The sequence below is a fragment of the Ceratotherium simum genome, chromosome 18 (genome assembly GCF_057802395.1).
Source record: "Ceratotherium simum simum isolate JZ-2026a chromosome 18, ASM5780239v1, whole genome shotgun sequence".
Lineage (NCBI taxonomy): Eukaryota > Metazoa > Chordata > Mammalia > Perissodactyla > Rhinocerotidae > Ceratotherium > Ceratotherium simum.
In genome coordinates this window covers 57945245-58085576 of record NC_141917.1, presented here as the reverse complement: position 1 = coordinate 58085576, position 140332 = coordinate 57945245, and the positions used below count along the sequence as shown (strand labels likewise).

Here is a 140332-nt window from a genome sequence, read left to right as displayed (position 1 = left end):
ACATATATATCCATATATACACACATCTATATATGTATAGGGCTTAGTGTGTGTGGAATAAATATTTGTTGACTAAATGAACAGATGAGAAAAAGTTGCTATGGGGGCCGGCCTGGTGGCACAGTGGTTAAGTGCACGCGCTCCGCTTTGGCCTCCCGGAGGTCACAGGTTTGGATCCTGGGCGCGCACCGACGCACCGCTTGTCAGGCCATGCTGTGGCGGCGTCCCATATAAAGTGGAGGAAGATGGGCACGGATGTTAGCCCAGGGCCAGTCTTCCCCGGCAGAAAGAGGAGGATTGGCATTGGATGTTAGCTCAGGGCTGATCTTCCTCAAAAAAAAAAAAAAAAAAGAAAAAGTTGCTATGGATTAATATGCAGATAAACACTTACATAATAAAAGTCATGTACAATAGTGTTTCTGGTTTAGAGTAATTTGAGAAATATTAAGTGTTTTGCACATAGACTGTGGCTTTTCCATCATCCTCCATAACTTCTCAGCGATCAATACGTGGCATGTAGTTGCCTCTGCTGCTGCTTTTTGCCTTCACCACAACTGGCAGCAGAAGAGCCCCTCTCGTGCTGGGATCCAGGGAATGTTACAATTCAATCCAAGTAGCCGGCTCCTTATGACTGTGGATTATCAGGTCGTAACACCACAGTGAACTGATTTGTTTAGGAGCTCACACAGAACTGAACTGCTGGACAAAACAGCAGTGTGGAAAGGGGCTTCTGAAAGGGTGATTCGGCTCCTCTGGGACCTGCCTCGCGGACACTTGGCTCTAAGGCACACCTGCACTGCTGGGTTGGCCCACGTGACCCAGAGGCAGCAAGGATTTCAGGCCCAAGAGCTGCGTCTCCTACTGAGCGGCCGGGAGCTGCAGGGTCAGTGTCCTTGCCATTCTGTGCCTCGTTTAAAGTAAGTGCTCTTTCCAGGTGAAAACTACTTTTTTGGTTTGTTTTGAAGGTAAGAAAGGAAGGGGAAAATTTGCTTGGTTTTATCTTTTTCCTTGTGAAATGATGGAGAAGCCTTATCTGATTGGGATTTTACTGTAATCTCAAGATGTTCTCATTGATTGGACACCACAGATTCCAAATTCATGGAAGTTGATTTTGATTATCTATGAAAAAAAGGATGGCCAAATAATTAATCGTCTAAACAAGATACCATTATGAGTTAATAATTACATTCAGTTCTTTTTTTTTTTAAGGAAGATTGGCCCTGTGCTAACATCTGTTGCCAATCTTCCTCTTTTTTCTTCTTTTTTCTCCCCAAAGCCCCAGTACATAGTTGTGTATCATAGTTGTAGAGTTGTAGCTCTTCTATATGGGATGCCGCCTCAGCATGGCTTGATGAGCGGTGAGTAGGTCTGAGCCCAGGATCCGAACTGGTGAACCCCGGGCTGCTGAAGTGGTACATGTGAACTTAACCGCTGCACCACCAGGCAGTCCCCTACATTCAGTTCTATGGTAAAGTATTTTATTACTCGACAGCAATGCCACTAAGAAGTTTTAAGTTGTCAGAAATTAATTGTAGGGCCGGCCCTGTGGCTTGGTGGTTAAGTGCGCGCACTGCGATGCTGGTGGCCCGGGTTCGGATCCCGGGTGCGCATCGAGGCGCCGCTTCTCCGTTCATCCTGAGGCCGAGTCCCACGTGCAGCAACTAGAAGGATGTGCAGCTACGACATACAACTATCCACTGGGGCTTTGGGGGGAAAAAATAAAAATAAATAAAATCTTAAAAAAAAAAAAAAAAAAAAAAAGAAATTAATTGTAAACATCAGTCCAGTACTTTTGTTTTTTGCTGAGGAAGATCAGCCCTGAGCTAACATCTGTGCCAGTCTTCCTCTATTTTGTATGTGGGTCACTGCCACAGCATGGCTGATGAGTGGTGTAGGTCCGCGCCTGGGAACTGAACCTGGGCCACCGAAGTGGAGGGCACCGAACTTAACCACCAGGCCACTTGGCCGGCCCCAGTCCAGTACCTTTAGCTATGGCAAAGACAATTGTCTTAAGGAAAATGGCCTATGTTTTGGTGCAGTGTTTGATGTTCAAAACAAAATGTTACAACAATAAACAAATGAAACTGGGGGGTAAAAAAAGGTAGCTGTCGTGGGTTGAGTGGTAGTCCCCAAAAGATGTGTCCACATCCTAAACCTCAGAATCTGGGGATGTGAGCTCATTTGGGGGAAAAAAAATCTTTCTATGTAATTGAGGTAAGGATATAATCAAGGTAAGGATCTTGAGACAGATCATTCTGGATTATCCAGGTGGGCCCTCAATCCAATGACAAACATCTTTATGAGAGATAGAATAGAATAGACACCTTCTATCTCTTATAAAGAAGAGGAGGAAGCCACGTGGAGATGGAGGCAGGGATTGGAGTGATGTGGCCACAAACCAAGGACAGCCAGGAGCCCCCAGAAACTGGAAGCAGCAAGGCAGGCTCCTCCCCTGGACCCTTCAGAGGGAGTGTGGCCCTGCCGACACCTTGACTTCTGACTTCTGGCTTCAAGAAGAACTGTGAGAGAATACAGTGCTATTGTTTTAAGCCACCCACTGTGTGGTACGTTGTTATAGCAGCCACAGGAAATAATACATAGCTGTGATGTTAACTGACTCTTGGTTGTCAGTCCAAGTGTGAGGCCCCAAAACTACTTCATATTCAAATGGAGAATAATAAAAAAATCATTTTTATAACGGTTGCCGATGCATTATCCTTTTTTAAAAAACACCGGTTAAAAAAACACACCCTACTTGCTTTCATCTCAAATATTATAAACTCTTCCACAATACTTTCGTGTGCACAGGTGCGTGGCTGGTTGTCAGTGTCACCATGCTGTCATCATGATCACCAGCCATGCAGCAATCCTACAGCACCTGAGTACTTACAAACCTCCCTTGTACACTTCCTAGACTTGTTCAGGAAAAATCCACACCTGGGATTTGTCATCTTTAGCCTGGGCCCAATCCTTGGACTCTGCTGAAGACTTCTCCATTTTCTTAAGTGATGTGAGGTTCCAGTCATATTCTATGCTGCCGGCTTCAATTGACTGACTATCAATTTTCACTTCGTAAGTGAGATCTGGTCGTAAAATCAGAGTGTAGAGGTGTGTAAAGCCATCAACCTGCACGTTTTAGGGGGAGAGAAGGGTAACAGTGAGACCCTTGACGTTTCAAGGCAGTCCAAACATGCAGTTTAATTCGCCATGGGTCAAAGCCTTGTTATGAACAGCAAGAAGAGAGGTTGTAGGGATACGGCCTGACTCAGCTCTAGAAGGGGTCCTGCAGAAGAAGCACCCCTTTGCAGAATACTTCCTCACTACTAGCACTCTCTCTTGAGTGCCTGATTCCCTTTGTACAAAGACAATGCTCCCAACAGTAATCCCACAGGCAAGATGACGAGGTGGGCAGTATAAACCAAGGAACCACCACGCTGTCTGATTCATGAAAACTGATGTGGGAAACAACTCCCTGTTCTGTATTCTGAATGATACCAAATGAAGCCCACTCTCAAATACATCTAGTTCTCCGTACAGGGGAGGACTTCCTGTGATTTGAGCTGTCCAAAAATTTAAGCTCTGAGAGGGCAGGCCCGGTGCCTCTCTTGGTCAAGATCAAAGCCCCAGGCCAGACACAAGGAAAGCACTGAACAAACACTCAATAAAGGAGGGATGGAAGGTGGGTGGGCGGGTGCCTGGGGAGGCTGGGGGAGCCCAGGACGTGCCTGCCTGTCAGCAGCGGAGGGGACTCCTGCACCATACTCCAGCGGTGGTTCTCAAAGTGTGGCCCTGCAGCATCAGCATCACTGGGCATACATGGGAAATGCCCGTTCCCAGGTCAGCCCCAACCTGCTGAATTGGAACCCAGGTGGGCCCTCCAGCTGCTTTCACAGGCCCTCTGGGGACTCTGACGCTGCTCAGGTCTGGGAACCACTGCCCCACCATCTTAAAGGCTCTGTCAGGGGGATTTTCTCCCTGCTAAGAGCCAAAGGTAAATGCCTCTTCAGTACCCCTCTGCTCTGCCCGAAGGGACAGGCCGCTGCTGTCCACTCTACGGCCGACGGCCCTGTCTGGGATCAACACTACAGTCTACTCTAGGTCCCCCTCGGCCTCTCCAGCCTGCTGTGACAGCCAAGTACAACTTCTCCCCACAGTCATCCCCTGCTCTTTGCCAGCCTTCCTCTTGCCCCGCCTTTCCGAAGCTAGACTTTGGGCTCGCTGGCCCGACTGTTGGCATCCTCTAGGATTTGGTCACCAATGGGGAGTCTCCTGAGGGATAACATCCACTCCCCTACATATGCAAACGGCTCCAAACCAGCATCTTGAAGCCCAACCATTGGCCTGAGCTTCAGATCCGAGTTTCCAACAACTTACTGGACACCTCTACCTGGATGTCTGCCAGGATTTCACAACCAACGTTTCCAAACACAACTTGATAGTCTGCCCCGGCCTCCTCATTGGCCTTTGTTTCCCCTGCTGATTAGCAGCAACGCTGGTGAGAGTCATCGTCCACATCCTCAGTACCCACATTCCAGTATAACTAAGTGATATTTGGGTCCCATCCCTGAACTGTCTGTCAAAATGCTCCCATGTTCTGCATCCCACCGAAGCCTTGGCCTAACAACCTCACCCGTCTCCTTGCCTGTCCATCACCCTGTCCCTCCACCCACCCACCTCAGAACATCCCAGGTATTTTTCTAACATGCAGATCCGTCCCCTCCTTGAAAGCCCCTGAGGGTTGACCTCTGCCTACAGGGGATTTCCTCCACCTTTCCTTTACAGCGTCACAGAATGAACCAGAGCCCCCGTGAAGACAACTGTGTTCCTCACCGGGAAGAGCATAACGCCGACTAGCTGCTGGGAATCAGTGCTCCTTCAGCAGATGTATCTTTTATTTTTCTAACAGAAATAGCAGCACACGCCTGAGGGCATCATCAGCCTGCAGGAGCCGCTCAGGGCTCCTGGACTCGCTGACTCCAGGTGGTCATGCTGTGGCTCCCTGGCAGGACCCCGCGGCCTCCATAGTCTCATCCCTGCTCTCTCCCACCCACCTGAGGCGCAACTGAACAATTGCTCCAAGTCAAGCATCGAGACCTGCCGTTTGGTCCAAACACTAAGGCGGGGGAGGGCTTCGCGCTCTCCCTCGCCCCCACAGGAGGGGTGTCGAGCCTCCCTGTGCCGGGGGGGCGCTGACTCTCTAGAACCAAGTCAGCAGGTAGAACCCAAAGAGGGAGCGGGAGGGCCACCGAGACCCCCTGGGCTTCGTGAGGGGCTGAGGGCTGCCCGATTGGGCCAGGACTGGACAAGGGACGGTTATGGATGCTTCCCCTCCAGGCGGTCAGTGATCTCCAAACACACTCGGGCCTCCCACCTAGATTCATGAAGGCCACAGACGCTGGAGCTCTGGGTGCCGGGGACGCCCCAAGGGACAGGTCCCTGCTTCCTGTCACTGACATTCAACGTGGGGAGGGCACTGGCAAAGTACTTCCCCTCCACAGGCCCATGTACCAGGGGCCTGACCAGGCCCCTTCTCCCACGAGCTGCCTCTCTGGAGAAGCCCCAGGCCAGGCCACTGAGTTATAAAGCAGCCCTAAGACCTAAGGTGTCATTTCCACAGGATCCCCCAGGTAAAAAGGGGAGTGCATGCTTTCATTTTAGAAATATCTCCATTTTTAAATTTTTGACATTTTGAAGATTAATATCTCCAGAATGTTTTTCTCTCATCCTGAATATTTTATTCCTTAATGATGATGGATATAGCTGAAATGTGACCATCCTGTTGTAACTCTTATGAGGAAAATTATAAATTGATGTCATAACTTACAGTAAAAAGCAAGTGTGCCCTCCTGATGGGTAAAAACTTCAGACGCCAAACAATCAAAGTGGTGGACAAGTGTCTCTAATGGGCCTGCTAAACTGGAAATCAGGCACATGGGGTCTGTTTGCTAAGACCCATCTCTGGCTCACTTAAATACTTTAAGATGAAAACTATTTTCTCTAAACTTACGTTATCATCCGGCAAGAGTTAACCCAGTCACTGATTTGAGTACAAAAGCATTTACCTTACATCTGATTGATTTCTTGTTTGAGTGATACTGATTCTTGAAATGTAAGATAACATGAACTTTCTTGATATCAAATCCACAAATATCGGGTCCTACAAAAAAAATATTAGCTGCTCTCAATTTCCTTCTATAATGCATCATCACAGGACACCCCCAATCATTCTCCTGAAATAATACACGAGGCACAAGAAGCTTATGTGTCTGGGAATAATCAGATATTCATGTGGAGATATTTAAATGGACGGTGACGCCCTTCTCAGCTCAGGCCTTCTCTGGTCACTGCAGCCACTTGGGACTCAAGTGTAAACCAGCACGCGAGTAAGAGAAGGAAAGTCTCACAACAGTCTGGTAAGTGTCCCTGACGTGCTGCCCGAGTCTTGGGCCCTCGCTCTGAAGCTGGGACCAGTGCACCTGTGCCCAGGCGAGGGCTTCGGAGCTAGTCTGACTGGCTCTGATCTCAGCTCTCACTCACTGTGTTGAGACATATTTGCAACTACGAAGCCTCCCCATGCCTCAGTGTCCTGGCTATAAAACGGGGATGTTAATTTTGACTTCACAAAGCTATTTTGCCAATTAAATGGGCTAATGTATGTAAAGTGTTTAGTATGGGAAAGCTCAATACTTGTTGCTGTTAGGGGCCGGCCCAGTGGGACAAACAGTTAGGTGCACGTGCTCTGCTGCGGCGGCCCAGGGTTCACCGGGTCGGATCCCGGGCCCGCACCAACACGCTGCTTGGTAAGCCATGCTGTGGTGGCATCCCATATAAAGTGGAGGAAGATGGGCACAGATGTTAGCCCAGGGCCAGTCGTCCTCAGCAAAAAAAAAAAAAAAAAAAAGAGGATTGGCAGATGTTAGCTCAGGGCTGATCTCCTGACACACACACAAAAAATACTTGCTGCTATTACTCTTATGCCCCAATAATACACACACACACATATATTCTTAATGATAACACCAAATCGTAAGCAAAAGAGAGATTACAATCAGTACGTAGGTTCCAATGAACTTTAAAATCTAGAAACAGTTCCATTCAATAGTTAACAATTTATTAATTGGCACAAAGTTAAGTTTTAGTCACTAAGGAAATGAAATGCTGTAGGACACTATGCCTCGATCGGAGACTGAGGAGCTTTGAATATACTAAACAAGGTTTGCAGGAGGGATCTGGAAAACTTGTCAAACATTCTGAGGATGTTTGGAATTACTCTGCTGCGGCATTGACCTTAAGCCTTAGGAATGTACCAAAGCATCTGGGTGTCTCTCGGTCTCACTTCCACTGACCCGGGCCTGTACCCTCTCCTGGGGATTCTGTGAGGCAAATCCTGTGTAAACACAAGCAGATGACTGTGATTTCTTCTAGAACGTGCAGTGAGGAACCTCCAGAATAAATAAGAGAGATTCAGGCTGCATGTAATGACTTAAATAATAGTACCAATTTGCGAGAGTAGACGTGACATTGAACTTGGAAGTAGCATCCTGAGGGACGGACAAAGAATACCATTGTCTATCTCCCGGCTGAGTTCTCAGAGGATGCGTGTTTATATAATTCCCTTTTTTTGTTATTGATGGAAAACACTCCAGTTCAATTTTTAAAACAAAAGCTATGTGAACTATTTGTATGAAAATCTACCACGGGCCGGCCCCGTGGTTTAGTGGTTAAGTGCGTGCTCCGCTACTGGCGGCCCGGGTTCGGATCCCGGGCGCGCACCAACGCACCGCTTCTCTGGCCATGCTGAGGCTGCGTCCCACATACAGCAACTAGAAGGATGTGCAACTATGACATACAACTATCTACTGGGGCTTTGGGGGAAAAAAAAATTAAAATAAAAAAGAAAATCTACTACATCGGGATTGAAAAATGACCTTTGAAATTGGTCAGAATTTCCCTCTCTACTTCTAAACACCTACATGCCTTTAATATTAAATTAAGCTTCAGAACACACCCAGACCTGACTGGAAAATCTGAGCATTTTCCACTAACAGCGATCATAAAATATTTACACATGTAATAGATTTTTGTGAGGAAATAGGGTAGACAGATGGGCTCTGAAGTTAGGCTGACCTGACTCTGAGCAAGTAGTTTAATCTTTCTGAGGCTCAGTTTCCTTATTTGCAAAATAGGGACTGTGTTACCTATTTCTTAGGGTTTCATACATAATCTAAGATGATATATGTAAAGCCCCTAGCCAGGGCCCAATAAAACAGACTTCTCTCTTCCCCTTCAACACCACAAGCCTCAGCAACCTGCTCTCATACCGAAGGCTAGAGCTGAGCTACCACAGGGAAGTACTCTAAAAATGACACAGCAAGTTTGAGTAAAATGTAAATGATTTTGAGTTATAGCAAAAATAACACAGAAAATTTATTTTAATCAGATTTTTTTTTTTACTCGAGAGTATGCTGCTTCACAATTCACATATAGCAGACACACTATATATATTTAAAAGTAGTATTTTGGTGGATACTTGTGGTTATTTTGTTTACCAACACTAACTAAATCAAATATTTGTGAAATTATCTCTAGTTCAACAGGTAATATTTTTTGCCAAATATCTCTGCCTTTCTGTTTTTTTTTTTTTTTGGTGAGGAAGATCAGCCCTGAGCTAACATCCATGCCAATCCTCCTCTTCTTGCTGAGGAAGACTGGCCCTGGGCTAACATCCATGCCCATCTTCCTCCACTTTACGTGGGACACCGCCACAGCATGGCCTGACAAGGGGTGCATTGGTGCGCGCCCGGATCCCAACCTGGGCTGCCAGCAGCAGAGCAAGAGCACTGAACTGCTCTGCCATGGGGCCGGCCCCCACTGCCTTTCTGTGTTTTGTTTTTTTTTTGTGAGGAAGATCAGCCCTGAGCTAACATCCATGCTAATCCTCCTCTTTTTGCTGAGGAAGACTGGCTCTGAGCTAACATCTATTGCCAATCCTCCTCCTTTTTTTTTTCCCCCAAAGCCCCAGTAGATAGTTGTATGTCATAGTTGCACATCCTTCTAGTTGCTGTGTGTGGGACGCGGTCTCAGCATGGCTGGAGAAGCGGTGCATCGGTTCGCGCCCAGGATCCAAACCCGGGCCGCCAGCAGCGGAGCGTGCGCAGTTAACCGCTAAGCCACAGGGCCAGCCCTACCTTTCTGTTTTAAGAGGATAATAACAATAATCAAAAACCAGGACATTTTAATTTCTTTTTTAATCACAATAAAAAGACTTTTCCCATCCCAGATTTTAAATTCAAGGGAAACTATGAGGCACGGCAGAGTAGAAGCACTCTGGGCAGAGGTGGGGACTGTGCATCTAAGGCTGTGGTCTTGGAGAAGTCGCCTTGCTCTCCAAATCGACAGAGCAGGATTGTACCTAAATCTAATAAATAATGTAACGTCTACTTTTTCTACTTCTACAACAACACTGTGACCAGTGGTATCTATATATATAAGAACAGCATAACCAGGTATCTGAAGCCTGATGTTGATCATGACAAATTCAGAGATAAGCATGGAAAAAATATGAGAGGGAAAAATTCTGCAAGACATCCAGTCCGATGAGAGAAAAGAGTTTTAAAGAATGATTCCCCAGGGCCGGCCCCGTGGCTTAGTGGTTAAGTGCGCGCGCTCTGCTGCCGGCGGCCCGGGGTTCGGATCCCGGGTGCGCACCGACGCACTGCTCCTCTGGCCATGCTAAGGCCGCGTCCCACATACAACAACTAGAAGGATGTGCAGCTATGACAGACAACTATCTACTGGGGCTTTGGGGGAAAAATAAATAAATAAAATCTTTAAAAAAAAAAAAAAAAAGAATGATTCCCCAAATTTGGATTAAGGATGGATATTTTAAAAATATGTTTTCAGGGCCGGCCCTGTGGCTTGGTGGTTAAGTGCGCGCGCTGCGATGCTGGTGGCCCGGGTTCGGATCCCGGGTGCGCATCGAGGCACCACCTCTCCGTTCATCCTGAGGCCGAGTCCCACATACAGCAACTAGAAGGATGTGCAGCTACGACACACAACTATCCACTGGGGCTTTGGGGGGAAAAATAAAATAAATAAAATCTTTAAAAAAAAAAAAATAAATAAAAAATAAAAATATGTTTTCATTCTTGAAGCTTTTTCCCCCCACTTTTTATTTATTTATTTTTTAAAGATTTTATTTATTTTTATTTTTTGCCCCCAAAGCCCCAGTAGATAGTTGTATGTCATAGCTGCACATCCTTCTAGTTGCTGTATGTGGGACTCGGCCTCAGGATGGACGGAGAAGTGGTGCCTCGATGTGCACCCGGGATCCGAACCCGGGCCACCAGCATTGCAGCACGCACACTTAACCACCAAGCCACAGGGCCGGCCCATCCCCCCACTTTTTAAGTTGTGGTCAAATACACATAACATCAAATTTACCATCTTAGCCATCTTTAAGTACACAGTTCAGTGGTATTAAATACATTCACATTGTTGTGCAGCCATCAGCACCATCCATCCCCATAACTCTTTTCTTCTTGTAAAACTGAAACTCTATCCCCATTAAGCACTAACTCCCCATCCCCCTCTCCCAGCCCCTGGCAACCACCATTCTACTTTGTCTCTATAATTTTCACTACTCTAAGTACCTCATACAAGTGGAGTCATACAGTATTTGTCCTTTTGTGACTGGCTTCTGTCATTTAGCACAATGTCCTCAAGGTTCAACCATGTTGTAGCAGGTGTCAGAATTTTCTTCCTTTTTAAGGCTGAATAATGTTCCATCGTATGGATATACCACATATTGTTTATCCATTCATCTGTCGATGGATACTTGGGTTAAGTCCTCCAGTTTTGTTTTTCTTTTCAGGTTTGTTTTGGCTATTCAGGGTCCCTTGAGATTCCACATGAATTTTAGGATGGGTTTTGCTATTTCTGAAAAAAAAATTTTATTGGAATTTTTATAGGGACTGAATTGAATCTGTAGATCTCTTTGGAATATGTAGGTTGCTTTGGGTAGTACTGACATCTTAACAATATTAAGTCTTCCAATTAATGAACATGGGATGTGTGTTTCCATATATTTATGTCTTCTTTAATTTCTTTCAGCAACAATTTGTAGTTTTCATTACATAAGTCTTTCACCTCCTTGGTTAATTCCTAACTATTTTACTCTTTTGTATGCTATTGTAAATGGAATTGTTTTTGTAATTTCCTTTTCAGATTGTTCATTGTTCATGTATAGGAACGCAACCTTTTTTGCTTGCTGACTTTGTATCCCGCTACTTTGCTGAATTCATTCATTAGTTCTAATAGTTTTTTTGTGCAATCTTTAGGGTTTTCTACATATAAGATCATATCATCTGCAAACAGAGACAATTTTACTTCTTCCTTTCCATTGTGGATGCCTTTTATTTCTTTTTCTTGCCTAAGTGCCCTGGCTAGAACTTCCAGTACTATGTTGAAGTGGTGACAGCGGCATCCTTGCCTTATTCCTTGTTGTAGTGGAAATGCTTTCAGTCTTTCACTGTTGAATATGATGTTCACTGTGGGTTTTTCATATATGGCTTTTATTATGTTGAGGTAGTTTCCTACTACTCCTAGTTTGTTGAGTGTGTTTATCATGAAAGTATGTTGAATTTTGTCAAATGCTTTTCATGCATCAATTGTGATGATCGTGTGTTTTTTTTCCTTCATTCTGCTGATCTGACATATTACACTGGTTGATTTTCATATGTCAAATCATCCTTGCAGTCCAGGAATAAATGCCACTTGGTCATGGTGTATAATCCTTTTAATATGCTGCTGAATTCTATTTGCTAGCATTTTTTGAGGATTTTTGCATTAATATTCATAAGGGATATTGGTCTGCAGTTTTCTTGTAGTGTCTGTCTGGTTTTGCTATCAAGGTAATGCTGGCCTCATAAAGTGAGTTAGGAAGTTTTCCCTCATCAACTTTTTGGAAAAGTTTGATAAGGATTGGTATTCTTTAAATGTTTGGTAGAATTCACCAATGAAACCATCAGATTCAGGGCTTTTCTTTTCTGGGAGAATTCTGTTTACTGCTTCAATTTCCTTACTAGTTATAGGTCTATTCAGATTTTCTATTTCTTTGTGATTGAGTCTTGGTAGGTTTTGTGTTTCTAGAAATTTGCCCATTTCATCTAGGTTATCCAATTTTTTGGCATACAACTATTCATAGTACTCTCTTGTAATCTTTTTTATTTCTGTAGATTCTGTAGAATCATCACCACTTTCATTTCTGATTTTAGTAATTTGAATCTTTTTTTTTTTTTCTGCTGAGGAAGATTTTCCCTGAGCTAACAACATCCTCTTTTTGTATGTGAGCTGCCGTCACAGCATGGCCGCTGACAGATGAGTGGTGTAGGTCCGCACTCGGGAACTGGACCTGGGCCGCTGAAGTGGAGCGCACCGAACTTAACTGCTCGGCCACCGGGGCTGGCCCTCTCTTTTTCTCTTAGTCCATCTAGCTATGGTTTGTTAATTTTGTCAATCTTTTCAGAGAAACAACTTTTTTTTAATTGATGTTTTAATAGTTTATAACATTGTGAAATTTTGAGTTGTACATTTTTGTTTGTCCATCACCATATACATGTCTCCCTTCACCCCTTGTGCCCACCCCCACCCCCATGACCCCTGGTAACCACAATACAGTTTCAGAGAAACAACTTTTGATTTCATTGATTTTCTTACTGCTTTTCTATTTTTTTATTTCGTTCATCTCTGCTCTGATCTTTATTATTTCCTTTGTTCTGATAGCTTTGGGTTTAGTTTGTTATTTTTCTAGTTCCTTAAGTTGTAAAGTTAGGTTGTTGATTTGAGATCTTTCTTATTTTTTAATGTAAACATTTATAGATATAAACTTCCTCAACAGCACAGCTTTTGCTGTGTCCTATAAGTTTTGGTAAGCTGTGTTTTCATTTTCATTCATCTCTATTTTCTAATTTCCCTTGTGATTTCTTCTTTGATCCATTGGCTGTTTAACAGTGTGTTAATTTCCACAGTTTTTTTAATTTTTCCATTTTCCCTTTAATGATTTCTAACTTCCTTCCATTGAGGTGAGAGAAGATATTTTGTATGATATCTATCTTTTTAAATCTATTGAGATTTAATTTGTAGCCTAATATACAGTCTATCCTGGAAACATCCCATACACCCTTGAGAACAATGTGTACTCCATTGTTGTTGGGCAGACTGTTCCGTGTGTGTCTGTTGATCCAGTTGGTTTACTGTGTTAAGTCCTCTATTTCCTTGTCTTTTGTCTGACTGTTCTAGCCGTTGTTGTGAATGAGTGAGTGAAATCTCCAACTACCAGTGTAGAACAGTCTATTTCTCTCTTCAATTCTGTCAGTTGTTGCTTCATATATTTTGATGGTCTGTCATTAGGTGTGTAAATGTTTTTGTCATATCTTCTTGCTGCTTTGAAACTTTTATTAATATATAATATCCTTCTTGTCTCTCGTAACCTTTTTTGATTTAAAGTCTATTTCATCTGATGTTAGTATAGCCACTCCTGCTTTCTTTTGGTTATTATTTGCAGAAAATATCTTTTTCCATCTTTTCACTTTCAACCTGCTTGTGTCTTTGGATCTCAAACCAGTCTTTTGTTGACAATATTTAGTTGGGTCATGTGTTTTTGTCCACTCTGCCAATCTCTGTCTTTTGACTGGAGTGTTTAATCCATTTATATCTAAAGTAATTACTGACAAGGAGGGACGTACTTCTGTCATTGAGCTATTTATTTTCTATATGTCCTATAGCTTTTTTGCCCTCATTTCCTGTATCCCTGTCTTCTTTTGTGTTAATAGTTGACTTTTTGTAGTGAAATGTTTAAATTCCTTCTTAATTTCATTTTGTGTATATTCTACAGCTATTTTCTTTGTGGTTACCATGGGAATTACATTTAAAATCCTAAAGTTCTAACACTCTAATTTGAACTTATACTGGCTTAATTTCAATAACATACAAAACTCTACTCCTTTGCTTCTCTGTCCCCATGCCTTTCAGTTACTGATGTCACAGAGTTACATCTCTATACATTGTGTGTCCCAAAACATAAACTATTAATTCTTTAAAATGCATTAGTCTCTTAAATTATGTAGAAAAACAAGATTCGGTGTTACAAACCGAAGTTACAGTAACACTAGCTTTTACACTAATAATTTTTTAAAATGTATTAGTCTCTTATCATGTTGAAAACAAAAGACAAGTTACAAACCATTGTTACAGTAACGCTAGCTTTTATAATTGCCCATGTATTCACCTTTTTCGAGATCTTTGTTTCTCCATACAGCTTTGAGTTACCATCTAGTGTCCTTTCACTTCACCTGCAGGACTCCCATGAGCATTTCTTGCAAGGCAGGTCTAGTGGTCACAAATTCCCTCAGCTTTTGTGTATCTGGGAATGTCTTAATTTCTCCCACACTTTTTTTTAAAAATAATTTTATTTATTTATTTTTCCCCCAAAGCCCCAGTAGATAGTTGTATGTCATAGCTGCACATCCTTCTAGTTGCTGTATGTGGGACACGGCCTCAACATGGCCGGAGAAGCAGTGTGTCGGTGCACGCCTGGCACCTGAACCCCCGCCGCCAGCAGTGGAGCGCACGCACTTAACCGCTAAGCCACAGGGCCGGCCCTTAATTTCTCTCACATTTTTGAAGGACAGTTTTTCCAGGTATGATTCTTGGTCGACAGTTTTCTTCTTTTAGCATTTTGAATATAGTGGCTCCATGTCTTCTGGCTTCCAAAGTCTCTGATGAGAAATCTGATGATAATCTTATTGAGGATCCCTTGTATGTGATGATTTGCTTCTCTCTTGCTGCTTTCAATGTTCTCTGTCTTTTGAAAGTCTGATTATAATGTGTCTTTGTGTGAGTCTCTTTGAGTTCACCTTACTTGGAGTTTGTCAAGCTTCTTGGATATTTATATTCAAGTATTTCATCAAATTTGGGAAGTCTTCAACCATTATTTTTTCAAATATTCTCTCTCCCTGCCCACTTTTCTCTCTCTTCTCTTGGGACTTCCATAATGCTTATGTTGGTCTGTTTGACAGTATGCCACAGGTCCGACTCTGTTTGCTTTTCTTCAATCTTTTTTCTTTTTTATCTTCAGCTTTGCTAATTCCCATTACCCTATTTTCAAGTTCACTGATTCTTTCTTCTGCCTGCTCAAATCTGCCTTTGAGTCCCTCTAGTGAATTTTTCATTTCACTTGTACTTTTCAGCTCCAGAATTTCTTTTTGGTTTCTTTTTAGGTTTTCTGTCTTCTTACTGATATTTCCATTTAGTTCACACATCATCTTCTTGACTTCCGCCTCATCCACCTTTAGTTCTTTTAGCATCTTTCGGATAGTTATTCATGTCTTTGTCTAATAGAGGTGCCACCAGTCCTTTTTCAGGGACAGTTTATGTTAATTTATCTTTTTCATTTGTATGGGCCACACTTTCCTGTTGTTTCATTTGCATGGGCCTTGAACACTGGACATTTGAATCTAATGATGTGATAACTCTGGAAATCAGATTCTCCTCCTTCCCCAGGGTTTGCTGTTTATGGTTATTTATTTATTTATTTATTTATTTATTTATTTATTTATTTATTTATTTAAAGATTTTATTTATTTTATTTTTTCCCCCCAAAGCCCCAGTAGATAGTTGTATGTCATAGCTGCACATCCTTCTAGTTGCTGTATGTGGGACTCGGCCTCAGGATGGACGGAGAAGTGGTGCCTTGATGCGCACCCGGGATCCGAACCCGGGCCACCAGCATTGCAGAGCGCGCACTTAACCACCAAGCCACAGGGCCGGCCCTATGGTTATTTATTTTTGATTGATTGTCGTAGGCTGTCTCTGTGCCAAGGGGCATCCTGAGGTGTAAACTTAAGGTCTTCTCAGGTCTTTTCTAAGTCTTACCCTGGGCATATGTGGTCACTTTCTGATTTTTCCTGAATATGCAGTTGTTTTTTAATGTCCTAGTCTTTAATGTCTGGCTTCCTAAAGGGGAAAAGGTGAAAAATGAAGGGAGGTAAAAGGGTGATGGCCCTTTAAATTCCCTGGAAGTCACTTCAACTGGGGGTGGGGGGTGCTTACAACAATGGCTGCCTCTTTGGCTCTACCTTTGTGATATGAGTCAGTAATCAGCACTCAGATGCCCAATATTTGGTGGACAGGGTCCTTTTTGCCTACCCTGGCTCCCAGAAGCTGTGTGTAAGCTGCTCCAGGAACATGTGCACAGCTGTCGGCCATATGGCTGGGGGTGGAGGGTGGGTAGGTGCTACTGTGCTAAGAGCTGAAATTGACCAAAATTAACCTTCCTAGTCTTCTCCTGGAAGCTGCGATCCTTCCACAGACTCCAGAGTTCCAAAACAGTTATATCAGGCAGATTCTGCCAGTGCAGTTGATGTCCAGGTGGGGAGACAGGTTCCTGGTGCTTCCTCCTCTGCCATCTTCCCAGAATCCTCTTCATCATTAAGTTTTTTGAATGCACACACTTCAGGTATGTGTAGTTCCTATGGCCCAGTGTGGTCCCTTCCCAATTCCAGCACAAATTTTTATCAATTACCTCTGGTGTCAGAAGACACTTAATATGTTCTCAGGGTCAGGAAGCTTTTTCTGTAAGGGGCCAGGCAGTAAATATTTTTGGCTTTGTGGGCCATGTGGTCTCTGTTACAACTACTCAACTCCGCCCTTGCTGCTTGAAAGCAGCCATGGACAAGATATAAATGAACAAAGCTAGGCTGCATTCCAATACGACTTCATTTGTGGACACTAAAATTTGAGTTTCATGTAATTTTCATGTGTCACAAAATATCCTTATTTTGATTTTTTTCAGTCATTCAAAAATGTTAAAGCCCATTCTCAGCTCCGGGGCCTCAACAAACACAGGCCATAGACTGATCCGGCCCACGGCTACGGGCTGTTAACTCCTGATATAGTCAAAATACTTGGGGCTACATCAATGTTGAATAAATAGCTTTTTCAAAAGCACAACAGAATGGTATAGTTGCCTTTTTATAGTATTAATTAGGTTTAACAGTGCTAAAAACCTTTAGTGAGATATACTCAATACCAATACTTTAGCAAAGTCTTAGTCTAAGGATCTTATGAGGTGGAAGGGTTTTCAAAGTCACCAGAAATGGTTGTGTTGTACTATCTAAACTCACCAAACATAATATAGTACTGGGATTTTCCATTCAGGTTCTTCTGATCTATGTCTGCAGGGAAGACCTTTATGTAGCCTCCTCCGCAGTCCATCTTCTGCTCGTGTTTCACTGTGTACTGAATGACCAGAGTCTTCCCTTTATTGCTAAAGGGTTTGAACCGTGCAGAGATGGCGTAGAATCGGCCATTTTGAGTGGTTTGCAGACCTTTAAACAAAAAGTACTCATGAAGGATTAGGAATGACACAGCGCTCAGTGATGCAGGGAATTAAATGGTTGTCCTTCTGCCACCCCCAATAATTACTTCCTAACCATTTAGGACCATCCAGAGCCTACAGCACATTTGTACAATAATATGCAACAGGCATGATATACCACTGTTATGTCTTAAGTTACACAAACATTTTAGCTCTAAATGACAAATACGCAATCTAATTCTGGATAAAAGATTAATTTTGCTTCCATTCATCTTCCGAGGGGTGGGTATGTACAAGGAAGCCTGTGTAACACCTGAATTAAAAAAGGGAGCATTCTACTTCTTTTCCTCAATTCTCGTCTTAAAACAGCTACTTCAGAGACACAAGAGCAGACGGAGCACAGAGCACTGATCTGCAAGACAGTGCTTCATGGCACTGGCTGAGCTGGCCCAGAGACTCATCTGTGTGACGGCTCTTTTTATGAAGATACCATCCTTTTATCATGCAAATCAGATTATATTTGTTTTACAAGTTTAGGCATTCACTTCAAGACCAAAACCCCCTTTCTCAGTAGCCACTAGGCTCTGTACCAAATCCTTATCTTATCCTGGAGTCTGCCAAACCTGAAAACAGAGCCATTCTTATCATAACCTACCCTTCCTTGCTCCACACTCTGGCCCCCATAGCTGCCTGTGGTGAGAGCCGTAAAAACGAACTTGGCCTTTTGTGTCAATATGTCCAAGCCTGACCTCATGGCTGACTCCCCACTACCACACCTCTCCTTCTGCGTCCTCCATCCTTCTCCCACCTTTCCCTTTCTCAGGGAATTTGTAGCCCCTCCCCTTCCCCTTCCTCCTATCCTCCAGGCAATTCCTAAAGCCACACTGCCTCCCTTTGTGTCCCGCTACCCTCCTCAGCCAACCACGTCATCTCTCACCACCTCCATCTCTGCCTGACTAAACTCTATCTTCCCGTCCATGACTTCTGTGTCATGGCCCGGGAGACCATGATGCAAGGGGCCAAATTAACCAGTGTCCCCAAGGCCTTGCCTGTGTGTGCTATCAGGAGACGCATGCTGGGCTGAATGAACGCACAGAACCTCAGGATTCCAGATTGGAGGGAGGAAAAACACTGTGGTAAATACCCAAATGACTCTAAGTGGAAACCCCTGTCCATGGACAAGCTTCATGGAACAACTTGTGTATTTTCACTCCATTTTTCTCATATAGCCTGAATTTTGACCAACTTTGTGGGTCAACATGTAACTTACAAAACAACGTATATACAATAGAAAACCAGAGGCTGCCACACAGGGTAACAATGGAGTCACAGGGCCAAGATGGGGGTTGAGTGGAAGGTGGTAAAGAAGGAAACTTTTCATCCAAATCAAGGGCCAGCAAACTTCTTCTGCAAGGCCAGAGAGTAAATATTTTAGACTCTGTGGGCCATTTCGTCCCTGTCTCAACTACTCGCTTCTGCCTTTACAGCATGAAAGCAGCCAATAGACTAGATGTAATGAATGGGCATGGCTGTGCTTCATTAAAGCTTTATCCATGGACACAGAAATATATTTCATTGAATTTTATATAATTTTTACATGTCACAAAATACTATCTCCCTTTCGATCTTTTTCTCAACTATTAAAAATGTAATAACTATTCTCAGCTCCCTGGCTGTACAAAAACACACTGTAGACGAGCTGTAGTTTGTCCCCCTTTTATCACCAAATAGATGTTATCCTTGGGGCCAGGAGGCTACTGATTTGGGGGAGGGGGGCACCAGGTAGGCCTATACCTGGACTGAAAATGTCCCCTAGCTCGACCCGGGTGTACAGTTGTAAACATTCATCCTGCTGTACCCTGAAGATCTGTGCACGTGACAGCATGTAACTTTTACCTCGATTTTTTTTTCTTTTTAACGTGAAAATAAGAATGAGAAATATCTTCTAATCTTTTTCCCTCCGCAGGAAAAAGTTCCCTTGGGCCCTGAACTCATTTGACTAGTGCTTATAAAGCGGGTGATCTTGGGCTCATAAAGACAGGAGAGAGAAAAAAAATAACTCAAGACCCTACCTGTGCCTTTGTTTCCTTACCTGGGAAATGGGTGTAAGAGGGGTTAAGGGTGTGCCACATCTACCTTGCAAGGTTGCAAGGCTCGATTTTCTCACGAATCCTACACTAACCTTTGTCTTTCTCTTTATGACCATAAAATTTCCCCGACGAGAGTCTAAAATGCCCAAATTGGGAGTCATTGGCGGACTGCACCCATCGGTTCCTCCAGCGCTCTGTGGGGGAAACAACACCGGTTAGGGCGGACATTGTTACTTGGGGTCATGGGGAGGGTGAGGGGCCTGGAGGCGTCGAAGATTCGCCACCACCGACCCCGCGACGAAACGCTGGCGCCAATGGCGACTTAGGCCGTCCGCCGGACAGCTCGGTATGGGCTACCACGGGCGTTTCACCTCCGTCTAGAAACTCCTCCTGGAAGTAGACGGTGGCCAGCGTCATTCGTAGTACGCAGACTGCCCAAAGCGGAACGCGAGCCGCGACCATGGCGACTGCGCGGCGCTTCTTCTTATACCCGCCCCTTTGCTCCCGGTCTCAGTGGCGCTCCAGGCCTGTCCCGGAACTACAACTCCCGTCACGCCTCCCGATTATGACCTGAGGCACCATCGGTCCCCGGCGCGCAGTGCACGCCGGGGCCGCCTCGGAACTACCACTCCCATGATGCCCCGCCCATGTGACTCGGGGTACTATTGGTCCTCGGGGCGCGGGGCGCGCCGGGAAATGTAGTCTTTTCTGCCGTGGCGCGGTTGCTGGAGGCAATGGTCCTCTCCCGGCCGGGTGCCGGGCCGAGAGCGGCGGCAGCCTCCGCGGATGGACAGAGTGGGAGGAGGTTGGCGGGGTCGGCTGGGTGGCGGTCAGGTTTCGCGCTCGGGCTCGGGAGAGGAGTTGTGGGGAAACGGGGCGCGCTCGGCAGCTGGGCTGGGAGGGCGACGGGAGGGCGGCCACGCGCCTCACGCCTCAGTTTCCCCCTCTGGAGCCCACTCGGGAGTGTGGTCCGATGTGGGTCGCTCCAGGCCTGAGGGAAGAGCCCGACGGTCTGAGGGGCGCCAGTGCTTTCAAAGTTTGGTTATTTATTTTTAACAACTTTATTGAGTATTCATTTACATATCATACGATTCACCACTCGTTTTAAGTGTACAACTACGTTATTTTTAGTAAATTTATCAAGTGGTGCAACCATCACTACGATCCAGCTTTAAGATTTTTCCGTCAACCGAAGGAGATCCCTCTTGCCCCTTTGCAGTCCATCCGCCTCCCACCTCCAGCCCCAGGCAACCACGGATGTGCTTTCTGAGTCTAGATTTGCCTTTTCTGGACAATTATTATGAGTGGAATCGTCCGGTGTGTGTTTTTTGCATCTGGTTATTTTCGCTTAGTAGGATGTGTTTGAGATGGATGCATGTTGTGTGTGTCGGTGTTGTTCTCATCCATTCATTAGTTAATAAACATTTGGGTGGTTTCTACTTTTTGTCTTTTATGAATAATGACTTATGAACATTTGCATACATTTCAGTTATCTTGGGCTATGTGGGAGTGGAATTTCTGGATCACATGGTAACTATGTTTAACCTTTTGAGGAACTGCCAGACGGTTTTCCAAATCAGCAGCTGCACCATTTCACAACCCCCCAACAGTGTGTAAGCGTTCCAGTTTCTTGACGTGTTTACCAGTGCTTGTTCTTATCTGTCTTTTTGATTATCGCCATCCTAGTGGTGTGAAGTGCGATCTCATGGTGGTTTTGGTTTGCATTTCCCTGATGGCTAGTGATGTTGAACATCTTTTCATGTGCTTATTGGCCATTTGTGTGTGTGTGTGTGTGTGTATATATATATATATTTTTTTTTATTATTATTATTTTTCCCCCCAAAGCCCCAGTAGATAGTTGTATGTCATAGTTGCCCATCCTTCTAGTTGCTGTATGTGGGACGCGGCCTCAGCATGGCCGGAGAAGGGGTGCGTTGGTGCACGCCCGGGATCCGAACCCCGGCCGCCTGCAGCGGAGCACGCGCACTTAACCACCAAGCCACGGGGCCGGCCCATGTATATATTTTTTTTGAGTGTGAAATACCTGTTCAGGTTTTTTGCCTATTGGTTTAGTTTTAGTTGTGTGTTTCTTAAACATATCTCTTTTAGTTGTGGTAAAATGTACATAGCATGAAATTAGCCATTTTAACCATTTTTCCATTAGTTTATTTTTAAACCTAGGGAAACTTTCAGAACTAGATACCAGAAAACCTGGTCTGCTGGTCAGGCCTCCCCTCTGACCCCCAGAATGGCCGAGGCTGTGTCGTCCCCTGAACTTTGGCTATAAAAATATTAGCAAAGATACCTGTTGACCTGGTTCTGGCCATCTCTGCTTCCCCTTCACTGCGTCATTCCAGGTGAAAGTTAGCCTCTTATGCAGGTAGTCCAAATACTACCGTTACTACTGTCTAAATTTTGCTGAGCCATACTGAACATAGGAATCCTATGAGGGAAATAGTTATTATTCCCTTTTTACAGATCAGCAAGCTGAGGCCTAGAGGGGTTAAGTAACTTGCCCAGGGTCACACGGACTAGGAATTCTGCACTGCTGCTGTTGGGTGTGGTTCTCCATTCACTGAGCCCTGTGGTCAGGCCTGTGCTGGGCACTCTTAGTACACAGGGTGGTTCAGGTGGGGACGAGTGAGCAAGCACAGTAGTCAGAGAAACAGACAGGAAAATAATAAAAATCATTCATTCTTGTACAGAGTCTTAGGGGCTGGGTTAAATGCATTTCCTTGCACAAAACATTTGAGTTCAGCTTTGAAGGGTGTATTTAAGATATAGAGGGCCAGCCCTGGTGGCCTAGTGGTTAAGTTCGGTAAGTTCGGTGTGCCCCACTTCGGCGGGCTCTGTTCGCTTCCAGGTGCAGACCTACACCACTCGTCTGTTAGTGGCTGTACTGTGGTCACAGCTCACATAAAAGGAAAAAAAAAAGAGGAAGATTGGCAATGGATGTTAGCTCAGGGTGAATCTTCCTCAGCAAAAATAAAAACATATAGGGTTGCCAGATTTAATGAATAAAAATATGGGACACCCAGTTGAATTTTGGATAAAGAACAAATAATTTTTTAGTATAAAAATATTTGGAACATATTATTTTTTAGTATAAAAATATTTCGGTCATTCCTATATTTTTAAAATTATTTGCTGTGTATCTGAAATTCACATAACTGGGTGTCCTGTATTTAATCTGGCAATCCCAATAAGATTGTTTTCCAAGTGGGCAGGGATGGGAAAAAAGGCTTTTTCAGGTCTCACAGTGAATTTTTTTTTTGTGTGTGTGTGTGAGGAAGATCAGCCCTGAGCTAACATCCATGCCAATCCTCTTTTTTTTGCTGAGGAAGACTGGCCCTGAGCTAACATCTATTGTCAATCCTCCTCCTTTTTTTCCCCCAAAGCCCCAGTAGATAGTTGTATGTCATAGCTGCACATCCTTCTAGTTGCTGTATGTGGGATGTGGCCTCAGCATGGCCGGAGAAGCGGTGTGCCGGTGTGCGCCCGGGATCCGAACCCGGGCCGCCAGCAGCGGAGCGTGCGCACTTAACCGCTAAGCCACGGGCCGCCCCGTTTTTTTTTTTTTTTTAATAAAAGTAACACATGGCGGTGCTAAAACATTCCAACAGAGTGGAGAGGGGCCGTGGTCTGCATCTTGTCCTTTCTTCCTCTTCTGTTGTTCAGCTGGCAACATTGTTATGCACGCACATCTCCCTGGCTCCTTTCAGATGGCCGCATGGTGTTGCGTGGCCTGCACGTGCTCTCCTTGGCTGTCCCAGGTCTCTGGATGGCTTCAGGCTTTTGATGAGCACAAACAATGCTGCCGTAATGTTCCTTGAACACGTGTCTGTGCACGTTTGCCAGCTGAATTGTAGGTGAATTTCCATACGTGGAATTGCTGGCTCACAGGCTCTACGCGGTTCGCGTCTCAGCGCTGTTGCCAGTTCCTTGCTGAAGCAGACGCACATCCCACGCTGTATTTTCTAACTTTTAAGTCTTTAAAATCTTTTGAAACCTTTGTAAATCTTGCAGTGGGTCCTTCATATTCTTTCAGGGGCACGTGGGGACTTGGAGAACGTGACGAAAGCTCTGGCCCTCCTCTCCAGACAGCTGTACGCCAGCAGACACGTGGCCGCCGTGGCGGGGGTGCTGCATCTGGCCAGAGCGCCCCACTTCTGGGGCAGTGGTTCTCACACTTTAAGTGAAGTAAGGTTTTCTGGGAGCTCATTAAACATACAGGTTGTGTTTCAACAGCTCTTTGTGTGAGAACTGAGGACACTTGGGTAAAGGAGGAGGCCTGACGTGGGTGTGGGGGAAAGCAGGACTCCCTCGGAGTGGCAGCAGAGCACATGGCGAGGCGGTGACCACCCTGGGGGAGAGTGGGCTCTTAGGAACTGGGCCTGAGCTTTGAATTTGGCTCTGCTGCTCACTGGCCAGGTGACCTTGACCGGTGAGCTAACCTGTGGGACTTTCATTTCCTCCACCTCCTCTGAAAGGGGAATGACAATAACCGACTTACGGGGTTGCATGAGGATTAAGTGAAGTGATACAGCTCCAAACAGAGTGTCGGGCACACTGCTGGAGGCTGAGAACAGTGAGAGAACAAGCCTACACACACTGCTGGCTCTCGTGTTTAATATGGAACATGTCTCATTTAAGACTTGGTGTTGAATGGTATTCAGTCAGTGGTACCACGTGTCTGATCATTTTCACTGTCATCATTGGGCTTGAAGGGAAGGCTCCGGCCAGGCTGCAAAGGGGGATTTGATCTCTCCCAAGGTGGTGGGAGCCATTGAGAGATTTGAATACACAATAAAATCATCAGGTTCTTACTCTAAGTTTTCTTTCTTTACTCCCTAGAATGGCTTCAACAAGAAAAACCAGCCGTCCTGCATGCGATATCTTTGGTGATTTTAGTAATGTTTCCTTAGAAGATTCAAAGATGGAAGAAATCAGAAACTTGAAACTCAGTAGAGGTCTTACCAAAATAGCACCTGGTCATAGCAGATTTCTAAAAAGAGACCAACCTATGGGTGAAAAACACTTATTCCCAAAAGAGAATGCTGTCCTAGGGAGGGGGCCCTGGCTGTCCTCAGGGAGACCCCCGACCACTGCCTCGAAGCTCAGGGCCCACGCAGCGCTCACAAAGCTGGCCCAGATCGAAACCAGGATCATGAATCGGAAGGTGCAGAGGGATCTGTCTGACATAGACTCTGCCCCGAAGACCTCCGAGGACTGTCTTCCAAGGAGAGCAGACGAAGCTTCCCCCGGGGGTGTAGCTGAACTTTCTTCACAGAACACAGACAAAACCCCTCAGAAACAGGCCCGAGAAATTCCTGTCACCAAGAGTGGTGTGCCGAGTGGGAAAGTCAGTAGGTTTCTAAAGAAAAAAGGACCACCCCTTGAAAACATATCCCCTGAAGCATGTTTTGGGAAAGACAGGAATCTTCAAACATCCAAAGAGAAAGAACCTATTAGAAAATTGGATTCTCTAGATAGTGATGAAGAGGAGGTGGGAAGCTTGATGGAATCTTCTAGAGAAAAAGAAACATACACAAATCAGGGTTTTACGAGCACCAAAGTCAGTGATACAGAACCAATAAAACTGTTCTCGGTAAGGTTTGCATGTATTTATTTATTTTTAACAGAGCTTTTGCAGTTGTACCTTTATGTCATAGCCCTAGAGACTTGATAGCGGCTGTCACCCTTAAGCTCCTCGAGGAGAGGTTTTGATGAGGAAAGGTTGGGTGTCAGCTGGTCACAGCTACCTATTGTGGACCTGCTCTGTAGAGGATGGCATTTGGGACACATTAGGCAGTTTGGCAATATCTAACTTGTAACGTGTGCACCATAGGACGGCACTTCATATGACTGATCCAAGGCCAGCAATATCAGTGCCATCTGTGACCCACGCCCACTTGTCACTAGTACCACACAGGAACTTGGGAAGGCTCCATTGCCATTTTTTTTATTGAGATGAAATTCACATAACCTAAAATTAACCATTTTTAAATGAACAATTCAGTGGCATTTAGTACATTCATGATGATGTATAAGCACCACCTCTATCTAGTTCCAGAACATTTCCATCACCCCAAAGGAGACCCTGTAACCATTAAATAATCACTCCTCATTCCCCCTCCCCCAGCCCTTGGCCACCACTAATCTGCTTTTTTTCTCTATGGATTTGCCTACCTGGACATTTCGTATAAATGGATCATGGCATATGTGACCTTTTGTGTCTGGCTTCTTTCACTCAGCATGATGTTTTTGAGGTTCATCCGCATTGTAGCGTGTGTCAGAGCTTCGTTCCTGTTTATGGCTGAGTAATATTGCATTGTATAGATATACCATGTCTTATTTATCCATTCATCACTGATGGGCATTTGAGTTGTCGCCACCTTTTGGCTATTGTGACTCGTGCTCTATGAACACTGTGTGCAAGTATCTGAGCCTGTGTTTTCAGTTATTTGGGGTATGTACCTAGGAGTGGAATTCCCGGGCCCTACAGTATTCCATGTGTGACTTATTGAGGACCCCCACACTGTTTTCCACAACAGCTGCCCCAGTTTGCATCCCCGCCCACAGTGTACGAGGGTTCCAGTTTCCCCGCATCCTCGCCAGCACTTGGTATTTTTGGCTGGTATGATTATAGCCACCCTGGTGGTTGTGAGGTGATAGGAAGGCTGCATCTTAAGGGGGAAGAAATCTGCCTATTCATTTGGATTCTGTTAAGGGTCCAGGCTGTTAACAGATCATGTACTCAGGGGCCTTAATTTAGCAAATTTGTAATTAACAATATGTATTTGAAAGCAAAGTGATATTTCTCATTATCTGTGGGGTATTTCTAATCCCAGTATTATCTTATCTAAATGCTATACCTTGACTTCTGGCAGTGAGGGGAGAGGAGAGACAGGCCGAGGGGGGACTGTTAGTTATCATGCTCCTCTCTAGCCGTGATGTTGAATGATAAGGACTTATCCATGTTTGGTAATTCTGTTTCTTTTGTTTTCACCAAAGTAGGATCAGATCCCAACTCGACTGAGAGTCCTTTCTCTGCCCAGTGAGGAACTTTCCAGCCCAAACTCGCTTCAGACGTTGCCTTTGCCAACCTCACAGTCAGCAGACGGGACCCTTTGCAGTGTGCGCTCAAGAACTCACTCCCCACAGACTCATGTTTCAGGTGACGCGGACTCCCGCGTGGCGTCGCTTTCCATCACCAGCACCTGTTCTAAGAATGTACCCTCAGCGATGGGGCACAGCGGGCGCTTGTCCTTGCCCAGAAGGAGTGAGGCTGGGCCTCTGGATGAGCTGCCCTCAGAAGCCACCGATGACAGCCTAGACGGTAACCCACGTCCCTGTGCAGAGTTGCCACCCCAGGCAGGGAGGGCAGGACTGCCCTGATGTCCCCGCCATGGTGGTCACAGGGTTTCGTGACAGGGAGTACGGGGTGGGACACATCACACCTTCAGCTGCCTGACCTGGTTTCCTAGTTGAGGGCCTTTCTTTCTTTATTATTTTTTTTCATGAGGAAGATCAGCCCTGAGCTAACATCCATGCTAATTCTCCTCTTTTTGCTGAGGAAGACCGGCTCTGAGCTAACATCTATTGCCAATCCTTCTTCTTCCCCCCCCCCCCAAAGCCCCAGTAGATAGTTGTATGTCATAGTTGCACATCCTTCTAGTTGCTGTATGTGGGACGCGGCCTCAGCATGGCCGGAGAAGCGGTGCGTCGGTGCGCGCCCGGGATCCGAACCCGGGCTGCCAGCAGCAGAGCACACGCACTTAACTGCTAAGCCACGGGGCCGGCCCCCAGGGGCTTTCTTTAAAATCTTCGTCCAGTAACTCTGACCAGTTACAGAGCAATAATCTGAGAAAGAAGTCCTTCTAGAGCCATGTATAACAGAAAGGCAGCTCAGTTTTCTTTTTTGTAAAAGAGAAATCTACCTCCTTTCCTTTTTGAATTCAGAAAGGAAACAAATCTCTAACCAGTCACAATTAAACATTTCTATTATTTCAACATGGTTTTTATTTTAATATTATATGTATTTAAGAAAGAAAGGGGCCAGCCTCTCAGCCTCCAGCCCTCACTGCTGGCCTGGAGGGGCCTCTTCTGGTGGCCAGCTCCTGCCCTCCTTCGTCCAGAGGCAGCCTCGAGGGAGGGAGGGAGGCAGCAAGGAGTGGTGAGTACAAGTCTGAGTCTGGGGTCCGATGTGAGGCCCCATCTCTTACTGGCTGTGCAGTCTTGGGCTCTCTGTGCCTCAGTTTGCTCATCTGTGAAGTGGAGGCAGAGCCATGTCAGTGACATCATGTGTACGAAGCGCCTCAGCTGGTCCAATTCCCAGTGCGCGTGTGTCAGAATTGGCTGACGTGATGATATCAGCCAGCGCCAACACTGTCCCAAAGCGCTCGAGTCCAGTCTCCTGCTGTGCCTTGGCCCTGGGCCAGCTGGGACAGCTCAGTTCACAGGCTTTGTCTGTGAATGCATGTTTGGACCTGTCTGCCACGTGAATTGAGGTGACAGTCAGTGTGAGAGGAGCCCGGAGGAGGGGGGAACCCTTGGGACTGGAGTGACGAGGTGGGATTTGATCTGGGTACTATGGTGTGGGTGGGTGGGGGAGGGCAGATGCTGCAGCCTCTCCTGGGCACTTGGGGCCGCGCTCAGCTGACTTTCCAGAGAGCCTGGGCAGCTTGCTCCTCCTCTCTCTGCCTCACTCCGGCTGTCCTGCCCAGATGGCCCTGCCCCCGTCTATTCTCGATAGGGGCTCACTCCTGCCGCCTCTGGGAGGCTCATCCCCTCTGACCCCACGGAACCCCCTAAGCTCCTTGGGGCCCCTTGAGGTGTCTGCCGAACTTGGCCGTGATTGGATTAGGTACGCACTTAGGTTGTGAGACCCTGCAGGGTGGAGGCACCCCCCAACACACACACGCACACGCACACACACACTCCTGCACTTCGGGGCCTGAGGTGAACCACATAAGAGAGTTCCTGCCCATGTTCGCTGCCTGTCGGCCTTCCCCTCCTGGAAGGAGCGGGCTCATTCATTGAGTGGCCAGAAACCTGTTGGAGCACCAGAACTCCACAGAGGGTCCCGGACTCCCAAGTCTCTGGCACCCCTGTATTCAGGCAGTGGCAGTCGGCCAGAGGGCACGCCACAATGCTTATGCCCCTTAGGAGCCTGTGCACTTAACTTGCTTTATATGAGAATTTAGGATGCTTCGGGTCCAGCCTTGTGCCTGCCTGAGGTACCACCCCCGCAGGCCCTGCAGCCTTCTCCCCATCTCCCCCAGCACTGGGTGCCCTGCCACCCACCCCTCATACCTCGGGCACGCTTGTCACCACGCAGCCTTCGTTGCATTCATCTGTTCATCTGGGAGGCCCAGTGTCTGTTCTTATAAAGTTTTATCGGTACGCAGCCATGCCCAATTGTTTACATGTGGTCTGCAGCGGCTTTCACACCATACAGACAGAGCTGAGTCATTTCAACAGAGCCCGTCTAGCTCACAGAGCGGGACGATATTTACTGTCTAGTCCTTTAGTGAAAAGTGCTTGGACCCCTGGCCTGGCTTGTTGAGGATGAGGACTGCGCGTCTTCCTCTCTCTCCCCCTAGCCATCAGCCTCGTGCCTACAGCATGATGGTAAACATTTGTGGAGTAAATAAATGAGAAAATATTGTCATGTTACCTTTCTAATTACAGATTTTAGAATAAATATTTTATCCCTTGATGACCTGGCTCCAGCTGCCAGTGAGAAATCAGACTTGGAACAGAAAGTAAGTACAACCAACTTATTTTTCATTGTAGGTTGTTACGTAGAGAGGCTTGCAATGGTTTGGCTTCATTCAGGTCAGCGGTTCTTAACCGGGGCGATTCCGCCCCCTGGGGACACTTGGTGAAGTCTGGAGACATTTTTGGTTGTCATGACTGGGGTGGGGCTGCTACTGGCTTCTGGGTGGCAGCCAGGGATGCTGCTCAGTGTCCTGCAATGCACAGGATGGCCCCCACAGCAAAGAATGTTCCGGCCCCAAATGTCAGAGTGCCACAGGTGAGAGACCCTGACTTAGGTGAGAACAGGAAAAAGCTCCCTAATGTAGCAGGTGGTGGAAGCAGGTCCCATTTAGACTGCCCATGGCAACAGCTGCTCTGACCTGCACTCGGTCCAGTGCCCCGGCGGGACTCTGGCCATGTTAGTAACCACCGCACCATCAAACGCACATTTCAATAATGCGTAATAAGGACACTGTCCCAGATCTCACCCTCGCCTCGCCTACACGTGCTCACACCGTCAGTGCTAAGTGCAGCAGCCCGTGCTGAAGTCAGGCACTCTGCCTGCAGTGCTCGGCCTGCCCAATCCACTGAAGGACCTGTGTGGGCCTGCACCTCATTCTAACGCAGTGGTATTTTGAGCATGTTGGTCGTTCAGAAACATTTTCTAGTTACCTCAGCCTTCCTTCATTTTAGAAAGAAGGTCAGAGGGAAAAGGCATCCAGCAAAAGCCCCCAGGCAAGGGATGCACCCGCGGCAAGTGAGGTCTCCGAACATCTAAGCCTGCCATCGGCTTTCTCTGCCCGGCCCGAGGGTGTGTCCAGCCTGCAGCCCACGTTTCAGGAACCTACAGCCGGCCCAGTGAGCTCCACTTATTCGGAAGATTTTGAAAAATCCCCAAGTCCAACAGCATCTGAGCCGCTGGCCCATTCTGAGGAGTCCCCCGGCAGAATGCTGGAAGCCTTGTCAGAATTCTCTGGAAGCCTGAAAACAGACCTTCTCCCTGCAACGCCCAAGTCTCGGAAGAAGCGGCTCAGGGACATCACAGGAGTCATGGTGAAGGAGGCTGCCGTGCAGACCCTCGACCCCGCCTTCACCGACCAGTGGACGGAGGGTGAGTGTGTCGGCCTGAGGGCCCGAGGAGGGACATGCAGGCCGGGGTGGCAGGACAGGCACCCGGGGTGTGCCCTCCGGGCATCCTCGGAAGCATGACAAGGAGCCCCAGGGTCCGGAGGGCTGGGCTGTGGTCATTACTGGCTGGGGGGACCTCAGCTCCCCGTTTCCTCTTCCACGGATGAAGGGCAGCTGCCCTGAGTGTTTCCCACTGTCTTCTGAGCTCTGAGACATCTGCCGAGTTTCAGACCCGAAGACTAAGGCAGAGGTTCTCACCTGGGGAGATTCTGCCCCCAGGAGACATCAGCAAGGTCTGGAGCTGGTTTTGGCTCTGACAGCTGGGCGACAGTCTGGTGGGTGGAAACCAGGCATGCTGCTCAACACCCTGCAGTGCACAGGAGGGCCCCACCAGAGATGACCCAGCCCCGGACCTCGGTGGTGCCTGGGGTGAGCCTGGGGACGCTTTGCGACAGGAACCACCTTCTGGGAGAGTGGCGCCTGTCCTCAGGTGCCTGTGGGGCCCGAGCTCGGGGCTCTGCTTTAGTGGTCTGAATTCGGCATGTTTTGGTGGATTCCCTTGTGTGCTGCAGCGGGCACTTCTCATCACTCCCCTTGCAACTTTCCAGACGTTTCTCTTGTCCCCAGCTCAGTCTTGGCCCTCTGGACGGAATGGTCCCTGTCTCTTGCTCCCTTTCTCATCTAGATGACACCCGCAGTGTGACAGACCTTATTCCTGGACTGTGTGGGGGGTGTAATTCTCACCTGATGTCTTCATTCTGATTTGGGGGCTTAGCCACACATCAGCCTGGCCCTCACACTGGGGCTGGTGGGGCTGTTCTCTGTTTCTCAGGGAGGAAAGTCAATCTGACACGCCAAGTCAGGTCCTGTGGCTCAGAAACCTCCATGTCCCTCCCCACGACCTCCTGCTGCCTTTCTGACAACAGAGCCAGCGGTCAGCAAATGTGCGAGATTTTGTTCATGTTTTTTGCAATTTAAAGAGATGCTTTCGTAAAACGTGGGTGATGCCATTTTCCTAGACTAGGCCTGACGTTGAAAGGAGAGACAAAAGGCAGCCTAAATAAACCAGCTCATTTGAGTCCAGGGAATATTCCGAAGCCCACAGATGGCCCCATAGAAAGAAGGCAGAGGGAGGGGAGGGCACGATGCCATGGTCACCAGCCACCATGCTGCAGTGACTGCTTCAGCCAGCTCAACCAACTTATATATTGAACCAGGAGAACCCACCAGAAAGGCAGAGGTAAGTTTGGGGAGATTAAAAGAGCAACAAAGGTGGCCATCACATTGAGAAAGAAAAAGAACAGGTTCACATAGCTTATTCCAACGTCATATCTGTTGATGAGAAAGTCGTTGCTCTGAATCCTGCCCACTCACCCCCCCATCCCCTTGTCCTTGGGACAGCGGCTGGCGTGGCGGCCATCAGGCCAGCCCTGGGAGGCAGCTACGTGGACCCTGCACCCATCGCCAGTCACATCGTCAGCGCGGACGCGATAGAAGGTAACAGGCCAGCTCACTGGGTCCTTGTGGTGAAGTGGACACATTTTACCTGTGACTTCCTGCCCGCCCTTGGAGGTGTGGCACCCCCATTCGTGCTGGGTTCTAGGAATCTGTTGGTGGGGTTCTCACAGCTGTGGGCAACCGCCACAGTTCCTAGGATCCTGCATGATACACTGAGTGTCCAAGAACCTCTGGTCTATCTTGCAAAAGGACAGCAGTACTGGACAAAATGGGAAGGCTATGAGCAACATGCCTACAAGCCCTCCACCCTAACAGGTCTGTTTTATTTTGTGTGTTTGCCTTTGAGCTTTTTTGTGTAAAACCCATGGTGGTTTTCCCCTGAAGACACGCAGCCAGTCCTGAGCAGCAGCCAGCTGGGTGGACACGGCCCTTTCTTCCTTGCGAGTCTGGGGGAGTCTTGGGGCCCTGGAGAGGCCCAGCCTGGCCTGGGGCAGGAGGAAGGTGCCTGACAGCCACTTAGACTGCCAGGTCCCTGTGGGGCTGCTGATGGCTTGTGGGACACAAGCGAGGGTCCATCTTGTACCTGCTATTATTTTTCTTTTTCAGTTTTTATTTATTTTTTGAGGGAGATTGGCCCTGAGCTAACATCTGTTGCCAATCTCCTTCTTTTTGCTTGAGGAAGATCGTTGCTGGGCTAACATCTGTGCCCAATCTTCCTCCATTTTGTATATGGGACACCACCACAGCATGGCTTGATGAGTGGTGTGTGTAGGTCCGCACCTGGGATCTGGACTCACGAACCCTGGGCCGCAGACGTGGATGCACACAAACTTAACCACTACGCCACCAGGCCAGCCCTCCTACCCGTTTTCAAGTGTACAGTTCAGTGGTGTTCACTTGCTTCACGTTGTGTGGTTACAGTTTGGGGTGCCACTTTACTAGGCTTCTTTCTTGGTGTGGGATGTTGAAGTTGACTTCCATTTCTGCCTGTGAGCTGAGCATCCTACACGGGCAGCTCTTGAGCTGCACAGGCAAGTCAGTAGAAAGTAGTTCATTTCCTACAGAGAAGAGACAGACGCGTAATAGCTAGGCCTTCACTACTTCGAAAGGTGGCCGCACTTCCAGAAAGTATCCTAACATAGCCGAGGGGGTGGGCGCTACAGAGCACGTGGGCCCAAAGTGGCTGATGCTGATGGGGTGAGGGCGCTGGCGGGAGGGACAGGCCTGGGGGCCGCCGAGTGACACTGTGCCGGGTGCAGTCCTGACAGCTTACAGCCCGGCCGTGTTTGCGCTCCACGACCTGCTCAAGCAGCAGCTGAGCCTGACGCAGCAGTTTGTGGAGGCCAGCCAGCACCTGCACGCGTCCCTCCTGCAGTCCCTGGACCGAGACTCATTCCACTACCACACCCTGGAGGAGACCAAAGAGGTGATGACCCTTCCTGGGAGATGGGGGGTGGGGCTCGGGGGCTGGCGCTCAGCCAGGACAGCAGGGACACGGCGGAGCCTGGTCACCTTCGTCCTAGCGGACGGAACCTTGTTTTCTCCTTGTCCACGACAAGAGCTGGTCCGGGGGAGGGCACTGAGCGCCAACCCTGCCGGGCTGAAGCTGGCTCAGCTCTGTGTGACCTCAGACCAACCGTGACCTCCCTGGTGAGCAGTCCTGCCCCTCCACAGACCCTTCCCAAGTGCTGTCCAGCCGGGGCTTTTCTCCTCAGTCCCGAGGGCTGGAACTCAAGGGATGTCACACTCATCTTTTTCCTTCCAAAAATTTAATTTTTGTCTGATTACAAAAGATATTTTATAAATATCTTGTTACAGAAATATGTAACTTATAAAGTCCTCCATAATTTCAGAGATAACTGTTACCAACTTGGTATATATTCTTTAGATTTTCCTTATGTAAAATATGAACTGTGTTATGTATATGTACAATATTACATATTGTATATAGTGTTACATACAATATATAAAATATATATTACAATGTAATAGGTGTAATATGTGTAACGGTATTATGTATATTTCTTTATAGAAATGGCATCATGCTATATGAACTGTTCTGCTTGGTGATTTTTATCATTTTATCTACAAATATTTCAGTGTCTATTTATAAAAAATAAGGACTTTTAAAAAAATACACTCACAATACCATTATACCACTAAGGCCGGACTCACGTTTCTTCGTGTCGTTGGCCAGCCAGTGTGCAGGTTTCCCCTTGTCTCATCCATGTTGTACGTTTTCTTCTGTCTTCATCAGGATCCAGACAAAGTCCATTCCTGGATTGCTGGGTGCCTCTTTAGCCTCCTGTTCTAGAGCAGTGGCTCTCAGCCCCGAGCAGCATCAGACCCCCAGCGCCTGTGGCCCGGGGGTTCTGTTGGCAGCAGGGCGGGCCTGGGGGTGGGTGTTTCTCCCACAGGCCCACTGGGGACCCACTTTGAGAACCACTGCTCTATAGGTCTCCCCATTCCCATCTCTTTCTTGTTTTCTTGCAGTGTGTTGAAGAAAACAGGTTGTCTGTCTGACAGTTTCCCACATTCCGGGCTTTGCTGACCACACCCCTGTGGGCTCCTTATCCCTTTGACAGATGGACATTAGTTGATGGCACGCAGGCTGAGGGGATCTGAACACGCCACCTGCCTACAGCCCACCATGGTTCCCCGCTGTCTGTTCCAGGCTCATGTCCTGAGTGTGGCTTCTGTGCCCCTCTCCTGGACCTTGCGCTCTGAGGGCACCCCTGGCAGCCCCGCCCACCAGCCCCCACCCCTGACCAAGGTCGCTGTTCCCTTTCAGGCTCAGTCAGGGCTTGCACCTTGCAGGGTGCCCTGCTGGGCCCGCCGAGTTCATTTCTCCTCTGCTGTTTCCACAGCATTGTCACCAGGCATCCCCTCATTTTACTTTTCTGTAGCCCAACTGGGAGCTGCTGGGGACAGGCACTGTCTCCAGCACCCAAAGCCTCAGGAGACAGAGGCGGTGGTGGTGATGATGCGTCCCTGTCTGTCCTCTGCCCCGCAGTACATCAAGCACCACAGGCCCGCCCCGCTGACCATGGAGGACGCTCTGGAGGAGGTGGAGGAGGAGCTGTGAGTGCCAGCAGGTGAGGCTACCTTCGCGGGTCTGATCTGGCCAGTATACTGGCCGTGACACTCAGTGGTGGGGCAGGTGGCACCCAGGAGTACCCCAAGCAGAATCTCAGTTCCAGCCTTTTCTAGCTGAATAACTGAAACTCCCAGTCCCTGCCTCCTTGGCGTGCCCCGCACCTGAGAGGACACGCCACAGGCCAGTGGAAATGGAACCCCGGGTAGAGCTGTCACCATGCAGGGCAAGACGGAGGATGCCAGCCTGTCTAGAGCCCCGCAGAGCAGCTCCACCTGCCCAGGTGCCGGCTTCCCTACAAGCCAAGGTAGATGGGGGATGAGGAGAAAACAGTGCCGGGCACTCTGCACGAGACGCCAGGCAGAGCTTCTGCACCCAGGACACACCTCCTCCCTGCGTGGCCCAAGCACACCTCTGACTTAAAGACACAGAGAAAAAGGTCTTTAAAAAAGTCTTTATTTGAAGGCAAAACAGTAAAATCCACAAGAAATTGTTAACAGCATGTGTTTACATTTATCCTGAATCAGACACGTTTGAACAATTCACAGCTACAGGAAATCTAGAACAAAATCAAATATTTTATCACATCAGGTTGAAAAGTTGGAGAGGATTCTGCATCTTATGGAAAAGAATTTTTCAAAAATGTTTCTGTACAAACGGCACCACACAAGCTGCGCATGGCTGCCCAACGAGCGCGGCCGGAGCCCGCGCCTCCTGCAGGCCTCACTGCCCCGGGGGCGGGTGGGGGTGGCAAAGGAAAGGACAGAGCCGGTCGCACAGCGGGCCGCTCGCCGCACTCGGGAGCTGACCGGGCCGCTGCACACAAGTGCTGGTGTTAGAGCTCCTCTGAGTGAAAAACACAAGTGGAGACGCACGGGGACAGATTCTCCAAGGGTGGCGGTCCGTGACCTGAAGATGCCTCAGATCATAATCCTCAGAACCTTTTGTTTCTGCAGATACTAGTAAATGGCTATCATTCAGAAAAGAAAATACTCAAACAACTAAAATAACTGAACTAAGGGCCAGTATGTCTTACAGGAATCAGGTTTCAAATGATCTCACCGAGGATCATCTTAGATCAATATTCTTTTCTCTAAAACTAAACCATTTGGAGTAAAAATGAAAAAACCCTGTTTAACTTCACAAATCAAAAAGGTTTTGTTTCTCCGTTTTTAAACAGTGAGCTGTGCGAGCGCCTGGCCTGAGCTTTTTCAGGACGCACCTGAGGAGAAGGCAGGTAGAGCCGGCCCCTCTGCACGCAGTCCCAGGCGACCAGCCTGCTCACTCCGGGCCTTGCCTCCACACACTCCTACTGGTCTGAGAGGCTCAGATCTGACTCGAGATGCAACACATCTGCTCCTTCCGATGTTGAGAATTCCTATCCAGGGGGTGGAGGGTCTTGTGTTTCTCACTTCGCTGTCAAGGGCAATGAGCTTGTGGCCACGCTGGCTGGGGCTTCTCCTGCTCTGCATCTTGTTTCTACGTTAGAGCTGCCTGCAGGTGGGGCCTGGGGCCTTCCCCGCTGTGGAGCATGACACTGTCACTAGGCGTGCTGTAGTTGTCTTCTCTTCTGGTGCTCCCCAAAGACGGAGGCTGTGTGAGGACCGAGCTGTCTCTACCACTTTCTGCTGCCGATAAGCCAGGAAGGGCCCTCGGCTGCCGGCACAGCTCCTGGCCCTTGGCACGCCTACTTGCACTCGTCTCTGGCCTTCATGCGGGCAATGAAAGAGTAGCTCTTGTTCCTGCGGTAGTTCTCGTAAGGGTCGTCCAGGGCCACGCCCACGCCCTTGTACTGGTCCCACTTATCCCGGACATCCCCGCCCTTGATGGGGTCCTGGATCCCTTGCTCTTTCACGCCGAGGCCACCAGATCCACTCCAGCCTTAAGAAGAAAGAGGGACATGTGGTTACAAGCCACAAAGGAGGCCAAAATTGTGCACTTACCCTGATGTAAAGTCACATGGGAATGCATTTGGGGAGCTGAACGACATAGACGTGCAGTTTACAAATGTGAAACTGACGTGGTGAGAAAGCACACCCAGCAAACCCTGCAGGCTCGCCCTCTGTAGAGCTTCTGACAGTGAGCTGGAACTTCTCTGACTCCGCTCCCCAGTCCTGAGAGCCCAGGGCGGGTGCTGATCTTCCCAGGAACCTTACCCATTTTCACCAGCATCTGATGTCCTTTGTTCTCTTCCCCGAGCCTGGAGTCAGGTATAGGAGGTGCTGAATTAGAACCCAGACCAGCCGAGGAACTAAAATTAAGACAGGTTACGTCTTTTAAAAAAGAGCTGATAGATTTATTGGAATGAATATTAGAATATTACAGGGTGTAGTGTGTGTGAAGGATCACCAATGGAAGATGGACACACACACACACAGCGGGTCTCTACCATTCTTCTTCATCCTCTTCGCCAGCCAGATAAGAGGGCTCCCTAAGAGGATGCTCCTGCCCCACACTGAGCAAGGGCTGCTCACACTGAGAGCCCTTAAAAGGGTTAGAAACACAGAGCCCAGCCACCACCTCAGGCTTTACAGCGTGACTGTAAAAAGATAAGACTGCGGTGTGAAATGAGGAGGTGCCACTGTCACTGCGCTAGTGCTCGGGGCCCCTGAGGCGCCGCCTCAGCACGGGCCACCGTGAGCACATCTTCTAAAGACACGTTTCAACATTCACAGCAAAGCATCAGAGGGTTCCAGTGCTACCAGTGGGTCCCTCGACAGTTAAGACAGAAATCTTACGGCGGGGTAGGGCTCCTGGACCTCGACCGGCGTCTCCTTCCTGGGGAGTAGGACTTGGAGCGGGAGCGGGAGTGGGAGCGGGAGCGGCTTCTCGAGGAGCGTGATCGGCTGCGGCTCCTGCAGGGAAGGGGAGAGCGGGCAGAGTATGGGGGGTCGGCGGGGCAGCCTCAGGCCTCGAATCCCCAAGGGGCATTGCCCTGCCTACCTGGAGCGCGAGCGGGAGTAGGAGCGGGAGCAGGAGCGTGACCTTGACCGTGAGTAGGAGCCAGATGACTTGGAGGACCGTGAGTTGGAGCGGGAGGAAGAGCGCCCTCGGCTCTTGGATCTGCTCCGAGACCTTGAGGGTCCGCTGCAGGGAGAGGCCTGGTGAGCTGAGTCCAGCCTGCCCCTGCCCGGGTTTCGGCGAGACCCCAGGTGTGCACGGCCTGGTGCAGACTCGCCCCTTCACATCAGGGTATGCGTTCCTAAATAGCTGGTTGAATACAGACTACAGCAAAGTGCTCTCTTGTGCTGGTGTTTTACGTTTTAACTCAGGCCTTGGGGGAAGCAGCTCTGAGCGGCTCACCCGCCTTGATCAGACTGTGCCAGACCCCTGCAGGATCCAGGCAGGGGCCAGAACCGACCTCCCTGTGCTGGGAGGGGCGTGACAGGACAGGGTATGCTCTGAAAGGCAGGGACTCCCTATTAGCCAATTCATGACTAGACGCAGCCGGGGAGGGACGCTGGGCAGCACACGACAGTGGGCAGGGCAGAGACAGCAGACACTGGGCCCTCACCTGTTCCTCTTCTCCTGGCCTTTCCTCCGCCGGGCCCGCATCTTTGCTCGAAAGAACTCATAGAGGCCGTTCTGCTCCCAGCCTTCGCTGTAAGATACGGCGTTCCCCAAGTGACTGCACGCCTCCCTCCCGCAGGGACCTTGTAAAAAGGTCAGGAATAGACCCCACCCGACAAGACTTCTTGAGCGCAGCCTCCCTTCCCTTGTTCACTCACGACCTGAGCACGGGCCCCTAGAGAAGCACCGGGTGGTCACTTCCACGGTGCTGCCCTTTCTCAGATGAGGAAGCAGGCCGAGGCCAGGCCGCCTGCTGGGAAGCGGAGGCTGGGACGGGAGCCCTGCTCCACGGCTTGCAGGCCTTCTCCATGATGCCGTTTTAGGAAACAGCTGAGGGTCTTGGGACCTGTGGGCATGGTGACTGGGGACAAGGAGCTCTGACTCACAGATGGGCAGGCCTACAGCTCAGCTCAGGACAGAAGACAATTTTAGCTACACTGATGGTGAGGCCACTGGGAGAGGGTATCCTGAGAGGGACCCGTGACAAAGCCTGGTGTGTGCAGCAGCCAGGTGCTTCTGAAACATGCCCTGTCTGAGGTAAGTTCTTGTACTAACGTGTCCTGACTAGGAAAGCCCTTCATCGAGGGCACCCGAAGCCAGGGGAGAATGGGACTGGTGTCTTCTCCTGGAGACGGGTGTGTTTCCTCACCTGAGCTGCACACCACCCTGGGCATAAGGGTTAGTCTTTCTCGTGAAGCAAACTTGGGAAGACAGGCCAGGAGAGGAAACAGAGGCCTTCCCTCCCATCAGCAGCCCCGCTGCCCGGTCCCCTCAAGCCCCGTACCTGTTCCTGGGCCTGTCATGGGAGGGAGGGCTGTAGAAGGCCTCCACGGCCGCCAGCAGCCTCTCACTGGGCGGCATGGGGGGCGGGAGGCGGATGTCTTTAGGGTCCAAAGGCTTGTACTCGTGGTCTTCCAGCTGCAGCGGAGAGAACAGCTGTCACCCTCGCCTTGCGGAACCCCCTAAGGCCCACCCAGGGTGCGGCAGGCCTAGGGGAGGTGGGGGGACACAGGGCGTGGGTTGGGGGTTGGGTGTTAGAGCTCCTCACCCTGCCCTTCCTGGGAAATCCCACCCTCTTGTAGGGCTGCAGCCACTATGATTTGATTACTACATGGGGTGGTTGAGGGCTCCTTTGAGGAGGATGAAAGGCACAGAGTTCCCTCTCCAGAAAATGCACGGAAGACATGGCCTCAAGTTTAGGTGACAGCAAGACCCCTTGGTTTATTCACACACGGGATCCCAGATGCCCCACCTGCAGACCACTGCCCTATGCTCCCGACTCCACCTGGGAACCCGTTATCTCCCCTGCTCGGCCCCCTCCCTTGGTCCGAGTAGCCTCAGCCCAACCCAGGAAGCCCCTTCTCCAGGAAACAGCTCACCCTGCTGTCCCCTTGCTCCGCTCCATCTCCCAACCCGGGAGTAGCCCCGCCGGCCCCTCTGCCTCCATGCTGCCCTGGCGTGACCCTTGTCAACTTTCAGTCTGGTGTCTCAGAGAGAACGGGAAGTGGCAGCGACCAGCAGGGCTGGCATGGCCCTCAGAGCCCTGGAACCTGACCTGGCTCCTTTCTCAGCTCACCTCCTCTGGAGCAGCTCCCACCCAACCCAGCCCTGCTCACCTAGCTCCTGAGATGCTGCCCCTCCCTGTGCCTGCAGATCCTTGCCTTCCCTGCAGGTGCGGCTCAGGCTGCCCTCTTCTGAGAAATCCCTCCACTGTCAGCCCCTGGACAAAGTGGTTTCCGAGGGCCAGGACCCAGAGGATCCACGCCTCGTGCAGAGCCCAGCAGCTCGTGGCTATAAAACTCGCAGTGCTGGGAGGGAGGAGTGGAGGGAGCGGAGGAGATGTGGCCCTTGTTCACTACCATCTCAGGGACAGCGTCTGTGGGGCAATGATGTTGGCTCAGGTTCCTCCTCGCTGACTAGCTGGTCAAGTTCACTGGACGGTTGGAAATGAGAGGGGAAGGGGCCCTGGGAAGCAGCGCTTTGTAGCCGTTGGGGAACCGGTTCCACCTGTGAACCCCTCCTCAGGAGGGAGATGCCAGCACAGTGTGCAGCTGAGCTCGGCGCTCGCCATGGCAACATTACCTTCACAAGGGGGGCCATCAGCCCAGCAGGGAGGTCAAAGTAGGGCACATTGGGGACCAGGCTGGGGTCGTCGTGGTTGATGTGGGGAGGGCCCTGTCGCCGCATGTGGGGGGGCTGCCCATTGAAGCCATGGGGAGGAGGGCCGAAGTCAGGGTGCTGGGGCCCACCCCAGGGTGGGTGCTCGTTGATCCCAGGATGAGGCATGCGGTGGCCAGGGTGGTGGTGAGGGGGTCCCATCTCTGCAAAACAGAAACCTGTCTCAGGCCTGCTGCGACAGGGTGAGTGGGGCAGTGCCAATGGCTCAGTCAAGATCTCCGAGGTGACAAGTGTCAATGGAAAGGGGCGCCTTTGCACTCACCAGTAGGGAAGTCCCCCTGGGGGTAGTCGAAGCGGTGAGGATAGGGAGGCCGCTCGAAAGGGTGCCGTGGGGGGAAGTCGTCTTGCATGAAGCGAGGTGGGAAGCGGTTGAAGTTGTGGGGGTGCGGGGGCTGGTTGAACTGTGGGTGCTGCTGGTGGGGTGGGAAGGGCCCGCGGAAGTGTGGCGGCCGCTGCATGCGGAAGGGCGGCTCTCGCTGGCCCCCACCCCAGGGCGGCTGCTCGTGCTGGCTGTTCCAGGGGCCCTCGAACTGGCTGTTCCAGTTGGGGTCGGGCTGGCTGTTCCAGGGTGCATCGCGCTGGCCATTCCAGCCAGGGTCTCCGCGCTGCTCACCCCACATGCCCTCGTGGCTGTTGTTCCAGGGTGGGCAGTGGGGCGGCCCGCCCTGGTGGTGTGGATAAGGGGGCTGCTCGGGAGGCTGCAAGGCAAAGAGCAGAGGTGAGCCCCTCCTGAGGTCGGCCCAGCATCCTGGCAGCCATCCGGTGTCTGACTGTGAAGGCGGCCTCGCATCAGCACGGCCCGGTTCTGCTGGCTGACAGTCCTGCTGGGTGGCGCCCTGGGCACATTACAGGGCGTTGTTTACTCTGACATGTGCAGTGGATGCTGTAGTGGCTGCCCACACCACTGGCTCCTCGCGTCCATGCAAATAACCAGACTCCCAACTGTTGTACCCACATCTCAGCTGAGGGGCTCCTCTGTGCCAGCATGCAGGCTGGGCAGGCCCAAAGTGCCGGGGACCTGAACACCCCCTGCCCCAGTGTCTCTCTGTGGACAGTGCAGAAGTGCACCCTTATGGCTTCCAGAACGCACAGAGCTGCTGAGTCCCGGGGGCCACGGTGGAGACCCACGCTGATGACACCCCCTTTCCTGGACGCTCTCCCTTCCCCTCACCCCTGCCCTGTCTCCTGGGGTCACCTCCCACGTAAACCACGTGCCCTCAAGTCCTCGTCTCAGGGGCTGCTCCTGGGCCCACACCAGGAAAAGTCTTTTTGTGGGTTGAACACACCTAAGTTCTGGATCTCACCCAGCCGCTGCTTTGAAGACTTAAAGCCAGGACTGCAACCCCAACTCGGGGCCGGGCTGGTATGTGCCCGGGTGAGGCCGACCAGAGAGCCCACCTCTAGGCCATGGCTGGTTAGCTCTGCTAACGGCTACTATGGGAGGCCAGCCCAGGCCACCACACCCTTAGGTCTTTCGAGAGAAGCAAGAAAGCCACATTTTAAATACGGCAACTATTTCAAACTGTGTAAGACACCACGTGAGCAGGCCAGGCCAAGCACACTGCCAGCCCGTGGTTCCTGACTGTGGACTGCCAGCCCAGGGCGGATCCTCGGTGAAGGGGCCCCAGTGTCACAAGCGTGACCTTCCAATCCCCAAAGACTGAGCCAGGAGACACTAGGGACCTGTCTCCACACGTGCAGAATGGCAATGAAAACCAGTCCCACGCCAGAAGGTGCCCAGAAAACCCCCCACACTGCACGGGCTCATTGCCAGCACTCCGAGCAGGACCTGTCTTTATGGGGATGTCCAATCTTTCATGAAGTTAAATCTCTTGCCTTGAAGCTGAGGGTGCGGTGGAGGGACTCAAAGCCATGACCCCCACTTGTCAGCCCAGAGCTGTCTCACTTCCATCCTTAAGCCCCTCCCCACACAATCACCTGGGAAGGCCTCGCCCACCCTGCCCAGTCGAGGGGAATGTGGACGCCCGGGAAAGGCCAGGGACTGTACCACAAGGCTCCATCTAACTGGATCCCGTGGCTGGAGAGCAAGCTGCAGGTGTCTCCCAGCCCTACTACGCTGGATGAGGTGAGCCCTGCCCTGGCCTATAAGTTTCCAACCCCAAGGAACCAGGGAGTGACCAGCAACGCAGCCCCAGAAAATGCCACCAGCCTGACATTTCTGACCTTCTCCTTCCTTAGGAAAGCACCACGTTCCTTCCAGGGTGACAAGATGCTGCCACTTTGCTAGTCAGACCAATCCAAAAAAGGAAGGAAATGGAACACCTTGCTGAACTGAACCGTGTGAAATTCCCCGGCACTCACAGGAGAAGGGGACCTGTGTTTCTCACTGCGAAGGTCGGGTAATCAGACAGCCGGGACGGAAGCACAGAGCTTTCTTGCTCCGCCCTGTTCCCACACCTCAGGAAGGCGAGGCTGTCACACTCTCACCCAGCCTGGACCCCACTAAAGAATCTCAAGTTTCCCAGTGAGCCACTAAAAGCCCACCAACTCGCACAGGACACCGCCCACCCGCCTGCCGCCCCTGAGGCCCAAGCATGCCCCACCTGCCCTGCCACAAGTTGAAGAAATACCTGCTGTTGGCCCCAAGGAGCAACGGGGTGAGGCTGGTCAAACCACGGGGGCTTGTTAGGTGGGATCTGGTCATGGGGCGCAGGGCCCCGGGGCCCAGCGGCGGCAGGGTCCTGGACCCCTCCTGAGGTGTCGTACTCAGAGGACCCTGGCATCTGGATGGGGGGCTTGTCATCTAGAGCCAGGAAGGAAGGCAGTGAGAGAAGGCCCCTGGCAGCAGGGGTGCTGCCTGACACTATCTTCAGCAACCACCCAGGGCCAGCCCGGGCTGGGCTTTACTTCCCAGCAAATCCTTGCTTCACGACCCCACTGAAAACTGTGATGGCCTCCAGGAAGGCAGCAGGACAGGCCTGACCTTGCACAGGACTCACATCCTTCTCTGAAAGCTTTATAGTATCTTATTCTGCCATGCTGACGACTCTTTATCACTGAATTTTATTAAATGCCTTTCTGTATCTAGTTGAAAAATCACTCCTGCCCATCTGATCTGTATTTTATTAGATTTCCTAGTGTTAAAGCATCCTTATATATTCCTGGGATATATCCTTTCTGGTCGTTTTTAAAATACCTGTGTGGATTTCACTTGTTAAGATTTTGTTCAGTATTTCTGCACGCTTGTTCGGAAGTGACACTAGATTATGTTTTTACTTCTTTTCCTGTCCTCGTCCATCCAGTGTGTGAAAGTCACCCTACTCTTGAAGAGCGATTTGGGCAGCTTTCCTCTCTACCTGTCCTCTGTGACGGTTTGTACAGAAGGAGAACGGTCTGAGTTGTGAAGACTCATTACACTGACCTATGACACCACCTGCCCTGGTGCTTGTAAACAGCTTAGGATCTGGCCCTAGGACTGGGCCTGGGACTGCAAAACCAGAACCCTTGTCTGGGGAGAAGGATGTTTTCTTAGGGCTGCCTTTGAGGAGGGTGCTGGGGGAACCACGTACCGGGCTGGGTGGTTGGCTGGATGGCCGGGGTGGGCGTGGGGGCTGGGGGCGGGGCAGGTGGCGGTGGCGTGGCCTTGACTTCGGCTTCCATTTGTGGCATCTGGATTTGCTGCTGCTGCTGCTGCTGCTGCTGCTGGGCTAGGCTGTTGACAAACTCCTCGTGCTGTGTCTTGAGGGTCTGGATCTGCTGCTGGAAGGCCAGCTGCACCGGCTGGACCACCGAGGAGTACTCGTTGATGAGTGTCGCCTGGTAGAGAGAGAGAAGAGCAGCCGACACTCAGGATGCAAGCCTCAGGTCCCACACCTTCTGGAGCAGCATGGGGACAAATGCTGGAGAGTATCCAGGAAGTTGGGGTGCTGCCACAGGCAGCAAGGCCCGGGGCCTGGAACAGGCAGGCGACTGTCATGTAAAACAATCAACACGGTCCTGACGATCACAGTGTGTCTGAATCTAGGCAAAGACTTCAGAGCAGTTTAGAATTTCCTAGTAAAGGGAACAAGTGATGACCTGGACGGCCACACAGATGTTAAAAACACGTCGCTGACGAACATTCTAGAACGTGGTCACGGCTCTCCTTCTGCCTCTCCGTGCCTTTGAGCAAGTCACAACCTCCCTGAGCCTCAATTTCCTCATGGGTATAACAGGACAATAATGGCACCTACTTCTGAGGATGGCGGAGAGAATTCAGTGACGTAACACACGACAGGGACTAATGTGGGGGAGCTCAGTAAATATGAGCGGCCACGACCAACTCAGAAGAAAAACGCAGTTCACGTCACTGTGGTGTGGTGGTACCCACTTTTATTTAACAACACAAAACACTGGGTGAAATTCAGAAAAAGCACAAGATGCACTTTCCCTGTTTGCCTTTCTGAACAGGAAAGCTTCTCGCCTATGGGGAGGGTGCCAGTTAGGACCATCACAGAGGAACCGGTCAACACAGAGGTCCCAGCATTCAACCAGACCTTTGCAGGGAAACAGCCTCTGGCCAGACCAAGCACAGGGGTGCGAGCTGTGCCTGTTATTCTAGCAGCGGCGGATGGGACAGCAGTGCCGGTGCCACCACAGAGGTGACCAAGGGGACCCGGCCGTCCCCTCCCTGCCCTATGCCCTGTCCTCTGAGCAGACGCCCTCAAGAAGGTAGACGTGCACACAGGGACCACTGACAGTGCACGACAGAACAGCCGAGGCAGCCTGGACTACGTGAGGTTTCCTCGTGCTTCCACCGTGGGGAAGCATGCCTGGAGGACCAGAGCCAACAGGCCAAAGACTCCACTGAGAGCAGCACCTCAATTGGGCAACCTGGTCACAAGGATGCCAGGAAAGAAGTCTGGTGGGCTTATCTGGGAGGGGCTCACCAGCTACTGCGGATTCAGACCCTGGCCCCTGCTCACCACCATCCCAGAGGCACACCTGGGGCCCAGTTCGGAAAATGCCACCCGGTCTTGGACGATGCCACCCACCCAGCGGTTCCCAGCCCCAGCGGGGGATGTAGGTCCCTGACTTCTGGGAACGCGCTGTGGTGGCAGCTGCCACAGCCTGGGGAGCTGGCGGCCGGGCCCCAGGGAGCAGCAAGGGTGGCGGCGGCACTCACCTGGTACTGGCCAAGCCCCAGGGCCGGGCTCTGTAACTGCTGGATGATGGAGTCGTCAAAATAGCCGTTTTTCTCCCAGAGCTGCAGGAGCTGGACATGGGGGAGGAGGAGGCCGGGTCAGGGGGAACAAGTGGCCCCAGCCCTGTCCCCTCCTGCCCCCCTGGCTGCCCCACATACCCGGGCAATCTTCTGCTGCTTGTCCTCCTCCACGGCCAAGAAGCTGGTGCAGTAGATGGGCACCACGACCTTCTGCAGGGCGGCCAGCAGCTCCCTGGCCTGCTTGCGCTGGCTGTGAGGGAGAGACCTTCCGCGCGTCAGGGCCCTGGGGCGGGACCCGGCCACGCGCCCGTTACCATCGCGGCACCAGCCATAGCACCCTCTGCCTTCTTGGGAAATGGGCCCCCAACCCGGCCAGGACAAGGGCTGGGCTCCCCATAAGACCTGTGCTGGCGCCTGGGCCCGAGTGACAGATGGACAGCAGTGGGAGGAAGGAAAGAACACAGCCTGGAGACCTTCAGAACAAAGCCTGTCACCCTGGTCTCCTTGTCAGTAAGATACCCCTTCCCCCCCAGGGTGGCGTGCATGGACAGACATGGCGCCTCTAAGAGCCCCGGCTGTCCACAAAGGGTGGGCCAGGGCTGCTGTGGGCTCAGGACCTTGTCCATACAGCCTTGCTCAGCACCGTCAACCCCGACACACAAGGAAACCTGGGCTAGGGCACCGCCTTTCAGGAGGCAGAGGGAGCACGCTGGGTAACCCAGGAAACTAGGGACCCAATGCTTGGCAGGTTAGACAGCCTGCCCCCACAGCCCCTCAGGGGAACTCTGCATAAATGGGTGCGGAGGCCCCTGTGGCTGTGCGATGAGGTGGCACGGGACCCCAGTGTAGTGGTGGGAGAGCCCAGATGGCACATCTGCTGCCTCCCAGGGGAAGCCGTGGGGCAGAAGTGGCTTGAACTCCTCCAAGTGCCAAGCTCACCAGAGAGAGCTCAGAGAGAGAAGCAAGGCCCGGGGGCCGGGAAGCCAGCCAGGGAAGGGAAGGCAGTCCAGGTGGGAGGACAGGGCGAGCGGCATGGGGCTTCTGGACAGAGCAAAGCTCAACAGCATGGCTGAAGAACTGCCAGAAACAGGGCTGTCTCTGCAGACCTGCCCTGGAGTCAGCCAAGTGGCTGGCGTAAGCACGAGGGCAGAGAAGGTTCCGAGCGGGTGCTTATTTCCAATGGCAGAGAAATGAGGGAATGATACAAGGAGTGGCTGCGTGGAAATGGAGCTGCCTGCGTGGCAGAGGAAACAGGGAGGGGTGGGGACCCAAGCTGCACATGTGGCAGAGATGGGACAAGAGAGGGTCCAAAGTCAGGGTTGGGCTTAGGCCAAGCTCAAAGCCAAACGTGGCAGCCACTCCTGCTGCCCACACGTTAGTTTCACTACAACGTGTGCTTCTGCCCGTCTCCTCCCCCGGCCTGCTGTGGCCCACGTGTCTGATTTCCTAAGTTAGCCTTTGTCATAAGGCACCAAAGAGGCTGTGCAGAAGTAAACACCGGCCTGGCCTTGGGGAGGGCTGTGTGTGGGGGCTGGTGGTCTCTGCAGGAAGGGACAGAGGGTCAGCAAAGGGGACCTCGTGGGAGGGACCCTGAAGCAGAACAGTCAGGTGACAGGCCTGTTTGTGTGTGTGCACGTAGATCAGCAAAGTGGAGCTGGCAGCCCATATAGAGAGATGCTGCAAGATACCCAGAAACTGCCCAGAGGGGAGCAAGGAGTGAAGGGACAGTGCCCCAGGTGAGGTGAGGGGTCTGGGATACGGGGCAAGGTGGGGCGGATGGCGTGTCCTCCCGAAGGAGGGCTCGTGGCTCAGATGGACCCTCCCCCAGGGTCTTTGGACAAGTGACCCCCAGTACCAGGCCAGGCCAGGCCAAGCTGCAGAGTGCAGAGCAGTGGCCCGGGAGAGGGCCAGAGGAGCAGGAGGGAAGGCGGAGCCTGGCAGGCCCTCACCAGTGGTGCAGGACATCGTTGATCAGATAGATGAGGTGCAGCCGCAGCTCGAAGTGTGCCCCGTCGGCCGTGATGCGGTTCCGCAGGTGGCCTGCCATCAGCTCGCAGTGCGGCGGGGACTTGGCGTTGCTGAACATCCAGTTCTTCCCGGCCTGCAACAGCCAGGCGGACGGTGAGTGGGGCTCGGTTCCCCCAGGCCAGAGCACATGTAGGCACCCTGGAAGGTCAGGGCACCCCCAAGGATGTGGGGCCCAAGGGCTTGGCTGCTCGCTGTGGCCTCCGCCTGCCTTCCTTCTCACTCTCAGATGTGCTCGAGAGAGAAGGGAAGGGGTAGACGAGGCGCCCCGAGGGCAGCACCAGCCTAGACAGGCTGTGGTGGGCTCCCACCTCATCAAGAGCCACATCCCCACCCGGCCCCACCTGCCCTCACCGAGATGGCATCTTTGGTGCACGTGTCGATGATGGGCTGCAGCAGGCTGTCAAACTCGTTCATGTCCAGCTGGGTCTCCTCCAAGAGCTTCTGCATCTGCTGCTCCACGGCGTGGGCCACGGCTGCAGTCACCTGTTCCTGGGAGGCCAGGGGGACCCGAGACTGCATGACGAGGGGCCTGGGCCTGGGCTCCCAGCCTGGCCCATCAGTGCCCCACCCCCAGCACCAGGAGGCCCCGTCCCACACACCCACAGCCCCAGACACGCTTCTGGGACAGTCGTGGCCACGGCAGGCAGAGCAGGCAGACAATAAAGCAAGACAAGATATTGTGGGATCTGATGTCCGCCCCCGAAGGGAGAGACAGAAAGACTAAGACCCACAGAAATAAGGAACTTTTTAAATCAATTCAATGAAAAAAGAAAAACAAGCAACAGGTATGAACAGACATACAAACGGTCACTAGTCAAGTGACAAGAGAGCCACCTCACTAACAATTAGGGATTGCTAAAACACCAGGTTTTCGCCCATTAGATTTGCCAACTGAGAAATGGCCGAGATCCAGCACTGCTGTGGGGCAGGCAGTCAGCTCAGGGCTGCCAGAGGCTGGACGGCTCAGTCTGTGATGAGCTCCGTAAGGAAACTGGGGTGAGCGTTCTGGAATGTTTGGTTTTCAGCAATACGACAGTAATTTTACATCTGGAATCTAATAATAAAACTGGGGCTGAGGTTTTGGATGCCTTGTTTTCCCCATCACATTTTCCTGGCAATTCATTTGTATTTAGCCAAAGTACCAGCCTGTGAAGGACTGGGACAAAAGGGTCCTTCCCCACAACAGCTTGGGGCAACCTAGCTAGCAGGAGCCGGTGCCGGCACCAGAGGCCACCTGGCAGCCTCTGCTACAGTTTCCATGAGCAATCCCACTTGCAGGCATCTACCCCAGCACGACAGGTCAAGAGCTCGTGCAATGATTTCACTGGAATGAGAAGCAACCTCAGTGTCGGATGTCAGGGGTCAGGCTAAACACACCATGGGTGGTAGCAGCACTGGGTGACAGCAGCTGACGTGCAACGAGCCCTGGGCAATGGGGCAGCCCTGTCCTCAGCAGTGACACGTGGTAACGAGTCCTCCTGACAGCTGTTACTAGACCCAATGTACAGACGCAAACACCCAGGCCCCGGGGTGAGCCCTGGGTACCCATCTCAGGACCAAGGGGCAGGTGGGAGGGCCCCAGCCTACTCAGGTACCTGTCTCAGGCGGGCTGGAGCGGGAGGGAAGAGGAGCAGGCCCCGTACCTGTCTGAGGGCCAGCAGGTGCTGCTCCTGCTGCTGCAGGTTCCACTGGCTCTGCTGGATGAGCTCGTCCATGGATGGGGCTCCCTGGGCTGCTGGGATGGGCGCAGTAGGGGCCAACGGGGGCTGTGGCAGGGGTGGCAGGGCTGAGGCCGTCTCCAGCTCTGGGGCCTGCTGCTTGCAGATGACTGGTGGGAGAGGAGGAAAGGTGGTCCCCATGAGGAGGTGGCTGGGGTCCAGGTGTCCCCACCGGCTGCCTCTTAGGCAGCTCTAAGCCACAGGGGCTCCCTCTTCCTACACTTACCACCCACAAGAGGACCCTGTGCACTGTGCTATGGCCACCCCTGGCCCTTCCCCATCACTCTCTGAGCCCGGCCCCTCCTTGCCCGCCCCATGCCCACCCTGCCCTCAATTTCAGAGGGCCCAGCCCCAGACTCCTTTCTGTGTTCCCATCTACTGCCTTCTACTTTCGTGCCCATGCACTCCTTGGAGATCCTCAGGACCGTCACCTTGCCGCTCTCTAGCCCACTATCTGACCTTGCCCACTGTCCTTCCGGCTCAGACCAGGCCCAGCCCCTCCACACCTCGCCAGGTCTAGACTGATGCTGAACCCAGACCATGGCTGCTGCCGGACAAACAGCCCCTCTGCCCGGGTGTCTCTTGTCCCTCAGCCTCCTCAGCAGCTATCTGTAATAGCTTTGCCACTGTCCCCTAATCTACTCTTCACTTTCAAGACATCAAAGCCACTGGACCTCTGGCTGGCCAGCCAGTGAGCCCACGAACCTGTAACCCCATGGCAGGAGCACACCAGCTCTCAATTTCACAGCCAAGATTCATCTTCAGTTCTTCATCTTTCCTTATTCTCAACCCATGGCAGTCTGGCTCCGTCCGCCCACCCACCCCTACTCCCAAGGCCGCTGCGGACACCCTTACTCAGCCCGGTGGCCCCATGTCAGGTTCTTGTCTCACTTGGCCTGTGTGGCCGCTCCCCTGGCCCCTTCTTCCTTCTGTGTCTACAAAGGACCCAGTATTAAATGCTGGCGTACCGGGTCTGGGTACTAAGAGCTCTTCTTCGTACAAGGCCCCAGAGGGATGTGATACACTCCCATGGCTGCAGCTATGATCTGCACTCTACAATTCTGAAATCTACCGTCTCCATTCTGGATTCCTCGAGCTCTGGATCTGATTACAGACCAAACAGCCCACAAGCTTTCCACAGGCACCTCAGACAGGCACGCGTCTCCTCTCTCCCCAGGTTCTACCCCTCAGCGCAGCCCCTTCCCCATCTCCGCGGCTGGCACAGCTAGGCCCACGGACCCAAGCCAGAAGCCAAGAAAGTACATGTACTTCTCTCTCCCTTGCACCTCATGCTAGTAAGTCACCCCATGCTGTCAAGTCAGCTCCTGGCTCACACTCCAATTGTCACCGCCATAACTCTGCTGTCACCTGCATCACCCTTGGAACTGGTCTCCCTGCATCCAGTCCCACCCCCTCCAGCTCTTCTCTACACCACAACTGTACTGCGTTGTTAGTGCCATCGAATCACTTCTGACTCCTAGTGCCTCTGTGGACAGCAGAGCAGAACCCTGCCCGGTCTTTTTACACCATCCTCTCACCTTCCAGTGCTCTACCAGACAATGCTCTACTGCTATTCATAGGGTTTTTGTGGCCAATTCTTTGGAAGTGGCTGGCCAGGTCCTTCTTCCTGGTCTTAGTCGGGAAGCTCCGCTGAAACCCGTCCACCATGGGTGACCCTGTTGGTATTCTGAACTACCGGTGGCAGAGCTTTCAGCATCCCAGCAACACACAGCCGCCAGAGCGTGACAACCAACAGATGAGTGGTATGGTTCCCTGACAGGGAAACAGACCCAGGCCGTGGTGGTGAGAACACCGAATCTTAACCACTAGACCTCCAGGGCTGGCCGTAGTGCTGCTGCTCAAAGTGTGGTCCGAGGACCAGCTCCAGGTGATATCAAGACTAGATGAGTACAGAAATGGTAGAGCATTCTGGCACTTTTGTAGCAATTTGATGTTTCACGCTTTACATTTTCACTGTACCTCGCAAAGGTGTACTTTCCACAAGATTGGAAATTTTAAAGAACAAAAACCAAAAACTAGTACCTCACCAGTGTTCATGAAGTGCCATTCTAGAACAGTCCTGGAAGTCAGTCTTCTCCAACTCCCTGGGTGAAGGGGAGTCCACACAGTGTCTAACCCTGCTCCAGAACAGAGTACAGAAACCCTTCAAGAGTTCCCCCAAAACTTCAGGGAGAATTCCTAAGTTCTTGGCAAGCCAGCCCTCTCTACTCTGCACTTGCACTTCTAGCCACTCCGAGAATCCCTCCTTCTCTGGGTTTCAGCCACCACAAGCTTTGTCCCCTCCACTCCCCAGCACCTCCTAAGGCTCCTTCCTCTGCCTGAACACTTTTCTCTCCTCAGTTTCCAGCTGGCTAACTCTGACACATTCTTTAATACCCCCCGAGACATTGTTACCTGCAGAAAGCACTTCCTGAGCCCCAATCTTCCCCTGCTAGAAGCACCCCTTCCTTCCTCCGTTACGACACCTAGTCCCAAGCAGCCTCTGATTTCTGACCCTCCAGGGTGGGAGTGGGGTCCCCTCGCAGGGGAGCAGCTCTGGCCTCACAGTCACTTGAGCCAAAGCACTGTTTTCCCCAACCCGGTTATGTCACCCTTATCAACATCCAACTGGTGCCAGTTCACGGATTCTACTCCTTAACCCCACCTGCCCCATGCCCACTCCTCTGACTCAACCCGCTGACCCAATTCAGACCTCACCACCAACTGCCCCCTTCATTCACCTGCTGCCCTCCACTCATGCTCCCTCCAGCCTGTCCTCCACCCTGGCCACACAAACTGGACGCATCTCTCCCTTATTTCGAACTGTCTCGTGGCTGCCCACTGCCATCAGCAGGGGTTTTAAAGTTGACATGCTATGGCTAAAGGACAGTTGTTCCGGAAACACATAAGTGCATATAATGTATGGCCTACAACTTCAGGCAGCATGTCTCCTCACCCCCATCTCAAACCTAAATAGGCACCAGAACAACCCCTAGACTGAGGGAGAAAACCCAAACTTTCCCTTAGCATTCAGCACTTCAGATCAAACCCTTCCCTTCCCTACACGCGTTCTATGCTCCAGCCACACTGGGCCTCTCACGGTTATCTGAACACACTATGCTCATTCAACTCACTGCATCTTTGCTGTGTTTTACAAACCCCTTATTGAACACCTACTGTGTGCCACGTATTAGGGCACAACAATGACCCAAACAAGGTCTGGTTGGCCTCAGGGAGCTTGTAGTCCAGGGAGCACTGACCTTTCAATGCCCATTTGTTTGGCAATCCCCTACTCATTCATTCAAACAACGTATCTAAAAGTTAAGGATTTGCTACTGAACAAGACAGATGTGGCCTCTGCTCTTGGGGACCTTACTAACCGGTGACTATTATTCAAAGTCTATTATTGAAAGACCAGTTGTGATTCCTTATTTCATCTTAAACTCTTTGAAAACAAGGTCAGAATTCTGATGCCCAACTCAGATAACTCAGATGGATAAACATCTGCCAAGAACTAAAACCCAGAGGAACAATTCCTTTTTTTTTTTTTTTGTGAGGAGATCAGCCAATCCTCCTTTTTTTTTTTTGCTGAGGAAGACCAACCCTGGGCTAACATGTGGGCCGGTCTTCTTCGACTTTATATGGGACGCCGCCACAGCATGGCTTGTCAAGCAGTGCGTCAGCGCGCGCCTGGGATCCCAACCGGAGAACCCCAGGCCGCCGCAGCAGAGCGCGCGCACTTAACCGCTTGCGCCACTGGGCCAGCCCCGGAACAATTCTTTTTAATCTGGACTGCAGGTATTTGAAATGCACAAAACTCTGCTCGACCCACAGAGACCCCACAAACAGGGCTGGACAGCGCCTGCCCGGAGGGTCCCAGGTCGGCTTCTATCACTTCCTCCCTAGAAAACACTGAAGCACTCACTCTACTTCTGCTGACCTCAGCCATCATGTCCGCAAAACAAAAGAGAAATTTCTGATCTGGAGCCTAGAAGGAAAATCAATAACCTCATTCTTCATTACACTACGACCAGCAGCCGCTCGCTGCAGGGCCCTGGGGACAGTGGAAGGGATCATGCAGGCCGAGCTGCCCCATCTGAAAAGAGAGAGCACGCGACCCAAAAGAAGGCGGTTTGTGGCAGAACCCGGACTGGAACCAGAGAAAGGAATCGCTCGAGGGGGCGGCCTGGGAGCTGCAGAGGACTCACGCTGCTGCTGCTCCAGCGCCAGCTTGCACTTGTAGTAACTGTAGAACTCTCCTCCGAACAGAAACGAGAATTTCGGGTTGTCCTTCTGCTTCTCCATCGTCATCTTCTCAAACTCGGGCCCGTTGCGAGCCACGAACTGCGCCAGCTTGTCGATGACATTTCGAAGCTCCTGGTCTGGAGAACGGAGAAAAGGCCACGCGCGGCGTCAGGGAGGACCGCCCCAATGCGGGGGCCCTGGCGCCCCAAGCCCCGTCCGCCGGGCCGAGGTCCCTAAAGGTGGGCCCCGAAGAGGCCGCCCTGGTACGGGTCCTGATAGGAGCCACACGCGTGCCGGGGATGCGGGGACCCGCGGGAGAGGCCGCAGACGAATCCAGGAGGCCGAGCTCCGCCCCCTCCTAGACCCCGGGACCCCAGGAGGCGGGACTGGCCAACAGAGGATTCGGGGAGAGAGAAACGGTTTCTGAGCCAAGGCTGGGCCTCACCGTCGGGCGGCAGCGGCATCTCCATGGCTCCTGCGGCGAGGAACGTCCTCCGGCGCCTCACGATCGCCCACCAGCGCCGTCTGCGGAAGCCGGCCGGAAATGGCGCGAGAGAGCCGTTTACGGCTGGTCTCGCAGGCTGCTTCCGCCCGCCACTTACGGCCGTCTCCGGGAAACCCCGGAAGTGGAGGCAAGAGGAGGGCGGGAAGAAGCCGCGCGAAGCCGGGCGCGCGGGAGGGACTAGGGACGCGCACGCGGGGGCCTTTATCGCGCATGCGCGGGGTGGGCCTCTGTCGCGCGATGCCCGGGACCGGCCGTTAGTCGCGGCGGGGGCGGCTTCATTGGCTTGTGGCGCGCAGCCCGAGGGCTCGGCCGGCTGCTTTCTCCGCGGGACCAGGGGCCTGCGGGGTTCCTGCCCGGGTCGGGGCCTGTGTTTCCTCTTCGCGGGGCCGCGGTGAGGAGACTACGAGGTGAGGTGTGTCCGGGAGGCTCCTGGGCGGCCCGGAGGTGGAAGCAGAGCCGGGAGGCGACGGGCTGGGCGGGGATGGAAGTGGGCTTACTGAGCTTCGGAAGATCCTCCCGCTCGTTTCTTTACTCGACTGGCGCTTCGGGAAGGAAGACTTTGGGGTAAGGGACCCCTACTCGGCCGGCCTCGGACCTCGCCCCTGTGGGGCTCGCGCGGCCTCGGTGCCCCGCGGAGTGAGCGCGCACTACCTGCAGGCACTGCGCCTTCCTGAAGGATGCAATTACATGGCTTCCAAAGTGGTGGAGTTAGCGCGTGCTAACTGTGGGGAACGAACAAGAGGCGACAGACGTTAGAGAAGCGTCGGCTGTGGACGTCTCCTGCAATCTGACCCTTTTGAGATGCCCTTTGTTAACGCTGGCTCTGCCTCGCCATTTTTTATGTGCAAAGAAATGCCCGTGTATTTCAGATACATTTCTTTTTTATTGTTAGAAAGTTTCTCTGTCTAACGCTTATGGATTATCTCCTGTATGCCAGGTATTGTTCTAGGCCAGAGGTTGGCAAACTTCTTCTGTAAAGGACCCGATAGCAAATATTTTAGACTGTGGGCCAAGAGGCAAAATCGAGGATATTATGTAGGTACTTATATAACCAAAGAGAAAATGTCCATAATGTTCTTTATTGGTGGAATTCAAAATGTAATAATTGAGTAAAGTTTTTAAAATACAGGTCTACTAATGAGAAGAATGGAATGATTTTGGGGGGTCCAAGTTAAGTCTTCCCTGTCAATTGATGCGAATGTTCGCCTGTAAAGACCATTCTTGGTTCACGAAAAGGCCGGCTGGATGTGGCATGTGGATCCATGATGAACAAGTCAGACCTAAGCTCTGCTCTCCTGAGCCCAGGGTCTATGGGGGGCCAGAGACCCATAAATTGGTAAACAAGTCTATCATCACAAAGGTGTTAGTAAGGAAAACAGCAGAGTGCTGAGACCTTGAAAAGGGAGGAGGGCAGGGTCTACACTGCTAGGGTTGTCAGGGATGGCCCTGGGAGGTGAGGTTTGCCCTGAGATCCCAGTCAGGAGCTAGCCGTGAACACTCCAGGCAGAGGGAACATCCTGGGATTGTTCCATTTTGTATAATGCTCAGTAATCTGGATAGTGGGCATTTTTCCATGCCAGTAAAGATCTACATCAAGAAGTTTTAACTTGTGATCTACCATGAATGGACTTCAGAAATAGCACAATATTGTACATATATGCATTTTCGTGACTTGGAGACACACAGCCATTTTATCAGATTCTTAACAGGATCTGTGAACCAGAACAGGTTAATGAATCTGTATGGTCATTTTTAATGACTACATAGGACATTGTGGTGTGGATTCCTGTAATTTATGGAAGCCAGCCTCAATGGAGTCTCCTGTGTTGGTTTCATTTTTAGACCGCTATTGAAAGTGTCTTAGGTGTATATATAGATTTTGTGCTGAGTTGAAGGGTGTGCACATTTAATACTGACATTGCTCAGCTGCCCCCACTAGAAAGATGGTACACCCATGACCACTACATTCATACATTTCTTTCATAGTGTTTAAAATGTCATTTATCTGAGACTGAAAATATAAGCATCTCAAGGCCTCATTCAGGCTCATTTCACTGGGCTAAATCAGAATCTACTGGTCAGAAAAAAGCGGTAGAGAGAGTTGCTAGATGTAGAGGCTGCTGCAGAGATGGTCTCCAAGAACCTGGAAACAAGACTCTAAAGGAAACAAGTGAAATGCACCCCCTCGGTGAGATGACCTTGCTGAAGGGGCCCACCTAACAAGCACAAATACCTGCTTGGATCTTGCAGACGTGCTGTGAGGAATGTAGCCCAGATGAGAAGTGTGTGCTACATTCTGCACTGCAAAGTTACCCCATAAAATGAAATGTAAGCATGCAGCGATAGGGGCTGGTTAATTATAGCACATCCCCGTAACAGGACACTGCAACACCACGGACACAAACAGAAAATCAAGGGAGAAGTGATTAACGTGGGGATAACATGGGGAAATGTTTCAGGAATATTTTTTTTGTTTCGTTTTTTTAATTTATTTATTGTTCCCCCAAAGCCCCAGTAGATAGTTGTATGTCATAGCTGCACATGCTTCTAGTTGCTGTATGTGGGACGCGGCCTCAGCATGTCTGGAGAAACGGTGCGTCGGTGCGCGCCCGGCATCCAAACCCGGGCTGCCAGTAGTGGAGCGCGCACACTTAACGGCTAAGCCACAGGGCCGGCCCACAGGAATATTTTTTTAAGCATATACAAAATAATATGCACAATATGCCAGTTTTGAAAAAAATGTATATGTATCTTCCCCAGAGGCAACTGCTGTGTCCATTTTCTTGTGTATCTTTTCAGAGAAACTATTCACAAGCACACTTATATATCTTAATGATATATTTTGGAAATTGTTCCCTCTATACATAGATCTATCTTTTTAGCATCTGCATAGTGCAGGTAATTTTTCAGCTTTAACAATTTTTTTCAAACTTAAAAAATATATAGACGATACAAGTTGTTACTTAAAACACAGTGGGTGGGGCCGGCCCCGTGGTGTAGTGGTTAAGTGCGCGCAGCTCCGCTATTGGCGGCCTGGGTTCGGATCCCGGGCGCGCAGCGACGCACCACTCGTCCGGCCATGCTGAGGCAGCGTCCCACATACAGCAACTAGAAGGATGTGCAACTATGACGTACAACTATCTGCTGGGTCTTTGGGGGAAAAAAAAGGAGGAGGATTGGCAATAGATGTTAGCTCAGGGCTGGTCTTCCTCACACACAAAAAATAAAAACAAAAAAACAATGCAGTGGGTGACTGAGGAAATCTAGGCCCATCCAGACATATAGTCTCAATAAAGCCAAAGCCTGGTGTGACTGTCAACTCATTTCCCACAGTAACTGAACTCCTGTGGTCAACTAGCTGAAGCCACAGCAAGAGGAAGGATGTGGGAACAGAGATGGTCCTGTCCATCCCAGAGCAAGGAGCATTCCTTGCGCCCGATCATGTGTCACCAGGCAAACCTCTGGTCACAAAGGAGTTGACCGGGGGAGACAAACAGGAATATACCAGTCTCTGGGAGAGGACACTTCTCGGTACTTCAGACTCTGGTATCTAAACAGTGGGGCCATCCCTAAACCTGGCCCTGCAGAACAAGCCTTGATTGTTAGGCGGTGACCCCATCCCACAGCAGAGCCTCCTGAGTGAAATGAAAGGCTACACCTATGTTCGCACCAGCTCCTCTTAGGAGTATGTGACAAAGGTGAGGAAAAACAAAACAGCTCACTTGATGGTGGCTGCTCTGCAGGGCAGAGGGCCCTGGGCTTGGAGTCACACTCCTGGGTTCCAGGCCTGCCCCGTGGGCTAAGCTTGCCTTTTCTGTTTCTGTTTTCTTCTGTAAAATGGGGCTAATATCTCCCTCTTGGATTCTGGTAGTTAAACGAGGCATATATAATACAAAATGTGCAAATAAAATACCCTGTGAATTGTAAATGCAAGTCAAAACATTCCCATATGCCCCTCAAATTACCCTGTACTTTCCTTCGACTTTTTTCACGTCCCTTCGACGTAGTGCCTGTGTGCTCCTTAATTACACATCTGTACATGAAGCTGAGTGCTCTGAGGGGAGGAGGCTGACGGATCTGAGTTCCTTGTACTTGGCACAGATTAAGTGCTCAGTAAATCACTGAACAAAAGGATTATGAATTAAAGGATGTAAGCAATTGTTTTAGCAGAAACTCATACCCTTCCACTGTGATTCAAAGAAATTCTCTGTTGGGAATGGTTTCTGAGGGGAAAGGGGCTCTGGAGGCAGACTGAAGTGGCTGTGTGATCCCAGACAAGTGACTTAACCTCCTGGGGCCTCGTTTTCCTCTGTGAAATAAGGCTGATAAAACAACATAGACAGACGATAAGGACTGTGTGTGAAAACCCACCACTGTCAGGCATGTGTAGGTACTCCATATTAGCTAGGAGTCCTCAAAAATATGCTTCATAAGCAGAGCTGCCACAACGTTCTTGGATTTTCCATGTTAATTCTGTTCAATAAAGGCATGTCATTAACTGTTAAGCTGTGGTTCTGGTTTTATTCTACCATCTCATAAATTCACAAATCACATGTCCTAGATTTTGGCTCAGGAAAAAAAATAAAAGGTTGCAATACACCTTGATACAAGAACCAAGTTGGTCTGCTCTTTCTACCTCTTGTATGTTTTGTTGCTGGGCACACTGAAGACAGGGTCACTCAGAAAGAGATCCTCACTGACAAACTGGGACCAATCTTGATTCCCTGGAGACCATCATTTATTTTTGGTGAATGCCGTCAATGAATATACACATGGTATCATTCCCACAGAACAGTCTTTAGCATTTAAATCTTGAAAAGAGGTGACAGTTGAAAAAAAGAATTCACAACTTTCAGATCCTTTAATAATTTAACATTCTATGCCCTTAAGGCCGGTAGAACTTAAGGTATCAGGGTCTGGCTACATCCCAGTGACGATAAAGGGCTTGTGGCATGATGTGTGCCAGATACACAGCAAAATTCAGAAATTCCAAGTGCTTTTCCACTTGAACATATCTGGTTTCTCTCCTTTGTAATAGCGGTTTTTGATTTTCCCTAGAATGAATGACTTAAAATAAGGTGCTTAAAAATTCCACAGCGAGTCTCCAAATAGTGAACAAACACTATTCAGAAATGCCCTCTGAGCCTCGGGTTCCCCTTCTATAAAATGAAGGAGTGGGGTTGGAGTTAGTGTCGCAGGCCAGACCCTACCATGGTTGGGTATGTGAAATTGGCTCCCACAAACCCAAGCAGTGAGGGGACTGAGGGGAACAGAGCTACAGATATGAATGAGGGGTGTAGGGTGCAGGCTGGGGGCCAGGGCAGGAAGTGGCTGGAAAACTGGCCTCCAGGAGGTCAATGTCAGCTCTGAACCTTCAAGACTCAAAAGTGTGTCTTTGTCTTCTGATCTGATGATTTGGTCTAATATGATTGTCTCATTCATTCCAGTGTATGTACCTGCTGTAAATTTATGTACAGAATCAAATATCCCATTTATTAATTTATAAACTGTAATAAAACCAGTCATTTCCCCTCACCAGCAGATCTTGCATTGGAAAAGGAAAATGAACTAATATACAAATTTCAGCAACAACAGAAATTTCATTAAACCTGAATAGAGGCATAATTCATTTTGGAGTTCAATTATCTATTCAAGGAATCAGTTACTATTATCATAAAGACAACCACTGTAATATCTTTGCTGTGCAAAATTATCCTCATTTGTTGTTACTCACCAGTGAGAAAAACTCAGCTGCAGACTCCTGCCTCTGGTGAAGGCACTCAGCAAGTTCTTGTCACAAATAACACCCTTCAGGATTGCCTCTTCTGGTTTTACACAGCAATTGTCTCAAAACCTGGGGCCAAAGTAATTATAAAGCAAGCAATAGACAAACAGGGACTCCTGAGGCTGGTGGTGTGTAAACTCATAGGCCAGGAGGTGACCCTGCGACCTCTCCAGGAGCAGCTCATTCATAAGCTGACAAAATGTAGCCTCTTAAATACAGAATTCCAATTATGAAACCAGGAGTCAAGCAGAAGCTACGGTGCTTCCTCCCTCAACAGAGAAATGTCTCACTCTCCAGGAGGTAAAGGGCGACTCGCCAGCCCATCTGCTCACTCCAAGTGCCTGTTCAAGAGGCTGGGGACGGTGCTGAAGGAAGAGGACAGCCATCACAGAAGACCCCACCAGCTGAGCCAGTGGTCCCCTCCGTGAGGGCATAGTCCTGTCATGATGCAGGAAAGACGGAGACCCCGCCCTGGACCTGGATGCACAGGCGTTACCTAGTGAGGTGACATAATCTTCCTGATGACGTGACTCTGCCAAAACCCGAACTTCTCTTGATCAAGGCATCCAATTTGGCACACCAAATCATAGCTTGGTGCTCACCCCCTCTCTCCTTCACTGGACATGATTCAGATCCTAACGTAAACACCACAAGAACAGGTCATGGAATCAGAGTGCTGCAGCCTCATCTGTTACAGACTGTTGAGATTCTTGATTCATCCCACCTTCAGCCATGGGGGTCATTAGAGAGGGGCTTCAGAACTCTTCACGGCCTCCTACTAAATGCCGAAACGTGTCAGGCGGGCAGCACCAGTAGGAACTTTTCTTGTTTTCAAACATTTAAAAACAAAAACTTTCCAATCCATAAGCCACTCCTCATGTGTCCCCTACTGGGGACCAAGGCATAAACACACACACACAGGTAGAAAATATTCCCTAGAAAAATGCAAGATCCTCATAAAATCAACATCTCCCCACCAGACATCCCAAGTCAGCACAGAAGTGGTGAAGACTCATCAGAAAAGACGAACGAGTCTTGCAAAGCTAGAGCTTGAAACACTGACATGGCCTCCCAGTGACCCTCCTCACGGCCCAAGGGTAGAAAGGGACAGAGGAGAGCACCTGCCCTTCCCCTGGATCTGGGCACACACACCCCCTCTGACTCGCAGGTCGAAGAAAGAGGCTCCAAGGAGTCAATGCTAATTGCAATAGCCTTTCACTTTGGAACGTTGGCCAGTAATTGTGAACAGCCATGGGGCTGAGCGGGAAACAGGGTCCATCTCGGTTGCTGGAGATGTTCTAAGTAGCTCTCACACTCCTCCTCTGCTCCATGCCTATCTGAGCAGTGGAGTTACAGCGGCTAGTTTGTCACTCTCAGGCACCACCCTACGGTCCTCTCCTTGGCCCTAGGAAACCACCTCTTGCCTGCACCGAGGTCTGTATCCACAGCGATCCCACCTTTCCAGAGATGGTCCTGAAAGTTAGCTAGAAAGCAGACAAGAACTCTGAAAAACACGACTGGGGAGTAAGTCCACACAGAAAGGTAAAACCCAGCCAAGATCTCCAGAGACACAGCCCTCAGATGTTAGACTCCAGGAAGAAAGGGCGTGAAACACCAAGCTCAAGGGGGTGCTGATCCTCACTGCAGGGATGGCATCCTGCTGCCCCCCAGAGTCTTCGGATGGTTATGCACCGGCCCCTTGGCTGGATTATACATTCACTGGTTGTCAGAAGTTTCTGGAGCTGCTGGGGGTCGGGGAAGAAGTCGCAGAACAGTCTGTCCTGCCCTCTAGACTCTACACATCGTAACGGTTCAAACTGTATGAGTTTGGGTAGCTCTGCCGGCTGTACTGGAAGTGATCTGTTAGGATGTTGTTTTGGCTGTACTGATAGTCCTCTTGCTGGGGGAAGAGGATGCCATTGTGGGGTTTCTCCAGGGGGCTCCAATGATGCTCCTTACTGCCCAGGTCCCCCGTCGTGACAGGGAGGAGGTGCTTCCGGGCCTGCTGATTGGCATCATACTTGGTCTGCAAGGTCAAGAGAGAAATGAGAGAATCTGCTCCTTCCCTAGGACATGCCCACAGGACAGGGAGCTCGTGACTCACAGCCAAGCAGCTCTTCAAGGCTGATGCAGGCGTCGACCCCAGCAGGGTCAGGCGTGGCCAGGAACAGTTAACAGACCAGCCCTCCCTGTTAGCCATCCCAGGTCTTAATACCTGACTAAACAGAGTCCTTGCAAGGAGGGAGCAAAATCCCCAACAAAGCCCCAGTAGACCTGAGAGCCAGGGCTGGAGCGAGGCATGGCCTGCGGTCATCTATGCACGAAAAGGAAGGCCGGGCCGGTGGGGCCACACCAAGACCATACACCAACCAGTGGCAAAGCTGGTGGCTGGAACCCTGGCCTCTTAGCAACTGGGGAGGCCCCTTTCCCCCTCCCACCAACTCCTGGTGCCTCCTTGGGAAGACTCACCTTGTTGTACAGAAAGACCCCCAGGATGGCTGTCATCATGCCCAGGACGTTGGTGCTGGTGACTGGGTTTCGCAGCATGATCAGGGACACCGTGATGACCATGATTCTCTTGGTGGCATTGGCAACCGAGTAGCTCAGAGGGCTGATGAGGTTGAGTATGCTGAAGGCGATGACGTTCTGGGCAAAGTTACAGAAGCCGCTGACAGCCAGCAGCAAGAGCGTCCAGGGCCACTGGGACACAGAGGTCTACCGAGACAGGGAGCAAGAAGAGCGCTGTGGCCACACGGCTGCCCTGGCAGAGGTGGGGGAGGGGCACGGTGGCTTACAGTCGCACCGTCCGTGGGGAGCAGACCCAGGTGGGTCGTCGTGTGATACCAGGTGCTTTATATCACAAGCTCTGACCCTCACGACACAACAACAATCACAGTAATCACCCCCCGTTCCTGCTGAGGAAGCGGAGGTGCCCAGAGGGTGCAGAGCATGACGTGAACCAAAGCCTTCCCTTGTTCCTGGACAGTGAGCGGCCGGGGCTCTGGGGTCAGTAGAGCAAAATCTGCTTACTGGACATCACCTCAGTCCCTTCAGGCTGCTGTAACCAAACGCTACGGACCAGGGGTCTCACAAACAACAGACATTTATTTCTCTCAGTTCTGGAAGCTGGAAGCCTAAGATCAAGGTGCCGGCAGATTCCACATCTGGTGGGAGCCCTCTTCCTTGTTCATAGATGGCATCTTCTCAGTGTCCTTGCATGGTGGGCGTGGTGAGGGAGCTCTCAGGGGTCCCTCTTGTGAGGACACTAACACCATTCCTGACAGCTCCACCCTCATAACCTAAGCACCTCCCACAGGCCCCACCTTCTATACCATCACATTGGGGGTTAGGTTTTAACATACGAATTTTGGGGAGACACAAACATTCAGACCATAGCAGACAGGATGCATTCTATAGGATGGGGAGGTCCTGGGAGGGCAGCCCCTGTGTGTATGAAGAACTCTCCAGGCTGGGAGCACAGGCCTTGGGTCTGCCCCGTCACTGGGAGCTCCCAGGGAAGCTGCTTGACCTCTCTGGTTGCGGGTTCTTTATCTATGCAATGGGGGAGAATGATCCTTGCTGAGCCTGCACAGCGCTGCTGCTATGAGAGGATCAAATGCGATCATCGCTCTGAAAATGCTTTAAAACAGTTCCAAGCCAAACAAGCACAAGCAGAAGGTGATGTTATTGTCAGAACTTTAGTTACCATCTGACCCTCACCGGAATGAGGCCACTCTCATCAACGGGGCCTAGAAGTCAAGAAACCACAATGAGCAGACATCTGCACCACAGAACCCCTCTGGCTTCTCCCAGGTCAGGCAGAGAACCATGGAGGCCCTGCCCTGGCCAGGTGGCTGGGGATGCTCAGTGCTGAATACTTATGGATTTGTATCTATTTAGGACTGGACTCCAGAAGGCACATGGCCTGGCTCCTAGGCCTGCCCGCCCTCTGCGGTCCCACCTCAGTACCAGTCCACTAGGCCAGGGAACCAAGAGGCTGCTACAGGCAGGGCTACCAGGCCAATGGAAGGACGTCAGGAGATGGCACACCTGCCATAGAGGGCCCCAGGCTGGCTGTCTATCCAGTGTCTGTGACCCAGACAGGGGTGTGGGGAGAGCACCGTGTCCTTGTGCTTTGAGGGCAGAGCAGTCTCAGACCCAGCGTGGCTTGGTCGAGGCAGCAAAGGCACAGCTGCTTAGCAGTGCCTGCTCTCTGCGGGCCAATTCCTGGGCCACACTAGCCTTGGCCACGGGGGGACACAGCTGGTTCCCCACAGGACGGTGGTGTTTAGCAGCCCTGCCAGGATAGGAGCTGGAGCAATCTTATGATGGCTGCCTGATTCCATCTCCACCACCCTCTGAGAGGGAAGGATCACGGGGTCCTCTTAAATGGAAGATGTGCTTAGGTGACCTGCTCAAAGTCACCCAGATTTGTGCTCTAATTGGGGTAAGAGCCCCTTGTAAGGCACACGAGTACACAGCATGCCCTCATGGGGAGCTGGCCTCTTCTTCCAGGAATCCTTCCCTGAGTGACCAACACAGACTTCTAGCTAAGCTATTTTTACAAGGCAGGCAGCTTGCATAGATATCTATCTTCCAGGAAAGGAACTGAGCCAATCCAGCTTTTTAAAAACAGTGACATACAATAAAGTTGAGAATGTTCCTTGAGTGTTCCTTGTGATGCATAGTTCCATAGGTTTTAACACGTGTATTGATTCTTGTAGCCAACACCACAGTCACAATTCAGAACAGCTCTATCACCCCAAAACACTCCCCCAGGGTTCTACTTTGTATCAACCCCGTCTCCTAACCCAAGCAACCACCAGTGTGTTCTCCATCACGACAGGTTTGCGTTCTGGAGACTGTCGTGTAAGTGGAATGATACAGCATGGAACCTTCACAGACACGCTTCTTTCACTAGCATAATGCCTTTGATATCCATCCAAGTTGTTCTAAGGGACAATAGTTGGTACCTTTATTTTTATTGCTGAGTAACGTTCCATTGTATGAACGTACCAGTTTATTTATCCATTCACCTGCTGAAGGACATCTGTGTTGTTTCCAGTTTTTGATGATCATGAATAGAGTTGCTGTAAACATCTGTGTACAGGCTTTTGTGTGAACCTGAGTTTCATTTCTCTAGGGTAAATATCCAGGAGTGAGACTGCTGGGTCCATACAGGCAGTGTAAATTTAACTTCATAAGAAACTCTCAGATGTTTTCCAGAGTGGCTGCACTACTTTGCATTCGCTCCAACGAGGTATGACATAGTTCCAGTTAGCCCCATCCTTGACAAACTTCGTACTGTCATTATTTTTTATTGTAGCCATTCTAACAGGTATGAAGTGCTATCTCATCATGGTTTTAACTTGCATCTCCCTAATGACTAACAATGTTGAATAGATTTCATGTGCCTATTGCCTATTATACCATCTGTACAATCCCAATAGTGAAATGTCTGTTCAAATCTTTTGCCCATTTTTAATTAGGTTGTTTTCTTACTATTGAGTTTTGAGAGTTCTTTATATATTTGGAACACAAGTTCTCTGTTGGTATGTCATTTGCAAATATTTTCTCCTGTCTGTAGCTTGTCCTTTCTTTCACTTAACAGTGTCTTCACAGAGGAAAAGTTTGAAATTTTGATGAAGCCCCATTTACCAATTTTTTCTTTTATGGACTTTGCTTTTGGTGTAATACTAAGAACTAATCTCAAGTCATGAAGATTTTTCTCTGTTTTCTTCTAAAGGGTTTAAAAAAAAATTGTTTTAGGTCTAGAATGCATTCTGAGTTAAATTTTGTATAATGTGTGAGGTCTAAGTCAAGGCTCAGTTTTTTGCATATGGATGCCCAATTGTCCAATACCATCTCTTAAAGAGACTGCCCCTTCTCCACTGAATTGCCTTTGCACCTCTGTCAAAAGTCAATCACCCCTAGTTGTTGTGAGTCGTTTCAGAATCTCTCTTCTGTTCCACTCATCTATGTATCTCCCTTCATCAATATCTGTATTTTTTATACTAAGTCTTAAAATTAAGTAATGTGATTTCTCCAACTTTATTCTTTTTCAAATTTATTTTGGCTATTCCAGTTCTTTTGACTGTCCTTGTAAATTTTCCAATCAGCTTTTCTATATTAAAAAAACTATTTAATATGTATGTACATATCTATCTCTCTCCATACCTGCAGCACAGAGAGATATATAGATTAGTGTATCTCAACTTTTTTTTCATTGTCACTTTTCCCAAGGAGAAAAATTAAAGTTAAAATTAATTAAATTAATGCAAAGGAAAAAATTTTATTGGGTAGAGAGAATTTTATTTCTTCCTTTCAAACCTGTTTCTTTCTTTTTCTTGTCTTATTGCACTGGCTAGGAGGTCAAGTATGATGTGGAATAGGCAGGTTGAGAGTGAACCTCCTTACCTCATTCCTGAATTTAAGGGGAAAAACATTCAATCTTTCATCATTATGATGTTAGCTATAAATGCCCTTGATCAACTTGAGGTAGTTTCCTTCTACTTCTAGTTTGTTGACTTGAAAGTGTTCTCTCTTATTCTGTGTTCTGAAGGAGACTGTGTAGAATTGGTGTTTATTTTTCTTTAAATGTTTGGTAGAATTTGCCAGTAAAATCTGGGCCTGATGATTTCTTTTCAGAAAGTTTTAAACTATGAGTTCAGTTTCTTTAATAGCTATAAGACTATTCAGGTTATCTATTTCATCTTGGGTAGGTGAGTTCTGACAGTTTGTGGTTTATGAGGACTAGGTCTCATCTATATTGTTGAATTTATGTGCATAGAGTTGTTGGTAGTATTCTTATGCTTTTAAGGTCTGTAGTGCCATTCCCTCTTTCATTCCTGATATTTGTAGTGTCTTCTCTATTTTTATCAGTTTTGCTTCTGTTGAAAGTATTTTATGTTTCCTTTAAGACTTCTTTGGCCCATGGATTATTTAGAAATGTGCTGTTTAATTTCCAAGTGTTTGGAAATTTTCCTGTTACCTTTCTGTTACTGTTATTCCATTATGGTCAGAGAATATACTTTGTTTTCAATCCTTTTGTTAAGGTTTGTTTTATGACACAGAATATAGTCTATCTTGGAATGTTCCAAGTGTACTACTTGAGAAGAATGTTTATTCTGCTATTGTTGGGTAGAGTGTTCTATAAATGTCAATGAGATATCCAGTTGGTTGATGGTGTTGTTCAGTTCTTTATTCTTGCTGATTTTCTATAGTTCTATTGATTCTGGAGATTCTATATTTGCTGGATATAGAATCATGTGTTCACAGTTCTTTAGTTTCAGTACTTAAAAATGTTATTCCACTTCTTTCTGGTTTTCATGGTTTCTGATGAGAAACATGCAGTCATTCAAATTGCTGTTCTTCTATAAACAATGCATCATTTTTCTCTGGCTGCTTTCAAGATTTTTTGTCTTTTAATCTTTTTCCCGTCTGTGGTTCAAACTGGATAATTTCTATTGATCTATCTTCAAGTTATTGTCTTTCCTCTGTCATTTCCATTCTGCCATTGAGTCCATCTAATGAGTTTTTAAGTTATTGTTCCTTCCATTCTAAAATTTCCATTTGGTTCGTCTTTCTATCTTCTATTCCATTTGTTTCAAGAGCATTTGCCCTTACTTCTTGGAGCATGATTATAATCATTGCTTTAAAGTCTTTGTCCGATAATTCCAACATCTCAGTCATCTCAGTGTTGGCAATTGTTAATTGTCTTTTCCCACAAGACATGATATTTTCTTGGTTCTTCATATGCCAAGTAATTTTGGATATTGTATCCTGCACGTTTAGAATATTACATTATCAGACTGTGGGTCTTATTTAAATCCTGTGGGGAATGTTGATATTTTGTTTTAGCACACTCAGCTGGGTTCAGGCTACAAGCTTGACCAGCCTTCTGTGGATTGTGGTTCCAATGTCAGTTCTGTTTTCAAAGGCTTTTCAGTGGTAGGTGGCTCTGTCCTGAGTGTGCACTACCGCGTGGTCAGTCTCAGACCAGGGCAGCAGTCCATCCTGTAGTTCAGTTTTCAAAGTCTTTGGTATGCTGTGAGGATCAGATCCTCACATGTGCAGCTCAGGGGTGAGCCGAGGATTTCATGGTGTTTTATGAGGTCATGTTCCCTGAGTTCCTCCTCTCCATGATCTCCTTGGTAACTTCTGGTTTCCTAGGGCTCCAGTCAGAAAGCTGATGCTTAATTACCCTACTCTGCTGTGCCCTTCCCACGACTGCACCTCCATTCAGGGGCCAAGCGGTGGGAGGATAAAGAAAGAAAAACCTGCAGCAGGGACTAATCCCATTCTGTGACTGCAGAGAGAGGCTGCCCTCCCGCGGCATCTCAGGTGCCAGTGGGACCCTGCCGCCACCACCACCACGGGATTGCTGGGGGCCTGGGATGCAAGAGAACAAAGGAAACAAAAATAAGAGAAAAAGCCCAACAAGGGATTTTCCCCACTCTCTTTGAGCATCAGGAATCCCCTTTCCCACTCCCTGAGCTGGAAGTAGAGGGCTTCTTGCTCTGTTCTCACCCAGTGCCCACTGCCGCATTTTGGGCTGCCTTGAGTCCTGGCTGGAGATACAAGAAACAAAAGAAAGGTGAACTCACTGCTGGCTCAGTGGTGCTCTGAAGTCTGGTCTTCATCCCCAGCCTGTCTGCTCCCATTTCCTTTTCAGTTTTCAAATAGCTGCTTCACGCATCCTGTCCAAGCTTTAAAACTGGGCCACCTAATCCAGACTCTGGCAATCCTTGCCTGGCTTCAGCTGAGCTGTCCGGCCGTGGGGTTGGGCGTGTCCAGGAACTGCCCACTGTAGCCTTTGATTCTAGGTAACATGGCGAGTGGCAGACCCCAGCTGTTCTCCTATCTGACTCTCCTCCCTCCCACTCCTGAGCATAGCACTGGGACAGAGCTAACTCACCTGGTGTCTGTGTGGGAGACACAGGGCAGAGAGGAGGAGCCCAGGTAGGTGGGGACCCTGCCTTCAGGCTGCAGCACAGTGGAATACTCCTAGGGCTGTGGTTAAAATGCGCAAGGGCCCCATCAAGGTAAAAAAAAAAAAAAACATGCCCTCAACAAGGAAAAGAGGTTACTAACGGTAGTACAGGGGGCCGGCCTGGTGGCGTAGCAGTTAAGTCCCCGCGCTCTGCTTCAACGGCCCGGGGTTCACCAGTTTGGATCCTGGGTGCTGACCTACACACTGATCATCATGCCACACTGAGGCGGCATCCCCCATAGAGCAACTAGAAGGATGTACAACTATGACATACAACTATCTACTGGGGCTTCGGGGGTAAAAAAGGAAAAAAGGAGGAAGATTGGCAACACATGTTAGCTTAAGACAAATCTTCCTCAAAAAAATAAATAAATAAATAAAAATAATACAAAAAAGGTAATCACTAGAAGAAAACTAAAAAATGTCCTAAATAGAAGAAAAAGCAAAGAAACGAGACCAGAGCAAAGCCTACATATACAGCCACATGTCACTTAATGACGGGGATATGTTCTAGGAAATGCGTCATTAGGTGATTTCATCATCATGTGAACATCATAGAGTGGACTGAAGGGTAACAAAATCTGCCATGCCAAAATGTGTCTCTTTAACATGAGGATTATTTTAGGCTGATTATTTTTAAGAAACAAAAGACTCAGAAAGTTTTTCCTGTTACCTCCCCCTTAACTGCCTAAAAGAATTCAGAAAAAAAAAATCTGTCTTGGTAAGCGAGCTATCACCTTAGCATCACATGATCTAGGTGGTAGACAGGGAGGAACCTAGAAAAGCCTGTTGATTGGGCTCCTCTCTGTGTTCTTCTGTTTCTGTGTGGCCCAACACTTGTTTTCCACACGTTTGCTCCTTTTCACCTACCTGTGAATTGCCTTCCTTCCCTCCCCTTGAACTCCCCAACTCTCCCCACCTCCAACTTCTTTTGTCTTTAGCTGAGGATGGTATTTAAGGTAAGGGCTTCAGCCATTTTGGCGAGTTACTTGGTTTTCCTGGGTTTCTCCCATGTACACGTTATTAAACTTGTGTTTGTTTTTCTCCTGTTAATCTTTGTCCACCTCACACCTGTCAGAATGGCTATAATCACCAAGACAAAAAATAATAAATGTTGGAGAGGATGTGGAGAAAAGGGAGCCCTCATACACTGCTGGTGGGAGTGCAAACTGGTACAGCCACTATGGAAGACAGTATGGAGATTTCTCAAAAAATTAAAAATAGAGGGGCTGGCCCGGTGACATAGTGGTTAAGTTTTCACGCTCCACTCCAGTGGCCTGTGGTTCGCAGGTTTGGATCCTGGGCGTAGACTGCTGCACCGCTTGTCAAGCCATGCTATGGCGGCATCCCATATAAAGTAGAGGGAGGGCCGGCCCCGTGGCTTAGCAGTTAAGTGCACGTGCTCCACTACCGGTGGCCCGGGTTCGGATCCTGGGTGCGCACCGACGCACCGCTTCTCCGGCCATGCTGAGGCTGCGTCCCACGTACAGCGACTAGCAGGATGTGCAACTATGATATACAACTATCTACTGGGGCTTTGGGGAAAAAAAAAGGAGGAGGATTGACAATAGATATTAGCTCAGAGCCAGTCTTCCTCAGCAAAAAAAAGAGGAGGATTAGCACGGATGTTAGCTCAGGGCTGATCTTGCTGACAAAAAAAAAAAAAAAAGTAGAGGGAGATGGGCATGGATGTTAGCCCAGGGCCAATCTTCCTCAGCAGAAAAGAGGAGGGTTGGCAATGGATGTTAGCTCAGGGCTAATCTTCCTCACAAAAAATAAAATAAAAAAAAAATTAAAAATAGGGCCGGCCCCGTGGCTTAGCGGTTAAGTGCGTGCGCTCCGCTACTGGCGGCCTGGGTTCGGATCCTGGACGCGCACCGACGCACTGCTTCTCTGGCCATGCTGAGGCCGTGTCCCACATACAGCTACTAGAAGGATGTGCAACTATGACATACAACTATCTACTGGGGCTTTGGGGGAAAAAAAAGAGGAGGATTGGCAATAGATGTTAGCTCAGAGCCAGTCTTCCTCAGCAAAAAGAGGAGGATTAGCATGGATGTTAGCTCAGGGCTGATCTTCCTCACAAAAAATAAATAAATAAATAAAATAAAATAAAACACACTACTTTTGAAAAAAAATTAAAAATAGAAATACCATACAACCCAGCTATCCCACTACTGGGATTTATCCAAAGAACTTGAAATCAACAATTCAAAGAGATGTATGCACCGCTATGTTCACTGCAGCATTGTTCACAACAGCCAAGACATGGAAGCAACCCAAGTGCCCATCGACTGATGAATGGATAAAGAAGTGGTATATATATACACAGTGGACTACTACTCAGCCATAAAAAAAGACAAAATCGTCCCATTTGCAACAACATGCATGGATGGACCTGGAGGGTATTATGTTAAGCGAAATAAGGCGGACAGAGAAAGACAAACACCATATGATCTCACTCATATCTGGAAGTTAAACAAACACATGGATAAATGGAACAGATTGGTGGTTACCAGAGGGGACAGGGGTGGGGAGGGTGAAAGGGGTAAAGGGGCACATGTGTATGATGATGCATACATACTAGACTTTTAGGGGTGAGCATGATGCAGTCTATACAGAAACTGATAAATAATGTACATTTGAAATTACACGACGTTATAAATCATTACGACCTCTATAAAATAATTGAAAAAAAAAAAACCTGTCTCAGTGTCAATTCTTAGACCAGACAGAAGAACCTAGAAGGTATAGGAAAATTTCTTCGTCCCCTACAATACTTACACAAACCTAGATGGTCTAGCTCACTACACACCTGGGGTATAAGGTACTAACCTATTTGGTCCGTCGCTGACCAAAACGTTGTGCTGAGCATGACTGTACATGTTTGTACATTGCGTGTACATGTAGATGCCAGTGAGTTGTAACACAACAGTACAAGTGGACTGACGCCAAACCAATTGAATATTATGCAGCCAATAAAAGGAACAAGACAGACCTAATATGTCAATATGGAATCATATCTAGGACATAATATTGAGTGAAAAGAGCAAGGCACTCTTTTCTAAATATCTAAAAAGTCACTTTGTGTAAGGAGGGAAGGTATGAATACACACAAATTTGCTTATATTTGCAAAAAGACATACTGACAGGGTAAACCAAGAACATAAAAATGGCCACCTATGGGGGAGGGTAGGCAGAGGGTGGAGGCGACAGGGATTGAAGCCAGACTTCTTTGAATAAAACTTGTCCTATCATTTGGCTTTGGAAATATAAAGGTTTGACATATTCAGTGGAGAAAAAAAAGAAAGCAATGCCTAAAAATTGAAAACAATCGGAAGTAAAGGAACCCAATTGCACAACAAGTTGGTGACACAGGCACATTGTGAAAACCATGATTTCAAGTGCCCTTAGAACACAGTATTGCAATTATACATCTTTAATAAACATGTCCTAACGACAAACAGAACTGCGAAGAAATCTTAAACTTCTCTCAGTCCTCTCCCTGCAGCTGTCCTGTGGGAAGTCTCACTCTGAAGCAATTATGTGTGTGTAGTAGAATCACGTATACGGATTAACTAGGATAGGATAAGCCAATAAGAAATGTTGTGAGGCACCAAGTGTACCAGAAAAGATATAAGAAAACAAATAAAAGCAGTAATAAATCCTGTAACGTTAAATTGAAATTGGAACGAATCAGTATGAATTCTCCATTCTGCCCCCAAATATGTCTCTCCTAGTTTTTCATGGCAAAGGCATAAAAGCAATGACAACCTAATAGCAGTGAGCACACAGGGCACTCAGGCTGTGTCTCTAAACACTGCTCTCCACTAAAAGCAACGTGGGTTTCCAAAGGAGTGGCTGCCTGCAGGTCTGGGACAGAGGTGCACAGGGTGAGGAGGACACCTTCTGGACCAGAAGCTGCCAGAGGCTGATGTGTGCTGTGAGAAGGGCAGGGAGCCAAGAGGAAAGACTCCATCCCCCAAGACAGGGCATTGTGACTGTGCAAAGAATACGTGCAACTGACAAACATGGATTCACAATGATGCTGGAAAAAAAAATAAAAGAACCCTCCTTCACCCAAAAAACGCTCAATTCACTGGTTAACATTTGAAGTAAGCTTTAACTCTTTACTCTGGAAATTGGTAATTAAAAGGAAGAGAGGCATTAAATTGCTTTTCATTCACTGTACTTTAAGGTAAGGGACTAGTCCTGGTTGATGATGGAAAGTTCTTCACAGAAAAATTACAGCTCATCAGTGTGGAAGGGAAGTTAGAACACAGGGCCACAGTTTCCTCATCTGGAAAACAAAGAGGCTCCACTACGTCCACAGGTGTGCTAAGGATGAAAGACCAGCGTGACGAACCCAGTCAGACCTCATGAAGCCCTAATAAACATGTACTCCTCTCTAACCCAGGCCTGGAAGACCACACTGGTCTCCTTCTCATCGCTGTCACCTGCATTAGTTTCTAGCGCATTCTCTTCCCTGCAGCTGGTGGGAAGATGCTCGTTCTTGTGCTCAGAGAGCTATCAATACATGTGAAGTAAATGGAAACATGGACAGAGATGACACCAAGAAAGGAAGTGAGCAGTGCAAGCACAGTTTGACAAAGTCAAAGTGAGACCCGAACCAGGTTGCCAGGACAGGGAAGTCCCCTGTGCTGGCACTTTTTTTTCTTCTTTAATGCCATTGGTGCAAATGCAGCAGCTATCAGCAGCTGGGATCTAGCATGCTAGAAAAGGAAATGCAGAGGAAGCTGACTTCCTCGATTGCACACACCATGAGTCACAACAAAGAGCTGACTGTTAAAAGGGTTGGCTGTCAGAGGTCCCAACCGCCCCAAGTCAACATAGATGTGGAACTCCCTGACAGAGCACCGACTCTGGAGCCAGCCAAGAAAAGGGTGTGTTCTCAGCGATGGCCAACTCACCAGGTTGCTACTGATCAGGAAAGTCGAGAGGTCCACCAGGACCCACGTGGGGACCATAAAGAAGACAGCGTGGCAGCCCAAGATGTTCAACAGCCGGAGATGGTGGATCCGAGAATCTCTCAGCACCTGAAGAGAAAAACCTCTTTAAAGGCCGATGGAAACCCTAAGTGGCAAGAAGGGCTCCAGTTACCCAGGCCCCACACTGTGACTGGACGTGGACCCTGATGTCCGGCCTGACAAACCTGCAAGTGCACCTGTGATGAGACAGGCAACCTGTGCCTGAGACAAGCATGATGTTTCAGGCATCAAGGACCGAGAAAAGAAAAAACAGCAACACTCAGTGCTGGTGAAGCTGCAGCGAAAGGGACCCTCTGAGATCCCGCTGGTTTATGTCTACACTGGTGTTTAGCCATTCTGGAATACAACCAGGCAAAGTATATCAAGAGCCATAAATGTCTCATACCCTCTGGCCTGAGAACCAACTGTAAGCCCATCATAATGCAATAACCTGAGAGAAAGAAAAACGTCACGCAAAGATGTTCACTGTGTTACTTATAATGAATAGTTGTGAATAACCTGCATTTGCAATAGGGCAACTGACTGCATTGATTGTGGTACCTACAAACCATGATCATTACAGGAGGTAAGAGCGATAATTGTTAATGATGGGGGAGAATGCCATGTTGCAATAGTAAATGACAAAACCAAAAATTTTAAATGTGTCTATAATATTACAACTCTAAAAACTGTGCAGAAAACCCCCTAGCATTAATAGTAGTTCCCTGTAGGGGACAGTCCTGTGACTTTACTTAACAGCATGGACACTCTGGGCAAGGCGCAGGGTTCTTGGTCCTTCATCCCCAACACCCACCACAGTGCCTGGCACACTGAAGGTGCTCAGGAAGTTTTCTGATTGTTTTTTCATTGGGCTTTTCTTGATTTTTTCACACTGAGCATATGCTAATTTTATAATAGAAAACATAAACTATTAAAAAAATAAAACAACAAATAGAAAACCAGCAGAAGGGCTACAGGATTTTTTTCACTCCAACACCACAGAAATCCCTACTTGGCTACTTTTTCTTGGCTCCTTGCCCCCCCGTGCCCCCCTGAAACATCATGCACATCCTGGACAGTGCCCAAATACCTTTTTGGAGAAAATATTCTGAAGCGAGAAGCACAGTGTGGCAGCAAGGGCGCTGATGAGCCCCCACATGTCAAACGACAACTCGGTGACGGTGGCCAGCAGGACGCCGCTGATGATAGGGATGAGTGACAAGTACACCTGCGGGAGGAGGGCGGGGGGCTGACGGGCTGGAGTGAGCTGGGCTGCCCACCACAGACAACCGGAGGGAAACCCTAGCTGCTCTCCCCTCCTTCATCAGAGGGACACCACCTACCCTTTGGACAACAGTGTGAGCTGTGCGGGAGAGGCGGATGGTTATCGGAGCCCCTGGGGGCAGGTCCTAACAGATCTATCCAGCTGCTGCCGCCGCCAACACCAGGGTCTGAAACCCTGCTCCTCCGAGAGGCTGGCCGGATCCCTCTTATTTTGGGCTCTTCCAACATGCAGTTCCCCCTGGCCGGGACACCCCCGCCACGCCTTCTCCAGCTGGAGACCTCCTTCCTCCTCAGGTCTCAGTTCACACACCAGGAGAACTTATCCAACGCACCTCCCCCCAGATCCTGTCAGGCTCCTCTGCTGCGTGCCCCCGCTCTCGACCCTTACACGTCTGCATCCCCGCACCGCTTTAGGGTGGCACCTTGTTCACTGCTCTGTCCTGGTGCCCGGCACACAGCAGGCCCCAGGAACTGCTGGCTGAAAGGGCGAGTAGCGAGGGCCTGACAGGAGGCCTTCTGCAGGGTGCAAGCTCCCCAGGGCCTTGTGCCGGAGCAGCTCTTAGCTGCCGGAGATAGGAGTCCACTGCCCGCATCTGGCTCTTCTGACTCCCGCTCATCCCTCTCCTACCAAGGACACTCTTAAAGCACTGCAAGATTTTAGGAGGGGGTGGTGAGGCCCTCCCCCTGCCCCCCACTAGAGGGCAGAGCAGAATTCCAGCTCTCCCACTATTGGCTGTGGCCCTCAGGCAAGTGACTCTCCTCTGTGAAGTCTGGCTTGTTCCCCTGAGATCAGGAATGACGATTACCTGCCTTATTTGCCTCACTGGGTGGGTCCATACCTTTTCCTCATTATCGTTAGTCTCCCTGCCTAGACCATTCCCGTCTTTCCTCACTGGGTGAAGTTTCTAGCTCCTTGCCCAAGCTGGGTACAATGTCCCTCACAACGGGGAAACCTGATAACCACGCTGTGACATCCAGAGATGCAGCTGCACACCTCCCGGGCAACTCCCACCCGGAGAGACAGGTCACACCTGCCATCACCCTGGGGACCAGGATAAAGATAGGCTGCAATAAAAAATCAGCCAGAGATGGCCCAATTTCTATAAGCTGATCCAGGGCACTGCCGCTCTGAGTTACATAAAATACAGGATACCAGAAATGAACCGTGTAGAAAAGAGACGCTCTGTCCAGCATGAAACAGATTCCAGCTGGGACAACAGAGTCCCACTTCCACTTAAGGACATGGGGCAAGGCTGTCTCTGGCTAAAGCCACAGCTTCTCTCGCCCCAAGCCAGAAAATATTCTGGCTTGGCATCTTGAACAGACCCTGGATTGTTCCAAAAGCATCTTCCTTATGCAGCCCTGGGTTCTGCGTGCTGCCTTCACTTCCATGCCCAGGCAATCACAATCCCTGGCTGTCTGAATTTCTAAGACTTTGCTGGATTTTGCCAAAATCAGACTCCTTTGACAAGCCTCTCACTTCTGACCACAGAAGTCCCCAACCTAACCACTCTTTCGCAAGGAAGTGAAAATTGGTCAGTTCCATTCCTGCAAGGAGCCAGGTATTTCATCCCTGGTCCCACCGGAGGGGCACCGGGTGCCTGGCTGAGATGGCACCAAGTCATCGTCCACCAGCAACCCCAAGGAGGGAATCAAAAAAGGGAGGAAAGTTGGACCTGAGAGGGAAGAAAGCATCTCCAAGATCACACAGCAGAGACAGCTCAGGGACACACATGCTACACACCACTGTCCCTAAGGCGATTCCAGAACATTAGCAGCAAAAAGGCCACGGAGGCCTCTAAGCTGACTTCCTTATTTGACAGGAAGCCAAGTAGCCTGCAGGCCAGGAGCCTGGACCACGTCAGCAGCTGGGCACTAGTCGGGAAGCCCTTGGGACCCCCACCTGCCCAGAACCCTCCTGGGTTACCTTGGTGCTCTGCTTCTCCTTCATGATGATCCGGGACAGGAGGACCACCCAGATGGGCATGGTGGCCTTGACTGGAAAGAGAGGCAAGAGGCGCTCAAGGAGCTGCCCTAATCCCGGGGCCCACCCTGGCAGGCTGTCCCAACTCCACGGCGGAGTGGGAAAGGCTTGGCAGCCCCTCAAACCAACCAACAGTTGTGATCAGCCCTGCTCAGCTCCCAGCCCCCTTCTCAGCCTCTCCCTCCCTTCCTAAAAGCCTGGGCGGCCCCCGGCACCTTCTGGGCAGAAGCTGACTTCTCAGCCCGGCATCCCAGGCCATCGGGACGGGCCAAGGCCGACGCACTCCTACCCAAGCGCCGAAGCCCCGTGCGGCGCGCCCCGGCCGCCGCCTCCCAGGCCGGCCGCGGAACCCACCGGTGTGCGCGTAGGACACTGGCACCTTCCAGATGCTGACGTGTGCAGACACGGACGCGAAGTACTTGCCGAAGGCGAGCGGCAGCACATAGCGCGGGTAGAAGCGCGGCGGCAGCAGCGGGCCGGGCGAGGAATGCGGGCCGGGCCCGGGGCCCGAGACGGGCGGCGCGGGGGGCACGCGCCAGGCGCGCAGCAGCGGGGGGAGCCCCGCGCACAGCGCCAGGATGTGGCACAGCGACACGGTCACGGGGAACGGGAAGGCGCTCAGAATCACCTTATTGACCACGTTGCCGCCCGCGCTCAGCGCGTACCACAGCAGACACAGCACCGCCACCCGCGCGCCCTCGCGCGCCCCACCGCCGCCGCCTCCTGCCGCTCCCGGGCCCCCCGCGGCCGCGCCCACCGCCGCCGCCGACGCCGCCATCCTGCTTCAGCGGCCACCCCCTCCCACCCATCCGACGGCCGGACGCCGGGCGGGGGCGGGGCCGGGCGCGCCGGCCAACGCCGCTCCCCATTGGCCGCCGCCGCCACGCGTATACGCTACGCGCCGGCAGACGCGCCCGCCACCACGTAGCGAGCGCAGGCCCCGCCCACCCTCGGGAGGCCTTCCGGAGGGTGCGGGGCTTGTCCCGGAAGCGGAAGGAGGGGACGCGGAGTGGGAGCTGAGTGGCGCTGCGCTGCGGGAGCCAGAGCCCGAGCCCGAGCCGAATGAGCAGGAAGCGTGGACCCTGTTGCGCCGGCGTCTGTGAGCGGGCCATCGAGCTCGCGGGTTAGACCTCGATGTCCGCGCCACATTGGCGCCCTCCAAACCAGATTCCTGATGGGCGGGCGGCGGCCGACACCGAGGCTGAGAGACCAGACCTTTCGGGAAAAGGAACGAAATGTCACCAAAAGGAAAGCTCTCCGTGGGCTAAATTCTTCCTGCAAACCGGGAGCGGACTCGCGCGGCCGGACTCCGTCCGAGGGCCCCGCTGAGAGCGCGCGGTCTCGGGAAGCACATTCTGGGAACACCGCGCCGTGTGACTGTGACGTGCGGTAGGTGTTACCATGTCCCTCTCACAGACGGACTGACCGAAGCCCAGACAAGGGAAGCGACTCGGCTTAGGCCGCTTGGCCAATTCGGGAGCCGTGGCCGCGGCAGGCTCCTCGGGGACCTGTCTCCAGGGCTCTGCAGGAGGGGGACTGCCGGCCCTGACTGCTGATGCCCCAGGACCGGCGGGAGAGATCAGCCCCGGGCCCCAGCGGAGGAAAACGAGACGGTGTTTTCAGCAAGATGATTTTATACTACCTGAAGGACTTTAATTTGTTCTAAAAATCATGTTCCAACAAGTTTTTGGGGGGAAGGGGTTAAAAGTTCCGTTTTACAGTGTCCTTACTTGGCAGATTAGAAAGTGACAACCCATTGATTCCCAACTTAACCTTGTGTTCTCAAAGGCAGGCAGTATCTTTACCCTAGGGCTTGGGGGCTTACTGGGTACTCAGACACAGGCCAGGTGGTCCCTGCAGCAGGCGGGGGAGCAGCGACCTGTGCCAAAACCCTGGTCTGAGACAAGGAGATGCTCATAGGGTGCCAGCCTGCACACACCCCGATACCTTCCAGCTGTGCCTATGACCCTTTGTCACAGAGTAATGTCACTTCCTTGGGACAACCCAGAGCCATGGGGCTGGCCACATTACGAGAAACAGGCACTGTGAAATTAGGAAAGTAACTCCACAGCACAAACAGCTCCTCTGACATGATTTTTTTTTTCTAAACTTTGGTCATTTAACTTAGTCTTCACAACTCTTGGCATAAGCACTTGCATCTCCCAAATGGGGACATGTACACAGGAGTGAAGTGATTAGCCCAGAGCCACACAGCTGGTAGGTAGCCGGTCTGGAGTTCCACCAGACTGCCCTCAAAGCCACTGCAGCCCCTGCCCTTTTCTGGGCTGCATGTGTCTTGCACCAAGGCTGAGTCAGAAATCCCTGCTGGATCTGAAACTGTGGTTCTGGGCTGACTGTTCCTGGACCCCTTGGTTTGCCCTGTGGGGCCACCTTTTATCTTAAGGGGCAGCTACTTCCCCAACTGTGAAATTAAGTAGATATGTCCAAGATGATCTATCCTGGAGTGAAAAAACTACAAAACTCAAGTCTTAGCTTATGGTTTCAGGGACGGGAGGCAGCATTAAAAGACTGTTACTTCACAGTCAAGGGAGAAAAGTTTTTTTCTTTAAATATCAGCACCAGCCAGATACTAAGATAGCCCCAGGGCTGCATGGGGAGCTGGCAGCCCGGGGCCGTGGCCAAGGGGTGCACTGCCAGACAAGGCTTTGAGCTATGCCCTGTAAGAACTACAAATATTTTGGGGGGCAAAACAAAGTCACTGAAACCTGGGCCACAGAGCCTTCTTGGGAGGGCTTCTTTCTCTGGGGCAGGTGAGGTCTGGATGGAGCCAGGATAACGTTCCTTGATGTGGATCCTTGGTTTCTGTCACCCAAAGCTAGGAGGTGACCCTGGAGGGGGGAGAGGCAACACGTGGCCCTGAATGAATGAAAGGCAGGTGGAGGTCAGTTTCCACGCAGAAGGCCAACAGGCTGGCTTGGCCTCTTTGCCCTGCCCACCTCTCTGCAGTCTAGCTGTGGGGCCTGAGCCTCAGACAGGGGTCCAGTTCTTCTCCACTAGTCTAGAATCCAGAAAGGGCTGATTTGGCCATAAAGGACCAAATGAGAAACGATTCTCAGACTGGTTTGTGCAAATGTTTTTTTTTTTTTTTTATTTCCACATTTATATCACAAGGTGTCCACTTACTGGACCAAATAGCAAAGTTGCTCCCTTCTGCGTCCTGAGAACACAGAAGTCTAGGTACTGTACATTCACTAAGGCTCCTTGTTTTTGCAAATCGCATTTATGACAATAACCATAAGGCAAACGAATCTAAAGGAATGGTTATGAGTGTTTCCAGCGTACAGACAGGTCTCCACGCCCAACAGGACAGCTTACACACCAGTAGCACCCGCGGTTACTTTTGTGTCTTTTGGGAGTGGACTCTAGAAAGGTGAAATTTTCTAGATATGTGCAGGAAGGGGAAAATGAACAGGGAGAAAGAAAGGAAAATTATTTGGCTGGTGGTCAGATGGAAGAGGGGGATGAAATAAACACTAGAAAACTTAAATTTTTGCAGCATTTCTTTAAAAACTGGGTTTTAACTGGAATCAGATACGAATGTGTGGATGCCCATGGAGTGTGGGTCAAACTGGCTGGCCAGGTGGCCTACCCGGTGCCAGCAGCTCACTACAGCTGAGAAGCTTCTGGCACCATGACGGAAACGCTGGCCAGGTAAGGTACACACAGAGGCTACGGGTTTGCCCACTGCCTCAGACACTCAGGGTAAAATTAAAAAACAGAAAATGCAAATCGATGAGATGCGTGCTTCGGTTGCTGTGTTAAAGGTAACCTCTCCCACAGATTTTCTGTGCCTGCCTGCAACTGAGGGCCCAGCTTCCGGTGCTGGGAAGCATCCGCACCTCTTCCGGGGTGGGGACTAACGCTTTTTATAGCTGGTTTGCTATCGAGTTCTGAACTCACTTTGCCGGCCTTTCTTCCACGCGGTCCTTCCTTTGCAATTTTGTTAGTAAACTGGTAGCAGCATTTCACAAAAGAAGGAGAATTTTGAGGGCAGAGCGGAGACTCCCGCCCCCTCCCGCCAGCCTGCCCTGGGCCAGAGTCCCAGGTTCCCAACCCCTGGAGGTGGCTGGGCCCCGGCCCCCGCCCGCCCCGGCTAACTGCAAGGTGGGAATGCACTTCGAGGCCGCCGGGCGGTCAGTCCAAGCAGACATAAGGCAGAATGTTCAACCGCCCGTCATCGCCATGCGGGTCGAGCGATATGCACTGCGTCCAGTCATACCAGTTACCCTGTGTGTCCTGACACCCGTTCACCCCCGGCCACTGGTGGGCCTGGATTCTGTCCAGATCGTCCTGCGTGACCTCCCGGGTCAGCCCCGGGAGGTCTGTGGGCGGGCCATGAGGCACCAGCACGTGTGGCTTCCTGGCCCCACGCCGGCTGCTCTCCTCCTGCTTCAGGTACTCGGACATGAAGTGGTGAGCCCCCGGGGTCTGCGCGCCTGACGACGAGAGCAGGCTGCTCTGCCGGCTCAGGTAGGACTGGATGATCTCATTGCGTGACAGCTCCTTCCAGTTCGTCTGTTCAAAAGGGCTCTGGAGGCTGGCCTTGGCCTCAGGCTTGTCCAGCTCTGTCCTGGGCTGCTCCATGTGCACAGGGCTGTCGGCCCGCACCGGCTCTTTCTGGGTCAGAGGTTTGATCTGTCTTGTCATGGGGTCAAAGGTGAGCTTCCGCTCTTTTAACCGGACCGGCTTGATGCCCGCCTCGGCCACCTGCCCGTCCAAGTTAACCGTGTAGTCGCGAGGCCGGTACCTCTTCTTCTTTTTGCTGTCCGAGCCACCAGAGGAGGCAGCATCGCTGTCTGCCTTGGAGGAGTCCGGAGAGAAGCCTGCCCGGGGCAGGAGGGGCTCGGCCGGGGGCAGCCCCGCCTTACAGCCGGGCCCTGCCAGCCGCTGGTGGCTGTCGGGCTGCTCCAGCCAGCGCACTGGGCTCTCCACGCTGGGCAACAGCTCGAGCCGCCGCACAGGGGGCGTGGACGGCTGGGCCACCAGAAGCGGTGACGGCACCTGCGTGGCATCGAGCGCCTGGGGCTGCGGCGGGGGGCTGGGCACGGAGCCCCCGGGTGTGTACGGGCTCCGCTGCCGGGCAAAGGAGCCCTCGTGCCGTGAGTTCCGGGGACTGAAGGAACAGCGAGGAGGCCCCTTGGGTGGGGGGGCCCCCGAAGTCTCGTCCACCCTGTCCAGCCGCTGCAGCACTGCAGCCTTGGTCTGCAAGCACAGCCCGGGGGGCTTGCCCAGGCCCGGGGAACTGGTGTGCGGCCTCACAGTGTTGACGGGGATCTTGCCGCTGTGCTTATCCATCTCGCCAGGATCCAGGCGGCCGCCCTCGGGGCCCACCTGCCCACTGCCGTCCAGGGGCCCAGGGAAGCTCTCGGGGCTCCCGCTGATCCCATTGGTGGGGAGGGGGCATGAGTTGGGTACCAGGGAGTCATGGCTTGCTTTGGAGACCTTGGGAGGCGGCCCAGGGTGGCCAAGGTCGCGCTGGTCCCCCCGGCGCTTGCGGCTGCCCAGCCTGTCCAGCCGCTGCCCGGGCAGCCTCTGGATGTCGTTGCGGTTCTTCAGGTCGTGGATGCTCTTGGGTGTGCCGGCCGCCCCCGCCTCCGGCCGGCAGTTGTGTGCACCCCCGTTGGCAGAGCCGGGGCCGCCCGCCAGCCCCCGCAGCGCCGCCTCATTCTGGTGCACAGGCTCGATGAGCTTCTGCCAGCTCCGCAGCAGCTTCTTGGCCCGCTTGGCGAGCTCCTCGTTCTTCGTCTTCTTGCGGACGTCGTTGATGAGCTTCCCAAGTCGCGTTTCCTACAACCAGAGAGAGACGATCAGACACTTGGGACAGGGAGTCCCCCGTGAAAAGGAAGCTGAGCCAGAAAAGGTGGGAAGGGCCCCTGCTCTTTGGAATGACCTCACTGACCCTAAACCACCGACTTACTGTACACAAAACCTATGGGGATTTTGGGTCCTTTGTGACATCTAAATTCTCAAATCTTGTCCTCAGACCTTAGGGTCCTCGGGCAGCATTCTCAGAGGCACTGACCCATGGGCTCCTGGCGCTGTCAAGGCCACTGCAAGGACACTCCACCAGGGACACTTGGTGGGTGAGAGTACACTGTGGCAAAGACCACAGCAGACAGAGGGAGGGCCTGAGCCAGCGCCACTCAGTGGAGCCTCCCCCAAGTGTGCAGGGCGTCCCATGGAGGAAGCAGCCCCAGCTCTGGGACTGAGGCCACCCAGTCCCTGCAGTGCCCCCGGAAGACGACCCTCTCAGAGCACATGCTGTGAGCTGGGGACACTCACCTCGAGTGCCTCTTTGGTGATGGGGTATTTCTCCAAGCTGGAGATGACTTCCTGCACCGCTACCATGTTCCGGATCTGCAAAACAGGAGCCACTTGTCACGCTCCCGCCCTTTTCCCTATCGCAGCTTGCCAGGCTCTCCCTCACCAAGAGCCAGTGGAGCCAGCCTCACCAAAGCCCCCACCTCACTCAGGCTCCTGCCTGCGCCCAGGCCAGCATGGCACCCAGTGCTCACACTTCCGTCCACCTGGGGTACAGGTTACCACCAGCTAGTCCATGTACACACCCACCCAGCCGCCTGCATGGCTGTCACACAACCCAAACTCATGATGCTAATGAAACAAGATCTGCTCTTGGTCCAGGGGATGCGCTCTACTCTGCCATCTGATGGAGCAGGAGGCTGAAGAATTTATCCAATAAAATGCACCAAGCTTAAAAGAAAAGATCAATACAAACAATCCAATCCATTTGGCTACATTAACAAGACCTTCAGATTTCATCCAAAGACACCATAAAGGGAGCAAAGTCATAGGTGGGAGAAGACAGATGCCACAGGTCCCTGAGGATCCGTGTCTAGATCCTGGGCCAGGAGAGACGAACAGGCCCCGCGCAAAACGGGAGCCTGCCGCACCTCTGCTCAACCTTGTTAGTAATCAGGAAATGCTGACTGACCCCACAAGTGGACACGCTGTATACACACCCAACTGGCAGGAATGGCATCTGACAATACCAGGTGGTTCTGGGGCACAGCCAATCTCTGGAGAGCGATGGGCTTTGTCTGGAAAAGTCGAACATGTGCATATCTCATGAGCAAGCCATTCCACCCGTTCTGTGATACCTGCTCGGGGCCAGGCCCTGCTCTCCATGCAGCACCACCTTGTTCATCGTCACAATAGTCTGGAGCGGGGGGTGGGGGGTGGGTGGGGGAAGCGCCACTGTCATCACATTTTACAGATAGGAGACGCACAGAAAGAAGTGGGTCATGTGGTCCAATGTTGTAATGACACCCATGTCCTCAAAGAGTCGAAGGAACGGACTGAGAAATTCAAGAGCAATAGAAATGAGCCAACTGCAGCTTCAGCGCATCAAGACGAAGCTTACAGCACAGGGAGTGAGAAGTCACAGAAGTACTTACTGTATGATTCCACTGACAGCGAACATCAGAGCAACTCAGAAACTAATTTAAAATCAATCAAAGCCCTAAGTGTCAGAGTGAAAATCCTAAGGCTTCTAGAAGAAACAGGAGACTATCTTTGCAACCTTGCAGTAGACAAAGACTTCTTAGGAGCTTCAAAGCACTAACCGTCCAAGAAAAAATACTGACAAACTGAGCTTCATTAAAATTAAGAATTTTTGCTTATTAAAATAAGACATGGTTAATGAAGAGGCCAGCCTCAGCCTGGGAGAACGTGTTGACGAAGCAACCCCGGGAAAGGATTTGGATCCAGACTAGATAAGGAAGTCCTGCAGCTCAACAACCCCCAGCAGCTGCAGGTTCCTGGTGGGCCAGCCAGTGGTGAACCCTCTGCCCTCCGAGATCCCACAGTGAGTATATCACACCCCCCGCCACATGAGAACCTAGTTACATAGGCACAATACAAGCAGGAAGGTACACCTCCCACCCCGCCACCACAGAGTTTCCTTATATCTTTTCCAAAACTGTGCCCTACATAATATCCAAGCCTGTGTATATACACTTACACATTTAGAACAGAACAGAACAAAACATGGCTGCCTTGCTTTTTCTCACTTCACATCAGAAAGGCCCAGCATCACAGACCTCTTCCCTTTGCTCAGCCCTACAGTGTGTGTATGTGTGTGTGTGGTGGAAGAGGGGGCACTTAGGCGTGTCCACTCGCCGTTACAAACAAGGCCGTAATCACCCCCTTTACTGGAGGTGACTCTGGGCTAAGATAACACACAAGCAGCCAGAGGGACTATCAGCTCAAAGGCCACGAATGATTGTCATCAGCCCCCTGGAAGGCTGCTCCCATCCCATGCCCACCGCGGGCGAGGAAGGTGGGGAAGCCTGTGTCCCACACCCATGCCAGCTGTAGTGTGTCTGCTTCCTGTTGCTGTCAAAACGATCACACAATGAGCAGCTTAAACGACACGCACGTATCATCTTGGTCCGGAGGTCTGGTGTGTGGTTCAGGTCTCCCTGGGCCGAGATCTGGGTGTCAGCAGGCTGCCCTCCTTTCGGGAGGCTCTCGAGGGCCCGTCTCTTGCTCCTTCAGGTGTTGGCAGAGTTCAGTTCCTCAATGCTGTAGGACTGAGGTCCCCGTTTTCTCACTGGCTGTCATCTGAAGGACACTGCATTACCTGGCTTGTGGACCCTCCCTCCATCTTCCAAGTCAGCAACAGAGTTGAGTCCGCACATCACACCTCTCTGACCCGGCCAGGAAAGGGTCTCTGCTTCTACAGATCCAATTAGGCTGGGCCCACCCAGATAATCCAGGTCTGCAACCTTAGTCATCTGCAAAGTCCCTTCTGCCATGTGAAGTACCACATGCCCGGGTTCTGGGATTAGGATGGGGACATCCTTGGAGGCCATTATTCTGCTGGCCACATGTATTCCTGGCTTTCATTATCTGCCCCATTTCTAGGTGAAGGCAGCTGTCACCCCCACCCCCACCCCACCCTGAGTTCTGTGTGTCTCCTCTGGGCGTAAAATGCAGTGATCACAGAGCAACGACAGTGGCCCTCACTCTGCTCAGCAGCACTCTCGCAAAGCTGCCCCTCTGTCAGGGGCCCAAGCTTCACGGTGGCAACAAAGGCCTCACCTTGAGATGTGCTTGTTTGGGGCTGTGTTCCTGAACACATCCAGGTAGCCGCAGAAACCTGCTCCAAGCTGCGTCGAGGGAGGGGTCTGAGAGGAGACACAGTCAATCCTCTACGTACCTCTAATGTGCCACGGGCAGGATTTGGCACGAGAGGAGCCTGGGCAGTAAGGAGGCCAGTCCCACGGGGCAGATGCTGCCTGCCCCCTGGTCCCAATCCCAGGATTCTGGCCCCGCCACACGGCCTGTCTCCACCCAGTGACCTCACCCTGGTATATTTAGAGCCCTGGGTCCCCACACACTCCTGAACCAGCAGTCCACGCAGGACAAGCCCGGCAGCACAAGAGTGTCCTTGTCCTTGGGCAGACGCTGTCCTGCTGCCAGACAGGAGAGGGGAGGCAGAACACCTGGCAACCCCGGGAGCTGGCAGCAAGTTGGCGCCGCAGACACTGCACAGCCAGAGACCGTCCTAGAAGCTGCACAGGGCTGGGGATGGGTTAAGGCCTGCGGCCCCACCACCACAGCCAAGCACCTCTCGCACTCGGGTGGGCGTGCAGAGAGGCCTTCAGCCTTGAGGAGGCACTCAGGCTCTCAGCCCTGTGAAAAATGCTACTACCTCTGCCTTCCTCTTTCTGCCGCCGCTGCATGGAAGTTCAGGACCGCACTGGGGGCTCATCCCTCTGGCTCTGCCCTCCTCTTGGGCCATGATGGTGAGGGCACTGAGCACTGGGTGGGGAGCACCACTTGGGCATTCCAGATGCAGTCAGTCAGGCCCCAAAGGACCAGGAAGCAGACCCCAAGAAACGCTGCAAGGAGCCTGGCCCTCACCACATCCGATAGGCAGGAGTCCTGGGGTCTGTGCAGCACCAGGCCGGGCTCCTGCCTCAGACCGACAGGCAGTGTCATCCCAACGAGCCCTGCCTTACCAACGAACCCACCCACCCACGTAAGAGCAGCAGGCCTCCCACCCTCGATGAGAGGGCCCTTTGGGTAGCAGAGATGCCAGGGCTCAGATGGGGCTGAGGGGAGGCTCCTGGTCTGCACAGCCCCGCACGGGGCCCTCGAGGCAGGGAGGTGCATGTCAGGTGGAAGGCAGGCCAGGCCTGCCTGTGGCGAGGGCAGCACCTGAGCGGCACCTCCCAGGGTGGACAGCAAGAGGTCCCAGGGCCTCGGAGATGGTGAGATGGCACCAAAGCCCTGGACAGGGGAGAGAGGACGCCAGGAGAAGAATAGCCCCGGGGTCGTGAGCCAGCTCCTACAGACCTGCCTTCTATCAGCTTCAGCCACTGTGGGAGTTGAACTGCTGCCACCACCCCCAAAGACCACCTGTCTCCGCCCTGGTTCTGGGTCCCTCATGGCACCTGTCTGTATGAAAAGACACTTGCTCAGAATTCATAATCACAGCTGCCGCTGCTCCATGTCTGCATGCGGAGGAAGCCTCTGAGCTGCTCCCAGGCAGCGCCCTCAAGGGGGGCTTTGGGGCAGTTCTGCAGGCCAGATCCTGAGGGCCACATGCAGCTTCGTGCTGTCAGGAAGAGCCTGGCGCTCCTGTGGCCCTTTCTTCCTGTGGATATCTCCCTCGAGATTCCTTCCCAGTAAACAAAAACATCTCCCAAAACCACCTGCCAAATGGCTTTCCCAAAAGGGCCAGAATTCACACACCAGGGACATCTGAGCACCTGCAGCCTTTCATCTTCTCTTGGGCTCCTTCAACAGATGCAGATTAGTTTGTATTTCCTTAACAATTAGTGAAGCCAAGTGTCACTTCCCCTTTCTACCAGTGATGACTTCCTGTGTGAACTGCTCACCATCCCAGCCCACTTACGTTCCTCAGTTGACTGGCCTCTTCATTGGAAGTCAGTACTCGCCCAGCCGTGGAGCTCGCAGGGGGGTGGCGTCTACCCCTGCAATTGGATGTCTACATGTCCTCAGGGGAGGCGCAGGGCTCTTGTGGAAGGGCAAGGGGCAGGCAGGGTGGGCCAGGCAGCGGGGGAGCACTCAGAGAGGACCCCCGAGGTGTTCACTCCAAAGGCAGGGCAGGAAGTTGGCGGGCAGCCCCGGGTGTGACTCAGGTGTCTGCACAGGTGTCCACGCAGTCACCCATGCCTACTGGTGGAAGTGACTCCTCAGCTGTCTGGCTGAGTGCTTTCGGGCCCTAGACTGGAGATTCATGAGGCACAATCACGTACACATGGTCGGACAGGAACCGAACACCAATCCCAGGCAGAATGGGAACCAGCTGGTGTCTCCAGCATGAACACTCAGACACCTCCTGGCCTCGGGGAGGGGAGAGAGAACCCTCAGTGAGCACATCCTCACTCACGGGGGATGCCCCAGGGACACATGCTTGGGGGCCGGGGAGGGGACACTCCTCACTGCCGACCCAGTTCCTAGGGCTCTGATAGGGTCTTCCCACCCCAGGAGAACCAAGAGCAGACACAAAGCAAGTGGAAAGGCCTTCGTTCTCTAAGAGCCCCTCAGCCCATGCTAAAGTCACTACTCCAGCCAGCCTGCCTGGCGACATGTGCTGCTCGTATCACACTGAACGGGAGGAAGGGAGGGGCCAGGACATGCACAGGCGACAGCCCAAGGAGAGGATGGGACCCCTCAGAAGCAGCTTGGGGAAGAGTCTGGACCACGTAGTGCAGGACGCCACCACTCCTGCTCACACCTGAGGCTGGCAACATCCCTGTCTTCCCAATGGGTCACGTGGGAGCAAGGAGGCACCAGTGCAGAGCTCCATTAAAGGTATACCACTCATCTTACCCTTTTAATGACATGTTTTAGAGTATTTACTGAAGAAGGGATATGATCTGAAACTTGCTACAAAATAATCCCCTTGGGTGGGTGGCGGGAGGGCACAGATGAAACTGCTGATCGGCTGTCAGCTGGTATCTCCTGGAGGGGTTTCATTATTCTCTCACGTTTATGTTTGAAATTTCCCACAAATCTGAAAGGTTACAAAAGACCCCTGTGCCCTAACTCTGGGGTGGGAGAGGTCACTGGACCTGAACTGCACTGGCAGCCTGTGGAGGTGGAGGGAGCAAATACTGTTTGCCTGTGTCTCCCCCTCCGCAGTGAGCCTGTCTCGAGCCCCCTCAACCTCAGATCCAAACCATAGGGCACCACCCAACTGGTGTGACCCTTGGAGCTCCTCACCAAGCTCCCCGCAGGCTGCTGAGCTGCCACTCAACAGAGCTAGTGCAAAACCAGCCCGCACTCCTGGGGCAGAGAGGGTTCCCTGCCTCCCTGCTAAAGAGCCCAGAGAGAGCCGGCACCAGGCTGTGTGCAGACTCCACAGCTCCTGCTCACCAGACAGGCTAGACCTGCTTTCTGCCCTCAGACAGGGAGGGCGCCCACGTGGACACAGCCCAAACACCTCCCGAGGGGCGCTCCAGAGGGCTGCAGCCACGGAGAGGGCCGGCTCAGGGGTTGGGTTCCCAAGGCGCTGAGGCCTTGGAGGGAGGACTCGGTAAGAGGGGTCCCAAGCTAGTAACCTGACGAGAGGCCACAAGCCACACAAAGCCGTCGCCTGTCCGCAGACGCCATCATGTGTGCGCTCACATATGCATGAAGTTAGGAGCTGGGTGGAGGGCGGTCAGGGTCTGGGGGCATCTCACAGAGGGGCCGTGGGCCAGGCAACCTTGCCTGGGGAGGGTGGGAACATGGTAAAGAGCCCACGGTAACCCAGGGAAGGGACAGTCAGTGCTCTGTGGCCTGCTCACCTCTGGTGAGCACGTGTCCCAGCTCCTGCCAGACACTCGCACATCCATGATCTGCGATCCTGTGGCCACAGCTGGGATGCAGGACCTGGCTGCTCAGGACCTTTCTTCTCAGGCTGCTCCCAAAGGCCAGCCAGCCACACTGCCCTGTGGCCCACCCTCTGACACAGAGTCATACCACTGGCTTCTCCAGAGTCTAGGAGACCAGACTGTCTTCAGAAAACCTGCCTACACCAGGGCATGTGGAATCATCTTTAAAACCAAACCCTGTTGGAAAAAAAATTGTAATTGGCTCTCATCACATGTCCGAAAGTTGCTCTGTGAATCGGATTGTCGGTCCAGCCCTGGATCCCCGTGCAGAGGTGGGGCCAGCCTGCGCAGTGGGGCAGACCTGCCACTGACCAGCCTCCTGCTGGCCCTATTTCAGGGGATATGTAGATAAACCCCAGGCCCTGAGTAATTACTGCCCCGTGGGGGATTTCCAGCCCTACTGTGAAACAAGGAACTGAGACATCAGCTTCAGAGTCTGCGAGGCCCCTCGCTCCCTGCTCTCCCTTTTCTTCATGCATCAAGGGTTCCCACTGCACCCAAAATCCCCAATCTCTCCGAAATTAAGCTGGCCATGTGAAGCCGTGGTGCCAAAGAAGAAACCCTTCGCTTCCTAAGGTCCGAGCACTGGTGGGACCCAAGGGCATTGAGGCAGGGCAGGCCCACCCCAGCCTGACTCTCACAGGACCACCTCTTGTTGGATTCCTCCAGGGGCCAAGCTCTCTACCTTTTCATCCTCACAACTCCATTTTACAGATAAGTAAAATGAGGATTTGAGAAGGGAATGGAAGTCCAGGGCTCACCATGCAGCTAGAAGGTGCAGAGCATGGCCGTATGCTAGCCTGGCACCAGCTCTACTAGGTGAATGAAGGTGAGGGAGGGCACCCAGACACCACCCGACTCTGATGCTGGCATCCTGCCCACATACTCTCCCCGACCTGCCACAGCAGGGAAACGCACAGGTTACAAAGAGTTCCCTGAAGCCAAACAAGGGCAGTGGCTTCGTCCCCAGCAGCACCTTCAATGGTCTCAGCGCTGCCTCTGCCTTCCCCCTGGGGTGCCCCAGAGCCAGGGAGACCCACACACCCACAACCAATGCTGGCCCTGAGCTCCAGGCTACTTGGTAAACGACAATGGCACCGGAGCCCACTTCCCGCCAGGCGCACATCGAGGGCAGGCTCACTCCGCCTCCCTGTCTGGCCAGCCCCCCGACCACCTTGAGGCCCTGCATCCGTGCGGCACAGCCCACACCAACTCACTCAGTGGGCTCAAAGCAGGCCAGGTCAGCAGCAAAGCACCCATAAGAACTAGTTCACTTTAAAAACCAAGGATGTGCAAGTCGTCTTTTTTTTTTAATGCAGAATGGCCTAGACCAGAATTTACAAAAACCACTTAGCTCAAAAGACTTTGCAAGTGTTCATCAGCAAGCAAGCTATCCTTTCAAACCAAAACACACCACAGATGGCACCCAAAAGCAAACAGATTACGAACCTTTCAATGTGCTGAGCATTCTAATGCCAACCCCGGCTGAGTTACCGCGCCCTGCCAGCCACACAGGAGGCGTCAGCTGGGTCCGCTGAGGGCGTACATGTGGGTATATGAAACGGGGCTTTGCCGGGCGCGAGCATGTCTGTGATTTCGTCCCAGCCCCACCATCTTGAGCCACAGCAAGTCTTTCTGCTTCTGACAAACTCCACACATGTTCCCAGGCAGGTGCCATTCTGTGACTCAAACTGTCTTTGCCACAAGTCAGTGCAAGAGGTGGTGCCTGCATTCCACGCAGAGCCTGGAAGAGCCCAGCCCGTGTCCCACCCTGTCTGCCTGAGCAAGAAAAAGAAGTCAGTGCGGCTCCATCCTCCTCCTCCTGGCCCTATGGTGCCTCGCCTGGTCCCACAGCCGGGTGCGAGCAAGGGGAACCTCCCGTGAGCGCATGCCACACCACGTTCTGTGCTCTGCCTGGTGAAGGAGCCTTCCTCCACCAGGACCCCATGGGAGCCTTGTCTCTCATTCACGGCATCTCGGAGGAAGAACGACACAGGGGCGGGGAAAGCTGTATCCCAAGCTGCCACTACCAAGCCCAACACTTGGCAAAAGCACAAAAGCACTTCCTCACCAGTGGGGCCCATCTGCTCCCAGGACTGTCCACAGCTGGAGCGTGGCCACCATCTGTGTGGCCCTGACTGTCGTGCACTCACAGCCCGCAGAGCGCCCACGGCCAGAGCACGCAATGAACGGAAACTCTAGCCTGGCCCAGACAGCAGGCAGAGCACGGCCTGCACCCCACGAGCACCCCCGGAAGAGGAAGCCCAGGGCGGCAGCTGGAGCTCGCCATCAGCGCACAAGCCCGAGTGGCTGCCATCAGGGGACCTCTGTGAGAGAGGCTCGCAGGTAAGAAGTGGGGAGGGGAGGCAGCACCCTCTTCAGAGCCACCGCCCCCAAACTCTCCCTCTCTCACTCCCGCTTTAGTCTCAGCAGCTCTTCCCAACTAAACTACGAACTTAAACTCTCCTGACCTCTGGATCAGGTCCACAGGACTTACAATTCTTGTTGTAATTCAGCCCTTTCTGAGAGCACAAGAACTCTCAACATGTCATCTGTGAACTGGATGACTCCAACTGATACAAGTGGAAAACTGGAAAGCCAAGAAGAGCTCTTTACTTCTGCCATAGATGTTCACAGAAGGGTCCCGTTGGCAGTGCATCTGATGACAGACAGCACGCCGGGTGGCGGTTTCTCCCTCCCAGCCTCGCTCTCACAGAAGCTGTGCAAGATGGACTGACCTGACTCCCACGAGAGGGGCACACACAGCGCTCCTCCCAGGTGCATGTGGAATATGCGCGGTCCAAAATGGACGAGGGCTGGCCCCGTGGCATAGCGGTTAAGTGCGCGTGCTCTGCTGCTGGCGGCCCGGGTTAGGATCCCGGGCGCGCACTGACGCACCACTTGTCAGGCCATGCTGTGGCGGCATCCCATATCAAGTGGAAGAAGATGGGCATGGATGTTAGCTCAGGGCCAATCTTCCTTGGCAAAAAGAGGAGGATTGACATGGATGTTAGCTCAGGGCTGATCTTCCTCACAAAAAAAAAAAAAAAAGGGGGAACCGATAGGGGCCAACCTCCGGGAGACTGCTAAGTAACCAGAGAGGTGACAAGAGTACACTCCTGCACTGCCAAATGAAAAGGCCCGGAGGTGGTGCAGGGCAGACGAGGGCCAGATGGAGGAGCTGCTCAAAGACGCGGCGGGCCAGACCTGGCCTCCAATGCTGGCCCAACTCGGACATCAGCAAGACCAGCCACCAGCTCCTCCTCTGTCAGCCTAGGAGCCCAGGCAGAATGTTGGGAAAACCAACTATCCCAGATAGTGCACTGACCGCAATCCTGGGAGCCTCTGCGTCCACAGGAGCCAGGCCAGGTGGGCCCTGCTGCTCTGTGGTCCTTAAGATCAGGCAGCACAGCGCCCAGCGTGGCACCTGGAGGCTGCCAGGTGGCCCACCTGCGCTGCTGTAGGATCCTGAGAACCACAGACACTCTAGAATTCCCCTCAACAAGTCACCGAATGGTTTCTGAGCACCTGGGCGGATGCAGGAAGGGCCTGTTATGGCCCAGTCCTGAGGCATGAGTGGAGATGGCCAGAGGCAAGAACAGCAGCAAGAGTGAAACACCACCACAGAGGCTCAGCCAAGCTACCACAAGCCCCAGGGCATGGAGCCTTCAGGATGAGAGGACTACAGGGAAGAGAACCGAGGACACGCCCCTTCTTAGAAAGGCTCAAGCCCAGAACTGACCCCAGAACCTGAGACTGCCGAGCAATGACGATGACAGTAAAAGTGACCATACCCACAAACGATGACCAGGATGCCCCAGTGGCCCTCACTTTCCTGGGCACTCCCCACGGGGTCACAACATCTGTTCTGACAGGAAAAGACTAACCAGAACTACCCGAACCTTGGTGGGGGCCACTCTGGTGAAGTCATTTGGCAAGTCTCAGAGCTCTCATCCACTTTTACAGACCAGGAATCTGAGAGATCTTCAAACTCACCAGGCCCTAAAGGTAATTAAGGGTGAGGTGTGCCTGTCCTACACACACAGTGACCAACAGCCAGGACAACGCCGCAGCCCACCTGGCTGCGTGAACTCCATAACAAGTGCTCCAGGGCAAAAGCACCAGAGAAGAGGGTGCAGCTGGAGGTCAGCAGGCAGCTCTGAGCCCACTCAGCTGTTCCCTCAGCCACTAAGTGGGAGGACGACACAAGCTTCCTACAAGGCCCTAGGAGGGAGACAAGAGACAGACACAGGGACACCCAGGACAGTGCCTGGCCCACAGTAAGCACTCAGGCCGGAGGGTCACCAATGAGCCTGTCACCAAACTATACTTGGGAGGGGTCAGGTCCAAGGCTGCCCCTCCCTCCACATGCTCCCGGCAGCTCCTGGGCTGTGTGTGGAGCTGGAAGAACAACAGGGGCACAGGGACCTTCTCAGCAGGCATTCCTGCAACAGGGGCCACCATGGAGAGAACCAAGGACACAGGGAGGTGAGTCTGCATCAAACGTCACATAAGGATGGACACTCATACCCCTCGACCCAGCGATTCCACTCCAGGGCACGCAGAGAACAGAACAGAAGCGTGAGCATGTGTGCATGGAGAACAGTCAGGGCAGCTGTACTCAGAACAGCCTCCACTGAAAACCAGCTGCATATCCATCAACAGTCTAAGGGATGACTAAACCATGGTCTACCCAGTCAAGGTCAGCGAACAAACGAACTGGTACACACAACAGCAAAAATACATCTCCAAACAGCGTCCAGTAAAAAGCCAGATACAAAAGGATACACTCTGTAATGGGCTGAGAGCACAAAAGCAAGCAGGACTTCTCACTGGTGACAGAAGTCACAGAAGCTGGGGGTGGGAAGTGGCTAGGAGGGAGCAAGAGTGGCTTCGGGGAAACACTCTATTCCTTGACCTGGGTGGGGGTGACTCAAGGATGTTCGCTTTATAAACATTCACTGAGATGTAAAACTTACGACTGTGCACCCTTCTGGATATATGCTCTAATTTAATAAACAGTTAATTTTAGAGGCCATCCCATCCTGGAAACAGATGCCAGAGCTGCTGGGGTTGAGGAGGATGGGGAGGAGTGGTGTTGGTGAGTCAGCCCCTCACTCCCCCACGGCGACAGACTCTGAGGTTCCCACAGAACCAAGTCTAAGAACCACCGTAAATGAGCCCCAGCGACCTCTGAGAGCCACGGTGTACACTATGCTTCACAGCTCACAGAGAAACATGTCCACACACTCTCGCCCTGGGCAGGGGTTAGTCTGGGGAGGACAAGGAGTTCTGAAGGTTTCAGGAAAGGAGCACTCAGCAGTTCAGTGTCACCAGGAAGGAGCAAGCTCTAAAGTTACCAGAGAGAGGCAGGCAGGCAGCAGCCACTGCCTGGGCATCTGTGTCCTACCACACTGTGGTCTCTTCTGAGACCACAGACCTCCAAAGTAGGTATTATGCCGCTCTCCCAACCAGGAAGCCAGGGTGCCCGTTAAACACCTGACCACAGGTTCATTACTAACCTAACTTGCTAATCCTGTGCAGTCAGTCCATACCTGTCTCCATGCAACAGGCCATTAGCCAGTCATACTGGTGACAAAGGCAGAAAGGGACAGCTGGTTTGAGGGCAGGCAATGGAACAATTAGGAAGAGAAAAGTCTGCATGCCTACACCAGGAAAGAAGATAGCAAAGAAATGGAGATCAGAAATTAAAGTGGGGGTGGTGTGTGGGGGGGCAGATAACATTCAAAAATTAATTTTCCATATTAAAAGGCCAAAAATGAAAAGTCTTATGATCATGCCAATAGACGCAGAAAAAACATCTGATAAAATTGGACATCTATTCCTGATAAAAACTCTCAGCAAACTAGGAATAGAAGAGAACTTCCTCAGTTTGATAAAGTGCTTCTACAATACCCACATCTAACATCATACTTGATGGTGAACAGCTGAATCTTTTCCCCCTAAGAACAGGTACAAGGATGTGTGCTCACCACTTCTATTCAGCTTTGTACAAGAGGTTCCAGCCAGTGCAACAAGGCAAGAAAAAAAAAAAAAAAAAAAAAGACAATCACATTGGAAAGGAGGGAAGTAAAACTGTCTTTATTCACAAATAAGAGAATAATCTATATGGAAAATCTTACAGAATCTACAAGAAAGCTACTAGAATAAGTGAATTTAGCAAGGTTGCAGGATCCAAGTTCGGTATAAAATTCTACTGCATTTCTAAATGCAAGCAACAAACATTCAGAAACTGAAATTTAAAAAACCAATTCCAGGGGCCGGCCTGGCGGCCGGGTTAGGTTCCCACACTCCACTTCAGCAGCCTGGGGTTCGCTGGTTCGGATCCTGGGCGCAGACCTATGCACCACTCATCAAGCCATGGTGAGGAGGTGTCCCACATAGAGGAACTAGAAGGATGTACAACTATGACGTACAATTATCTACTGGGGCTTTGGGGAGAAAAAAGGAAAAAAAGGAGGAAGATTGGCAATAGATGTCAGCTCAGGGCCAATCTTCCTCAAAAAAAACAAACAAACAAACAAACAAACCAAAAAGCCAATTCCGTTTATAATAGCAATTAAAAACTACAAAGTACTCAGGGATAAATTTGATGAAAGATATGTAAGAGCTCAACACTGAAAAGTACAAAACATAGCTGAGAAAAATTAAAAGAGGCATCAATTAATGGAGAGATACACCAAGTTAATGGATTGGAAGAGGCAATATTGTTAAGATGTCAATTCTCCCCCAAACTGATCTACAGATTCAATGTAATCCTAATCAAAATTCCAGCAGAATCTTTGAGAGAAACTGGTAAGTTGATTTTAAAATTTATATGGAAACACAAAGGTCCTAGAATAGCCAACAAACTTTGAAAAAAAGAAAATTGGAAGACTCACATTTCTGAGTTTAAGACATTATATAATCAAGACATTGTGGTATTGGGACAAAGACAGATCAATGGAACAGAACAGAGTCCCTTAACAGACCCACACATACATGGTTAGCTGATTCTTAAGAAAGGTGTTAAGGCAATTTAACAGGGAACAAATAATCTTTCAACAAATAATGCTGGAATAATTGGATAGCCATATGCAAAAAACAACAAAATAAAACAAAAATCCCTCGACCTCTACCTCACAAAATATACAAACATTAACATAAACTGGATCATAAACCTAAATATAAGAGTTAAAACTATAAAACATCTAGAAGAAAACACGGAAGGAAAATCTTAGTGACCTTGGGTTTGGCAAAGACTTTAAAAATATGACATAGGGGGCCGGCTCCATGGCGTAGTGGTTAAGTGCACGCGCTCCGCTGCTGGCAGCCCGGGTTGGGATCCTGGGCACGCACCGACACACCGCTTGTCATGCCATGCTGTGGCGGCATCCCACATAAAGTAGAGGAAGATGGGCATGGATGTTAGCCCAGGGCCAGTCTTCCTCAGCAAAAAGCGGAGGATTGGCATGGATGTTAGCTCAGGGCTGATCTTCCTCACAAAAAAAAATAATAATTAAAAAAAAAATGACACGAAAAGCACAAACTATAGAGAAAACATTAATGGGATTTCATCAAAATTGAAAATCTTTGCTCTTCAAAAGATGACACTGCTACGAAAATGAAATGGCAAGCCAGAGAATGGGAGAAAATATATGCAAATCCTATATCTAAGAAAGGACTTGTATCTAGAGTAAACTCTTTCAACTCAATAGTCAGGCAAGGAACCCAAGGGAAAAAAATGGGCAAATGATTCGAACAGATTTTCAAATCTTTCAACAAAGAAGAGATATGCATAGCAAACAAAAACTTGAAGAGATGCTCAACATTATTAGGAAAATGCAAATTAAAACCACCATGAGATACCAGTACATACCTATCAGGATGGCTAAAATGAAAAAGACTGACCATACCAAGTGCTGGCCAGGATGTGGAGCAACTGGAACTCTCATACACTGCTGGTGGGAGTATAAAACGGTATAATCACCTTGGAAGACATTTTGGCAGATTCTTAACCCAAAAGTCCATGAACACATGAAGGGATAAATGAATTGTAGTATATCCATAAAATGAAATACTATTCAGCAACAAAAAAGCATTAACTACTGATATACACAACATGCATGAATCTCAAAATAAATATGCTGAATGAAAAAAGAGACCAAAACAAAAGTACATATTGCATGATTCCAGAAAATTCTGGAAAAGGCAAACTAATCTACAGCGACAGAAAGCAGATCAGCAGATGCTTGGGGATGGGGGGTAGGGGTGTGTCCTAGCGGGAAGATTACAAAGGGGGCAAGAGGAAACTTCTGGAAATATGTTTATTACTATGATTGTGGTGACGGTTCCTCAGATATATTTATAGGTCAAAATATATCAAATTGTACACTTTCAGTGTGCACAGTTTACTGTATGTCAATTACACCTCAATAAAGCTGTAAACCAACTATGGAGGCAGAGGACAGATGCAACAAGGTCTTGCAAATAGTAGGAGAGGTGGTAGACAAAGACAAGGCAGGTTTCTCTGTTGGAAGGGAGGCATCAGACTCCACCTGGGCTCAGCCTTCCCAGGGTGGACTGAAAGTTCCTTCTGCCCTCAGTAAAATGAAGAAGACTGTCATGCCTAGGCATCCCAGGGGTATGGTAAGGACTGAATAGCAAACAGAAGACCATGTGTAACACATCCCTCATAACAGCCTGGGCTGCAGTAGGCATCAATACACATCAGCTCTTCTTTCCGGGACATTCGGCATGCCCTCACAAACACCTGTGCATCCAACAGACTGCGTGTTCTAACTGCAGGTTTGGAAAAGGTGACTCCTGCCTCAGAGCTGGGCCCAGCCCTCAGGAGATGTGCTGTGGCTGGAGCTGGGGTAACAGTGTCTTATAGGTTGTGAAACAAAAGGCTCACCAGCCACCGAGGGCTGAACTTAAGGACACACGCCCTCAGCAGCCTGCCTGCGGAGTTTTTCATACTTCAACTGGAGACCCAGGAGAGGGAGCCAACTTCCTATGCTCACACGAAAGGCCAGCGGCCACAAACATCTGCATAAAGTCTTAGGCAATCAACAATCTATTCTCCCCCAAACAGTCCGTGTGAGCAATACCCTGCATCCATCCTCCTGACATGAATCCAGCCTCGGTGCGTGCATCTGACAGCTTATTTTCCCTCCTAGCCCTGCATGATTTTCTCCAATGGGAATTAAGCTACCTGTGACTGAATCTGCCTGGAATCCTGACTTTTCCCCCCAGACAGCTGAGCTAGACCCTTACTGCTCTCGTGTGACCCAGGGCTCAGCAGCACCAGTGTCAGTGCAGACCTCCTGGATCAGAAGCTGCATTGGAACAAGCACACAAAGAGATGGTGGACAGAACCACTCTTCCCAAGGCAGTGGGTTCTGCCAGGCACCTCGTGTGCAGCCAACTCAGATACTCCCCAGCAGTAACGTTACCAGCACCACGTGCACCCTGCTTTCCAGAGCACAGAGTGCCTCCCAGGTTGGTCTCATCCAATCCTGATGACAAGCCTAAATCTAGACAGGGGTGTGACGTGCCCAAGCTCACACATCTGCAGGCCAGACAGGTCACTGTGCTGCCCTGCCAGCAGTGGGCTGCAGAGCCAGCCAGGCCCGGCTGTGAGACCCTGCCTATCCTTTCCCAACCCCAGAGGAGGCCCCAGCCAGAGGTGGTATGATGAGGTCCAGACGAACCACAACAGGATGGAAGGACAGTTAATGGCCAGGCTGATGGAGGACATGCTGCCACCAGCAGTGCTCCTAGTCAAGGACAATGGTACCTGGCAAAGGCACGTTGCGGGGCTCTCAGCCCTGTACAGTGGGCAGCCCCGCCCAGTGGGTATTAGCAAATTGTACAAACACATCCCTTACAAACCCGAGTCCAACAGCAGCAAGCCTCACTTGCTCCCCCCACCCCTGCATGACTTCCCTCTTCCAAACCCCAAAGCCAGGGTTTCTGAGATAATTCTGCGGCAGCTCCAACAAGGACCGAGCGGCCTCTGTGGGCTGGATTGATGATCAGTTACAATGTTGGTGACGTTTTCTAAGGGGAGATGACCTTTTCCAGGTTCCAACTGACCGCCTTACAAACCATTGCCTTGATAATAAAAACTCACACAAACACCCCACACTCACAGCTGAACCCCCACAGGACTTGACCAAACTTGGCCTGTGCCTGGCTGGTGCTGCCACTGCCACAGATTCCCACCCATCCAAACTCTACCTCCAGGCTCCTGGAGGGCCACTAGCCCATGGCCTGCAAGGAGAAAAGCACAAGTCCCAAACAGGGTAGGACTTCAACAGCCCTCAGCAACCCCTCGCAGAGCTAAGAACTTGGCACCAAAGAACCTATCTGGAAGTCACAGCAAATCTCATCGGCAGGCACCCCTCCCCCTCCTGTGCAGAAAGGAAGGCCAAGCTGCAGCCTTCACATTAGCCAGGAGCTCTGGACAGCAGCCCTTTCTAGCGAGGGAGGGTGGGAAGGGGTGAGGGAGTAGCCCCTGCGCGTGCTCTGCCATTCCCCATCCTCACCACTTGGGACACTCCACTCCAGCTCTCTTACTCATCCCTCTCCCCCTGCAGTATACTCCACAAGAGCAGGGGCCTTGCTCTTGTTCACTGTCACCTCCTCAGTGCCTGGCCCATAGCAGGGACTCGGTAAGTGTTAACTGATGAATGAATGAATGAATGGACGAACAGATGAATGAGGTCCCACCCTCCTGTCCTCAGTTGCTGGGCACCATGTTTACTCCAATATTATAAACATCTTGGAGGTCTCCCTCTGTGGCAAATGAGAACCTGCAGCCACCAAGTTGGTGTCTGGAAGGCAAACAAGCCTCGTCCTGTTTCCAGCTGTCACCTGCACTGGCCACCCCTCCAAGGTAACAGGAACAGGGAGGTGACACTCAGTGGTCCTCACACATCCCCATGAAGGAAAAGGCAAAGGGCGCATGTCTGGGCCACTGGGGCAGAGGGACAGCCGCAGCAAGGGCAGGCAGAGGCTGTGGCCGGCTAGCACAGGCTCTATTAGTCCTCCAGGCAAACATGTTTACTCAGTAGAGCCCAACAGCTTTGGGGAGAGTCTTCCATTTTCAATGCAGTGGTCCTGGAAGTTACCACAACCACAAATGTTTTCTCCAACTTACCTTCTGGGCTACCCTGAAATTATTCCAAAAGGGTTACATAAGGAGGGAGAAGGGAAGCCATGTGAGACTTTTGCAAAGCCAGACATAAAAGCAACGTGGAAACCGGGTGGTGGTGGCGGCGGCGGCGGCGGGGGGGGGGGGGGGGGGGGGGCCACCCAACAGCAGCCTCTGCTGGGCTAGAGCGGACCCAGCAGCACTTCCTGCCTCGCCCTGAACCACCTGCATCCCACATGAGGGGAAGAGGCAGCAAAATCGACCTGAGGCCAGGAGCCTGCCCATGGCTAAATGTCACAGGCCAGACCCATGCAGCGAGACTTGAGGTCCCAGTCATCAAACGTCCAAGGCGGGCAGGGTCCCAGGGGAACCAGCGCAGCAGCTGCTCCTTGTTGTAAATGCATGTGGGCAAAGCACACCAATAACTGGGAACAGAGAGGATGTCGCTTTCCACTGTATTTCCATCTATGTATCATTTGCTAACATTACTTCCTCAATAATTTAAACTTGTTTTTTTTAACATTTTTTTTTTAAGTGTGTTTTTGCAAACACATAAATGGTACCAAACATAATCGACCAGGGCAACGGAAAATGCAACAGTGCAACTCGGGGAGGAAGCAGATGCACGTTTTTACTAAAACCTACTTTAACATTGAAAAAGGAAATTAGAAAGGATCTCTACTGGATCCCTACCTGTCACCATGCCAGAACAGCTCTGCCTGGGCAACCTGTCACCAAAGCCAAGCCTTGCCATGTCTCATCTCTCAGAGCAGCTCCTCAGACCCAGGGCTGTTCCTTCCTCCTGGAGGCCCCTCTGCAGCCTCATCTTCCTCCCCTTGGAGCTCCTCCAGCCCCAACCCCAGGGGAAATTTGACTCACACCAAATTAGGAATCATTGGCAATAATCTGTCATGTGGAAGAAGGATCATCGATCTAGATGAACTTATTCACACACTCAGTGTCCTAGTCAGTATGGGATGCTATAACAAAAATACCATAGACTGGGTTCTTTATTTATATTTTTGCTGAGGAAGAGTCACCATGAGCTAACATCCATGCCAGTCTTCCTCTATTTTGTATGTTGGTCACCCCCACAGCATTGCTGCTGATGAGTGGTGTAGGTCTGTGTCCAGGAGCCGAACCCAGGCTACCGGAGAGGAGCTCACTAAACTTAACCACTAGGTGGTGGGGCAGGCCCCTAGACAGGGCACTTTTGGGTTTGTGTGTGTGTGTGTGTGTGTGTGTGTGTGTGTGTGTGTGAGAAAGATCAGCCCTGAGCTAAGATCTGATGCCAATCCTCCTCATTTTTGCTGAGGAAGATTGGCCCTGGGTTAACATCTGTGCCCATCATCCTCTACTTTTTATATGGGACGCTGCCACAGCATGGCTTGACAAACAGTGCGTCAATGTGCACCCGGGATCCGCCCCTGCAAACCATCAGGCCGCCGAAGTGGAGCACACACACTTAGCCACTGCGCCACTGGGCTGTCCATAGACTGGGCACTTTTAACAACAGAAATGCATTTCCCTTTCCCTTGCCTTCGCTCACTCCACTTCCGCTCTTCCTAGGCAGTCCTGCCTCAGGCAGCTCCAAATCTGCAATGCATCGTGTTGCCTCAGGACCCCAACGCCCACCTGGCAGCTCTTCTTCCACATCTCAAAGGCACTGGGGGTGTCTACAGATGACTGGCTGTCTCCGCCCCCCCCTCGCCCCCCCCCCCCCCCCGCTCCTACAAGGTTCTGGCTCCAGGAGCAGCAGCAGCACCCTTAGAGCAGGCAAGCCCAAAGCCTGAGTTGGCCCCCTTTCTCTCACCTCCCACAGGCCCCACACCTCCATATAAACCTACCTACCCTAACCCTGTAGACATGTCTTCGTTGGACCCTGATTTCAAGCCCCTGATATGGTGGGCCTGAGCCCACCTCTTAGCCAACTTGTGACAGGCGTTTCGTCTGAGCATGTCTGCATATGGCTCCACATCTTACACAGTCTGTCCACGCCTGATCACACGCAGTGCTGACCAGGGACAGTGAGCGGGACCCAGGGTTTGATGGTGCCCACGCTCCTTGCCCGCAATACTGGAGTCTCCTCCAACCACCTTTGGTCTTCCTCTCCTCTGAGAGCATCTTCTGAGCCACATGTGTGTCTTCTTGAAGCCCACCATTCCCAGGAGGCAGATACAAACATCATGGTTCAGGTCTGACCCCAAAGGCCAAGGTCTGCAGCACCGTTTCCTTTGAGCTCCCTTGCCAGACCCCCCCTCCACCCATGTTTCTCTGGGTGGCTTTCCCACTCTTGTCCAGAGCCTGCGACAATTATGTACTTGAAACTGCAGCACAGACACTATCTTCTTTTTTCATTGAACACTTCCTTTTTCATATTGCTACATAATCCTCATAATGACCATCTTTAACAGCTAAAGGTCCATCAATGCATCATTATTTCCTTGACCTTCTCTAAATGCTGGACATTTCCATTTCCTTTCAGGTTCTCCTACTGCAACCACTGTTGCAATGAACATCTTCAAACATACAACTGCTTTCTCTCATTTCTTCCTTAGGAATAAATCCCCAGGTGTTAAACTCTTTCCAAGGGTTCAAATGCTTTCATGGCAACTGGTACTGCCTCAACTGTTTTTAACTCCTTGCGCGCACAATGCAATGATCCCGTTGCCAAGAGGAGGAAGAAAGCAAACGGTCAAGGAGAGGTGGGCCCGCCTATTTGGCAAAACTGCACACAGGTGTCAAGGTTGTTAGCCTGCCCTTGTCATCCATCCATTGACTCTGCATGGATATGGCAGGGTGTCTCCAGATGTGACAGCCAGCAGGAGAAGGAAAGAGGACCCAGAGCAGACAACCCTCCAGGTCTGGCACTGAGGCCACCTCCTTGAACAGACACATAGAGAGAAGAACTGGGCCCCCCCCACCTGGCTCTAACTCGGAGACTGCTGGGGAGACAGGTGCATACCAATGCAACTGCCACTTTACCTGGGGAGGGCTATGACATCCTTGCAGGGGCACAACAGCACATGACTAGGGAGGTTCCTGGGCAGCTGGGCAGGCCAGCAGGCTCGAAGTGGAAGTGGTAGGAGCAGATCTACCCCTTTCCCACATCACTCTCTTGCACCTCTCCAAAATCAAATGGGGCAAAAGAACCCGGCGTGGGGTTTCTGGAGACTTCTCTGGGTGTCCTGGGCAAAGTGAGGCCCTGGACGGGGCACCACGGCTTGCTGTTCCCTCCTGTCTGCCCCGCCTCTCAGCCTGTGGCCCTTGCGTGCTGCACCGCGACACAACCCCAAACCTGGAAACAACTCACCAGGAGCTGGACCAGCCCTAGGCATTTCAGATTCAAACATTACAAGAGGATGGCAACCCCACCATGCAGTCTGCATCCTGTACACCAGGCACCAAGAGGCTGGCCCTTTTGTGCCCACTCGGTGGAGGACGTCAGAGGGTAACAAGCACCCCCCAGGACCACAAGGACAGCAAGTGTGGGCCCCTGAGTGCGTCCAGTAGACATGGCCCAGACGGTGGCAGCACCCAGGTCTTTCTTCAGGAGCTCCAGGTACTTTTAGAACCTTCACACAGTATGTGAGCCACAGCCTGGGATGAAACACCAGCCGTCGTTGCTGTCTCTGTGCCCAGCACTGCTGGCTGGCGACCACAATCGCAATTCAGAACAGCCCAGGAGGCCAGTCTAATTCTCCCCATTTCACAGATGAGGAGAGGGAGGATCTGAACCCACACCTGTCTGACTCCAAAACTAAGGGTTCCAGTGCTGCTACATTATATACTGGCTAACAAATTCTCCAACATTTCCACTTTTTGCTGCCTATTTTGGCAGTCTATTTCTTTGGAGGCAAGAAGTCAGCTTCCCACTGTTGTTTAATGCTGTCGTAATACTTAAGATCAAAAATTGGAAACAACCAACTAAGACAACTACTAGTGGGCAAGCGTTAGGACAAGCTCATTTTCAAAAATCAACATTGGAAAACGCCCGAGAAAGCACACTCAAATGCCTGCCCTGGGCTTGCCCTCACCTGTCCTGGCTCCCACTGGCACACAGTGGTGCCCCCGACTCTGTGGGCTGCCTGGTGCCTCTCAGCCATTGTTGGCCCCGTGTTTCTGCCGTGTCACTGCATGGCCACTTTCTAAGGCTGTTTTCAAGCTGCCTCCTTGGAGCTCCCAGAGCCCAGGCCTGTTCCACGCCCAGGCTGGTCCAAACACAGACTGCCCCTCGGGCTCAGGTCCCATGTGGGTTCTGGGGACATGATGATGATGCCTCAGCCTGCCTCCTGCACATCCCTCATCACCCTCATGAATTGAGCAGTACCTGCTGATAGTACACCCTGCTTGGGGGTCCAGAACGTTTTTCTCGTTCCCAACACGGCAAATAAAATCCACGAAACCTGTTGCCATTGAGAAGTCACATCAACAATTAACACCCCCTGCACACCCTCCAACGGCTGCTGAACCACGTAAGTTGCATCGCGTTGGCCAACAGCCCTGGGGCTGCTTAAGAGCTGGACACCTAGCCTGCCACTCTGCCACCCAATGGGTCCACAGCCCCCAGGCCATCTACAACACAAAAGAAGCAGACCTCACTTCGAACACCAGTGTGCCAGGCCCACAGAGCTGTGCTCCTCATCTGTACTAAGCATTAGGACTAACTGTAAGGGAGAAAATGTGCTATGACAAACACGTCAAATCTAATGAGTTCAGCAGTAGCTGAAAACTGGGGTAATGTTCCTGAATACAAATCTAACGGCTACAACATATAACACAAAAGTCATAAAAAATACAGTACACTTACTTGGAAAACAACTGATTCCAAATCCCGGGTCCCACTCCAACTTCGCAAGCCCCCTACAAGGGAGACATATCCCCAGACAGGTCCTGGAGGCCCCAAGCTCCCCTGGGCCCTGCAGTGGGAAGAAGCCTGGGAAGAGATTGCCAGGCAGGCCAAGGTTCCAAACGCCACCTGAACTTTTCCTTTTACACTTTGTCCCAGTTTACTCTTGTCCTAAGCAATAGTATCTGGGCTTGGGGGAGCGGGTTATATTTTTTCTAGTACCGTTAAAATAAATGCATAGCTATCAAAAGAAAACATGTTCGCCTCCAAACCCGTAAAGCCCTTTTCCACAGCAAGCAATACGGATCCCGCGGCCCACAGCCTTTGCTCTATTTACTGGTGGCCTCTTCAATCCACAGATGAGCTTGAGTCTCTGTCCCTCCAAAACAGATGAGACGCATCTCACAAAATGAAATCTCGTCAATGTGACGCGAGGTGTTTCCGGGCCCTGCAGGAAGCAGATGTGTAGGACTGCAGCAGCAGCTGGAGGTAAGAGCAGGACCATGCTTCCCTAAATGCTATTTTTTCTGACTCCAAACCCCACATTAAGGTGGTGGGGGGGGGGCAGGGAAAACCCCTGAGACACTGCTGCGTTTCTACCTCTGCCGAGCTCCTGACCAGGGGACCTTCTCACTCCTCCATTACTCTAGGACTTTCAGTGAGGCCTCCTCCGGCATTCCTCCGACCCCCATTCAGTGCCTGCTATGTGCCAGATCCTGCACAGGGTGTGTGTGTGTGTTGGGTGGAGGGATAGTCCTCAAGCCCTGGCTCACAGAGTCCCACCCTGGTGGTGGAGACAGGCAAATGCACCAGAACTCTGGGGAAGGCACTGCAGAGAGGCAACAGGCCAAGCCAGTGTGGGGCTCATGAGGGAAGAATGGGGGTCAGAACCGCAGGCCCACACAGACAAGGGATGAGGGGAGGCCCCTAGCTCGCTCACTCGGCAAGGTTCTGAGCACGGACTTCCTGTGGATCACCATGTTTCACCCACTCTAAGATGCACCAGTATACCATCGACCACTAAGACAGACAAATGGTGCCAAGTAGGAGACACAGCCTGACCCCAGAGACATTGAAGTTTGACTGAAAAGGACATCTCGCTCTTTCTCACAGCCACTCTGAGTGCTCAAAGGTGGGCAGAGGCACATGGTCTCCCTCCCTCACACCCAGCACATCGTCTGAAACCGGATGCTGTCCCCAACTGTCCCCTCCCGTCCCCCCGGGGCAAGGGCAGCAGCTGCCACACCTGAATGCCACATCTCCCTGCCCAGCCTGCCCCCAGCCCCACTAGCAGCAACCTTTTCTGGGGTTGAAAAACAGCCCTGCGGCCCTCGCAGAAGTAGCCTCAGCACGCCTGAGCTCCTAGGCAGTCCTTCTGCCTGGACTGCCCTCCCTCGAGTGGCCCTGAAAGCCCCCCTCTTGCCCGCCCCATCCACCTCATCCACCGGCATTCCTTTGCTCCTCTCCTGGCAAGAACCACTACACACTGGCACCCTGTCACCATGCTCCTGCCCACACAGCACTATGGCTGACAGGCACTGCATGTGCAGATGAACAGGGCAGCCTAAGGAGGGAGGGGCTGGACCTGGAACCAGAACCTCCTGCTGTAAGGTCATGAGCAAGTCACCTCCCTGAGTCACTTCTATGTCTCTAAAGTATGGATGGCAATCACTCCCCCATGGGACTGTGTGAGAATCTGCCTGGCACATGGTCAAGTGCTGGCCAGCTGGAGGTCCCGATCTGTGCAATGTGAGTCATCACCATCATCGCCTCTCAGGGCTACCACTACACCAGACATGATCCTGAGTGCTCCAGGGCACCAGACTTCAGAAATTTGCCCACTGGTGAAGAGCAGGGCCCTAACACTGGCTGCACAAACACGCTCATGGCGTCCCTGAGGCTCTCTCCCCAGGCTCAGCCCAGGAGGCCTCCTGGACCCAATGCCAGTTCCACCTGCACTTGCCCTCACACACCTAACCTCAGCTTTCGAGAAAGGCGGGCAGGGGGGCTGCAGCTTCAGGGAAGCTCTCTGGCCCAGTGAGGCTCCAGCCAGTGCTGACAGGGCGCCATGCTTAGAGTGTGACGCTGCCTCTGGTCTCCATCTTTCGAGCACCAGCCCTGAGCAGAGCTGTGGAGGCTGCCTGCTCTGCCCGCCTGCAGGGGGTGCCCATGCAAGTTGCTCCTCCATATCTGCCACTGTGAAAACCAGCACTCCACACTTCCACTGTCTGACAGACCCTCCCGAGCAGACACTCAGTGAAGAACAGCACACAAATCTTCAAAAAGCATTGTTTTATCAGCAAAACTCAGGAAGCCAGCTCCCTGATAATGAAACGGCTCCTCTCTGGAATACTATGTTGAATACTATGTTGCAGTTAAAGGAATGAATGAGACTCATATGTAACAAGAACAGAGAGCCAAGACAAGCTGAGGGAAATGAGCTGGCTGCAAAATGACAGACTTGTGTGTCAGAATTCATTGAAAAACAACGCACAGTGTTTTGGCATGTATCTCTACATGCACAGAGACGTCCTCCAGACTGAACTCATGACAGTGGTTCTCACCAGAGGGACAGAAGAAACTCTATCAATGACAGAGGCCAAAAGGGCCTTAGCTGTAACTCAAACATTTAAATTTTTAAAGGAGGAGGATGTATTTATTGCTTGTGTACTGACAGCTCAGTGAGAAATATAAGGAAAGAAAACATTCTAGGCAGAGGACACGGCAAAGGAAGGCCCAAGGGTGCAGCCACACGTGGATGTGTAGGCGGGAGCAGGCCCCCAGGCTCTGGGGAGACCGTGGGTTGCCGGAGTTGGTTCTGCAGAAGGGACTGCATCCAGGGCCATCAGCTTTCAAACAAAGACACTGGGTGTGGAAGGTGACCCTAGGCCTGGTTTGCTGGATCACATGTTTACACCTGGTGCCCAGGGTAATTTTTAACAGTGCCTCGTTCACTCTAAAAGTGGCCTGGTCTGGATGATATGACATATAGTCGTCCTGGCTATAGGGACAGGGAGGGAATCACAGCTAGGCCTCCTGACACACCCCACACCACCATCTGCCACATTTACTGTGACCACATGCTGTGCCACTGCTGTAAGCACACTGTCCCACAGAGTCCTAGAGCTGCAATGGGGTGGGGCATTTTACAGATTTGGAAACTGAGACTCAGAAATTAGATTCATGCTCAAGGTGACACAGCCCACACACACAGATGCAGGCTAAAGGCCATGATGACCATGTGAATAAAAAAAAGAAATGGATGTAAAACAGACAGAGAGACTCAGGAGCCTGCCTCCACGGGGAGGCACAGGAAACTCCACTAGCCTTTGACGGCACCCGTCTGCAGCCCACAGCAGCTGAGATTCTGTAGGGCAGGTAGGGCTGGCCAGGCTGTCCCCACACAGTGAGAGGAGCAGGAGGGACTGGCATAAGGGCACCATGCCAGGAGGTGGCACCTCCAAATTGCCAAGGCCAGGAGTGGACTCCCCATGCTGGTGCTAGTTGGCGCTAATGGAAAGGAGGTGAACAGTGGGCGGGAGACACGGTGTGATCAAAGCAGAGGGGAGGAAGAGGGCAGGTGGAAGATGCCCAGGGAGAAGGGTACCGGCGCCAGATCTCACAGCGCTGGGAAGGAAGGAGCAAAAGGGCTCGTCCTGCCAAGGGAAGCCCCTGGAAAGAAAGAGGTGAAGGCACCCTTAGTAACAAAGCACCTTTGCACATTTGTTTTACTGAACTCCCCGCAAATCTGTCATTCAGCTAGGCCAACTCTCCTCCTTCCTTCCTCACCTCCCTCAAACACACACTATTTCACTTCCGCCTCCCTGCAAAGGGATGGGCATCAGATCACCAGCCTACCAGGCAGCTCTGAGAGAGTGGACCTGCAGCTCCACCTCGCCTTTAACGGATCCCTCGGACTCCACACGCTTGGACCTGCCTGGGCGCGGTGTGTCAGGACACTGCAACGGGTTAGCCTTTCTAGGACTATTATTTCCCTACTCCCTACAAGATCAGCTATGGGACGGCTTTTGGTCTGGGTCCCCAAAAGTGCAAACGCCTTCGCCTAATTAGGAATGAAACAAGTCTGCATGCGAGGTCAGTCCTTCCACCTCATGGGCCGAACAGTGCGACTCTCAGTAAAGCAGCGATGCTGGCCCCACGGCCAGCAGGGGAGAGAACATTGAGACTCTGGACTCCCTGAAGACTGTCTGACCCGGTACACAAGGCCCACACCGTCAGCGCAAAGCAGCCTCAAGATGCAGTGGGTGTGGATTTCATTCTTTCCTTTTCGTGGGGAGTAGAAACAAATATGGTATTAGCCATGCTGAAACCCAGAGCAACTTTTACAGCCCAGTGATGAAGTCAGCAACAGAGACTCCAAGATCTGGGAGGAGAAAGCAGCCAGAAGATAGAGCTGCTTGTTTCCAACGGGGGAGGAAGCCCTGCACACACCAAGAGGGAAGGCTTGTCTCTATTATCAGGAAAACTTTGGACATGGGAGCCCAAACCCATCCAGACTGCACATTGCAACTGCTGCAGCCAGCAGAGAACAGACACAAGAGTTCATTCGGCAGCTGTTTACCAGGAAAACAAAAATGTGCATGTGCTGAAGAGGAAGTCAGGGAGCAAAGGGAGCTGGCGGGACGTATATTCATGTGAGGGAAGGTGGGCAACAGACAAGTGAACAGAACAAGGTGACCACACTGAAAGCTATGAGAAAATGAATACTGTGGCACGGTAGAGGAAGCCTTCCTCCCAACTACTGGACCAGGAGAGGTGGTTACCGGAGCCCCAGAGAGAACTAGGGCGGTGAAGGATCTGGAACAGAGTGCTGCCCACCCCCCACTCCCCACCTTCAGGGCTGCTGGCTCATCGTGAATGAGAGGCTCCGAGGGGCTCTGAGCATGGCCTCCAAGACACTCGAACCAAGAGAATTGTCCCAGTAGCCAGCTGCAAAGGCACTGATGCCATCTTGGACTAGGGGACTGTGGCCTGCAGCCCAGATCTCCATCTGCACACATACCAATACTTCTGCTCTTCTGAGGCTGCTGTGCCCTGCAGCCAGGGTCTAAGGGGTAGGGACTCAACCCAGGAGGGTGCTGGAACAAGCTCACACCAGCCCATGAGAGCCCGTGGTGAAACTTTCAAGAATCCTGGGAGCCACCCATTAAACACAGCCACTGTTAAAAATGCAGTGATAGAAACTTACACTAAGTTACATTGAAAACAAAGGTGATTGGGCCGGCCCCGTGGCTTAGCAGTTAAGTGCGCGCGCTCCGCTGCTTGCGGCCCAGGTTTGGATCCCGGGCGCGCACCGACGCACTGCTTCTCCGGCCATGCTGAGGCCGCGTCCCACGTACAGCAACTAGAAGGATGTGCAGCTATGGCAGACAGCTATCTACTGGGGCTTTGGGAGAAAAATAAATAAATAAAATCTTTAAAAAAAAAGAAAACAAAGGTGATGACATACTCAAAATTCTTCACTTCCTACTTACTTTCCCACATTTACTATTATCTTGGTTTTGGGGTTTATTCATGATTATTGTATCCCCGTGGTGAGAACAGTGTGCTGTGGAGGCATCTCTCCTCAACTCCATTTTCAGCGATATCATGTTAGGGGCTTGAAATCAGCCACGGTGAAAGTATTTATACCATAGAAATTGGCAAACACTATGAATCAAGGCTTTGATTTATCGTCAGGTTGGTGGGCTCTCGACCAGGAGTCTGCAGACTTCTGGGTCGTATCCAGCCCAATGCCTGTTTTTGTAAATAAAGGGTTTTTTAATTTCAATTTTATCTATCTTTTGTTGAGGTCAAATTCACATAACATAAAATTAACCATGTAAATAAAGTTTTATTGGAATATAGGCACATTTATTCATTTAATATTGTCTATGGCTGCTTTTGTGCTATAAATAAAGGCAGAGTTGCGACACACCGTATGGCCCACAAAGCCAAAAATATTTACTATCTGGCCCTTTACAGAAATAGTGAGCCATCCCCTGGGATTTAAGACTTAAGAAGTGATGGAGAAAATGCTAATAATGCAGATTAAACTTAAAAGTGTGTCATGCCCACAGCCATTAGGAATAGCACAAACAACTGAGAAAATATTCTTTCAATATTTGAAAACTATTTCCACTGCAGCAAACACATCACTTGACTCATTAACGTAAACAAAATTATCAATCAATATCCATGTAAGAACTACACTCGTAAGTCGACTACAGATACAAAAGTTCAGCAAAAATCAATGAGAGCAGTCTGTGAGAAACAACTGGCTACATGGAACTGACACAGAGGGTTGTGTATTTCATTATTTGTAAATTGTATACTACCTATTCTTTGTATCAGTAAAATTTATAAACTTCTGTATGTATGTATATGCACACTTTCTTTCCTGGAGAGCCAGTTGTCAAACATTTACTGGCATACCACGTAGAGTAAATTAGAGTTCTTTGCTATGTCAAAGTAGTTGAGATAAGGTTTGAATGAAACTAAAATTCATTGGCATTACTGTATTTCAACATTACATATAATGAAAAGAGGGAAGAATCTGGATTCTTTATATATGCCAACTCTTGTCAATTACTATTGGATGTTTACTAAATAATGGTTCTAAACTTGAACATCTCCACATGCAAACAATTTCTCCACAGTGACTATCCAAGTCAAGCAAAAAAATCCAACCTAACCAGTTATGTTCATGGACACAGTGCTCCCTTTTATAAAAATCAATAATGTTATTTGGAAAGTCAATACAAGTTCAATATTTAATACGTTCCCTAACACTTTATACTTCATTTTTCTTATAATTATACTGAAGAAATGTAACGCTTGTGTTTTTCCCTCCAGTCCCACTTCCAGTTTCCCATGGCACTGTCTGGATGCTGCTATTTCTTAAGTGTGCCGTGACATGAAAGAGTCTGGAGGCAGTGTGACAGCAGGGAGGGGATAGGGCTCTTTATAATGGGCGGCCAGGAGAGGCCTGAAGGAGTCTGATGGTTACAGATCTGGGGAGGGGGCCTGGCCAGTCATGAATAAGAGGAGTATAAATTGATGTGAGAAAGGAAAGAAAGGTCCAAGTCATATAGCACCTGTAGATTATGACAATAAGGAGTGGTGACATCTATTCTAAGCACAAAGGATCTTAAGCAACAGAGTGGTGTGACCTGATATGAGTTTGGCAGGTGTAAGAGGGAAGTGTTCCAAGAGGGAGATGGCCAGGCTTAGACTCAGAGATGGTGGAAAGAGGATGAATGGAGAATATATACTTTGGCCATAGAGCCACTAGGTCTTACAGATGGACTGGACACGGTAAGGTGGGAGGAAAGCAGGACAGGTGAATGACTCCAGGAGCTGAACACAGCCATGGGATGGCTCCACTGAGTTCACACAGGGCCTCTCTATTCAGGTGGCTGGACCCCAGTCCTCCACGAGCATGAAGAACAGGACTGGCGGACCTGACTGCAGCAAAGTGTGGCACACCCCTGCTCTGAACCTCCCGGAGACGCGTGAGAGAGGAAATCACCCTCTCCTCTCCGCTGGTTGCAGTACATGGAGGCCCCGCGATCCATTCCACATCTGACTGCTCTCCACAGTTCTTGAGTGCTCTTCAGGCCAATGCAGTCTACTTTTATTTTCATCTTTTTACTGTTTAATTGAAAAGACAATGGGGTATAGGAAAAACGAAAACTGCTCCTACTGCCCCAAAACAAGTGCTTCCCATTTTACCCAAAGTTCTAGTTTTTGTGCCTTTCCTGGTTGTGCTCAGCTGACAAAAATGCTCCCTTTCTTCATCATGGCTAGGCTTGTCCATTTTCCTACAGAGCCTTCAGGCGCGTACTTCACGGCTCTATGCTATTTGACTCTGTGGATGCACGTGTTTCCTAATCTTCTCCCATAACGTTTAACTAATAACATTAACAATGATTATTGCGTATTTCCATTAACATGGTTGTTAAAAATCATCATGTATCAGGCTGGCCCCGTGGCTTAGCGGTTAGGTGCACGCGCTACGCTCCTGGCGGCCTGGGTTCGGATCCCGGGCGCGCACCGATGCACCGCTTCTCCGGCCACACTGAGGCCGCGTCCCACATACAGCAACTAGAAGGATGTGCAGCTATGACATACAACTATCTACTGGGGCTTTGGGGGAAAATAAATAAATAATTAAATAAAATTATAAAAAATCATCATGTATCTGTAAATATATTAATTTCCAAGAGTAAAATGACTAGATTAAAGGACGTGAACAGAGCTATGCCTCTTGCTACATAAATACTTTCCATAAGGGTGAAGTATGAAGTAGCTCCTGGATCCCGCCAGCAGGGTGGTGAGGGAGATAGGCTAGGAGGTATAAAATAGCAACAGGCCAGCTTAATGCCCAGTTCTGACTACCTACCAATGCCATTCTTCCCACATGTTTGAGGACAAGGTGTTATTTTCTTATTATTAATTACATCAACCTTTCTCTTTCTGGTGATGTCTCTGAGATCTCACCATTGTTAGTTCTGAGTCTGTTCTCCATTCAGAAAGGACACTGCTTCCTAAAGGCAGTTGCCCCCAAATGGATTTTGACCACCTCCATCTGCCACCGCAGTGCAGAGGGGTCCGGAATAGTTCAGGCAGGTTTTAAGCCTGATTGGGAGTTCCCACCCAGCACCTCTTCCAAAGAACTGTGCCTTTCCTTCTACAAGGCTGAGATTTTGTTCTACAACCAATTTCTTCCTGCTTTCCCCCCAGGGAGCTTTTAGAAATGTGTAAAATTATGCAATGTTGTCTGGTAACTGCTCACTGCTCACACTAAAGAGAAGACTATCTTTGAGAAACAACAGCATCTGTGAAAACCAAAGTTAAATACCTACAAACTCACCCAGGGGGATAACTGCCCTGCCTTTACCCCCGGAAAAGTGGGGAGGGGGCTATATGTGTTCAGTGCCTACCATGTACCCAGCAGTTTCCCTTCGGGCAATATCGACCCTTCAGCAGGGTAGGGCTTGTCCTTACTTTATAGACAACAGTAAATTTGACAGATTGACAGCAAACACTTGATGTGATTTGTCCAAGAACCAAAATCTCAGAGACAGAGCTGTAGAGATTTGAACCCAGGTCTAACTCCAAAACCCTTGCATATGAAATACTTTTTTTCCTTTCCTTCTTTCTGTCTGTCCATCTGTCCATCTTTCTTTTTATTTGGGGGGGGGAGGCTCAGAGGATTTCTAGTCGGTTGTTAATCGCATTCATCAACCTACACTTAAGATATGAGAAGAAGGCTTTCTTCACAAGACCAGACCTCACGAATGGAGCTGAAATGGCTCCGAGGCTCCAGAAACATCGGAGAAACCAGAGCTGTCTGGCTGGGGAAGGGCTGGGAGCCCCTTCATGCATCCCCATGCCAGCCCTTGCACAACCTCCTCCCCCACGTCCCATGTGGAACAAGACAGCACCACCTGAGCTCTCACCCAAAGCACAACTAATCCCAGGCCCTAGAAGTGCGCTGTCTGATTCAGGTGGGCATTAGAAGTAAATCGAAATTCATAACTCAGTCCCAGCCATACATTTAGGTGCTCATTATCTACACGTGACTCACAGCCACCATTCTGACCAGTGCAGATAGAGACCATCTCCATCAGCACGCAGCACTCTGGAAGGAAGAGCTCCGCAGGGATTCTTGCACCCCTCTCCTCTCTGCAGTGGGCGCACTGCTGCCTCATGATGAGAGCAAAAGCCCTGAGGTCAGCTGTGTGGTGACCAGCTACTTACCCTCACTAAACCTCAGCCTCATCTATAAAATGGGGCAATACCTGGCACATACTGAGCACACATTAGGAGTTGATGCTGTGGTCCTCCTAATCATTATGGCCCAAGGATAAAGGCCCTGAGGGGAGATAACCCTTATGAAGATGATACCAAAAGACACTGAGCAGTTGATCTGTTAAGTACAGTCGGTCACTAGATTGAATGAGATCCAGCCCCTCCAGGCTGAACTCCACCTACAGGTCTATTGCCCACTGATAGGATTACAATCCCCTTTCAGCTCCGTCCAGTTGCATGGCCTTGGGCAAGGACAACCTCTCTCACTCTTCTTCACCTGTAACAGAGATAGTACCAGCTCCCCCATGGTCATCTTGGTGACTAAACAGAAGCCAGGCACTGTACCAGGCACCCGACATGCTCAGCCCCTCAGGACAACAGCACCAGGTGATGGCACCAATAGCCCCATGTCACAGATGAAGAGACTGAGGCTCAGGGACATTAAGTGATTTGCCCCGAGGCCACCCAAGTACAAGCAACGGAACAGGACCTGAAGCTGCTGCTCTCACAGCACAGCTGGGGTTCAGGGTTCAGTATCCCTTGCTAGGGGGAGTCCTGGCCCAGGCCTGGCCTGTGGGAGGGAGGAGGCCCGTGCACTCCTGTGGGGCTGGGCCAGAGGGGTTTGCCACGCCACTGAGGTGGGCTAAGCAAGTGCTGCAACACCTAGAGTTGCCCACCCCGCCCCTTTCCTGTGTCCCGTTGCCAGCCTCTAGAAGCCCTGGACTCCCTAGAACTGAGCGACACACATGGGGCAGGCTCAGCGCCCAAGGGCTGACCATACCACAGTGGCTCCAAGAGAACCCAAGCACCACAGGAGGACCCTAAAGGGCTGAGGTCCAGAGAGGGCCAAGCAGCCATTGCAGGAGCTAAGGCGTCCTCCAGGGAACCAGCTACCCAACCCCACTACTCGTGAGTGAGCAGCTGCTCTGCCCAGGCCCCACCAAACCTGAGCTCTTACCCCAAACCCAACTCAGTCCTCCCAGGGTAGGCACTACTTGTGCTCATCCACAGCTTGACATCAGAGATGGACCCGCATTCATTCATAAACTAGTTACTAACCCTAACAGAATGAACGGGCTCACTATGCACAGGCAAGAAAAGAACCAAGGGGGTGGGGGGGCGGGCACCACAGGCATGTCAGACAGGTTAAAGGTGCTGTGGGAAAGATCAGACCAGGATGCCAGGAACAGGCAGGAGACAGTGCTCCTGGGACAGCTGGCACTGGCCTTTCTGGAGGAGACCCCCTCGGCCCAGAGCCCAGAGAGGCAGATAGAAAGGGAAGGAAAGAGGGAGGGAGGGCCATCTAGGTTGGGGTGCACAAGCAGGTCAGGAGCAGGCAGGGAGAGCACACCTGAGCTGGTGGCTGAGGCACAACGTGCTTGGCTGATTCTGTCTACACTCTCTTGACTGCAAGAGACAGAAAAGCCATCTCAAATGGGCTTCATCAAGAAAAGAAGCCACTGGCTCACCTAGCTGAAAAGTTCAGGGCAGGGCTCACCTTGGGCCAGCCAGGCCATGGTAACTTAGTCCTCCCCACACTTCTGGGCTGGTCTCACTCTTGGGCAGGCCGTCCGCAGGCAGCAGACCCCAGCGGCAACCTGCTCATACCCTCTCCCATTCAAGTTTCCCCCAATTACCCCAGCAAAGGGCTAAAACTTGCACAGGCTTTGATTGGGTCACAGGCCCACCCTTGAACCAATCACTGGCCAGGAAGATGCAGCCCCATGATTGGCTAGTCCCTAGTCACTAACCATCCAATGGGCACGGACCAGAGAGAGGGAAGGGCAGGAAGGGAATGGGAGCTGGATGGGCTACCCACCACCAAGCCTGTGAACTGTTAGCTACCACGCATGTCAGCACCCAGGACGCTTCAGGTCCAGGGCCACGTCCCATTCGCCCCATTCTCAACAGCCTTCCTAAGCAGTGTATGCACATTCTCCTGAGAAAACTAATGCTGCAAACCTAAGCTCATCCAAGGCTGCATGGTGAAGAGCAGAGTCAAGATTCAACTCAGTTCTGCCCAACGACAAAGCCCATTTTCCACCCACAGAAAGACTGTCTTCTCCAGTATATGTCACCTAAAAAACTCAGCCTTTTTCCAGTCAGCCATTCGGCCCCAACAGATGAGATGCAACATCCCAGTCCGTGTTTTCAGGCACTCACTCTGTGGCCAGTAGGGAGGAGAGAGCAGGAGGCAGGAGACTGGCTGGTAAGCGACTGTGCTAGACGTCCGTGGAGATCCCATTGGCAGGAAGGGGGTTACCATGGGTGTGGGACCCCAGGGCTACTCTGAGTAGCCCACGGCAACACCAGATACAAGTGATACAAAGCAGCACGTCAAAGGCAGGAGGAAAGAAGGTGCATCCGCTTTGGACTGGGCTGCTCGCACATCTAAGACAGCAGTCAGCTGGAGAGCTAGGGTCCAGGCGCTGCTGAAGCCATGGTTCTGAGACCCCTGGGGAAAGCCTTGAAGGCAGACGGGCTGAACAGTGCAGGGCAGAGCCAAATGCTCAGGAGAAAGAGGCACTGCGTGTAGGGGGTCTAGAGAGAATGGACAGGCTGATACAGCAAGGTGCAAAGGCCCTGGAGGATGATGGGCACTGCTCAGTGTTGGGCCTCAGGCCTCGTTCATTCCTGCGGGGGTGCATTTCAGTGCTGACCCTGTGGTGGGCACCGAGGAGAGCATGGTGACCCAGGAAGAGAGCCTGGAGTGACAAACACAAGTGCATCCTTGTGCCCAAGGTCAGCTCATCTTACAAAGCAGATGATGCCCCTTCCTACTTCCCAATTTGGGGGAGCCCACCACCGGACAGGATAGAAAACCATGTCCACTGTACTCCTAACAGAGGAGCATCAATCCCAGGGCAATGAGCAGGTGTCCACTCCCCTAACTCCGAGTGGAGCTGAAAAGCAGGTTCACCAGAAACCCTAAGACAGCTCCGATCCCCACCCCAGATGAGGGCCCTCACCATTTTCATCCTGCCACATAGGAAGGCTACAGCAGTCCGGAGCACCTGTGGCTTGTGTCTGCACAGCAGACCCTGCTTCTGCAAGCTCCTCCCCGACTTCCTGCGGGCACTGCCATTTTCTTACGAGGCCCCTTCACCCCACCGCCGGGCTGAGTGGAGTGCTTCTCCAGGAGCTTCCGCACTGGAAGCAAGTGAGAGAATTCCTTCGTCTTCAGTGGCCTAGCCTTCAAGAAGTCACAATCCAGAGCTGCTGTGTTTCCCATCACGTGGAAGAAGTCTATACACAAGACAGACAGGCAGGCAGACACACAAACAAACACACACAGTGCCGAGGATAAAAAACAGAACATACAGTTTCCCTCTCAGTTCTCCCATCTCAATTTCAATCCCAAACAGCAGGCTGACTCAGTGATGGGAGGAGGGGGAAAGGTTGCAAGCAAAAGCAGCAGAGCTCACAAAACACCTGGAGGGTGATGCTTCTGCCCTTTGGTGAAAGCTGGGCTCTTGCACTCAGAAGCAGCACTGGCTTGTCGACCAGCCTTCAAAGTGAGAACTTTAAATGCTTGAGAAGCTCCTTTAAAATAGAAGTGAAAGTGAAATACCCATTCACAAACCTTTTCTGCTCCGATTGCGCCTAAAATTTAACGTAGTCCACTTCTGTCACTGCCAGGCTGCCAGCATCCAGCAAAGAGGGAACAGACCTCACCAACTTCAGGTCTTGCTGAGAGACCCTTATAAACACAGGGAGGGAAAAATGGAGGAGGCCACAAAGATCACCTGACCCCATCCCTCTCAGTTAATCAAAGGGGAAGAAGCCAGGCCCGGAAATGCAGGTACCAGTTTCCGGTTACCCAGCTTAACCAGAGGGAGGGGACAGACAAGAGGAAATGGGCAGGACAATCAGATGCGACTAGACCTCCCAGTCCCCATCCAGGGCCTGTCAGTGCCTCTGAGCCAAGAGGACAGACATCTGGGGAACTCGGCTCTTGCCCGGGTCATGGGCGCTGCCTCCTCATGACTACAGGGGGCCTGGGTGGGTCTGGGCCTCCTGGACTGTGCCACTTCCCCCTGCCTGGGTGGGGTCCAGGAGGTACTGCTGCACAGGAGAGATGATGGGGACTGGAGAAGCAGCAGTGCTGTGACAGGCTCTCCTGAAGTCCTCCTCAGCCCAGGATGGGCTCAGAAGCTGCAACCTGACACCCTGTAACAGTAAGGTACCCAAGTGTGACTCCAGGCAAATCAGAGTCTGTGGGGTCAACCAGGAGGAGTGGGTACTCAGAACCCCATGCTGCAACCTCACACTATCCAAACCAGCATTGCTTACTCCGGACCTTACATTTCAGTTACGCCCATTCTATCATCTGGACCCAAGTCTCCCAGGCCCAGCACTAAGGCCAACTACATGATGGCACTTTCACATTAAAGAGGTCATGAAACCAGCACGCACCAGGGGACACTGTCAGCTTGCTCCCTGTCCCACTACCCCCTTCTCCCATCAACAGGACTCTGATGTTTCCTGGAGGCATCCCCTTTATTCTGGGTCTGGCTGGGTGGAACTAACACCATGCCCAGGTTTAGGGGTCAACCAACCAACATAGCCTGCCAATTCCATCAAAGAGAAGGCAAAGGAAATGTCTGCTGGGGCCTCTGGTAAAGAGTCACCGTCTCTTTCTCCCCTTGGATGATGGTCAATGAGGGTAAATCCTGAAGGTCCAGGGGCTGGGGGGAAGACACCCCACTGTGTGAAGGTAACACCACAAAAGGCAGAACAGAGAGATGGAGCAAAGCCAGGTCCTCACCTAAGAACAGACCCACCTCTGAGTCTTTGAGTGACACGAGACAATCAGCACCCTTGTTTAAGCGCCTGTCAGGAGCACAGTGCTCCCCTCCCTCTGGGGGAGACCAGCCAACAGAATTAGTAAAGGAAGTAGAAGACAGGTGCTCTGCTGGCAACTACCTAACCGAACACTTGAAGGAAACAACGTGAAACAATCAGCGGAAAGAGTACATGGCTATTTTACACACCTACACGTCAGTGTCACGTGACCCCCTCAGACAGCACTAAAAAGCCAGCCTGACAACTGCTTGCCCAGCACACATGCAAGATGCACTGAGGGGGTAAATAAAGTTGGGAAGTGTCTACCGGAAGTGACTTCTGGGAGGGCTGGCCTTAAGAAACTACCTCAAGTTAGCTACCTTGGGGATCACCTGGGGGAAAGAGGATGTGGCCACCGCCCCACACTCCAACCAGAGCTGGGCCAGGGATCGGATGGCAAGAGGGGTCAAGAGAGCTAAGCTGGAATGGCAGGGAGGGGATATCAAAATAAGTCATCTAGGGTACAAGAACCACCCAGCCCCCAGTGTGTGCAGGCAGACCCACCAGCTTGGTGGGTCAGAAGGCTGCCCTGAGCCAAGTATGACCAGAGGTGTGGGTAAGGGATGGAGATGAAGGCAGGAGCAGGGCAGTGGGGCCACCAGCACCTGGAGGATGGCTGCTAGGCCACCTTCTGGGCTCTCAATGTGAGCCATGGTCCTGCATATCTACTCCTCCATCAGTAACTCACCTGACTGCTGACACCTGCACCCCAGCACCTCCTGCCACAGAATCAAGGCCAGCCATCTATGAAATTCCTCTAGGCACACAGCAGACGAGTGACTGGGATCTCCAGAGCAGCCATAAGGCTGCCCCACCACAGGGTGTAGCCTGGAGAAAGCATCACCCACTTTCTGGCCCTGACGAATGAAACCCAGGGGAAAGGGGTGTCCAGGAAGGGTCTGGTTTGTCACACGACCAAAAGAGGCCAAAGGGTCCCAAAGCATCATTTGAACAGTATCTCCAGGGACCATGAACAGGCAGGGATCTAAGACAAGAGCCATCCTTTCTCTGTCAGGGGTGAAAAATGCCTGAAACAAAAAGGAACAAATGCCTCTTGCCTTCTCCTCAGCCAGTTCAAGAGAAAGCATAAAGCATTTTAGGTACAACTCTCCTCCCGCCTTGCATAAAAAGAGCCCACAGATGAATCTGGTGAAAAGATCCAGACCCAGGCAGGAGAGTGAAGTGCCTGCCTTGTACCCATGTTGCTCTCTCAGGTGACATGGAAGGCAATGGCAGGTGGGTGAAGACTAGGGGGTGGGTTCCAATCCCAGCACAATCCCTTCCAGCAGTGTGCCCCCTAAGCCTCAGTTTCCACATGAGCACCTGCCTCCCTGGGTTGCTGTACAGATTAAGGGAGTTTTGAACACATGCTAAGTGCTGAAAAGTGCCAGCATCCAGTACCTGCTCAGTAAGTGCTGACAGCCAGTTCCTAAGATCAGCCCTCTTCACAGGAAGATCAACAAGCATCTGAGCACCCACCTGCTGTGGAAGTTTTAGATACATGGGGAGCAACGCATGCTCCGCTACTAAGGAGCTTGCAATCCCATTGAAAACTCGATCCACAAGACCTGTTATCAACCGGAATGCAGGGTTTTTAAGTTATGTATGGTGCCGGAGGGAGACTGTCTTGGATTAAAACAGGAAAGGTTTCTAGAAAAGGGAGAGCAGTAGGGCTGACAGGGGGCCCCAAACAGCGGTGATGCAGAGGGTCCGATCCTAGGTGTCACACACATACAACTAAGATCAGCTTGCAGATTTCAGCAGATGCTATTTTGATGACATGACATAACTTCATTTCAAAGCATCACTAGATTAGGAGTAGCTTCTGTCCTTGAACTTTCTCAAAAAACAGCTACTCAAAGTACATTTGTCATTATGTGGAAGTTCCTGAATGTTTCTGATCATAAAAATGGATCCTGACACGCAAAAAGGTTAGCAGCCACTAGGCTAGAAGATTTTAAGGAAGGAAAGGTTGTAGAAACTGGGAGGAAATAGAAATTAAAAACACTTTGTGTTTGTGAGGTTGCATCTCAGATGTACTGGGGCTCACCTTTCACGCTGGGCACTGCTTATGTGGGAGGCAGGCGATTGGTGTCATTAAGCCCACTGGCTTCTGAGCCAACCAGCACTGGGTTTGGGCCCAGAGCTTCCAATAGCCTCCTCTGCGAGACTGGACAGATCACTTAATCTCTGCCCTCCTCTCAAATGAAGATGGAGCATCCACCCCTAGGAATAGTTCAGGGAACCAACTGGGATCCAAAGTGCTCCACACCATACCTCACACCTGCTAAGTGCTCAGGAAACGGCAGCTGTTCCTGTTACAGCCTCCAGTGGATGAATACAGGAAACTTCGTGGCAGCCGCAGGAACATTCGAAGGCTTTTAACCATCACCTGACATGACCCTTCTTTTTAATGGGCTCCACACAATCACAGAACCTCCAGGAACTCAAAGGTCAGGAGTCTACGGGTCCAGAAGGAGGGCCTGGACGTCTCTGCACACCCACCTGGCATGGGGGCCCTGGACTGTCTCTAGCCAGCTCTGCCAATAATCAAGAGCTCCCCTGAGCGCAGCAGAGCCCACCTCCCAGGAACTCCTTGCATTCCCCCTCCTAAGTTTGCCTCCGAAGGCCACACAGAGCAAATGGAACCCCAGGGATACAACAGCACTTCGAATACTTAAAACCAGCCCCCAGGCCCTCAAAGAGCCTGACACCTGCCCCCTTCCCATCCCATTGCTGAGAGGGCAAACCATCCAAGGATTTGCCAGCTATTCCGCCAAACTCTCCATTCCCTCAGGTCAGAGACAACCAAGAACTGACTTCCCGCACCTGACTGTAAAACTTTTCATTCTGAAAACTCAAATGATGAAGTATTCTAGACAGCCACTTCACGTTCTTAAGAATTCTGAACTATCTTTGAGTAAGACATGAAGAACTGTTCCACCTGGCCCTAACAGCTGTCACCCCGACCACTGTTCCCCCACCCCACCCGAGATCACCCATGTGCACACTCCACACTTGCCCAGGCCCCGCAAGGCAGCGGCTGGGCATCTCCAGGTCTGCACCCGCCGCACCCAACACCATAAGCACTTGCTAGAAATGTTTAGTGAACTGCTGAGCCACTTTTTTCAGTTTCATCATATTTCTCCATAAACGAGTGTCAGTTGGTGATTGAGATGTAAGTGGCACTGCCTCCCAAGACCTGGAATTCATTCAGAGAGGACTTTTAAACACAGCATGCAGAACATTGGTAGGTCTTCCTTACTCAGGAAATGCTCCCCAGTTCATGGAATCCCTATGTCAACACTTGCTCAGCTCTACACGTGTGCTCTGCGAGTGCAAAGCAGCAGTTTCAGAAGGGGGGCTCTGAGCGTGGGCACTCGCAAGGCCCGACTGAAAACGCACTGCCTCTACAACGACCCGCTGAGCCACAAACTCAGTCACCCATTCTGACAACCAGCTAGGGGGCTGCAAAGGGACCAAGTGGACTCAGGACAGCCTACCACCACGAACAAAAATAAAAAGCACATCTTCAGCTGACAAGAGAAAAAGCCCCCAGCTTCCAGAAGGTTGTTTACAGTGAGGGGTTGGGTGGGAGACCCATCCACTGGACTGTAGTCACCTAGAGACCAGGCTGGGACTCGGTTCTGCTTAAACTGGGGCTCCGTCTGAGAAGACGCTCACATGAACACCAAAATTGAGGCACAGGTGAGGCGAGCTCCCTTCCTTCACCTAACCCTGAGCTTGGCACCCTTGAGGTGCGTGTGCTGCCACACGCAGCTGTGTCTTGAGCCCAGGTGTCCACAGTGCCTTTTTACATCTGTATCAGGACAAAAGCCCCTTCCCACAGGCTGATCCTGGACAGTCCTCCAGGCCTCTGTGACCTCCAACACACTCTGATTAAAGCCACCTCTGAGGACCACTTGGAGAACTGCGTGAAGACAGAATGTAAAGGCCACCTTTTTTGGAGGGAGAGAGTAAATCACAACAAGGACTTACACCTGGCTTCACACCTGATAATTGTTACCTACCTGTTTCCCAAAGTCATAAGACACCACACTGCTCTCCTCACATATCCTGGCCACATATAAAGGAGTGTCACGGAATTTAGGCAACCAGCATGATCAGGCAGAGTCCACATGTTTAGATTTCGTATCCTCTAATACACTGGAGAGAATCAGAACCAACAGTCTTCCATTTTACCGTGTATGAGAGTCCTCTTTTCTGCAGGATCAATGGTGTTTTAAGTTAACATCAATAGTGCTGTAATCTTGAAGCAGAAACGAAGCCAGAACACAAGACTCATGAAAAATTCCACGTCAGTTGGCAGTTGCCACACCATGGTGTGGTCTGGCCTAGGATTCTGTCCCCAACAGAAACCTTAGGATGTTTCCAGGACAGGCTGTCTAATATGGTCAGCCTGTTAGACCTATCACAAGTAAATCGAACCCGAGGTGTAATTGCATATAAACTTGTGTGGGAGAGAGGCAGCTCCCCACATCTTTTCTTACCAGCTAAAGAACGCTGCCCTCTTGGGCCTCTTCTGAAGCCGTCTCTCCACCTTAGAGAGCAGTGTGGTGGCATTTAGAGTTGGAAACACCATCACTTAATAACTTTGGGGCAGCCACCTCATATTAAGTCAAGAAGGAAAAAAACCATCTTGCTCTCTCCTGGCCACAGGAGACACTCACTGAACAGCACTCACTGTCATGCTGTTGGCTTCTGCACCTGCAGAAGGGGAGACCAGCTGCTCACCCCACCTCCCTCACAGGGCTGTTGGGGAGAAGCAGGAGACACCGTCAAAGTGCTGCACAAAATCATGTAAAGCGTGTATCTCTGTGTGGAATTCTGTCAGAACTGTGTTACTCTAGAATGTTCACACAATGCACCTTACATTATAAGAGAAAACTTCTAGAACAATTAATGTTAGCCTCTGCTGCCCCTTCCAGAATCTGAACCCTGAATCTAGAAGGAGCTTTATGGGGCGCACGCACCAGTTCCCAATCCCAGTTTGCAGATGAGGAACCCGCAGCCCTGCAAAGCTAAGCAGTGTCTTAACCTTCAAGTTCCTAGGTGGGAAAATTATCCTTCTAGTGTGTGTCTCTCTGCAGAGGCCCTGTGGTCGCCTCCCCTTGGCATCTGATGTCTCCAGAACTGTGAGGACGAAAGTAGTTCCTGAGATTTCCTGCTGGACAGCCTGACCACTACCAGGCATTGACACAGACGTCTAGGGGAAGTTCAAGTCCCTCTTCCCCACAGTGCCTTCTCTGGCCTCTCCCTGCTCTGAAAACAGGGACACTCACCTGCCTTGAGCAGGGCCTGCCTTGTGCTGTTATTCAACTCGTCATGGGGATGCAGTACCTGCTCCACCGTTCCCAGTCAGACCTTTTCTCAGATGCCAGATGAACATCCACGTCCCTCACGGTTCTACAGAGTTCTGCATTAGAATATTCCATGACTGAACTTCAGGGCATATAGCAGTCACGAGGGCTTTTTGGTAAAAGAGGGCTCAACTGTAGCTCCTCAGTCCTTGGTCCAAGTAGGATTCCCGGGTTCAGTCAGTTGAATCAGCACTTAGAGAATGCGCTGAATGCTTCTGCTCGAGAGAGAAGACAAGAAGCGAACCGTGCTCACGAAGCCTGCATTCTGGTCAGGAAGACAAAGGCCAAACTTTGGTGAAACAATGAGTGTCTGATACAAATGGGAACCTACTCACTTGCAGTGGACACTGGGCTTGGGTGGACTGACTTATTTCTGGGCAGGAGAAGACACAGCCCTTCATTCATAATGAAGCAAGATTAAGCGGGAACAAACATGCACATTGCTCTTCAGAGAGATTTTCAACACCCTGGGCTGACATACAGGGTGCTGAGAAGGCTTAGACCGTTCCAAAAAACTGTTAGCTGCTTTTTGAAAAGGAGTGTAGACGATTTACTTTATTACTGAGCTGGCAGAAATTATAATTTATAGCCTGCTGCTGTAGAAATTCAAATACTCCACAGGCTAGAATTTAGAGCACAGAAACAACTTTCCTCTTAACAACTTCTTTGTCAAGGAGATGGTCAGTAAAGGTTACTTTGTTACCTCCCAACTTTCTAGATACTTCTGGATATTAGGTCAGCTGCCTGACCAAGCAAAAGCGAAGTTTGTTAACCATAATTGCATGCCCATAAAGGTAAGCATTACACGACACAATTCTGTCGCTTCTCTCAGAAGAGGTTTAATTTTAGTGTTGGCTCTTCAACACTGTCCCCATTTTTTTTTTCCACGAGCATCTTAAATATGTGTCAACTAACTATACGGAAGTCGAGTTCATAACTGGGCAAGGCAGAGGAGAGCAGCTGTGTGGCAGCAACACCTTGTTGGAGCCACCTCACTCTCACCTGAGCCCAGGTCATTCGTAAGAAACCGCAGACATAACGGTCGTACCATCTCCACCAGCAACCTATTCTGCCACAGCTGAGTTTCTATAACGGGGTTTGCTCCAAGCCAGGCTCCTGTCAAATGGCTAGTAACAATGCTCACCGGTGGTTGCTTACAATGGCAGCATTTAGAAGAGGCACTTTCCTTGCTGCACATATTCAAAGAGACAATTTCCCAATTCCATCCATCACACTTATGTTAGTAGGTAGGACTCAACGTACACCTATCACTAGAAACCCCAAAAGAAGCCAAATGAAACATGAATTACATCCCATGCAACACAATCACGGGCTTAAATAAATGTAAAGTTTCTGCACACACCAGGCGCCAAGATACACGAAACTGGATTTCTTCCCTCCTCCTGCTTCTGGCCAGCCCGTCATCCTCCTCTCCCTCCTCTACTCCTAGGAAGCCTTTAGATTACAGCCTTATAGAACACCGGAACCTCGGAGGTCACTGCCCCACCTAATCTACAACATTGTGACCGCCTGTCAAAGTGCCTCCTGATCCCAAAGCTCTCCTAGGTGGCATTAAGGATCAGTGCTAATATCTCAGGCACCTCTCAGATTCTCTGGAAGGCAAGCAAGCACATGGAATTCAAGAAATTATACTCTGACTGGACAAAAGATACAAAAGTCGCCAATGCTATATTTTTCATATCACTTGTTTTATCCTCTAATGTTTCAGTTTTGGCCACCACAGCAGCACCACTTGCTGCAAAAATTCTGGAAGGTTTTATATAGCTTGTGCCTACTCCACCCCCAAAATCATAACAAAAATGTATACAACATTTGTTAAAGACAATTACCACCAAATCAATCTTAATGGGGACTAAAGACCAGGGATGAGAGAATTACTTATGATACAGAAATCAGAGCCTTATAAAGATCATAACTCCTCAATTTCTACCAAAACTGTACAATCCAACATGAATTATTCCAAAAATACCAAGCCAAAGCATAATGCTAAGAGGAATTAGCCAAACTCACATAAAGGAAAAGCAAAAGCCCCTACAGTGAGAGAAACCTGGGTTACCTGGCCAAGCCCAAGACAGTTTTTCCTTCCGTCCCCAGCATATTAAAAAGAGATTCCAACTGCCACTTCCTGATCTCTCAGCAAATGCAGGGGCTCACTTCATACCTGGATGCCACTGCATCTTCCTATTGCTCAACCCGCTCCTGCCATAGGGGAAAATGACCCCTACTGCCAACAACCCTTTGGAAAAAATATGAAAACAAGATGAGTCTTCCCCTACACACACGGAGGGGGGCAGGGGAGATACCTCTGCAAACAGTAGCCTCGGTGGAGGGCCATCTGAGAAAGCGACACCCTGGGGTTAACCCTGACCGTCTAGCTCACAAAGCACCAGCCTGGGACCTCCAGGTGGGGGAAGAGACAGCCGAAGGAGGGCTCATGGGGGAACAGAAGAGAAAACAATCATTTCTAATTCACTGCTAAACAAGGGGGCTCTGGCTTGGTCAGAGACGCAATGGACACTTAGGCTCAGAAAGGCAACAGGAAGGATCCTACCCTCCCCAAGATTATCTTTCGTCGGCAGCGACCCCAAGAGGGATCCGGAAAAGACATGTCGACTAGCAGAACCAAGGGGGACTCTCCACACGCCCCGGGCACCCGGCTAGGGGCAAAGCACGCCGGGGGGTTTCCTTCCGAAGCCAAAAAGGTGCTTCCAGCCGGGAGAAGAGGGAAGGAGAGCTTCCCTGATCACCCAGAAGGCCGAGACACGGGAGGCACCGGCTCCCCGAGTCATATCCCAGACACCAGTTGCTTCACAGCATTTCTCCCACCCCTCCCCCGCGCCGGGAGGGCTTCCCGGGGGTCGCGAGCCTCCGGGGGAGGGCGAGGCGGGGGGGCTCCGTCAGGAGCAGCGAGGGTCGTACAACCGAAGCGGGAGGAGAGGAAAAGCTCTGGCCTCACCTCCCGTCTGCTCCCTCCACCCAGGCCGCACGGAAGCCTCGGCCTCACGTACCAAGCGCCGCCGGGCTGCCCGACCTTCCCCCGGCCCGGGCCCGGGGGGCGAGAGGCCGGGATGGCAGTGGCCCTCAAGGTGAGGTGGGCGTCGGGCAGGTCTCTCGGAGCCCGAAGGACGAGGGGCACCGGGGAAAAGCAGGGTCCCGGGCCCACGCGGCCTCCGTCCCGGCCCAAGCGGCGGGTACTTACGTTGCTCTGGGGGTCGATGGCCTGCAGCAGCCGGTCCCTGATCTGCTGCGGAGACGCCGGAGCCGCTGTCATTGCCTGGGCGAGGCGGGGGGTAGAGGCCGGGCCAGCGGGCGGGCGGGCTGAGGCAGGGGACGGGGGTCACTCACTCGCCGGCCTCCGGGACCGGAGCCTCATGTTCCCCGCGGCGCCGGGGGAGGAAGGGGCGCGCGGGGTGGCGGAGAGGGGAGCCGGGGCCGGGGCTCAGGCCCGGGGCGCCGCCGCCACCAGAGGAGGAGGAGGAGGAGCCGCCGGAGCCGCCGCCGCCGCTACTGCCGCCGCCTCGAGAACCAAACTCCAGTGAGCTGCCCCTGCGCGGAGCACTCTGGGTAACCCGCGCCGCACGCAGCGTCGGCGCCACGCTGAGGAGGCTGGGAGATGGGGCGGGCAGAGACGCCGGGCCGGGGCGGGGCCCCGCGCGGGCCCTGCCCCGCCCCTCCACGCATGCGCGCACAGGGGCACTCACCCGCCGCGCCGCCCCGCCCCACCGCCCGGCCGAGGGAGCCGTTGGGAGGCGGTTAGGCGGGGCAACGGCCGGCGCCTGGAGGCCCCGCCCCCCTCCGGGCCGGGGGGCGGAGGTTTCCGACGGAAACGCGCGGTGCGCACCGAGTCCTTGAACCCGGGCACTTTGGGCGGCTGCTTCTGGGCCGCGGGGCGGGCAGGGCGACGGAAGGACCACTCCTCGGGGAGGAAAGCCGTCCCCACAGTGACGGGAGTCGCGGGCGGGAGAAGCTGCCAAGTTTTCCGAGCCCGGGAGTCCTTCCCAGCCCCTAGATCGGCGCTCCTGGGGGCGAGGCAGACAGACGTCCACGTTGTGATTCTGCTCGGAAGGGTCATCTGAGGGGCGCCAAGGCCCGCCGCCCCGCCCGTCTCCTCCCCGCCTCCGTTCGCTCCTCCCCCCAGGGCGCAGGGGGCTGCAGTGCCTCCCGCGCCCGGATCACGAAAACGGGAGACAGTAAAGCGCCTGTTGGAGGAGCCGCCAACCCGGCTGCAAAAGCTCCAAAGCCAGCGCCATGAGCTGAGCCCGAGGTTGCAAACCTGTGTCCACGCCAGGGTTTCTTAACCTGGGCACCAGGGACATTTGGGGCCGAATCACTCTGTTGTAGGGGCCGTCCTGTGCATTGCAGGACGTTCAGCAGCATCCCTGGTCTCTACCCACTAGATGCCAGTAGCACCCTCTCCTTCAGCAGGGACAAACAAAAATGTCTTCAGTTATTGCTAGACGTCCCCTGGCGGGCAGAATCGCCCTCTGTTGAGAACCACTGGTTTAAAGGACCCTTAAACCTCCATGCTTTGCATGGAGGAGGAAAGTGAGACCCAAGGTCACCCAGAGTTATAGGTCAAACCCAGAATTGTTAATGTCAAGTCTAAGGGCTGCCCCCCGCTGCTCCCCACCCCACCTTGCTGCCTTCTTTCACTGCTGTCTCTACTCTCTCTCTCTCTGGAAGCTCTATTAGAATGACTGTTATGAGAAGGGGTGGAAAAGCAGGCTGAGCGGATTATCGGCCTGCAGCCTTGGAAGAAATAATTTTCGTTGTTAGAGGAAGACCTAGATTTAAAACAGGAGAGAGGCAGCTGATGAGAACCACATGTGCGCCTTGGATCTGTGCTACACCTGTTAGTCTTGCATTTGTCATGCTTCTGGGAAGCATTTTTATTTGCAAAAACGGCTGTTTCCACACGTGGTTGTGGTTGCTTGCTTCTGCACATGTTAAAAGTTTTATATCACACTTGTAGGAGAAAATAAACATGGGCAAAATACTTCTCTTTAATTTACTCTCTCCTTCCTAGAATGAAGTGCTTTGTGTATGTGGTGCAAGTTGGAAACCAGCCCACCTGGAGATATTCTTTCTTACTTCAGATAAGCGAAATAAACAAGCTCTCCCCAAGTATATTCCCACCCTACTTCTCTTTTTAATATCTAACTCTGATGTACACTATCTTATATATATATATATATTTTCGTGTGTGTGTGTGAGGAAGATCGGCCCGGAGCTAATATCTGCCAATCCCCCTCTTTTTGCTGAGGAAGACTGGCCCTGGGCAACATCCACACCCATCTTCCTCCACTTTGTACAGGACGCTGCCACAGCATGGCTTGACAAGCAGTGCATCAGTGCGTGCCTGGGATCCGAACCGGCGAACCCCGGGCTGCTGCAGCGAAGCACACGCACTTAACCGCCTGCGCCACTGGGCCGGTCCCAGTATCTTATTTTTTAATCAAGGATTACATAGAAATAAGCAATTTGTTTTGCATGAGTCAGGTTGTTTAAGTAAAATTTGGAAAGCACTCAACTTACCTGTTTTTTTTTTTAAAGATTTTATTTATTTATTTATTTTCCCCCCAAAGCCCCAGTAGATAGTTGTATGTCATAGCTGCACATCCTTCTAGTTGCTGTATGTGGGACATGGCCTCAGCATGGCCAGAGAAGCGGTGCGTCGGTGCGCGCCTGGGATCCGAACCCAGGCCGCCAGCAGCAGAGTGCGCGCACTTAACCACTAAGCCACAGGGCCGGCCCATTACCTGCTCTTTTTAAACTAAGAAGAAATATGAACATTGTGAGGTCTGCAAGGGCACTGACTCCACTCAGTGTCCCAAGTAGACAGAAAAGAGCTTATTAAATATTTGTGAAATAAGTGAATGAACATCTCATCAGATACACGGCAACTGTATACACACACTCAGACATAGGTATGCAGTTCAGTTCCACAGATCTGGCACCCAGTGGGGCTCAGTAAATATTTAATGAATGAATTAAATATTAAATATAATACTATATACACATGAGGATGCACATAGACAGATATATACAGTTTTATTTCACATTTAACTTATATAAAAGGGTACTTGTAAAGATTAAATCAGATGGCCACTGAATGGGAATCTTGAAAAGGTTAGCATCTTCTTTTAGGTCCAGAATAGACACTGCAGTTCACCTAGCAGACTTTCTGCTTCAAAAAAGAGACTCTTGAATGGCTCCTATCAGTTATGCAAAGGTGAGGCTCCAGGTAAATCCTCTTGCTGTAATGTAATGGTTCTTCTCCAGCAATGTGTCCCTTATATTAGGTACAGAGAGCACTGGCCCCACTGTCCTGAGAGGCCAAGATCTTTTGTACTTGGAATGCCCTTGAAAAGGCTGCCTCACTTCTTAGCAAGGTGGCCTCCACAGAGAAGAAACGGCTCTGACCCCATGACTTGCTCTTGCCATGGGAAGTGGCAGGAAGGCAGTTTCAGGAGCCCCAGTGCAGAGCATCCTCAGCCTGGCCTGGAGTGAGGGAGTGGGCTTGTTCTCCTTTGACAGACTGCAGTGGCCCAAGCCGGACACGCAAGGGCATCACAGACGGAAGCTGTGAGCAGGCCAGCTCCTACAACTGCACAGGACCAGTCTTCAACAGCAACCCCACCTGGTGGCAAGGAGCAACAGCAGGAACGCACCGGGCAGATGCATTCCTGAAGGGAAAAGCAACTGTGTGCCCCTTTAGACACATAAACCCCTGGGAGTTACTGGACTTAACCCAATAAGGTATGTGAGGGCTCCAGTGATTAACAGGAAAAAAAAAATGTTTGCTCTGAGTTTAACAGTCTGGTGGGAATTTTTAAAAAACACTCTCGTGTATTAACTCATTTAACCACGTCAACAATCTCAGAAGTACCTAGAGATGGGTTTCAGAGTTCTCCTCGGCTATGTAGCAAGTCTTGTTTACTCTCAAAGTGAAACCAATTTCAACTGGTTTTGAATAGCCCTGAAACGTCACTGCTTTTAGGAAGGGCTTCAGAGATAGACAAGAGAACTCAAACAATTTTTATTGTGTCTCCAGGTAGGGGGATGCAAAGATGCACAAAGCTTGCTCCTGAGGATCTAGTTTTGAAGCCAAGCACTGGAAACAGGTCGGGGGCCCATGAATACAATACCATAATTGTACTGTCTGAGCAAAGTGCAGCAGAAACACCAAGGAGGGGCAAGGCCATTCTGGACAAGCGTAATGGGAAAGATGTTTGACAAGGAGGCAGCATTTTAACTGAGAGCGTTCCCGTATGTTCATGCCCCCTGACCCAGTGTTTTACAACTTCTAGAAATGTATCTGAAGGAAGCAATCAGATGCAAACAAACGTGTATGTACATGGAAGTTCACGGCAGCATTGTTTATAAGGATAAAAGACTAGAAGCAACCTATGTGTCCAGTAATAGGGGAGCAGGTAAATAAACTGGGGGTCAATTTGTGAAAATGGGAAGGTTATGGACTGAGAGGGACCACAGGATTCTATAATTCCATCTGGGTGGTGGTCTTGTCTCATGAGTGTATGCAACATAGAAATTCATCAACCTGTACATTACTGTAGATTAAATTTCAAAAATAAATATATAAAAGGATATAGACATATACAGATAGACAGATAATCTAGCCATTAAAAACCAGTATTGAATAACATGGAAAAATGCTCCCAATTTAATATTAAATGATAAAATGCAGCATATAAACTATATACATTACGATCTTGATTTTAGTTTTATTAAAATATATTTACTTATGCACATTACACATGGAGAAGATACTGGAAGGACAGAAATCAAAATATTTACAGTATTTATCTCTGACAGGTAGAAAGGTGATTTTTCTTCTGACACTTTTGCCTATAGTTCCACATTTTCTAGAAGGAACATATGGGGCCTCCTGGTCATCTCGTTTAGTGCTGGAGTTGTTCTGACCTCCAGTAGCCTCTAGATCCCACCTTCTGACTTGGGTACTGCTAATCTGAAGTGTGTCCATAATCTCCAAAACCCTGAAGAGGGATTTGCTATCAGGCCAACTGATGGATGTCAATCTAAGTTCTAACAGTTTACGTTCTCCCTACTGCCCCAGTTTTGCATGATTATTCTTAGTAATTAAGAGAATAACAGGGAGTAACATTTTTTGAGTAGCTACTACGTGTCAGGTTCCACACTGAGGGCGTCACATGAAGATCCTGATGAACCCCTCTAGACAGCCAGGCCCTCATGTCAGCTCCTCCTCATGACTCTGGGTGGGTCCTGCAACTCACTTTAGCCTAGAGGGTGCAGTGGAGGCCACACTCTGCCAGGTCCAGGCTAAAGGACTGGCAGGACCAGGTCTTGAAGAAGGACTGGCAGCTACCACACAACCCAGCAACTCCACTCCTATGCATCTCATAAGACAACTGAAAACATACACCCACACAGACTTGTACAGGTAAATGTCCATAGCAGCACTATTCTTAATAGGTGCAAACACGAAATGCCCATCAACTGGTGAATGGATAAATGAAATGCACATCTACACAATGGAATATCACTCAGCCAAAAAAAGGAATGAAGCACTGACACGTTACATCATGGATGAACCTCAAAAACATCACACGGAGTGAAAGAAGGCAGACACAAAAGGCCACATAGTGTGTGATTCCATTTGTATGAAATGTCCAGAATAGACAAATCCATAGAGACAGAAAGTAGACTGGTGGTTGCTGAGGGTAAGTGGGAGAGGAGAATTTGGAGTGGCTGCTAACAGGTGTGGGTTTCTTTTGGGGTCATAAAAGTATCCTGGAATTAGACTGTGGTGATGGGTGCACAACTCTGTAAATATACCAAAAACCATTCAATCATACACTTTAAAATAGGTGAACTGTATGTGAATTGTATCTCAATAAAGCTGTTAAAAAAACAAAAGAGGGGACGGCAGTCTGGCAGCGTCGGGCCTTGCAGTCCTGGGAGCACTGAGCTGCCATGTCAGAATCTGATGACTGTGCTGGAGGGCCATGTGGCAAGAGAGAGTGGCCTGGCGCCTCCATGGAAGAGATCCAGGAACCTGGCCCCAGAGAATGCTGAGCCCCACGTGGCTCAAGATGGGTGGGCCATCCTGGCCAAGGTGCCAGACATGTGGGTCAGAAGCACCCTCAGGGCTCAGAGACAGCCCCACTGTGCCCCATACAATTTCCTGCCCACAGAACTGTGACTAAATAGCAGACGTTTTAAGCCACTTTGTACTGGGGTCATTTGTTAAGCAACACTAGCTAACTGAGACATAGTTGCTATTGTAAATCCTCAACGACACACGAGGAAGAGCCTGCGGCTGAACAGTGAGGAGACCTGCCCATGGCCACTTAGCCCCCAACGGTACAGCTGGGATTCCGGGCCGGATCTTGCTGATTCCGAACTGCGCTCTCCAGCCTTCACGGCTACTCAACTCCTGTGCCCTTCCTGCTCGGGTCTCCTCTGTTCCCGTCCTCTGCGGAACCTGCCCCTTGCCCCAGGCCTCTCGCCTGCTGACTGTTCTCTCCTCCAATCTGCTGCACACATTCATCCAGGCAGCTCTTTTTTATTTTTGGCCTTAAATTATCTTCTTGATTACGCTGACCTTCATTCAGTTAAGTGCAGGGTAAAGAATAATCACACATAAAATCACACAGTACGCACAATCTTAACACACAGACAGACACACAAACATGAAGGAAATAAAGGGTCACTCTCTCTCTTCAGATTCCGCTTTTCCACTGCTGTCCATGCATTTTCCTAAGAGCTACAGGAATGCTTGTATCAATCTCTTCAATTTATATTTAATTCTTCAGAAGACAAACCAGGTAATATACTTTGCAAAATTGTAAAATCGATTTTGTGTTTTTAGTTTGTAGTCATTTTGTTTCTTTTTTTAAAAAAAGACCTCAAATAGAACTTGCTCAAATAATGTGTAATCCATTTGAAATGTTCAAATAATCTAATCACTTGATCAGAATGATCTAATCATTTGTTAGATTAGATTAGAGGCTATTATTTTGCCTAATGTAGTTTTATATTCTCTCAATTACTCTCATGAAGCAAAGAAACAAAATGAATAGCTGTTTTAATTCTCTAGTGAATAGAGAATTTTGATCAACATTTTATTTCATTATCTACAGAAATAAAATAATCATTTTTTTCTCAGTAAAGGAATTGCAGGATAAACTATAAATGTATTGCAGCTTTTAGCCACGAGGGGCCTTTTCTGCTCCAGGCAGCTCCTTCTGACATAGGGTTTGAATCTTCTTATCCCCTGCTCTAAAAACTCAGTGGTCTCCCACTTCATCTCGCCTAACCACTTGGCCTAGTGAGGTCCGCTTGTCACACACCACGTCACAAACTGATACATGCCATACACATGAGCTGCTCACGTTCCTAGCCAGCTTTATTTCTCACCATCCCTAAGTGGGTTTTCTCCACTCCTGTCACACTCATCACCTAACTATCCAACCAAGTGACTTGGTCCTTGCTCTGCAGAGGAGTGACCTGGCAAAGTCCTGTGGCCAGACTTTAGGTAGGACAATCGCTCCGGCCCAGAGCTCAGGGTTCCCGGACTCGCAGGGAAACACATGAACCAAATCAGGTCCACGCCCCTTCCCCAAGGAGCAGACGAGGGCCAAGGGGCTAGTGTCGAAAACCAACCAGGAGACAGTCACGAGGGTGGAGCAGATGGAAGCCACGATAAGACTGCAAACCGGCCAATGGAACTTCTCAGACACAAAGGGGCAGTGTGGCGCCCCAACACAGAGAGCAGCCCCATGATGGGGAACGTGCTCCACAAAGTATTTCCTATGAACACGGCAGGCTACACAGAGAGACGAGGGAGAACCAAGTCTTGGCGAGGTACCTGGTCCCGAGCAGTCCCTGTCACAGACAGACAAAGTGATGCCCAAAGAGGAGGGATGACCTCCCCAAAGAGAGGGAAGACAAGGATTCACAGCGAAGGCCCACGGTTCCTTCCCCACCATTCCAAAACCCCAAAGCTCTAAAAGGCTGTCTTTCCCTAAGTGTGCAGATGTTCTAGTATTTGAAAAGGGTCTGACTGATGCAAGCCCACTGATTCAGAAGCTGCTTGCCCTGAGAACGTCCTGAGCTCTAACTCCTGGGCTCGTGGAAGATGAGTGCAGAAAAGGAGCGATGCTCTACAAGCTCACTTTGTGTCCTTTTCCTTTTTAACCTCAAAACATAGTGTTGGTTTTCGTCATGTTTGCTGAACGCTCTGACATTTACTTCTCTGTGTTTTTTTTCCTTTCCTGATTACAAGAGTAATAGATGTTTGGTGTACACAATTAGTCAAGTACAGCAAAATATAAAAAAAGACTTTTAGAAAATCACCCCTAACGGGTACGTGGGAAATCACCACGCTAGTCTACCTTCGTGTGTGTTTGAAATTTTCCATAAGAAAGTTAGAGACGAAAAAAGGAAAAGAAATCACACAGGGGCCGGCCCGGTGACACAGTGGTTAAGTTTGCACACTTTGCTTCAGTGGCCCAGGGTTCACAGGTTTGGATCCCAGGCATGGACTGACGCACCGCTTGTCAGGCCATGCTGTGGTGGCGTCCCATATAAAGTAGAGGAAGATGGGCACAGATGTTAGACCGGGGCCAATCTTCCTCAGTAAAAAGAGGAGGATTGGCGGGGCTGGCCCCGTGGCGGAGCAGTTAAGCGCGCGCGCTCCACTGCTGGCGGCCTGGGTTTAGATCCTAGGCACACACTGACGCACTGCTTATCAGGCCATGCTGTGGCAGCATCCCATATAAAGTGGAGGAAGATGGGCACGGATGTTAGCCCAGGGCCAGTCTTCCTCAGCAAAAAGAGGAGAATTGGCATGGATGTCAGCTCAGGGCTGATCTTCCTCACAAAAAAAAAGAAATCACACAGCCAGGCCCATTCATTTACGTATTATCTCTGGCTGTCTTCACACTACAGGGCAGAGTTGCGTAGCTGAGAAAGAGACTGTGTGGTCCACACAGTCAAAATATTTACTGTCTGGCCCTGTGGTAGCAGAATACTGTTCCCTCCACCCCCAAAGACGTCCCCTTCCTAATCCCTGGAATTACGATACACGGCAGGAGAGAATGAAGGTTGCAGATGGAAGTAAGGTTGCTAATCAGCTGACCTCAAGATAGAGAGATTATCCTGGATTATCCTGGTGGGCTTGACATAACCACCATGGACCTTAAACGAGGAAAAGGAAAGCAGAGGAGTCAGAATTAAAGAGATAGCATCATGAGAAAGATTCAATCAGCCATTGCTGGCTTGGACGACGGAGGAAGGGGCCATGAACCAAGGACACAGGCAGCCTCTAGAAGCTGGAAGAGGCAAAGAAACAGATTCTCCCCTAGAGCCTCCGAAGGAACCACCCTGCCAACACCTGATTTAAGCCCAGCAAGACCCATTTTGGACTTTTGACCTCCAGAACTGTAAGATAATATATCTATGTTGTTTTAAGCAATGAAGTGTATGGGCATTTGTTACAGCTGCCATAGGGACACTCATGCAGACCTTTTATTTAAAAAGCTGACCAGCCGCTCTCTTAGATGCAACAATGCCCAATTAGAGCTTTCTGCAGTGGAAGGCACTTGAAATGTAGCTACTGTGACTGAGGGATTGGGTTTTTAGTTTTAGTGATTGAGATGGAAAATGATATAGCCACATGTGGCTAGTGGCTACTGAATTGACAGCAGAGGCCCTTGCTACTCAAAGTGTGGTCCAGGGACCAGCAGCATGGGCAGCCCCTGGGAGCTCATCTCAGGCTCCACCCTCAGCCTGCTTAGTCAAATCCACACTTTGCCAAGACCCCCAGGGCATTCATGGGGACATTAAAGTCTGAGACACGTGTAGTCAAAGCCCCCATCCACTTCCACACAAATACTTTACTATGGAACATCAGAAGGCAAAGACCCTTTGCAGCAGTTCTCAGAGTGTCTGCCTAGACCTCACGGAGTGTTTTTAATGTCTTGAAGTATATTATTAGCCAAGGAGATGAACTAACAGCTACTGAATATCTACCACAGGCCTGACTCTGGAGCATCTGTTATGGACTGAATTACGTCACCCCCAAATTCATATATTCAAGCCCTAATCCCCAGTGTGACTGTATGTGGAGGTGGGGCCTTTAAGGAGGTAACTAAGGTTAAATGAGGTCATAAAGGTGTGGCCCTGATCCAATATAGTTGGTGTCCTTAGAAGAAGAGACACACCAGGGATGCGCATGTACAGAGGAAAGGTCACATGAGGACACAGCAAGAAGGTGGCTGTCTGCAAAAAGAGAGCCCTCACCAGGCACCAACCCCGACAGTACTCTGATCTTGGGCTTCCAGCCTCCAGAACTGCAAGAAAATAAATGACTGCTGTTTGTGCCAGCCGGCCTGTGACATGTTGTTATGGCAGCCCAAACAGACTGAGACACCATTTGACTTAAGCCTCACAAAACCGTCAAGGAGGTCTTTGCATCAACATAATGACACTGATGGAAACACTACCACTTACTGAGGGCCTGCCCCAGGTCAGGCAGTAACAGGCACATGTCAAGGTTCTCTCCCACACTGTCCCTGTGTCACAGATGAGGACATGGAGGCACAGAGAGACCAAGAAGCTGTTCCACGCCACACTCTGTAAGTGACAGAGCCTGGGTCTGGGCCAGATCTCCATCTTGTTTTCTGCCAAGACAGTCTTTTCTACTTTTTTCCCTGATTCACACAACAAACTCTAATCAGATCCACTGAAGCTTTAGTCCCCCTAAACTAACTTCCACTACTCTCCCTACACAGTCTACACTCTGGGGGCCCACACTTACCCCCAATGGCCACAACAATAATGGGGACTAAACAGAGACGAACAGGATCCTCCCAGAAGATGTGTGGGTTTTTGTTTAATTGTCCAGTCCAGGGGTGAGCAAACCTTTCCATAAAGGGTCATAGAGTAAATATATTCAGTTTTGCAGGCCAGATGGTCTCAAAGAAACTTCAATTTCCTCTCATTTTCTTC

At 50.8% G+C, this 140332-nt stretch overlaps 5 protein-coding genes across 17 annotated transcripts in view; 1 reads left to right on the top strand and 4 right to left on the bottom strand.

The window, feature by feature from the left end:
* Positions 1-19944, bottom strand: part of CALR3 (calreticulin 3) — a 26065-nt gene extending 6121 nt beyond the window's left edge. The window contains exons 1-5 of the mRNA XM_004422997.3: positions 19839-19944; positions 19560-19661; positions 17184-17387; positions 6063-6157; positions 2938-3126 (exon numbers count right to left, since the gene is read on the bottom strand). Coding sequence (XP_004423054.1) covers positions 2938-3126; positions 6063-6157; positions 17184-17387; positions 19560-19661; positions 19839-19929 — 681 coding nt within the window. The 5' untranslated portion in view covers positions 19930-19944. The remainder of the gene's footprint in view (positions 1-2937; positions 3127-6062; positions 6158-17183; positions 17388-19559; positions 19662-19838) is intronic.
* Positions 19945-20190: 246 nt separating this feature from the next.
* On the top strand, positions 20191-35560 carry C18H19orf44 (chromosome 18 C19orf44 homolog). Of its 3 annotated transcripts, none has more exons than XM_087443647.1 (9): positions 20191-20272; positions 24322-25075; positions 26485-26806; positions 29161-29234; positions 29923-30340; positions 31759-31854; positions 33075-33241; positions 34829-34910; positions 35026-35560. In XM_087443647.1, the coding sequence occupies exons 1-8, from the start codon at positions 20202-20204 to the stop codon at positions 34898-34900; spliced, it is 1974 nt and encodes a 657-aa protein (XP_087299773.1). In that variant the 5' UTR covers positions 20191-20201; the 3' UTR covers positions 34901-34910; positions 35026-35560. The 3 variants fall into 3 exon arrangements, with proteins under 3 accessions (XP_087299773.1, XP_087299772.1, XP_087299774.1); XM_087443648.1 differs by lacking the exon at positions 20191-20272 and adding exons at positions 20397-21080; positions 23516-23667 and having other exon boundaries at positions 34829-35560; XM_087443646.1 differs by having other exon boundaries at positions 34829-35560.
* CHERP (calcium homeostasis endoplasmic reticulum protein) lies at positions 35349-54411 on the bottom strand. Of its 3 annotated transcripts, none has more exons than XM_014781766.2 (17): positions 54258-54411; positions 53776-53949; positions 49493-49677; positions 48201-48338; positions 47771-47922; positions 45960-46104; positions 45783-45872; positions 44188-44434; positions 43249-43421; positions 40920-41355; positions 40562-40800; positions 39264-39397; positions 38424-38510; positions 37853-37996; positions 37648-37764; positions 37066-37160; positions 35349-36790 (listed from the first exon to the last, which is right to left on the bottom strand). In XM_014781766.2, the coding sequence occupies exons 1-17, from the start codon at positions 54280-54282 to the stop codon at positions 36597-36599; spliced, it is 2775 nt and encodes a 924-aa protein (XP_014637252.1). In that variant the 5' UTR covers positions 54283-54411; the 3' UTR covers positions 35349-36596. The 3 variants fall into 3 exon arrangements, with proteins under 3 accessions (XP_014637252.1, XP_087299770.1, XP_004423053.1); XM_087443644.1 differs by having other exon boundaries at positions 37066-37109; XM_004422996.3 differs by having other exon boundaries at positions 45960-46071.
* Positions 54412-59037: 4626 nt separating this feature from the next.
* Positions 59038-78143, bottom strand: SLC35E1 (solute carrier family 35 member E1). 3 transcript variants are annotated; one of them, XM_087443649.1, is made up of 6 exons: positions 77705-78143; positions 77294-77364; positions 75173-75310; positions 74026-74151; positions 62572-62817; positions 59038-62128 (listed from the first exon to the last, which is right to left on the bottom strand). In XM_087443649.1, the coding sequence occupies exons 1-6, from the start codon at positions 78126-78128 to the stop codon at positions 61898-61900; spliced, it is 1236 nt and encodes a 411-aa protein (XP_087299775.1). In that variant the 5' UTR covers positions 78129-78143; the 3' UTR covers positions 59038-61897. The 3 variants fall into 3 exon arrangements, with proteins under 3 accessions (XP_087299775.1, XP_087299776.1, XP_087299777.1); XM_087443650.1 differs by having other exon boundaries at positions 62572-62748; XM_087443651.1 differs by lacking the exon at positions 75173-75310.
* A 187-nt stretch (positions 78144-78330) lies between these two features.
* Positions 78331-129850, bottom strand: MED26 (mediator complex subunit 26). 7 transcript variants are annotated; one of them, XM_087443638.1, is made up of 4 exons: positions 129516-129850; positions 126218-126560; positions 83654-83728; positions 78331-83158 (listed from the first exon to the last, which is right to left on the bottom strand). In XM_087443638.1, the coding sequence occupies exons 3-4, from the start codon at positions 83717-83719 to the stop codon at positions 81506-81508; spliced, it is 1719 nt and encodes a 572-aa protein (XP_087299764.1). In that variant the 5' UTR covers positions 83720-83728; positions 126218-126560; positions 129516-129850; the 3' UTR covers positions 78331-81505. The 7 variants fall into 7 exon arrangements, with proteins under 7 accessions (XP_087299764.1, XP_087299768.1, XP_087299765.1 ...); XM_087443642.1 differs by lacking the exons at positions 126218-126560; positions 129516-129850 and adding exons at positions 117568-119315; positions 119653-123842; XM_087443639.1 differs by lacking the exon at positions 129516-129850 and having other exon boundaries at positions 126276-129500.
* Positions 129851-140332: the final 10482 nt, after the last annotated feature.

What these genes read in the sequence shown, in the direction of transcription:
- CHERP (XM_014781766.2), bottom strand. Translation starts at nt 54,282, where the DNA reads ATGGAGATGCCGCTGCCGCCCGACG. An exon ending in GGCCAGGAGAAGAGGAACAG is followed by an intron (nt 37,997 to 38,423) that starts GTGAGGGCCCAG and finishes CTCTCCCTGCAG; the next exon opens with CGGACCCTCAAGGTCTCGGA. An exon ending in TCAGATGCTGGTGAAAATGG is followed by an intron (nt 36,791 to 37,065) that starts GTAAGGTTCCTG and finishes TTTCTTCTTAAG; the next exon opens with GCTGGAGTGGATCTGGTGGC.
- MED26 (XM_004422994.3), bottom strand. Translation starts at nt 129,587, where the DNA reads ATGACAGCGGCTCCGGCGTCTCCGCAGCAGATCAGGGACCGGCTGCTG. An exon ending in CCATCGACCCCCAGAGCAAC is followed by an intron (nt 83,729 to 129,515) that starts GTAAGTACCCGC and finishes CCTGTTTTGCAG; the next exon opens with ATCCGGAACATGGTAGCGGT. An exon ending in TCACCAAAGAGGCACTCGAG is followed by an intron (nt 83,159 to 83,653) that starts GTGAGTGTCCCC and finishes CTCTGGTTGTAG; the next exon opens with GAAACGCGACTTGGGAAGCT.
- C18H19orf44 (XM_087443647.1), top strand. Translation starts at nt 20,202, where the DNA reads ATGGTCCTCTCCCGGCCGGGTGCCGGGCCGAGAGCGGCGGCAGCCTCC. An exon ending in GATGGACAGAGTGGGAGGAG is followed by an intron (nt 20,273 to 24,321) that starts GTTGGCGGGGTC and finishes TTTACTCCCTAG; the next exon opens with AATGGCTTCAACAAGAAAAA. An exon ending in AATCAGACTTGGAACAGAAA is followed by an intron (nt 29,235 to 29,922) that starts GTAAGTACAACC and finishes CCTTCATTTTAG; the next exon opens with AAAGAAGGTCAGAGGGAAAA.
- SLC35E1 (XM_087443649.1), bottom strand. Translation starts at nt 78,128, where the DNA reads ATGGCGGCGTCGGCGGCGGCGGTGGGCGCGGCCGCGGGGGGCCCGGGA. An exon ending in AGGAGAAGCAGAGCACCAAG is followed by an intron (nt 75,311 to 77,293) that starts GTAACCCAGGAG and finishes CTCCTCCCGCAG; the next exon opens with GTGTACTTGTCACTCATCCC. An exon ending in AGAATATTTTCTCCAAAAAG is followed by an intron (nt 74,152 to 75,172) that starts GTATTTGGGCAC and finishes TTTTCTCTTCAG; the next exon opens with GTGCTGAGAGATTCTCGGAT.